Source organism: Perissodus microlepis, chromosome 13 (assembly GCF_051167445.1).
Source record: "Perissodus microlepis isolate ML-2025 ecotype Zambia chromosome 13, ASM5116744v1, whole genome shotgun sequence".
Lineage (NCBI taxonomy): Eukaryota > Metazoa > Chordata > Actinopteri > Cichliformes > Cichlidae > Perissodus > Perissodus microlepis.
The window spans coordinates 30,639,355-30,783,533 of NC_140473.1; the positions used below are offsets into that span (position 1 = coordinate 30,639,355).

General features: G+C 41.3%; 2 protein-coding genes and 1 long non-coding RNA gene across 8 annotated transcripts; 2 read left to right on the top strand and 1 right to left on the bottom strand.

The window, feature by feature from the left end:
* The first annotated feature begins 1,666 nt into the window (after nt 1–1,666).
* LOC146375376 (polycomb group RING finger protein 5-A-like) lies at nt 1,667–27,364 on the top strand. Of its 6 annotated transcripts, none has more exons than XM_084948308.1 (11): nt 1,667–1,950; nt 6,425–6,588; nt 6,782–6,865; nt 7,028–7,755; nt 8,616–8,712; nt 9,114–9,169; nt 11,756–11,815; nt 13,182–13,357; nt 13,636–13,734; nt 15,791–15,880; nt 26,943–27,364. In XM_084948308.1, exons 4-11 carry the CDS (start codon nt 7,641–7,643, stop codon nt 26,988–26,990), a joined length of 741 nt encoding a protein of 246 aa, XP_084804434.1. In that variant the 5' UTR covers nt 1,667–1,950; nt 6,425–6,588; nt 6,782–6,865; nt 7,028–7,640; the 3' UTR covers nt 26,991–27,364. The 6 variants fall into 6 exon arrangements, with proteins under 6 accessions (XP_084804434.1, XP_084804431.1, XP_084804435.1 ...); XM_084948305.1 differs by having other exon boundaries at nt 6,425–6,530; XM_084948307.1 differs by lacking the exon at nt 1,667–1,950 and adding an exon at nt 1,976–2,861 and having other exon boundaries at nt 6,425–6,530.
* A 30,707-nt stretch (nt 27,365–58,071) lies between these two features.
* On the top strand, nt 58,072–112,181 carry hectd2 (HECT domain containing 2). The gene is made up of 22 exons (XM_084948535.1): nt 58,072–58,619; nt 66,507–66,648; nt 72,206–72,344; nt 72,459–72,561; nt 72,737–72,826; nt 73,411–73,475; nt 73,762–73,807; nt 77,323–77,432; nt 79,387–79,535; nt 79,632–79,755; nt 81,799–81,895; nt 82,038–82,145; nt 84,547–84,679; nt 88,910–88,998; nt 94,918–94,982; nt 95,210–95,303; nt 97,613–97,687; nt 101,096–101,183; nt 103,059–103,165; nt 105,891–106,006; nt 107,007–107,150; nt 108,161–112,181. Exons 1-22 carry the CDS (start codon nt 58,536–58,538, stop codon nt 108,279–108,281), a joined length of 2,289 nt encoding a protein of 762 aa, XP_084804661.1. The 5' UTR covers nt 58,072–58,535; the 3' UTR covers nt 108,282–112,181.
* LOC146375378 (uncharacterized) lies at nt 101,177–104,470 on the bottom strand. Its single transcript, XR_014801963.1, has 3 exons — nt 104,406–104,470; nt 102,348–102,449; nt 101,177–102,001 (listed from the first exon to the last, which is right to left on the bottom strand). It is a non-coding gene; the product is annotated as an uncharacterized LOC146375378 (long non-coding RNA).
* Nucleotides 112,182–144,179: the final 31,998 nt, after the last annotated feature.

Below are 144,179 nucleotides of genomic sequence, written 5' to 3' on the forward strand. Positions count from 1 at the left end.
GTCAAGATAAATCAAGGGCCTTATCCATAATTTAGAACTTGTTTGGTGCAATATGGTTTTTCTATAGCTGAAATGTTTATTTTGCTCCTCTTTAGAATAGGAAAACTGCACAGTATGTGATATGTCCTTCTTTGGAATAAGCCACAATCTACAATTTGGAATCAGACTCACATTTCCTCTAATCCTGTTGAGTTGAGCTGCATCAACACTGAGAATGCTTTGCTTAATGAGCCGGCTGCTTTCTATATAACTAACCATAAATAATCTTGGCCTAATGCAAATGCAACACACAGCCTGTGGCAGTCTTGGTTGTTTAAATATTTTTGCTTTGGATGGCAAATAATTATTTTAATTGACCGAAGTAAGTAACAGGGATTTGTACATCATGAAAAGCCTTCTTTTAATGCATAACTCTAAGCCACAAAGTAGTGCACATCCTGCACCAGCAGGCTCTTGGCCACTTGAAGATGCTGGTCAGTGATAATGACCATTAACCAGTGCTTGCCCTTGACGACAGAGCGAGAACGAGCTCGTAACCAGCTGAGCGGTGAATGGATAAACAAACAAACTGAATCATCATAAATCTATTATTTAATATTTATTACTTTTTTATTTTTATTACTTTATTATTATAGAACTAGGAATAAAAAATACTATAATAATAATAATAATACCATTCCATTCCATTCGCTTCCGCTTCTCCTTTTCAGGGTCGCGGGGGGCGCTGGAGCCTATCCCAGCTGTCATAGGGCGAGAGGCGGGGTACACCCTGGACAGGTCGCCAGTCTGTTGCAGGGCCAACACACAGGGACAGACAACCATTCGCACTCTCATTCACTCGCACATTCACACCTAGTGGCAATTTGGATTATCCAATTAACCTATCCCCACAAGCTGCATGTCTTTGGACGGTGGGAGGAAGCTGGAGTACCCGGAGGGAACCCACGCAAACACGGGGAGAACATGCAAACTCCACACAGAAAGACCCCAGCCTGATGGTGGAATTGAACTCAGGACCTTCTTGCTGTGCGGCAACAGTGCTAACCATTCTGGATCAGCACCATGATGCAAACTTGTGGCCATAACATATACAGTATGCTGGAGAAGGTATAAAATGTCACTGTGTATATGTGTGTGTGTTTTATGTGTGTCCTTTAGACTTCAACGATTGCTCCTCAACATGTCAAACAGACACCATGAGACTGTAGTCTCCCTGCTTGTTTCAGATGACAGCTGTTCCTTCTTCAATGAGACTGTATTTTTACCCAAACTTATTATCTTTCCAGGACAGAGTGCTGATGAAGCCCGAAAACACCAAACTACAAGTTATCACAAAATGCCAGAACTGTTGAGGATTAAAAAAACCTGACAGGGGTCTATGGCCATCTATTTTATACAGTCTATGGTATAACCTGAGTTAATTAATAACTGGGATTTCGTCACTGCACTTACTCGTGTTTATAATTAAGTTGTGAGAAATGTTGCCTTAAGAACGAGGAGCAAACAGTTTTTCTGTGGCAGCACACACCTGCACGTGTCTGATCTGATTTCAGGACGTTTCTTTCTCTAACGCATAAACTCTGCAGTCGCATCGCTCGCTCGGGTCTGTTCAACTGAACAAAGTGAGTAGCGGCGTTGATCGCTACACACCGCGGCTCCGTGTGTGCATGTGTGTGTTGTGGGCCAATAGCCACTCAGTTACACAACTGCTTTCAGTTTCCGAGCCCTGCCTGCTCGCCTGGTGGTTCCCCGCCCACCGCTGCTCTCTGCTGCCTGCCTGCCTCTCTGCTGGGCGGACTGGGGCAGATCCGAGCCGACCAGTTCCGTGTTTCTCTGCTCACCCAGTTTACGGAGCAGACCGTACCGGAGGACCGGACAGCGTCACGGTGGACATTCCTGTCCAGCAGCGGCATCCGTAACTCCGGGGACGACGGGAAAGTGAGCGCGGAGGTGAGTAATGTCTTATTGCTGCTCATTATTTGTGCGCGGACGGAGAATCCATCAGCCGCCGTCGGTCGCGTTACGTTTCAGCCAAACTTTGACGCTACTGGCTGTCCCTCCCTCCCCCTTCTCTCCCCTGCTCCCCCCTGCTCCCTCCCTCCCCACTAACGCAAAGTGCGTCGCGCACACATGCGGGGATCGCGGTATGTTCACGCAAATGTATGCCTGGCGCTCCTCGTTTAAGGCCGTGACACGAATCTCCGCAACTTTTATCGTCGCTGCGATCCGCGCACCGTAGGTGTGCAATCGCCGAGCAGAAGCTGCGACGCGCTCGCGCGGGCGTTCGCGCGTGCGTCACACGTCGCACTGTGTCGCTGCAATGTGCGCGTGTCGTCCATTGATGTTGTTTTGACAAATGTGACGTAGACCGTGACGCGCCGTAACGATGAGATAAGCAGATTCTGTGTGTGTGAATAAATAACGCTCGCGCGTCTCTGTGCGCGTGCTCCTAATCTCGTTGGGGGGATTTCTAAGCTGCGCACTTGAGATTTTTCTAGCAAAAAGCGAGACGCGCTGATGAGCGTGGAGTGGAGTACACGCTGTTTCCTCCGTGGACTTTGTCCGTGCGGCGACTGGGCTTCCTCAGTCCAGCATTGCACGCACACCTGACGTACACGCAGCACCTGAGCGTGCAGCCCGTGTGTCCGGGTTCCAAGCTGAAGGAAGCGGCGTGAGGGTAAAGTGCACCCGGGATGACGAGGAGTCACCGTCTTCCTAAACGTCGTCCAGTTGTTTCTCTTTGCAGTTCTGACCCTGCAGCACAGCCCGCATGTAACATCGTGTGATACAGCCGGATGTGTGCAGGTGGTGGGCCCAAAGTTTGCGCTCAAACGCTCACTGCGTCCGTCTTTGAGCCAAAGGTGAGATTGGCTCAGGTGTCAGCTTGGTCAGTAAGCTGCATCCATATCGTCTATGCTTGTACACAAATATGGCATAACTAGATGGTAAATGGGCTGGTTCTTATATCACGCTTTTCTACTCTGAGCACAACAAGCACTTCACACAACTTGTACATTCACCTATTTGCACAAGCACTTTTTTTTCTATGCTGTTCCTAAGTGCTTCCTATCTAACAATCACGCGCCGATGGATGCATCGGAGAGCAACATGGGGTTAGTATCTTGCCCCAGGATATTTGGCATGCAGACTGGGCTCAAACCACCAACCTTCCGGTTAGTAGGTGACCTGCTCTACCACCTGAGCTACAGCCACCCCACAGAGCAGTCAGTCACAATATTAAAACCAGCTGTTTAATCCTGTGCAGGTCCCACTAGTACCACCAAACAGCTCTGACCTGTCAGGACTCTCAACCTGGAGTTCTTTGGGACACGCGGGTTCTGGTGTGGGACTCTCACGAGTGCTCTATTGACTACTGGATACAGAGTGGGAGTGTTTCAGTGCAAGGTTAGCTCATTGTCTTTGAGCAGCTTTTTGCAGTGTGGGGCGGTGCTCGTGGTCCAGGTGGATGCTGGTGGATTGTTGGTGTTGACGTCCAACCTTGTACTGTAAAACAACAACAACAACAAAAGGATCAGTGAATGGTTTTAATAATGTGGCTGATCAGCATTTGCTTTCCAGCCACATTCATATGCCACATGTCTCCTGTAATACCTCTAAATTGGCACAAACGCATCCCCCCCCTTCTTCGAGTTATGTCTGAACTCAAATCATCACGACCTGAACATTATTATCCTCACCAAAAATCGCTTGAACTCTGACAGTTATTATGTATCAGGTGAATTTATAGCAAACATCACAGAAAGAACAAGAGTGCTGGATATGGTAAAGATCTACAGCCTCCCCACAGAAAGCAAACAGTTCATGCAGTAATTTGTATGATAATTATTGTTTAAATGTTGTGTGGTTGTTGTGTGTTTAACGAAGGGAATGAATCTGACATGAAAATGCTGATTAATTTCACATCCAGAGAGATTTACCAGCCATTTACTGTAATCACAGCACTGACACCCATCAGTTGTTTACAAAAGGGGGTATCCACAGTAAACATGAAACTTCAGAGTGGGTTTTGTGGTGACACCACATGATTAATATGCAGCTCGGTGTCTATATTTGAAGCAGGCAAGCCAAAATTCATCCAGATCCATCAAAATGGGGATGGAATGGGGGCAAGTTGGAGAGGTTAGCTATTCATAGTTGGGGTAGTGCAGTAGAAATGGATGCATGTAGGTCAGAGCTGTCCTGCTGGGTGAATGATCACGTCAGTGTTAGTTAATGATAACCACATTCATTATTAAGTGTGCAAATACAAGATGGCAGCTGAACTAGAAGTTTGTGCTTTTCTAGTAAAGTCCCATGCTTGCATTTTAGCCTAACAGTTCTACTATCATAATCTTTCTCATTTGGATATGCAAATTGGGACAAAATCTATCAAAAGAGCCAGATGTGAACCTATCCTCAACTGTAGACATGGTTTGGAAATGACTGGATATTGCTGACTGTCCCTCTTTCAGTCTACTGACTTAAAATAGTTTGTAATAAAGAAACAGCCATGTAGAGGCCAGCAGGTCACTCGAGGCTGCTTACATGGTGTTGTGCAAGGGAGAAACAACAGAAAACAGGAAACATTGATTAAAGATCCAGATGAGGCAGAAGAGCTCCACTCCAGGCTCTGTGGGTGTTTGAAAAGCAGCACCACATGAGCCTCATCGAAAGCTGGTTAGGGCAGAGAAGATGAGGGGTCAGAGTTAATCATTAGGCTAGCTTTCAGGTGGTACCCAACCCCTAGCCCCAAACCCGAGCCCTAACCCTATTTGTCCCATCAATGTCAAGCTTTGAGAATAACTTGAGAATCGTTACATACTATTCTTATTACAGAGGGTTCTGATCATCAGCAGTGATGACTTAAACCTCAGGGGATTATGGCAAAGTACAGACGAAAGAAGAAACATTTCAAGGTTTATGGTTAGAGGTAGTTATGAAGGTTAAAGTGTGGGAATACTTAAGTTACTGCTTGTACTGATATCTGTATGTACCCAAGGGTTATAATACTGATTTATGAACTTATCAGAAACTGACTTAATCATGTTTTTCTGACTCACATCTCGTTGAAGACCAATGAGAAATGACTCACAAGGACAAAAGTAAGGTGAAGCTATTAGTCCCATAAAACCAATTTAAGATTATTCACCTTTGGTGAGGTTTTTCGTTTTCACCACATTTTGAGTCACATTTGAGTCACATGTTCCGTCAATAGTCAACACACAACAGGCTTCTCTTAAACACTCAGCCCTAATAAAGTGGGGTTAGTTTACTGTATGGGGAACTTCGTAGCTACCAGATTAAAAAAAATCATTTTCTATAGAAGGAACTGAAAACAAATGATGGCTGTTTCTCAAATGTCAGGTGTCATTTATGTCATAGATACTGAGCATTGTAAATTCTAAATACCAAATGTCACGGTTCTGGGTCAGTTTGACCCAGCATTTTGAGTTGTTATGGTTTGGGTTTTTTTGAATGATGGATTGTTCTTTATGTTTCTCTGGTGCTTTGTTGGGTTTTATGATGAATCTGTGTTTCAGTTATTTTGGTGTGTTTTTGCATTATGGATTGTTTTCTTATTCTCTTGTAGTGCTTGTGGTGGTGATGATGATGATAGATTATTATTAGTTTCTTGTTTCTGTTTATCCGTGTTTAAGGATTTGTTGTTTCATGTATTCTTTGAGTTGCATGTGTTATATTCTGTCTGCGTCTTTGTTTAGTGGGTTCTTGTTTCCTGTCTTATTGTGAAGGTCTGTGTCTCATGTGAGTGTGTTCAGTTCTACTGCGCCCCTGTCTCGTTAGTCCAATTTCTCCCAGCTGTGTCTCCCTCCTGTTTCTCATTCCCCGATTACCTCCCTGTGTATATAAGCCCTGTGTGTTCCTGTGCTCTCTGTCGTGTCGTACAATCAGATCATGCCTGTGTGTTTCCGGTTCTCAGTGTTCGTTGTTCTGTTCATGTTTTGTGCTTTGCCAGCAATAAAGCTGTGGTTTTCTGTTGCAATTTGGCTTCACGAGTCCTGCGTTTGGATCCTCACCTCCGCCTGCCGCACACAGAGCCCTGACACCAAATGAGGCAGACAGAGGAAACCAACAAAAGAAAAGTGTAAACAGACCCTCAAGGGCCAAAAACCACTTGCACAGGGTTAACTGGAGGAGTAATGTGGTAGAACTGTATGTCAAGTGAACATAACCATCAAATAGAAAAAAGGAAATCTATTTTTCCTTTTGAATTTCTTCAAAACACAGGATAAGATGTAAGGTTAGACCAAACCCTAACCCTTTGGTGGGTGAGAACCCAACTGGTTAAATTCACAGTTAGGAACTGTGTGTAGAATAACTGAAGGCTGATTTAAGGCCTAGCAACTAACTTTCACAAGGTGCTCAGATTGTTCCTTACATACATCGTTTTATTGTGTTTGTGCAGGTTCTCAGTCATCCCGGTCTTTATTAGTCTTGAGCGCTTGAAATGAAGATGAAGGCAGCATCGCTTCTCTTTTGTTTGTGAAGATGGAAGGACTCTTGGATGAGAGGTAGAGCGTCTTCACAAACCAGAAATAAGTCCAGCTGCTTTTATTTCAACCGCTTTAGGTATTGTGTTGTATCTTGTGTGAAGATTCGTCCTTTGAAAGTATTTAATTTGGGTTATTTTAATATTATATTTATTTTGTTTAGAATTTTTGAAGATGTCTGTTAAAGCCATCAAGCTCTTTCCTCTTACGATGTATATGGGTGGAGATTTCTGGAAAAGTTTACAGCACTAAAACTGTTCTTCTTCTTTTAGGCTTTCCTAAAGTAAATCCGGTTTCTAATCAGAGCTCCACTGTCCCATCCATTGCAGGACTGCTGGTTCTTGAAGTCTCTGAAGGTCCTTTTTCATGATTCTGACTGCATAATCGGGCTCGCTGTCCTTCTGCAGATTGAATTTGCATGATTTAAAAAAGTTGCCTAAAACTTTTGCACAGCACTATTTTCAAATCCATCGACACATTTCCCCCCAACATTAATTTTTTTTTTGGATTTTCTTTAGGTTACTTCATCATGACTTAAAGGATCATTACGCTGTCCGTGTCAAGAGTAAAGACCACAGCGACGCCACCAATGGTGAACAATCTGATTATGCAGAAGACTCTGAACTCTCTGTAGCTCAACTGTGAAGCTCCATGGATTAAAAAGGTCACTTTACCAAAGTCAGGGAGGAAGACGTGACGCCCGCTCTGTGGGAGTTCTGTGCCTGAAACAGGATCACATAATCTGGACGAGCTTTTTGTATTTTCTGTTCATTTGGAGTAATATGGTTCAAGGAAGATGGAATAAAATATCAGTGGGAGTTATTCCTAAACAAGGACTGACTGCAAAATTCAAGAATGGAGCAGGATTTTACACAGTAGGATCTCGTATCTCACATCAGTTGTGGATGGTGTAGGTACCTTGTAGGTACTACCCTGGACACGGTGGATTTTACACACAATTCATCTACAAACATCTGAAGTGCAGCAGGCAGTGTTTGTCTGTAACTGGAAAAGTCTTCCTTTTCTCACTGTTGTAAATGGACGTCTGAGCCTTCTAAAGCTAGAAGGGGATATTTTCCATCTTCTGTTTGGTGTCTCACTGTTGGCAAAAACAGGGAAAGCCCTCCAAACATGTCCGGTACGGGAAGGAAGCACTTGGTCAGAGACTTTAACCATTTCATCACCTGCTACCTGTGTCGAGGTTACCTGATTAAACCGACCACGGTCACCGAGTGCCTGCACACATGTGAGTTAAAATAACACGCAGCAACACACAGAGGTGACAGTTGGGGTAAAAATCCATCGAGGTAGTGGGACCAAACCCAGACCGATCTAAGGTTACACGTAACCCTGACCAAACTTTAAAGAGCCGTAAAGAAAAAATATGTGATAGACCGCAGGGCTCAGTCAAAGTACAGCTGCTGTGTATGACAGGTGTGAAATGAAGAAAAGTACAGATGATGTTCAAACTGTTGATCAGCCTTGGTGTCATGCTCAAGTCAGACTTAATTAATAAGTAAGTTACCACTGATGTGAGCAAATGTACCCAGCTGCAAGTGTTAGAGCAGAGACTCCTACAGAAAGCTAGAAGCTTCAAACACAGTGTCACTTCCTGCTGTTCCTGTTTTTCAAACCCAGAATTACAGCTACCATAGTTCCAGTAAAATTCTACTTTGACAGACTATTTGAAGTGGATGTGAAATTGTAGAGCAAGGTGAATGAGGCAAATGAGCTGTGAAGCATCGGAACCGATGTCGGCACTAAAATGCCGACAAAGTCTGAAGTTCAAACTGCAGGATTTCAGTTTTTTCATAGAGAGATTTGGAGGCTTCCCCCTTTTCAACATGAGACTAGTTTGGGCGGTTTGAGAGTGTGCAGCAGATCGTGACAACCTGGTAATTGTCAGTGGCTTAGAAAGCTGAAATACCAGCTCGAAACAAGGCAAGCTAACATGCTGCCCCAAAAAAACCTCCAAAATGATGGTTTCACAGATGAACAGCTCATTTCTCTGCCTCACTCTCTTTTATTCTGAATGACCTTTTAAAAGATGGGTTTACCTGCCTTAACCTAGAGGAGAAGCTCATTTTGAATATATTTCTTTTGCAGTCTGTAAGAGCTGTATTGTGCAGCACTTTGAGGAGAGCAATGACTGTCCTAAATGTGGCATTCAGGTCCATGAGACCAACCCACTGGAGATGCTCAGGTAACTTTGGCTACATAACATGTTTTTCTTCTCTCACTTTATCTGTTTTTTTTTTCCTGTCATTGGCATGTTGGACACTTTGTATTTCTTTTTATTTAATCTTGAAAGAGCTGCAAAGTTTTGTAAATGACAGTTTTAAGAGTTTCATTCTTCTCTGAACTTCTTGTTGTGTTTCCATTATTCAATTGTACTTTTCTACATTTTGCTTTTGTGTGTATTTCAACAGCTCGAGCTACTGATTTTCTCTCTTCTATTCTCTCCTTTGGATACTTTTATTCCTGCTTGACCTCACCTGATCGCTCCCTTCACCTCCATCATTTAACTTCTATTGCCTACTTTAATTTCTTGTTATCCCCCAATGTATCATCCCCTCCACCTCCTTCTCACTGTCATATTCTCAGGTTAGACAACACCCTGGAGGAGATCATTTTCAAGCTGGTGCCCGGACTCAGAGAAAGTGAGTTTGCCAGATGGTTTCATCAATCTGTCGCCTCAGTTTGCAGTCGGTGTTAAATTATGTGACTATTCATGGGAGGTCGGGAAAAGAATTTACAGCACTCCCATCACACAAATCACTGGAAGACTAAGGCTTGCAACCAGTTTTAATGAAATGCACAAATTGCCTCCAGCATGCACTCTAGCAAACATGTTGCTGCGTCTTGGTGGATTGAAAGCAGTTTAAAAAAGGAAAGAGTTACAGTACACCATCAGAAATGCTTCCAAAAGACTAAAACTGTAACTTTTCAGAATTTAATTTGCAGCAGCAATTATCGCTGTAATTGTTTTAGACATATCTTGCATACTTTTGTCCCCTTTCAGTTTGATTTTTCTCTAATACTCATTCTCTTTAGTCTGTAAACATGTTCATTTCTGCTGTAAAGTTGGACATTTTTGACCTAAGGTTCACTTTTACGGCCAGTCGCATGTGGACATTTTAAGAAAGTGCAGTTTTTGAAAACAGCGACTTGTTGGTAAGACTTTGCTCAGTAAAATCTCAGTAATTTAGCAAGACCCTAGCTGGCACCTGCAGCAAAGCTCTGGTAATGGTCCCGAACACCTGGTAACCAACAACAGCCTGAGAGTGATCAAACTTAACCAAGCTTCTAGCAAGTTTTTAGTTTTATCCAGTCAACATGTTTGAGGGAATTGTCCTTTATGGCTCCTCCATGAAAGCCAGGACCAACACTAGACCCTACTGAGATCTACTGCTTCTTATTCCCATTAACACTCAAGAGAGTCACCATCAGTTAGTTTACTACCTTCACAAGAAGTCCTGAATGCTGTTCTGCAGTTCAGCTAACCTTTGATCTTCTTTTAAGATTGAAGCATGCTGCTGCTGACATCAGTAAAGGATTCATTTGTCAGCATCACATTATTTCCAGAGAGGTGGAAGCTCAAACGTTTAAAACTAGATGAAGATGTACAGCCTTCTCTCTGTGGCAAGGCCAACGGGAAGCCAAGTCAACATGTCTAACTAAAGTGGTGATGGCACTATAATTTTATTGCTCCATAACTTCACCTCAGCTGATAGAGCACTCTGGCAGCAGAACGATGGAACAAACGTCATATATTTTTGTAGCTTTCGGGCCTCTCGGCCAAATGGTGTAAAAGTCAGCGTCCTATGAATCCTCTCGTATGGTCTACAGAGAGAAGACTGTGGACAGCAGACAAGGTTTTTGGTTTTTATCTATCATGTAGATGGTGATGGTACAAGCACAGCATTGCTGTTCACAGTGAATAATAATGAGCTTTACGTTACAATGCTATTCTATCCGGATGGTGAACTACCGTCTAGGTGTTAAGAGATTCTGAGTATGAAGTCTCCAGGCCCACTGACGTCTTAAATGTGCAACAAAGACAGGAAGAAGATAGGAGTTTTGTTGTCCCTGTTGCTAGTAAGCTGGAAATCATGCCTGTAAATTCTACTCGACATAAAAAATCCCAGAGGTTACAAAGAGCATCGAGACTTAGCGATACAACGTAAACACAAGTGAAGTTTACCAGTGTCTCCAATTATGCTACCTGCTCTTCACCCTGGTGGCCCGAGTGCATTGTCTGGCCAATGTTCAGAATGCTCAGCAGACATCAAAGCACATCTGGATCTGCTGGATCTGGATTTAAGCCAGAGGCAGCAAAACTGGTTTGTTGGCCAGCGTAAAAAGTGAAGGTGTCACGTAGGGTTAAGAGGCGACAAATGGGCTGTCAAAAGGGAATTAGAAGAAGACTTCCAGGCTGTTTTGAGGAGATATGAATATGAGGGTGCCTGTAAATTTTGGTGATAACACAACAGTGACCACTGTCTGGTACCAGGCGGCCCGGGTTCAACTCCCGGTGTGGGAAGAGCCAATATAGCAAATTGTCCTTTATGAAGGGTGTTTGAGATGTTAGAATACGCTTCAATTGAGTGATAAAATGGCCCTTTGAGGCTGAAAGCTAACTTTAATTATAGCAGTTATGAGCACATCACAGCAGGGCTCGGTTTGATGTGTCCAGGAGAAACGCAGAGACTTAAAATAAATACATTCCCAGCTTGTCTTCTCTCTAGTAGCTTTAAAATTGGTGCAAGTGGCTCATTTTCTCTTATGGCAAGACAGCATATTGACCTTTTTCACAGCAGGCTGACATGTCAAAGCATGCATAGAAAAGAGGCTGCATTGTTTTTTGGAGGAGGTCCTTGTATCACTGGAATGGCTGGAATAACCAGTCCATTGTTATTGTTATTAATTACACTCGCTTTTCCTGCTGTTAAAGGCCAACTGTCTGCTATGAAAAGCTTTTATTGTGCGAGTAAAATAGTTTTGTAAGTTTAGTTAAACTCCTCCTAGGAGCTTCAGTGAATCAGTTTTATGAAAAACAAAAGTCTGAATTTAGTACAGGAGAAATGTAGCTGTTTGATCCCAGACTCTTAACACAGCGTAGACAGAATTCAGTAACCGCGATGGCAAACACAGTGTTAGAATCACCCATCCTCTTCTGATTGATTTGGTCTCTATGATTGCTTCATACTTCATTCTACTTTTATTTGTTTTTTCCTGTCAATTAGAAGAGGAACAGCAAGAGCTTGAGTTCTGGAGGAAGAACCAGCCCAAAGAAAACGGCCAAGGTAAGCTGCACCCAACAAAACCCTTTATATAGTAACAGTAACACTTCATAATAAGGCCCGCGGCCAGGGGTGTAATTCCCCTGTAATTAAATTAATTTTATTATAAATTTGAATGCAGTTATACAAATACATAAAGTAGGCACACTAGAATAATTATTTACATATTTATTTCATTAAATATAAATATTGAAAAGTACAGTGTGCCTATGATGTAAGACTGGGAAATTTTGTTTGTTTTTACACAAAATGACACACTACTTACAATTACGCTGTACTTAAAATTAATCATGCTTTATGTAAAATGACACATTACTTCAAATTACTTACAAACGTGACTAAAATTGACTTACAGTATAATTATTTCTTTGTTTTTTATTTATAAAAACCTGACTTCTTACCCCCTTTTTGAACTGTACCTACCTGTAAGTATTAGTAGGTAAATATAATTACGCTGTCATTTCAAATAAAACACATTAGAATTCCATTAAATTACAGGAGATTTCCACTCTTACTCGCAGGCTGTGTCACAGATTTCTCACCTCATGTATTAGAGTGGGTGGAGATGACTGAAATAGGAACACTGTCATATGCAGTGTAAAGAATTTGCCATGTAGGGGGACGGGTGGCTGCGTCGCCTCTGTGCCTCTCACACCTTTTCTTTAAAACTGGCAAAAAGGAAAAAAAAACGTGCCATGGAGGAAGGAAGCCAGTTGTGGTTGTTGCATCTTACTCAGAATGTCTGCACGCTTGCTTTCATTATTAGAGAAGAAGCTCTATAAAGAAGGGGGGAATTTTTTATCAAGTTTTGATACATCAGCAGGGAATTTTCTTGTCAGGCTTCGTACCCCCCTTCACCACATTTTTCAGTGCAAACAGAGCTCGTGTTTACACAGACATTGACCAATGCATCAGGTTCAAGTTAAAGAGAAACAGCCCATATGGAAAAGAAATAGTAAAAACTTATAAAAGACTTGCATCAGATGTGGCCTACTTCATATAGTGAATCATAGAAGGCTTATATGATTTACTCATGAAAGTGGCCACTTTCTCATTACTTTCATATATTGTTTTAGGAAGTATCCAAAACATACAAGTTTCATTTATATAATTTTTCAAGGGATCTTATATCTGTTTTCACTCTTATATGCTTTTCATACAAGTTTCACACAAAACAGATACAAACTTTATAAGATTTATATGTATCTTTTTTATATATATCTTTTCCATGTGGGAATGTAACAAGTAATAATAACTGGAACAGTTGAAAATCGATCAAAGGCTAGACTTGAATATTGTGGTTGATCATCTGGCCCAGAGTTTTAGCGATGCAGCTTATCCACATCTAACGTCATTAACCTGCCTATAGAAAACCTGAGATGTCCACGGTTCGGGGTCCCCGATGCTGGAGGCGACGCTGGTGATGGTGGAGGCAATGAGGCGGACGGTGCCGGCGATGACGACTATCACAGGAGTGACCCACAGATCGCAATCTGCCTGGACTGCTTACGCAACACAGGACCGTCGGGGGAGAGCACGGTCACGGTGTGTGTTATTTTACATATAACGTTTAAGTAAGAAATATTAAATACTTGTACAGGCATTGAAACACAATATCACCTTGTTTTGGTTCTTTCTATGATGTAAAAGGGTATTCCATTTCTTTGCTGCTGTATGTGTTGGTAATTGTTTCCAAACTTCACGGGTGGTTGGTGCATAATCCCCTGTAAAGATGTAATTGTGTTTTCATGTCTTTTCCTTTAAAAACCTGCAATTATGCCTCATTAAATCAGTGTGTAAGAGTTATTCTCTCATCCAATTAGGATTTGATGAAGAGGTTCATCCGCTGCTCCAGTAGAGTCACCGTGGGAACAATTAAGAAGTTTCTCAGTCTTAAACTAAAGCTGCCGAGTTCCTACGAGGTATGGAGCACACTCTGTCCTCCTGTTTTCATTCATTAAAATATGTGTGTCACGATTCAAAGGCATGTTTTTCTTTACTTAACCACACAAACTCAGAGTTATCTTTCGAGTTTTCGGTTGATCGGTAGGATTACCTTCGTGGGGCTTGATTGTTGGATGTTGAGCAGTGATGGTCATAAAGCTCTGCAGCTCTGCCCATAAAAGGCAAAAATCATACTTGAGTTTGAGTTTGACTGGTCTCCCCTTCAGGGTCATCTCCACGTGCACTTCTGGAGCACCTTCAGCACTCCTGCAAGTGCTCAGTCCCCTTCTGACCACCTGCACTTGAGTTTCTGAGCTTTCACCATAGATCTCAAACAGAGCAAAAAAACATTACAGAGGCAAACTGACACTTTTAGAGGCTTAATTTGGCTTCCTGGAAAAAAAGAAATGAAATCATGTTTTTTTTTTTTATGGCCAGAGTTGCAAAAATCACTCCACTTTGAATATTTACAGGGTTCCACTGACTTCATAATGTAATGAAGCTACTTTCTTCACTACTTTGGGAGGGCTGACTAGAGTGTAGGGACCTCTTTATCTAAGGGAACCTTTTAGGAGATGTCTGTCCTAACTGTACCTCACATTATTACTTTGCTCAAACAGTCTTCACGCACATTTTCATTTTTTCTTTGTACACATAAACACAAGAGTTACCACAAAAATGGCTTTCCCTCTGAGAGACTAGGGTCCACTCTTTGGATCTGTGGTGCATAGAGTCATGGGTGTCTTCTTCTCAGCCCACTGTAATTCAAAGAAATGCTGAAATGCGGTGCTTTCCGGCCACATCACAGATCTGTTTTAGTTCTGAACTACTACAGTTCTACTACAGTTAGTGGGACCTGATGGTACAGGTGTTGTCACACATTCAGGGTGTGAAGTCTGACTGTCAGAGGCTGACTGTCTCTGACGAGGATCTGCTGGAGGTTTCTTCCTGTTAAAAGGGAGTTTTTCCTTCCCACTGTCACCAAAGCTCTCGCTCATAGGGGGTCAATGATTGTTGAGGTTTTCTCTGTATTGTTGTAGGGTCTACCTTAACCTCCTAGGACCTGGAGTCCACATATGTGGACATCACATTTTGGGATGTCTAGACCAAAATACAAACTTTTGCTCTACATATTCACTTATGAGGACATTATACTGCCTCTGTTCTATCGAAATTTAAAGCTAATATCCTCATGTCTGGATCTCATTTCTCTCAGAAACAAAAATCAGGTAAAAAAAAAAAATCTGGTAATTCTTTGTTAACCAGGTCCCAAACAGCCCGAATAGCAAAGAGAATTTAAAAATGCATGCCATGAAAGAGTTCGGGTCTTAGGAGGTTAAAATAAAAAGCGCCTTGAGGCGACTGTTGTTGTGATTCAGTACTGTATAAAAATACGGTTGGATATCATTAAAAAATGCAGTGCAGGCATCAAAGTTAAAGTTGCAACATGCTGAAATTCCATTGTATAAAAAGGAAAATGATGCATGTATTTGGTAGCATAACTCTGACTTGTTTAACCAACAGCTGTACTGTGTTACATATTAAGTGCAAAATGCTGGAGAGTTCAGTTCAACATAATGAAGATTTAGTGGATTGCATTAAAACAGCAGAGAAACAGCATGTGGTCAAATATGAAGCCAAACTCTGACCAGGTTAACAGTTCGTAGCCAGATGCTCATTAATATTCCATGCAAGCTATGCTATCATCTGCCAGCTTTAGCAAAGGATTAAGAAACTGTTAGCTTCCACATTTGGAGCAGGCCGAGCTAAAAGTGGTATCACACACTCACACTCTCATTTACACACTCACATATTCAGAGAAGCCTCCCACTCACCACCACAGTGAACTTCCCCTCTCCTTTCATCTCTCGTAGAAGTGAGAGCTCAGCTTTTGTTTTCGTTCGTCACCTTCTCTGTCTGGGAGGCAGCTTGGGCAAAACTTTGTGACTGCAACCGCTTTGTTAAAAGCTGTTTGTGTTTGTTTTGGACTTGTCAAAGCGTCCTTCTTATATATTTTCCTTCTTGTGTTTGCAGCTGGATGTTCTGTGTAACGGAGAGATCATGGGCAGAGATCACACTCTCGAGTTCATCTACATGACCCGATGGAGGCTACATGGAGAGAATGTAAGGCTGTCACGTTCACTTCCTGTTCATGTGTGAGTGTTTGCATCCTCGTGTGTAGATGCATCGCTGCAGGAAATGTTTGTGTGCACGCGTGCGTCTGTGAATCTTATGCATTCATGCACTTTAGTGAAAGCATGCGGTCCTGGTTGAATGACTTTTATATTCAGTGTGAAATGTTTTTCCAAAGGAGCATTTCTGTTCAGAGAAGGTGTCAGATTGTGAAAAAGGAAACTCGAGACTTTTTGCAACATAAATTTATGGTGTTAGTACAGAATACTGATGTTCAAGAGACGCCCGGTTTAAATGAAAGATTCGCCTCTCATGTAACATTTCGACATTTCATCTTTACCTCGGTTTGCTAAATTTGAACCACGTCCATCTCCTCTTAGAGGCTCGGGGTTACTCTGCATCCTGTTTGGTTTTTGTTAAGGTCACATTGCAAAGTGAAGTCAGTCATATCTGCATGTTTAACAGATGCTTCGTAATGACAGTCAAAACAGGAAAAGCATTACTGATGATAAAAGAGATTCTGTGCACCACATTTATTGTCACGGTCTGGCTGGCAGACCGTGGGGAATGTTGGAGAAAGGACCCAAACGCCGGACTTAGTGGAATAAGCAGTGGGTTTATTTACAGTGAGGTAAATGTACACCACACAACAAATCTCCAAAGTGCTCCCTCGACTCCCGTGACGTGTCTTCTCCTAAGTGCTGGTATTTCGTGCTCTCTGCCCCTGTGCCTTCACACACCCCGTGTGTCTTGCAGTCCTGTGTTCCGCTGTCCTCCTGAGGAAAAACACAGACACAGCCGTTATGGCACCAACTCCAGCAGGCATACACTGAACAGCACTTTAAACACTGACATGGAGTCTAACTCAACGATCCTGCGCCGGAGGAAGCTCCATCGCACTGTTAAGTAGTTCCCCCGACGAGCCTGATCAGAAGCAGATGTGTGAGAACCTAGGCGTGACTGGCAGCCGGCAGGGCCACGCCCATCAGGCCTGCAGGTAGCTGTCCTTCATCCTTCAGCCACACCCGCAGACACCCACACGTACACACACACCAGCATGGAACACACGAGCACAGTGCAGCAAATATACATCCAATACAATAATAATAACAACAATAATAATAATAATACTACTAAAGGTCCACACTGCTCACCGACCCCAAGTCCCCGGAACCGGGTCCGTGACATTTATTTTGTGTATAAGAAGGTATATTTCTTCTACACAGCCTTTTTTATATCTACAAGAGGAGACAGTGGGGTTGTTTTTAGGTCACGTTCTTACCACCAGGATGTCAGAGACCTCTCTATGGTTAGGGCTCACCAAAATGCAGCTCTTATAACAGAAGACATGCAAAATAACACGACTTGTATAATGTCGATAACACAGGTAACATTATCTGCTTTCTGAAATTTGGCTTATTTAACATGTGACTAAAAGCCATAATTCACTTATATAATAAATGCTGGATTGATTTGATTAGATGTAAACAGCGCAGTGTCAAAGGAAAAGCTTTGTGTGAGTTTAGATCCACTAAAAGGCATTAGAGTTGATTTGTGGTTCTGCATAGTTCCCAGGTGAATGTTGCTGAAAAAAGGCAGATTAGCTCTGTGAGGCCAAACCTCTGATGTTTTGGAGAAAGACAAAAAGGAAGGAAAGAAGTTTCTGATGTGTGGAAGAAGAATTTCATAAAAACAAAATTTATACTGTGCAAAAGTTTTAGGCAAGTGAGAAAAACATGTTAATCATTTATTTTCATCAATCAACACGATGCAGTAAAAGAACAAAAGAGAAATCTAAATCAAATCTATATTTGCTGGGACCACCCTTTGCCTTCTTCTAGGCACACACACACAGTTTTTGAAGGAACTCAGCTCGTAGGTTGTTCCAAACATCTCAGAGCACTAAGCACAGATCTTCTGTGGATGTAGGCTTCCTCACATCCTTCTGTCTCTTCATGTAGTCCCAGACACACTCCATGATGTTGAGATCAGGGCTCTGTGGGGGCCGTACCATCACTTCCTGTACGTCTTGTTCTTCTTCCTCGCTGAAGATAGTTCTTAATGACTTTGGCTGTGTGTTTGAGGTCGTTGTCCTGCTGCAGAATACATTTGGGGTTAATAAACAATCAATTATATTTCTGAAAGCTTTCTTTGTTTACAGCATTTTTCACACTTGCCTAAAACTTTTGCACAGTCCTGTATATTCTTATTGCCACAGGTTATGGTTAGAGGTGCATGTATCAAGTAACATGAAGCAGAAATAGATGGTGATTTCCAAAAGTAAATCTTATTATTATACCGGGCTTAACATAAATATGTTCAGCAAAGTTAAAGGAAATGTAAAAAATCAAATTTTAAGGCCTTTGTTTTATTGATTTTTTGACTATTCAGTCTGAAAATAGGAACGCTTTAAAATGCTCCCAAAAAATGCCGATGTCATGATGTACATTAACTGACACACACACACACACACACACACACACACACACACACACACACACACACAAAGCAGGACTTGTCACTCTGAAACGTGCTGGTACTCTCAGCCTTGGGCTTCAGGGTCATCAGTCCTCTGACGGTTCAGCGAGCCAGTGTGTCTGCCTTTGATCTACAGTAATTGTGCTGACTTGTGCATGAGTGGCTGTGTATCTGTTTGCACGGGTGAGTATTTGCGTGAACTTTTACTGCTACTGAAAGCTCCTGTCCATTTCTGGATGGTAACTAATGAGTGCAGGCAGCTGGCACAGCAAGACGCTTCATATACCGGGTCAGGTGGAACTGAGAAGGAAAGGCAGCAGGAAGGAAGTCAGTATGAAATGACAAACTTATTAAGCGTGTAGCTTTTCAGCTCCAGCTGAGTGTCATCATGTCCTCTACAAAGTCCGCCTGCCGCTGAGCTAAAATGTCTTTTTTGGATCCGTTTCACTGACTCGTCAGAGAGGACGGAAAAGAAAACAGAATTATTTTTCCTTCTCATTATATAATCGTGTCGCACTGTGACCGGAAAGTTACGCAGGCCAAAGTTGCATTGAGTCAACTTTAAATGAGTCCCAGCAGAATTCGGATCCAGTCTAAACTCAGGACATGCCAACCCTGAGGAAGATGGCGTCTCTGCTGCTTTATTTTCCAGCAACGCAGCTTTTTTGGACCTATTAATCCAGCTTGATTGGACATCCGTCTTCTTTACTAATGTTATAGACTGTTTTATTGTGCACAGATTGTCAGAATTGCAGGTCACGTCTTTTTCCATCTGGGCCTTTTTCCCATATGGCGAATTATCCGCACAGATTATGAACACATGTTATTACAGGATTTAGGACAATTAAACAAATCATTAAAAGAGTGCTGCTTTGGAGAGTGCAAGTAGAACAAAAACGATTTTTCTGTTACGTAAACTTTTACTGAAAACATCTTGAAACCACAGATAAGAGTGAGGATACTTAATCTCTTCAGTCAGTCCTGTTCCAGTGCTTATTTACCAGTCATCACAAAGCACTTGGTGTTCTCCCCTCTGTCTCCACTGTGAGTCTCTGTGTAGTAAATGTGGCCTCGATGATACAGGAACTGCCACAAAGGTGGTTTTGAGTACTTTGGCAGGACTCGTTTCATAACTCATTCTCACGATACTTGATGAGGCACCTAAAGGGAGCAGCCAAAAGAAGAAAAAGTTCATGCTCATGGACGTGAAGTTCTCCCTCACTTACCTGAACACCGTTTTTCATTCTATTGCTTTCATATTTATTGATTTGTGTCTATGTGACATAAGGTGTGATACAGTCTGGATGTAGAGGCACGAGTACTTTGCCAGCAGCGTAAATTATTTCTCCAATTAACTTTTTTTATTTCCTTCACACCTTCTTACTAAACCCACTCAGGTTTAGGCAGTAAAATCACTTGGAAGGATTAGAAAAAGATCACAGCTTGGTTAAAATGTCGTCACGCTTTAAAAATGTCCACCTGCACGTAACGTTTCAGCAGCAAGATCTAAGTGAATGTCGGCCGTCCCATGAGTCCTGAGAAAAAAGTGCTAGATGCAGTGGGACCAAGTGTGGATTTGATAGAGTTAATGGATCTGGAAAGCCAGTCCAAAGCAGGGAGACAGAAGGAACTGGAAGACAAGAGGCAGGCTGGTTGGTCCATGACGGAAGTCATGCACATGGGGAAATGAGTTAAAGTTTATATAAGGCACGGTGATGATGAGATGATGCCAGGGAAAGACCATCTCTGAATCGAGGAGGGGGCCTAAGGGTACATCTGTCACCATCTTACAATGCTGTGATTGCAGCCATTCCCCAACTCTCTGTGAATGGGACTCATGGCCATTGATCAGTGGTTGTTGATCAATGGTCATGAGAATTTGCATAATTAAGATTAAGGAACTGACCTCCCAGCTCAGTGTTCCTTCAGTGGGCTGGTTTCAGTCATTATGCAAATGTACTGTTTATAAGATTGGAAACCTGCAGTCAGCTGAGACTGAAGAAGTCACTTGGATGTGTGACCAAACGTTTCTCCCACAAAACGCTACGTCCAGATGAACAGAATCAACTTTTGGAGATTTACTTACCTGGATAATTGAGCATGCATCAAGATACTTTAAAGATTGATAAAACAAACACACAAACAGAGCAACGAGAGGCAAAGCAACTGTGGAAAAAGGAAGAGGACACTACAGCAGTTTAAATTCCCATAGACTTACCATCCATAAATACATATTGTAGGGAACAGACCAGAGAGAGCATAACATGGGCCTCAGATGACTCAGTCGCAGTATCCCATCCTAGTAAGGACTGTGAAAAACCAGGCTATGTGTCAGTTATCAGTTAGGTTGTTGTCACTGATCGTAGTTTAGTTCAAATAACGTTTTTCCTTCTTAAAATTTTTTTTTTTTTTAATCAAATCACTTTTTGTCCTTTTTAGCTCAGCTTTAATCAGTGGTTTAATCAGACTATTTAATCTCTTTGAAAACATTTAGACGTGGAGCTCAAAATATTCCACAGCGAAATAAAACACTTGGAGTATCCCCAGAATACACACTGACTCCAGGTCAGCGCTCAGAAATTGAAAGCATTCAAGCCAAATGTAAAAAGAAAACATGTTGAGGGAAAACCTCTCACATGACATCAGGAGCCACATTTTCTATCTCACCTCCGCCCACCGCCCCGATGCTCCACAACAACAGACAGAAGTCTGTCCGTCAGAATTATTTATGCCCTCGCTGGTGAGTCATGAGGATAAACAGCCAGAAATTATTTTTGAATCCTGTTTGAACACTGTCTGGTTAAGGAGAGGGATGACAGAGAGAGCGAGATAGATGGATACAAAGCGCCAGAGTCGGGAATGGAGGCAGAAGTCAGACAGAAAAAAGATATGAGCCATTCATCAGTCTCATCCTTCTGACAACGCTGCAGCTCGGCTTCATTTTCTCCCTCCGATTTAGAGGCCGGTCAGGACGGCTCCGCTCACACGGGAGCAAAGGAAAATCAATCTGTAACCTCCCGGGATGTCATTAAGTCAGGAAACCGCTTTCTGACTGCCACCGTGGTGACTTTTAAAAACACAGGACTGAAAAACGTTTACGAAAAATACTCTTAACGTACACGCACTGTCTGTTATTAACGAATGGTATTTAATTATGTTGCTAAGCACTAAAATCTCTGCTTACTCTGGTTCATTTCTGTTTAAATGAGTCAGATTGGACTATATGAAGGCACCAAGTCACACACTATTAATCAACAGCTAATCTTTATCCACAGCGCGTTATGAGGAGTTAGAGTGCTTTATTAAAGGATTTTAAATGTAATGTGTTAGTCCCCATAGGGAAATTACTCCTCTGCATTTAACCTATTCACTCAGTGAAGCAGTGGGCAGCCACCAATGCAGCGCCCGGGGAGCAGTGTGTAGGGACGGTACCTTGCTCAGGGGTACCTCAGGGTAGCCAATCAGTGGAGTCGAACCCCCGACCTTCTGATCATGGGGCAACCACTCTACCTACTGAGCTATCCCTGCCCTTATCCATGAAAAGCACCATACTAATCTAAAGCACTTTGCATATTTATCAATCTTAGAATCTTAAAGTTGGAAAAATATGTTAAACTGCACCTAAAAGTATCCAAAACTCATCTGTGGTGTACAATCGGCCAATAATCAAAAATCAGTGTGTTGTGTCATGTGATCAAAGTCTTAAGAGTAGCAGAAGACGGGGAGAGGCAGATGGTGATGGCGAAGAACTGTCCACATAAAGTGTCCAAACAACAGACGTCCAGTCTCTGAGTCATGATGACTAAACACAGCTGCTCCAGATCTGGAATTTGGCTCTGATATTTAGAAAAAGTGTTTGCCGTTTTTTTAAAATAGCAAACACAAAATGTGTTTCTGGGGTCGGGTAGAGTCACAGACTAAAGCTGCAACGCAGGCGTTCCATCTCTCCTGCAATCAATTCACCTTGTTAAAGCACATTTCGAGAGCTGGCACCGTGCGTGCAGAAGCATTTGGCCCGAATGATGGAACCCAAGTGTGAAACCCAAAACGTATTCCTCAAACATCTTCATGCATGTTTTCCGCATCCAGAAAAAGCTGAGCTTATTCACAGCCCCCACCCTTTGGACTCTAAAGAAAGTTTACAGCAGAAAGAAATCTGACTGCCTCAACTTTGTGTTGTTGTGGGACGATGTTAACCCTCTGAGGTGACGGTGATGACCCAGCACTAACCGTAACTCTGATTCTGAGCAATCAGAGGATATGTCATCTTGTTTTCTTATGAAATTGTTCTCTAAAGTCTTGGAAAAAAGAAAATAGTCATTCTAACAAACACACATTAAAAGCTATTAACAAAAAAAGAGTCTGTTTGGGCCTTCTCCGTCTAGCACCTGTGATGTCTTAGACCTTGGATCAGAGGAGGCATCTGTACCGGACCAGCAGAGATAAGAACTTAATTTATCTCTTGGAAAAGTCTCTTACACCTAAAATAAAACTGCAGAGGCGCCCCACTGGGCAGTAGTGCAGAAATAAATCTCCTGGTATATTCAATTACAAGAAGGCATTGGACCAAAATGTCCTAAAAATAGACACAGCATTATTACTTACTATTAAATACACTGTCCATGTGGTACAGTGAGGAGCAACACACAGAAACAACTGTAGTTCGATGGCAGCACATGTGAGTTTTACCATGTGTAGTTCCTTTGAGTGTCATGATCCTAATCTGGGATGTAGGTCTGCAGAGTGGTCGGCTGACGCATTATAAATCAAAAAGTTTCTAAACTATTTAAAGAAACTTGTTTCATCCCATTTGAAGCCACATTAGATGCAATCGTGAAATTCACGAACCCAAAAAACAAAAACCATCCTAGATTGAAACTTGGTCGTTTCCCACTTCAGCTCCAACTGGGCAAATATTCAGATTCCAATTATCAATATGATTTTTGATATTGCTGTAGTAAAAACTTCTATCAGCACAACTCTTTAGGCTTCAATTGTAAGTAGTGCATGTATAAAAAGTAATAGAAATCTGTTACTCTGTTGTAGTAAGAATGGTCATGTGGAAGATCTGTATTAGCAGGAAAGCAAAAATACTGTAAAAAGTCCAAAATTTATGTAATCTTTCACATTTTCCGAAGCCATCCACTGGTGCAGGTTGGAGTCTTCGCCAGGTTGTCTTCAGCTCTGGGCCTTATGTTTGACACCCGTGGCCTGAGGTACAGGTGTCAAACTCCAGCCCTCGAAGGCCTGAAACCTGCTGCAACACACCTGAATACAATTAGTAGCTCATTAGCAAGTAGCTCAATGGCAGTTCAGCCATTTGATTCATGTTACAGCAGCTCATGAGATAATGAACATGGTGCAATAAAAGTACTTTTAGAAGTACATTTTTCCAAACACTTGCATTTACTTATATTCACTTGAGTAGCGTTGGGGGTTGCTACCTCAGCATGCAGTCAAGTCTCGGTAATGACCTGCCCTCGAGGACTGGAGTTCGCCACCCCCGGCTTAGGGTGATCACTGCCTCTGACAGTGGAGACGCTGCTTGTCCTGTCAGAGTTAAGGTGTCACGGTTCTGGGTCAGTTTCGAACCAGTATTTTGAGTTTTGATTGTTAGTTTATTTTTTGAATGATTGTTGTGGTTTTGGGTGCGATGATGATTATTATTATTAGAGTTCCATGTTTCTGTTTATTTGGGTTTAAGATTTGTGTTCTCATGTTTTGTGTGGGTTTAGTTTCATGTGTCATTTTCTGTCTGTCTCTCTATGTCGAGTCTGCGTCTTAGTGTGATGGTTTCTTGTTCCTGTTTTATTGTGAAGGTCTGCGTCTCATGTGAGTGTGTTCAGTTTTACCTCTGTCTCGTCTTGTTGATTATTCCCAGCTGTGTCCACCACCTGTGTGTAATTCCCCTGTGTTTCTGTGTGTATTTAAGTCGTGTCCTCTGTCATTGTAGTTGCTGGTCCGTCTGTGTATTCACCATGTTTCATCCGTGTGTTCCCTGCCGTCTACCATCGTCTGCCTCTGCTCGCCCTCCTTCATGTTCGTGTTCTGGTGTCTGCGCTGTAGTTCAGTTGTTTTCCAGTATAGTTTAGTTTGTCTTCGTTTGCCATTTTTCCTTTGCCATTTATTCAATAAACCACCTTCACACCTTCACGACTGCCTGCGCTTGGATACTCCTCCATTTCTTCCACACGGCCCTTCTCACTCGCCGTGACATAAGGTTGGGGTTGGGCTGGTTTAGGAAATCCCTGATGGAAAAGAGTTAAGTTCTGTCATGGTGTCTATGCGAGTGAGTAATCAGGTTACAATAAGATTATAATATTTAGCAAAGCAAATGATTATTGCCATATGGTTTGCTGATCTTAATTTGAAGGTCTGCAGTTGTCTCTTTGTTTCCTGGAAGTTCAGCTCTGAGAACGAACCTTTGTGATCTGTGATGTGATGGCTTCTCCAGTGTGTCTGAGAGCAGAATTTCAGTCTCAGGGGGGCAAATCTGATGAGCAGGGCAGGTGTTCCACTGAATGACCTTCACACGCTTCAGGATGGTACGGTGGAACTCAGCTTTGACTGACCCCAGGTCTGAGTGTCAGTTTTACATTTACAGTCTTTGTCATGAATAAATATCAGTGTCAGTCTCAAACATCCATTTTTGGGTTAACAAGGTCTTATCTTTGATCCACACATGATGTGGATCCTGGATATTGTCTGGTTTTTCACTCTGGTTGCATTCAGACACAAGTATCTACAACAAGATAACATAAAATTATTACAGCTTTCTGGTAAATATGTTGATATGTTAATATGTTGGAGAAACCGTCTGAAAGCAATTTATTGATCAATATGTAGATTGATGGATTTATATTGTGATGATTTCATGATTAGCTGTGAGTCCGGGCTGGAACAACCTTGCAGACTCAGCACAGCGTATGTATTTCTGCAGTGTAATTACACTGTATGGACACAGAAATGCTGAGTGAAAGAGATGCACACTGACAGAGCTGTTAGATTGGCTTCAGTGTTCTTTTTTTTTTTGAGGCATGATACAGCAAAATGCAGAGGGAGATGACAGTAGCTGCACTCTGCTGCACCAGCAGCCTCGAGCTGCCAAAAATAGGAGACAGACTCCAGAATCAGGAGACTCCCTCTTCACTTTGCAGCTGCTCAGACACAAACACTTTTTCCTTTTTGAATGTTTCATGAAAAGGGTAGCTCACATCATCTGAAAGAGGCAGGAATGTATGTATCTGTCAGGAATGACAACTTTCTTATTTAACCTCAGTGATGGAGGGATAGCACATGGACCAGAAGCCCATAAAGAGGCTGAGAGGTCAGCGTCCCTGAGGCCAGCTGGGATTAAAGCTGCAGAGATTGCTACTCGTTGATGCGTTTGCACATAGAGAACAAAGCCCTTTGGATCTAATCTGCTTATTTCGTCGGTGGCATAGAAGTCCTGTCTCTCTGCTGCTGCAGTGTTGTGAGTTCTAGTAAAATGTTGATGTTTTGAGGAGCTGCAGAACGACAACTTTTTCTCTCTAACAGGCCGATCAGTTCTCTTCATCACATCAATTTCTCTGGAGGATTTTTGCTGGCGATGAAAACTGGGTCTTTGGGACAAGCCAACAGTTTTCATATAAAGTGTCTTAAGTTCGCCTGTCAGGTGGGCACGCTCGTCATTTTTACCCCTCGGCCTGAAAGGCTCGGGGCGGGATGACCCAACTTTGTGAGCGCGATAATTGATTTTCAAATTGATACCACTGGTGCATCTACAAATAATCTCAGTGACGCCGACCTCAGGGTCAGAGGTCAAGTTTTCAGAAAATCTCGTGAATGTGATAACCCAAGAAGGAAGTCACCTAGGAGTTTCAAATTCTGGGAGCTGGCAGTATTTTTTCATCAGTTTGCAGATATTTGAATATTTGAGTTCTCCTGTAACATCATGATGCACCCGAGGGCAGGATTCACGATATCATGTTCTTTCTTTTCGTCTCTGCTCGGCACCTCGACCAAGCAGGTTTGCATCCTTGCTGAAAACAATCACTTTTGACTTTTTAAGTCACAGAAAAATCTGCTGTTCTGAAAGCGCCGATGTTGTTTTTAAAACCTGAACAACTTCCATGGATGCTCCTGCGACAGATATGAAAGACACAAAAGTACACACTGCATTTGAACCATGTTCTTCTGCTTCAGGCTTCTTCCATCGCTGCAGAGCAGAGCCAGGTGGATCCGGGACAGTTTAATAGAAACTGCTTTACATTCAGAGGCGGTGTGTGTGCATGTGTGCGTTTCAAACCACCTCTTATTTAATTCCTGTAACAAGTGTGAAAGTATGTGTTATTGTTGTGACTGCTGTTCCTGCACCTTTTACAAAGCTCTGTAAAGGGGCGTTCACTAGATGAACCTGCACAAAGCAGCTCCTCGCAGCGCCGTTTCTCCGATGATTCCTGTTCGTTCCCGCAGCAGCAGCAGCAGCAGCTGTGTGGATCGTCCTCTGAAGTGTGCTAAAGTTTACAGTGTAAAGAACAAACCATCGATCGTGTCTCTCTGAAACAGTTTCTCTTGTTTCTGTCTCCTTCAGACATATCCCATGGTTCTCGAGTACCGGCCACGCATCGACTTTGGCTGAACCACGAGTGCAAGAAGAGGACCACACACACACACACACACACACACACACACACAAAGTCATCCATACAAAGCAAGCAAGACATTAAGAACATCTGCATTTCCAAGAATAAACTACACATACGCACGCCAACCATATGCAGAAAAAGAGAGAAATTTAAATGTATTTTTGTACAGCCAATGATGAAGTGCTTACGTTGTTATGTTAAAGAGCTTTTATGCTACATAGAATAATATATGCTATAATATATGATATTTTTAAATGTATGTCCCTGTGCCTAAAAGAGCTGTTCGGATCAGAAATGAAGTATGACCATATCTCCTCTTTGCCTGTCTAACTCTAACTGTAGATTAAATGTTGATTTTCTACTGCTGGTGGCTGTGTTTGTCTGAATCTGCGGTTTGATTGCTTCACTATCTCAGCTTGTGGTTAAAGAACGGTCAGCATGTGTGTACATATGGTTCATATGGAGCTGATACCGGGTATCACTAAGAGGTCTTTGCTCAAACACAAGTATCAGCACCGAGTTAACTAATGATCCTTTAAGTTTAGCTCCGCCTCTCATTTGGAAAGCCTTTTTAAACTAACCTTTGTTGATCCGACAGAGAGATTCAGCGAGTGCTCAGCTTATTTCTGGACTCAAATGCTTTTCACAAACACATTTTCATTTGCAAGCATGACAAGGAAGTCGAGCAGAGCTCGGAACCTGCAACTCTGTTACCCACGTGCGGTGGTGCTCTGTCACTGATTAAAAATACAGCATTAATATGGAAATGAACAATGGCCCTTTTTTAATAAGATCTATTTGCTTTCACCACACTGCTGCTGGTTTAACAGTACGCCAGATCTGCAGCTGGATTTACATCTAAATTCAACTGAAACTACTATTTTTTTAAAGCTGTAAGGCTGCTTTATTTATCTTACTATAACACACCAAAATTCCTCCTACATGATCAGGAGCTGAGCAGCCAAACTTGGCACATCCTGGGCCCATATGTGTCAGGTATTATAACCTTATCATCTTTTCCAGCTATCGCCTTGTTTTTAGCAGCTATGAACCTATAACACCTCAAAAAAGCGTGGTATCATTTTTATTTCACCACAACTGCAAAACTTCAGTTAATGACTGAGGTATTATGATGCTATGTGGTTACCTGGCAACCACCTAACAGCAAACTAAACTGAACGTCTATGAAAGATGTCTTATTTGTTTAATTTCTGGACAAAAACATCTCAAGAAGTGCAATTCTACATGCGTAGCAACCACATAGCAACAAGCTAAAATTAACCATTTTCAGGATATAAAAACCATCTTTCAGCCTTATTTTTTATCTCCTTTATGTGATTAAATATATCAATTTGCAACAAGGACTAGCCGAAAAACTACTGTAGATATGCTACTTTTAATTGATTTATTTGCACAAATCCAGGTAGGGTTCAAAGTGGCTTGCACAGCCGCTCTGTTTGAAAGGTCTTTTTCCTTTCAGATCATCAATGTTTCATTTTGCTCTCAATTGTTATTTTATTTCTATAAATGCAGAAATGCAGGAACATCGTGGTACTAATGTAATGAAAATATACCACATAGTAATTTAAACCTCACTTTAGTGGAGTTCTGTGGAAAAATATTTTAATTATTTACACTCAACAGACAGGTGTTAGCTACAGCTTCACCTTTAAGCTCAAATATGAAGAAACTGAGATCATCCTACAGGATGAGAGTGTGACAGGAAGGCGGACAGCTGCACCGTCGCTTGTTTCAGAAGGATATTTAAAGTGGAACTACAGTGCTTTTCTGTCCTGTATATTCTGTTTCAGCGGCCGGTGTCCATAACAAACATGGTGAAAATTTGAAATGAGATCACTGTAAGTAGAAGTGAATCACATGAGCCAAAAGTTCAGGTTTCAGACTGCAGAAACCCTCTGAAGTCTTATGTTCTCATCTTAGCCCCAACACTGAAACCCAAGCCAGTGTTACAGAGAAGAGCAAAAAGCACTTCCTGGAGACAAAACCTAAATAACCACCGACGTGAGTCCGATTATTACAGTTCACATTGTTTTTGTCCAACAATTACAAAGACGTGGGAGAAGAAGTTAAAATGAGATAAATAACTCATAACTAGTGTAGCATTCACTGTTTCTGACAGTTTGACGAAGAACCTTCATGACATCAAAGAGATTTGGCTAAAGGATAAGAAACTAAAACTGCTTTGTTAGTTGGCTGTAATATGAGTAGACTACCCGAGTGGAGTCCAAGAATAAAATTATGAAATTCTGCTGGACATGTGCACAAAATTCCCTTTAAAGTCTTAAAAAGACACTGAGAGCTGTTTGGGTTTAAATGCATTAGGATCTGAAAGGCAGGAAGAACGTGACCAAACATCCAGCAGAGCCTGAATGGAGAGAAGGAGCTTCTTCCTTGAACCTTTGATTCTTCCCTGTACTTAAAGGTTTTACACATTAAATCTATCATATGTGATTTTTTTTAATAAAAGGCACATTTCTAAATTGTGAGCTAATCTTCTCCTCTGAACTAGAGAAATGATCAAGCCTAGATTGTTGCAACGCCCTTTTTTACCAGATTATAAACGGTCTCTGTCACGCCTCCAAGCAAAACAAAATTCATCACCCCAGTTTTATTCTCTTTGCATTGGCTCCGATTTTAGAATTCATTGTAAAATTCTCACACTTATCTCAGCTTCTTGTTAAACACACTGCTGCTCACTGTCTTTGCTCACGAGCTCCAAATCTATCGGTTCACCGTTAAAGACTTTCGGTTTAATCAGACGTTCTTTTATTAGTTCTTTTGTTATTTTTTCCGTTCTCTTTTAATATTGTCTTTAAATTGTTGTTAGATCTCTATCAAGTCCTTTATAAATAAAATTTACTTATTTTACAAGAATTGCAGGACTTAAGTCACCTACCGTGTTTGCTTGTGACCTTTAAATACAGTGGTTTGGATAATCTCACCACGTTTGCTTTGACTACTTCTTGGCATATCTGCAGTCTCCACATAGACTGTGTACCTGCATTAAACCAAGGCTTGATCAGATGTGAGACGGACCAGTACAATTAGGACTACTCAGATCAGAAAGCTCCTGGTGGTCTTACTTTTGCCTACAGATTCTGACTTTTCACTCAATGACAGAGAAATAATGAAAGAGAAAGACGCGACACGCAAAGAAACAGGGATAGAAATCTGTGGGAGAGATAATCAATACCTGAAACAGGAAACATATCAGCTTTCACTCATAGATGTAGCCATGTTGTGACAGGCGTGTCTCTCTACTCATTTCCATCATAAACTTGCAGGTAAGTGGGATTTTTCTTCCATGTTGTCACTTAGTGATGAGCAGAGACACGGTTACTCTAATAAAACTCTGAATTTTATGTAATTTTACAGCAAAGATTCACAAGGAGGATTCCTTTCAGGGGAAGTGATGCTTCTTAGTTCAAAATCAGAATTCATGTTTCGAATTGTTTTTGCAAAGGAGCTCTTATGTCTGAGGTGCTTGTTGGAGGGGATACATATGGGCTTAAATATAAAAAAAACCTCCAAGGCAATCCCTTTTCAAAATAAAATAAAAATGCCGTATTTTCACAGCATTAAAAAAGCATTAAATTAAAGTGATTTAATTTTTATTTTGAAATAAGAGGAAGGTTTTTTTTCATTTAATTTCATGTTTAATTTGTTACATGATGTTATCAGATTCTCCTCATACTGCTTTTTATGTCGAAGAATTTAATGTTGTTTTCATTCATTTATATAGAGGCTGTGAATACCTGCCAAGCGACAAGGTTTGCTGCTAGAAGGACTTTCCTCGCCATAAATACTTTCTTGATTGCTCATCATTGGCAGCACACACACCCTGCAGTAGTCAGGGTCACGCGAACCATGTGCTGCTTACTAAACAGTCAGTTTGATGAACTGCATTTGAACTTGTAATCATACAGAAAGAGGAATCTGTGTGATTGCACAGACACGCCTCATGAAAACATCTAAACAGAGAGTTACAGAGTGGGCCCGCATCCTTATGAATGTGTCTGAAATCATCAACAGGGCTTCTTCTTCTTCTTCTCTGGCAGTTTTGCATGCACATACACTCACACACGCCCTTCCAGCTGTTTCTCTTTGCCCTTGCAGTTGTTTTTTCAGGTCAGAGTTATGTAGGCCAGAGGTCCCTGTGGTTTTTATGACTCACATTGATGCTGCTGACCTACCAACACTGTAATCAACCTCAGCTTTATGAGGAAAGATGAATCGGAGGCAACAGCATTAATGGTGAGCAGACGAAAAACCTGCGCTGGACAAACTCGAGCTGAAACTCTAAAAACCTGAGCTGACACAGAATGTATAAACCTGTGAATGCTTGGTATCTAACAAATACTAATAACACTGTGAAAAGAATACAGGTGCTTAACCTCTGGACATCCACCAGGTCGCCAATGATCAGCTTAGAGTTCATCTTTGGATTATTAAGAGTTCTTTAAAACTATTTTATACGAGAAAAAGGAATCGTACACAGTCCTTGGCTAAAATTATCAAATCGGCTGCTCAATTACTCAGTGTTGAGGAAAAAACACCTATGGAAACGCCTTGTTACACCCGGTTTATTCAGGACACAACAAAGAAGACAGATGCACAAAAAGGGATAACAAAAGAAAACTAGCTGCTAACCTATAACCAACGTGTGCCGTAAATTAGAGATAGCTGCAAAACAAGCAAAGCTGGAAAAGAGTAAGAAAACAAATATCGGTGCCATGAAAAGGAGAGAGCGTCATCTTGGAAGGAAGCCTCCTTATAAGCTCCCAAAGAGGAGGGGAGGAGGTGTTAACTAGCATCTGAAAAAGAGCAAGCAAAAACAGACCAACTGAGCAATTTAATGAACAACAATTTCTAAGACGAATACCTGCACAAATGTAAATCTGCAAATGTTGTCAGACATTAAAGAGCTGTTGCACTTGGAGGCGTGGCCCCAGCACGAGAGCTGTCAGCTCAAGCAAAGTGTCAGGACTGAAAGTGTGCTGTGAAAATGGAAAACACAACCGCCAGCAACCAGCACAAACTAGCAAACAGAAGAAAATAAGGTTAGAGCGGGCTAAAGGAGAAGGTGGAGGAAAGTTCAGTCATGAATCTGCATCGGCTCAGGGGATGATGCTGGAAGTTTTGTGTGCTCAATTCCATCCATCCATCCATCCATCCATCCATGCATCCAGCCTCCTCCCGGTGGGACATGCCCGGAAAACCTCACCCAGGAAGCACCCAGGGGGTGAGCCAGCGGCTCTACTCTGAGCCTCTCCCGAAAGGCCGAACTTCTCACCCTATCTGTAAGGGAGAGGCCAGCCAACCTTCAGAGGAAGCCCATTTCCGCATCACTGCGGCCGCTGCACCAATCCGTCTGTCGATCTCCCGCTCCCTTCTCCCATCACTCGTGAACAAGACCCCGAGATACTTAAAGTCCTCCACTTGGGACAGGAACTTGTCTCTGACCCGGAGTGGGCACTCCACCCAGGGAATTTTGTGTGCTCAATTCCAGAGAAGCATAAAAACAAGAGGAAAACAATCAAATTTCCCCACTTACTGATGACGCAGGTCAGCTAAAAGACCAGGCAAGGTGACAAACAGGTGTACATGGAAAGTTTTCTCAATCCATGGACGAAGCGTAGCTTTGGTGATGACGACCACGTCAGGATGATGACGGGAGGAACTGACCTCCCAGCCCATTGTTCCTTCAGTGGGCTGGTTTGAGTCATTGTGCAAATGTACTGTTTATAAGATTGGGGAAACCTGCAGTCAGCTGAGACTGAAGAAGTCACCTGGATGAAGATGAAACGTTTCTCCCACTGAAAACGCTACGAACAGATGAACAGAATCAACTTTCGGAGAAGTCTCTGGTGCTGTGTTTCAGTTTTACTTCCCTGCATTGTGATTTAGTTCAGCTGTGTCTCCCAGGTGTCTCCTCTCTGCCCCGATCACCTCTCTGTACATTTATAGTCGCAGTCAGAGTGTCTGTATTCACAACCATCCTGCTGCATTTGAACAAAGCGTGTGTGTTTTGCATTTCCACACATCTCGGCAGATTGTGTGTGCAGCTCAAAATAAACTTAAAGCTGCCAACAAGTTTTAAGTCGTTTTCTCATATGTTGTAGATCTGTATCACAATATCAGTATGACTAAAGTGTCCATTCAGTTGGCTTGTTTGCAGGCGTACTTTAGTGATGAGTCGATTCAGTCGTCCATCAGTTTTCTCAGGCACCGTGTCAGGGCTGCAGGGAACCAGTCCCAGCTGACTGTAGGCATGAAGGGAACTACACTGTGGGCAGGTCACAAGTGTGAGTGACTGGATTCACTCAAGCTTAAATAGATGAACTTGATAGTTTTGCCAAACTGTGAATATTGAAAAACAGGTGGCAGAGTGAAGTGTAGTGCACTCTATGCTTCATCTGCCCACAGTTTTCTCCTCTGCCTGAGAAATCTTCCTAAAGTCTTTCTCTGTATTCCCAGCAGTCATTATGACTCTTTACCAGGATTTATCTTCAACTTTGAAAGGACGTTCTGCGATCATAGCTGTGAATAAAGGTCCAAATCTGTATTTTTGTCACGATCCTGGGTCTTTTGACCCAGCGTTTTGAGTTTTAGTTTGTTTAAGCCCTTCAGGTTTTCTAAGTTCATTTTTTATCATGCCTAGGTTGTTCTAGTTCTTTCTTATTAGATTCCCCTTGTGTCTTCCACCCCTGTTAAGTCTCCCTTGCCCTTCATGTGTTTCATGTCTGTGTCTTACGTTGTCAAGTTCAGGTTGTCATGTCTGCGTCTTATGTTTCCTGTTTTATTTTGAAGAGGTCTTGTGTTCCTGTGTTCATCGTGTCTAGTCTTACTCTTCCACTGGGACATCGTTATGTTCATGTGTGTCAGCTGTCCCCCATGTGTTCCCACTTCTCTCATTAGCCTCCTGTGTGTATTTAGTCTATGCCTTCTCATTCAGTCTTTGTCGGATCGTCTGTGTTGTTCCCATGCCAAGTCTTGCGTTCAGGTGTTCATATATATATATGCTCATCATCATCATCATCATCATCGCCATGTTTAGAGTTTTGTTTGTTTTTTCTGTTTGCCAGGGTTTTTAATAGTTCGTGCTTCCTTTCTAGTTTACCCAGTTTAGGTTATTGCTTAGTTTGCGTTGTTTTTGCCCTTTTATTTTGTACTGTTCTGTCTGCCTTAATAAACAGCTCATCATCAGTTAAGTTTGAGTTTTAGAATGTCTGCACCTGGGTCCACTCTTCACACTCCACGCAGTTTGCCTCGGGAAGCTGTGACAATTTTGTTAAGTTACATTTAATTTTTTTTAAGCCAGTTAGAAATTATGATCTATACTTTATTTTTAGACAATGTGCTGTGATTTGGATTACATGGATTTGTCTTAAATTGATCAAATAACTTGAAATTCTTAATTTTTTTTCATTCTTTCTTCTTAAATCAGATCCTACATCTCCCAGCATGCCACTCGACTGTCTCTGCAGTGCAGTGGCTGTGTGAACTTGTGTTTCCTCTGTGAGTTCTTTTTTCTGTGTAGGTGGAGAGAGTGATAATCAAAGAGCGAGAAAGTAATATATTTTTTCCCCGCTGAGTAAAAAAGGAGAGTTTCTGAGAACAACCTGTGTTCTAATTCAGCGAAACCGCTGTGGGAGGACAAATGAGTTTCAGTTCCTTCCTCTGTTAGGTTCATTACAGGCTGTCAAGGCGCAAACAAACAGGCTGGGTGAAAAAATGGAAAGGGAGTCGTAACAATGACGCAGAGCAGGGCGTTGTTAACACTCGGGGTTTTTACAGCATCATGACATCACTTCACTTATAGTTTGTCATGCAGCACTGACAGATACTGTGGAAGTGAAGCAAGAATTAAAGAGTGGTTTGAGAATAGCATGTTGTCTGATGCCTTCCCAAAGTCTCACAGGAATAGTGAAATGACTTTTGATTTGCATGATTTTCTCTAGAGCCTTCTCGATGAACACATTTAATAGTTAGTGATGCACAGCTATAAATGAGTAAACGAGAAGAGCTTCACAAAGGAAAAAGTGGTTTTGATTCTTGCATTTTACATGAGGATGAAAAGGCACCAAAGTCTGTCTTTGAATAACACAATAACATGTGAAGGTGAAGAGAGGAACAGGCTGATTACATCAGTTTCGTCTTCACCTGTGAATAACCTTACTGATATACTTCAATAGAATTATACCTCAGATTGAATTCAGTCTACTTTCTGCAGACATCCTTCTCTGAGTCCTTCAGCTCTGGACCGCTGCCAGTGCGCTGGACACAAAGACGTAGTGACATCAGTGATATTGAAGGTAAACATCACAGTCTCATTCCAGACGCTGAGTCTCGTATACCTGCAGCTCTGGTTAGACTCACTGACAGCCACACCAAAGGTTCAACCTTGGAAAGCAAACTCTTTGCTTTTATTAAGAATATATTATCCTTCAAGCACTCTCCACAGAGTGCACTCCAAGTACTGTATGAGACTGAAAAGCCTCTGTGTGACTGATGAATGTGCTTTTGAGGCTGATTCTTTTCTTGTTTAATGTATTTTTTTTTAACCAAAGGGATTCAAAAAGGATGATGCATCATGTTGAAAGTGACCAGTAACTTTCTGTTTAGGACCACCATCAAGTCAAGCCTGAACCTAAACGGGCAGTTTTTAAGTGTCTCAGACACACAGGCCTAGAGACCAGTTGGCAACATCTGGCAACCTCTGGCTTGCAGTTGCAAATACTGCTTTGGTCGCTAAATGATTGTCGTGCCCATAGGTTGCATGAAAGATGCAGATTTGTGTGCAAACACTTTCCATTTACTCTCTGAGCTGCAGTGAAACTTGAAGAGGTGCGATGCAAACTGCCTACGATGAGCAATCACTTTTAAAGTGAAGGTCGTAGTGCCATAACCAGCACACTGCAACTTTTACTCTGAAGGTGAAGAATATCCGTTTCTAGTTTGAATTCAGTTCAATTCAGTTTTATTTACTTAGTTGCTTCAAGGAATTTTATATTGTAACATAAAGAATATAAAATAAAACTGAGAAAACTCCAACAATCAGACAACCATCTTTGACCAAGCACTGTCCCCAAGTGTGGGAAGGAAAAACTCCCTTTCAACAGGAAGAAACATGCAGCAGAACCAGGCTCAGGGAGGGGAGGAAGACAGAGAGAAGACTAGCTTTACAAAGCCTGGAGCAAGGTTAGCAGTTAGCAAGTGTTTGCAGACAAACACCCAAGCTACAGGTGACCAGGACACCACGGAGGTTATTAGTCCAGCACTAAGTACCCCTGCGGCGGGGCATGGTTGACGATGCTGCTGCAGTGCGATTGACACACCTGCGCGGCATCTGCAATCACGCCTCGCCTGCTTAAGTTTGGAGATTTGGTTAACAATGTTGTTGTTGTGTTGAGCTGGCAGCGTGTTAGCTGCAGCTGTGTGTGAGTGGTAGTAAAGTATGCTGAAAAGCATGTTTATCCATCGGGTCTGCCGTGGTCGTTGTGACCACATTAATGCTATCTGCTTCCAGCAACCTCCCACATTTACTTGCTAACTGGTGACCAGTGGTTACAAGGGGTCACTGACTGATCTTAACTACTCAGCTAGAACACACATTTTTCTCTAGCAACCAGAGATTGTCAGGGGTTGCCAACCAGTCTCCAGACCTATGTGGTTTAAATGGCTCAATATAACCAACCAGCAGCTTAGTCTAAAACACAAAGCATGAGGCATGGTGCCCTGACTCACAGACCTTTAAAATAAACCATGGCCACAGACTCTGTGAGTCTTTGTGTGTCATTATTGGGGTCATTATCCTGTTGTTGGTCAGTATTGCCATCCATCAAGGCACAACCAGCAAAGTCCAGCTAATGGAGAAAAGCAGACAGTGTCTGACAAAATGAGATTATTTGACATATTTGAATTTACCTGTTTGCTGTTATTTCACGGTTATTCTCAAAGGAGAACGCCTTTTTATTGTGTATGTATTTTAATATCGGATCATACGTGAATGGACGGTGAGGCCTGTGGTGTATCTGTAGACATGAAAATATGGACTTCTATAATGTTTGTTGCCAGCTTATTATAAAAACAGTTCAAAAGATTTATACCTGCTGTTCTTCTTTCTCTCTCTGCAGATCTCATCGAGTTCTTTTACCTGTTCGAGGTTTTTCACTGGCTTCCAGGGGCTGATTTGTGCAGGATGCAGCACACACAGCTTCAGTGAGGAAATAATGAGGTAAATATTGTGCTTCTTTGGACTCACTGCATCGGTTTGACAAATGGATTGGAAACGCTCAGGTCGGGTGATGTGACAGACACATGAACATTTCTGTAAACAAAATTTTTTATTGAGGTGAGGGGAGTTTATTGCTCTCAGCTCATTAAGGATCAATATCAACTGCAGACATTAAACCGAGTTGGTTTCTCATCACCTGTTTTAGTGCATATTTACATTTTGTGCCATTATGTTTCGGAGCAAAGCAAAACAAATGCAATATTTAAAGCTGGGTTTGAAGATGTGCCTCATTAGCTGCATTTTCACTAACTGACAGCTGTGATCATGACTCACCGGCTAATTTCATTCACAGAACTGTTGTTGCTGTTGGAGTATTTTTATTGCATTTTTCATTTCTAGGTTTACAGTTCATCTAATTTACTATCTGTATCTATGCAGTTCAAGAAATGTTTTGATACCAAGTAAATACAGTGTCAGATTGTCAATACCAACACGTTTAAAGTACCTTATATAGGGGCAGAGCAGTGTGTCATGATTTATAGGATGAATCATCAGTTAGCGAGTTGTGAACATTATTTACCACTAAATCACCACTAAGGTCATTTTTACTTTTCACAAAAACAAGTTTTAAGGCACTTTGAGTCCGACTCTGTTTTTTGAATGTGTTAGTGGCTATAAATTAAATAACCGTGACACTTTTCATTGTTTTTCATTTCCAAAAATGTAATGAACACATTGCAGCGGGCTGCATACTGAAAGTATCGATCATATTGGGCCAGGACCATTTCGATACCAATACCAGCGTTGGTATCGAAACTATCGATGTTCGCCCGCCTCTTCTTCTCTTCTCTTCCTTATTCTGCTTGCTTAGCATTAACTGAACACTTGGCATCCCACACTTTCTTCCACATTTGTCCATTAGAGGTGCCAAAAATTAAGATGGCAACAATTTTTGCCACCATGTGCCACTACTGCTTTGAACTCTAAAACCCTGAATCCAGATTCAGAATCGATTCAGAGATGGTCTGTACGTTTTCAAGTAAAGAATAAAGAAGTCACGAAACGTTTCTCCCACTGAAAGCAGAATCAACCTTTTGGGAACTGAAAGAAATGTGACCCAGTCTGATATCAGCCTCAGGTGTCATGGATGCAGCATATTACCTCACCTGGATACCATCCCAACATTCAGTATCAGTGACTGGCACAGATTTCCACGTGTCAAAGTTTGGGCCAAGTCAAACAGCAGATGGCGCGGGACGTCCTGCAGCGAGCGTGGAGCTGACGTCGAGGCTGCTTAGAGAAACAGCAGCCGGCAGAGCCCTGCTGAGAGGGTCTGCATGTGCATCAGAGTGCATGTTCACACTGTGCAACAGTGGAACAGTTTCCTTTACCCACATATCTCATGACACCCGCTGTAACTGCATTCTCCTTTCTCTTCCTGCAGAACATAAAAGGAGTTTTCATCACTTACCTTAACATGATCAAACACATTTATGCCACCAAACGTAAATTTGGGCAGTTAAATCCCCACTACACACCGAACAGTGACAGGCAGAGTGTTTTTTTTTAAAAGCTGAAATCTCAAGTCCGGTAAAATTTTCAGACAGCGGAAGCTGTTAATCCTTCTTAAACGAGAGATCCATTTACAAACCTGAGATAAGTTTAAAGACATGTTTCACCTTTCCCCAACATATTCTGTCATTGGGCATTACAATTTACAGATCACAGTGGAAACGTACAAAACATTTAAATATAGAGTTTTTCTTTTTCTCTTTAGCTGAACATCTTTATCATTCAAACTGGTCTCGGTCGAGATTCATTTTCCATCCATGTTCACATCTGTGAAATGAGGCATCACCACAAAATGAACAGCAGTACGTTTCATTGAACTGTTTGAGTAATTAATGAGTTCACTTTCTAAAGCCATCCAGTAGGTCAGAGTGGACCGTTTGGTGGGCCACTTCTGGCCCCAGGGCCATATGTTTGATACCTCTCCCTTACTCTACTTTCACTGAGTAAGTTTTACAAACGTGAGTTAGAGACCAGCAGAGGTCAAATGTATTGATTTGTGGTGTCAAACTGGGCGCTCTAACATGAAAGTGTGTGGGATTAAATAAAGATTTCATCTGTTATGTAAAACAAAGGCTTTTCCAAACAGCATGACTCTGCCTAAAGTTTTGTGGTCACTGGTTTCATCAGGTTTGAGATAAGGTTACGCGTTACCGTGAAGTTAGTTTAAGGTTAAGCTTGGTTTAAAGTTTAGAGTAAGTCTCCAGTATGTTACGTGTGCATGAGTTTGCAGAGTGTGTGTGATTACATCTGTAAGGCATGTTGCGTATGTGTGTTTAGGTCATAAACGTATGTGTTGAAATATTTAAAGCAGCAGCTCCACCTTCTGCCTTTCGTCGCCTCCTCTGAGTCACATGTAGAGGCACGCAGCTACAGTCGCTGCTGCACAGAGCAGCCAATAAAACCTTTGATTCCACTGATTTTAATTAAGGTTCTTGAACAGTGACTCGACTAAAGTGGAAAAGTTGTTTGTTGTTTTTGCTGAAGCAGTGCAGGGGCATGAAGTTGTCATAAGTCAATTATTTGTTGATACCGCTTCCTTACTGTGGGAGACATCCTGACTTTATCTGACAGAGTTTGTGGTGGAGCACATCGTTGTGTATTTTTGGAGTAGTGCTACATCGTGACAGTTGTAGTAGTCTTTGGTCCTTCTTCCTTAATGTGACCTTGTTCTGTTGTTGTTTAATGGTGGCTGATAAACAGATTAGAATTCAACTTAATTCAGTTTTATTTATATAGGACCTCAATATAATCAATATGAAGTCAAATCAAGATGCATTATTTCGATTTAAGACCCCACAATATCCCAACAATCAGATGACTCCCTAAAAGCACTTTGGCCACAGTGGGAAGGAAAACCTCCCTTTTAACAGGAAGACCCTCCAGCAGAATGGGCTTTGAGCTTTATTTGGTTGGTTTTTGTTTTTCAGGTCAGTTGCATGTTTACACAGCATTTCCTACAAAATACTGCTTTCTAAAATGCAGAATCGCAGTTATCGCCCCCTGGTGGATAATAAGGATAATCCAGGTAAAGTACTTCTTGTGCTTCTGGGCTTCACTTTTCAGACAGAGAAGTTTCTCTTTACGCTGTCTGCAGGTTAATTACAGGTTGACAACCCGGTTATCTACATCTTCACCTCTGCCCTAGTTTTTGGGGCTGCTTTTAACCCTCTGAGGTCTCAGTCATCATCAGTGAGAGCCACAGCTGCTGCTATGAGGCCCTGTCCCTTAATTCTGAAGACTGGCAAAAAATAAAATGAAATTAAATAAATACATAAAACAATGTTAATATTTTTTCATGTGTTTCTGTTACAACTACTTTCTTTATCCCCTGATTTCCAGGACCTTGGAGAAGTTCATGTTCATATTCTGATAAGTTAGGATTAAGGTCAATACCAATGCTGACTCGGACCTCACAAGGTTAAATTCCAGGCTTAAAAAGCAGGAGTAATATGAGTCAAGCATCATCACTTCAGCTGTGCTGTGGCACCAAATCTGGACTCTAACCTCAGACCTGAGCCGATCCGCATGTAGAAATCTGCCTCACTTAAAAGTGCTCAGGCCAGCTTTAGTTGCAAGATGACCGAAAGAAGCAGCTCAAATATGGCCGAGCCAATTCTGGAGCACGGTCCTCCACATATGTCAGGCTTTTGGCAACCGGGACCCTGAATAAGCTGCTTGTGTTTAAAACCATTAACCATTTTTAAACCGTAAGAAGTCATTTTATCTCTTCCAACTAATAAAATCATATCTGTCATTTACTCAGCTACATATTACTCTTTTATAAATGGTCACTTCATTACCTCTGAGGGCTTGTTGGACATATTAAGAGTGTTAGCAGTAATGATGATGACATGCATTGCTGTCCACTCAGTGCATGGCTTCGTGCTGATGGCCCATTTCAGGGAATGTCATGCTGATACTGGTGACCCATTAGGATGCCAAAGTAGTGACTGTGTGACTACAGGGGGCTGCAGGTTAGAGGTCATTCAGATTTATAGGGCGTGAGGGTTTTAGGAGGGGTGTGTACAGCGTATGAGTGAGCCTGCCATGTGTGTGATCTCTGATAGCACTGAGTGTGACAGATGCAGAGTGCATGAAGCAGCCAGTAAGAACTTTAACTTGATGACAAAGATGAAAATGACACCTTTAAATTAATTTTTCAAACATGTCTCATCACGAAGAAGCAAAGGCTTCCAAAGAGGGACTGGTTTATGTCAGAGGAGCTTTCTCTCTTTATGGCTCATACACATACGAGCACACTGAGATATTATTAGCAAAACTGTTTTATTCCAGTTACTCAGTGTGTGGTTTGTCAACAAGACTTCAGATATCAGAGAACATTCAAGTCCACCTGCTCAGTTTGCCAGTCATGTAGGTAAATGGTGTCTGGGTGCTGCTGATGGCTCACTCCAGGCGTCACGGTGAAAACTGTAAGACAAGCTGACTCTGCTGACTCACTTCTAACTGCTCGCTTATTTGTACAGAGGATTTGTTCTTATTTGATCACTTTATTGCCTCAAGGAGCAAAGTATGCCCAGAATGCCCCAAAATAGAGTTAGATTGTTATTCAGTCTAAAACTATTTCGATTGTAATAAATTTTCCTTTGGTACACTGGTTCCAAAAAAAAGAGACTGCTGTGGAGTTTATTGGTTAAATGTAATTTGCCATGATTAATGACCTCACAGTTAAAGTTGCCCTCAGTGAATCACGTGGGCAAAGCACCAGGCTGCAGACCCTCTCAGTGATGATTGCAACATCGTAAAGGGAGAATGACCCAGTGGATATAAGACAAGCTGCAGTACTGGTGAGGCGAATGACTGCAGCAAGTCCATCCTGCTATTTTAACTCCACGCCAATGCAGTGGGTTTCATCACTGACCTGCAGACTGGTGGATAGCAGACATTTGGCAAAATGTTCTCGCAGCATTTAGGTGGATTTTTCTTTTAGGTTTTGCAATAAATTACTGTCGTAACATTTGACCACCAGCTGTGAGTAGTGACTGAAGTTCACTTACACAGGCTGTGGAAATGACCTTTAAACTCTGGTGTCTAGATTCCACCTTAACTCACATACTGCCATCCATTTCTCCAGATCAAAAGGAGTTATCTAAGGTGGTTTGGGTATCTGACTAGTTCCTAGACATCTTCAAGGTTTTTCTGACACTTCTGGAGGACACTTCAGTTAATGCTTTACTTTTTCTAAACAATGCATTACATTTCTGAATTACTCATTTAAGAAAGCCTGTCATTTTGGTAATAGCTTTGGAAGCAGAGCAAGATGTTCGAACTCAGTGTATGTAAAAAAGTTTCTGTTTGTCTGTTTGTTTGTTTGTTTGTTTGTTTCTGGCTAAGAAAAGAAGACGAGTGATGGAAGCCATTAAAATGCACACACATACAGAAGACAACAAAGTCTCAACAACTAAGCAAAAAATACCAAAAGTAAAACGACAGACCAACACATCCAATAACATTTAAACACGTCTCCTGGGAAACCACACTGGCCTGATGGAGAAAGTTGGCAAAAGTCAAAATGACAAAATGCTCAGATGTGTGAGTAAATCTAATCATACCTTTAGCCCAGCACGCCCACATCAAAGCTGGGATTGTCAGATATTTTTAGTTTCAGCTTCATTTCTTGCCAGCACTACACTCAAACTCATGGCCCGGGGACCACTTGCGGCCCACATCACTCCTACTTGCTATATTGACGTGAAGACATATAATGCAGTTTGGCTCTCGAAGAGACTTTTTTTATTAGGGAGGATTTGTTCATTAAAAATCAAAAAATGATTTAATGTGAAAGAAATATGAGCAGAGAGTACAAACATGTGGAGGGATTGGCTGTGATAGCTGAGTGAGAGAGTCAAACACTAATGTGAACACTGATGTCGGCATTTTGATTTTGTTAAATACGAACAAAATGATGTCAGACGTGCTGCCGCGTGTCCAGGCAGAAAGACACGATCAGTGTGTTTATTTGTTAGATCAATGAAAGGCTTCAGTTAGTTAACAATTTGCAGTTTTGTCTTGTTATACGATATTTGAAAGTTAACAAAACGACTAAAACATTTTCTAAAATATTTGTGGGTGTTTTCTTGTTTGTTTGGGTTTTTGGGGACTACTTGAACACTAAAGTGGCCCTTCAGTGGGATGACAGTGCCAGCAGTGGCCCACAGCTCATTTAAGTTTGACGGCCCTGTTTTACAGGGTACGAATAAATGATATGATAAATGACGCAGTTGGAAGTTTGCGTTGGTGCCTTTTATGTCAGCAAATACTCTGTGAACAAAGTGTAAGGTACAGCCCGCCTGCAGGGGCACCAAAACAGAAAAGCTGTCACTCATTCAGGAGCGATCGGCTCTCCTGGTGTACCGAGTTTTTATTTTATCCTGTTACTCTGAAGAAAAGACTCCAAACGTTACACATCAGACTCAACTGTGAATTGAAACAATCATTCACGTTCAGTCTTTGTAAAATTATGGCTGTGTGTCAGATCTATTTATTTAGCTGCTGTAATGTCATTTAAGTTGTTTTTTGGTCAGGTGGTCAGGACTTTCTCTCTGTCCTGACTGCTGAACATAAATTATGCAAAAGTGTCTCTGTGTATTCTGCTGCAGCCTAATGGGATCGGGTTCAGGATGATTTAAGGGTGAAGGAGCTGCTCTCTCTTCGCGGGTGTAAAGTGTGAATAAAGGCCCTTGTGGCAGCTTCAATAAGGAGCTGTCCTTGCAAAATGTAAATGAGTCTGGCCTGTGAACCTGCTGATTTGATACTGGACCAGCAGCCCAGGGGGGGGGAATGTCAAGCACTTTACCCCGTGTAATATTATCCATATTTATTATTCTGCACGAATAGTTTAGTTAACTTTGCTCAAATTGTCTTATTTTTAAAGCAGATTTTGTGTGGCGAAATTCTTTTTTCAGATCATCATTGAGAGAAATACTGGTAGCACAAAGAAGCATTTATTGCTGAGGTCGGTGTGAGAGGATATCCAGAGAGGAAAAAGAGAGGATTTAAATAAAGTGGGGCACAGATGGCAAACAGAAACTTATTTGCATTGCATTACACTGATATAGTCTCTGTGAGTGTGAATGTCACCATAAGTAATGCACAGAAATGAAATAACAGCAACAAACAGTGATGATGCTTATGCAGGAAACTTAAAATCATTCAACCTAACATTAATATTTATTGACTTTTTATCAGACAGCTGAATGACAGGAAGGGACAGAGAGAGTGGGAGCGATGACACGCAGTCGATGGCCAATATGTGATTAAATATATTAGATGTTTGAAATTGTTAAGATGCTTTATTTATCATCGTAATTTGAAATTTCCTCTGTTATAGCAGCCAAAACGAGAAACACGGACATGTGCATAATTCTCCAGTCAGAGATCAAATAAATGTTTTAATCTTAAAATCAAAAATTCTAAAATTCACTGATTTTGCATCTCTGTTTGTGGAGTGAAACAGACTGAGTGAGGACCTGAAGCAGTGTGAGGAGGAGGCAGGCTTTAGGACTGAACCAGCTGATATGCTGCTACCGCCCTTTCTTCATGTGTTCAATCCTTTGCCCCCGTGTCATTTCTCATTATTACACATGACTGAATTGATGGACATCTATGGTTTGATTTCCTTGCATGAGCAGATTGGATGAGTTTTTATCAACATCTGGTGAGAAGTTCACGTCAGCAGCACATTTATAAATATGTTGTATTAGAAAGTTGATGACGTGTTGGATACTAATTTTACCTGCTGTATAAATATCTGTAAATATGTAATGGCATGTTACTGAGGTTATAAAACATGTAATAAACAGTGAGGAAGGATAGGGCATAAACAGGAAGGAAAATGATGAGTACTTACTAAATCGCAGAACAGTTGTGAAATTAAATACTTTTATTTTCCATTTTTTTCTTTTTTGTTGTTGTGTTTGTTTGTTTTTTACATGTTCAGAATAAAGCTACTTCACAAATGAATTCTTTTTACAATTTTCCTGACATCAAGTAAAATTAGTCAAGCAAAAACAATTGAATGAAATATGAATTAATTAAAATAGCCCAAAAAACTACTGAATAACATTCTATAAAATGTGAAGTCAAACCTGAATATAACACAACAAAATGACTCCAGTTGAAGTAAAAAAAAAAAAACAACACTAAAAAATAACTTACTGAATGTAAATACGAGCCCAGCAAATGTCAGACGACATTACAGCCGATCAGTGTATCAGTGCGGCGCTGAAAAGAGTCCTGATGATTCTCTGTGAAAATATATATTATATATTAACATTTGTGTGTGTGTGTGTGTGTGTGTGTGTGTGTGTGTGTGTGTGTGTGTGTGTGGTGGGAGGGTGACTTCACCACAGGTGGTTTTCTGAAATAGAAAGATGACATCATGCTCTGACTCGCTGCTTCATGTGTATTTCTGTGTTTGTGTGTGAAGGATTTATTTGGACTGGAACAAAGAGTGAGAATGTTCTATATGAGAGATCCATAGGACACTGTGTGTGTGTGTGTGTGTGTGTGTGTGTGTGTGTGTGTGTGTGTGTGTGTGTGTGTGAGCCAGTGTGAGTGAAACAGTTTTATGGCAGCAGGTGTGTGACAGCATGTTTCACATATGTAAAATATGCAGTTACTTCACTGTCTGTGTAATTTTGTGCCCTTGAACGTGTGTGTGTGTGTGTGTGTGTGTGTGTGTGTGTGTGTGTGTGTGGGCAAAGTTAATATGCTAATGTTCACTCATCTCAACCTGGTTCGGGAACAGCACCATGCAGGACAGACGAGCTCTACAGAGGGTTGTGCGATCAGCTGAGCGCACCATCCGCTCTGAGCTCCCTGACCTGCACTCAATCTACAGCAGGCGGTGCTGGACCAAGGCCAGGAAGATCGTGAAGGACCTCAGCCATCCCAACAACGGACCGTTCTCTCTGTTGAGGTCAGGAAAGCGATTCCGCTCCCTGAAGACCAACACAGAGAGACTGAGGAGGAGCTTCTTCCCGCAGGCGATACGGTCTCTCAATCACACCACCACACAGTACTGACCCACACATATGGTTCTTACACACACACTGGACATTCTGGACATTGTTTACACTTTACACTAATTCGATTAGATGCGTGGTCATCTAATCGATTAGATGCGTGGTCATCTAATCGAATCACTTCATCACTAAATCACTTTAAGCATATTTGCACTGCACAAGACACAAATGTGGATTGCACAACACTGGACATTACATTTCTTCATTTCCATTTAATACTTGTACAGCTGCTGTTATTGTGTATATATATTTATATTTCTTCATACATTCTTATATATTTCTATACTGTGTATTTGTGTATTGTGTATTTTGTCGTACAGTTATTTCATTTTTAACTTTCATTTTTATATTTTATTTTATTCCTTCCTAGTTAAATTTACCCTTTTTAATTTTCATATTTATCTTATTCATAGCCTTTTTTTTCTTTAGGTCACGAGCAGTTGTCTAAGCATTTCACTGCATATCATACTGTGTATGACTGTGTATGACTGTGTATGTGACAAATAAAATTTGAATTTGAATTTGAATTTGAACTATGTGTCATAGAACATTTTATTTGACTCAAATAAAACTAAAAAAGTAGTTTTTGGAACAATTTTGTGACGAAACAAAGTAAAACAGAGGAAATGTTTTTGGTTTTTGTCAGTTTGATCGACACAGTCAGACTTTATTATGTTTTTTCATTAGACTTTGAACGTCTGAGTCAGTTTTCTGTATGCATTTTAATACCTATTCTGATTTCTTTTAAATCTTACTCCTAACAAAGCCCTTTATATAATAATAATCATGACTTAATCATTACTAATTAACTCAAACTAAACATTTTCAATCAATCCTAAACTGAAAAGAAAAATCTGGAATCTAACTGAATCTAAAAGAAGCTGGAAACAGAATAACATAATAATAATAATAAAAGACGGTTTTGTGCTACCGGATGTTGCTGGATACAGTCTAGATCACGCAGACATATTGTTTGTCAGACAAACAAAAAAGCTCCAAAGCTCCAACACTGTGATTAAGGTGAAGCCTACAGCAGGTAGACAGCAGACGGTCGAGCCCTGATTTGGCTAATCGGGTTCACTGCTGGAGCCTCTGCTGGACATTAGAGGAACTGCAGGTTTATTCACCTCCAAGGTGGATTCATGTATTTTTAGAAGTCAGTATAGTAATGTGCCCGTGGTGTTGGGTAACATTTTATCTAATATGAACAACAAGCATATGTCAGGATTGGTATGATTAGCATTTACTGGTTGTGTTTTTATTATTTTCAATTCATTCATTTTTAATTTTAAAATTATTTTTTGCCTTTTTGTTATTGACACACACACACACACACAAATGTTTATTGATGTTTTTACCTCTAGGCTGCAAAAAAGTGAGATGTTATATGTAGTTCAGAGTTTATTGATGGTTACAGTTTGTGAGTAAAGTTTGGAGCGAGTGTTTCAAGTGTCCAAAGCTGTATCTGCCGGCGCCGTCTCCACACACGGAGGTTAGCGTTGACATATGGCTGCTGTGTTATCAGGTTTCTGCAGCAGAGATCCGTCTTTCACATTATCAACTGTTACTGGGTCATTTTACAAGATCTGAGCATACTAAGACGCACCCTTTCCCTCAGGTCACAGGAGCTGTGAATCATGGTGAGAGTGAACATTTACACCGAAACAAAGCTGCGACAGTCACACTCGAGACGCTCCCTGTGCAGCTGCTATTTTAAAAATCCTTGTGGAAGTGTTAAGGTTCAATGCAGGGGACTCAAACGCGGGACTCCTGAATCAGCTGAACACAAGGATTTATTTACAGAGTTCACCAGGTGTATATACAGAGAGTGCCGGGCAGTGCTATATACAACAATGTGAGGGACGGGGCTCCAGGGAAATCCAAGGGGGGAATCACTCGCTCTCCAATTCTCCACATACACGACTGCAGTTCCTTTCTTCACACTTGACACACAGATTCACACGGGAAAGGTTATCCAGGGGGTGCGTGGTAGACAACGATCCAGCGAAGACCAGCAGTCACCTCCTGGCTTAAATGCCGTTCACCTTGATGGACATCAGGTGTGTTCTTTTCCGTGGGCGTGGGCCGAGGGCGTGAACCCACAATGAGTTCCGCCCTGGTGACAGAGAGGAGGAGAGAGAGAGAAAAGAAAGAAAAAGACCGATCAGCGTCTCGCCGATCCCCCAGGCCGTGACAGGAAGAGGTGAAAAGTTGACAGGCTTTTCTTCTGAAGGAGCAGCTTTAAAATTGACTTTAAACGCAGCACGATGAAAAGACTCTGAGACTAAAAGAGACACAGAGAAGAATAAGCTCAAGGTAAAGAAAAGACACCCCAACATGTTTTATGATTTTAGGAACAGACTATCAAGTATGGCCTCCTCACGTCTTCTATTTGAATGCATGGAAAACAACTGCAACAATCGCAGCTTCAATTATAATTCCCGTGGGTACATAACCTTTAAGAGGTGATTTTATCTTCTGACGTTTATTGGAGACATCGAATAGAGTAAGTTCTCAGAGTTCGGGACAGTGTCTATAGTGAGAAGAGACTATGTTTGCTCTCTTGATCTTTTAATTTTGTGCGTAAGAGCCTAAATAAAAGATAACTTTTTCCTTATTAATGCCGCAGCCCTTTGAACAGTCTTGAAATGTTCCTACAGACTCTATTGAATTAACCTGTTACTTAACTGTTATGAGGAAATCGTGCCTTTAACAGTCAGTTTAGTTTATAAAATATTATGAGCAATTATTAGAGAAAAAGTCACTTCAATAAAAACCTTTTGTAACCTTTTTGTTATTTACAGTGCCAACCTGGCAGAATGAAAGCCTCCTGAGGAAATGGCAGCACTTTAATTTAATTATCAAAAGTTATAACACCGTCACACTGCCCCCTGCTGGATAAACACTTTGATCCTAGTACTGCAGAGGGTAGTTACAAAAAGTACCTTTAAGAACAAGTAATTTGCAAGTATTATACAGGTGCATGTGCAGCACAGCAGACTTATACAGACATCAGCACAGATACAATTATTCTTATTTTATTCATTTGTTACGATGAACTCAACTTGCTGGGTCATAAACATGAGCAGTCTCTCAGATTATCCAGCAGGTGCATCTCCCTCACACACACACACACACACACACACACACACAAACACACACACAGGCATCCAACATTAGATCAGTGTGATGTGTGATTAATTAGATCACATTTCCACAGCAGCAGGGCCACAGGGCTGTAAATAGGTGGTAATGTGAGGCAGTAAAAGTCTGAGGGACAGACTGGGACACTGATACACATGTGTGCACAAATACACACACACACATGTGTAATGATACATCTGTGAGGACCATAGTGAGACACTGCAAGGACAACACAAAGAGGAATCCTGACCAATAAATCCACAATTTCCTCAGTCCCAGGTTTCAGTGAATACAAGGCAGATGTAGCTGTGTACTGGGAACCTCCAGCAGAAATAAAATGAAAAGAGGAAAACCTGGGAGGGAAAAGTGCTGTGCCTATGTGATTATTCTTTGGAAGATTTTACAAAATGAGCTGTCCTGTTAAAGCAGTGTCAGGTAGACGTGACATGTGGAAAATCCATTTTCTTCAGCAGTCTGAGTGCTCATGTCCAGACTTCCCTCTCCTCTGCTACCTCATCAGCTCCTCTGACAAGACACTGAAGTGTTTCTAAGCCAGTCGGAGGTAAAATCTCTCTAGTGTGCCCTAGGTCTGCCTGAGGGGCTTCTCCTGGTTGGACACACCTGTAAAAATGTAACCTAGCAAGTGTCCAGCAGGCATCCTAGTCAGAAGCCTGAACGACCGAGCTCTACTCTGAAACGGCTGATCTCTAGATGAACAAGCATTCCTTTCTGGAAATACCCTCCCACATAAAGCCAGGAGCACAGATCAGTCAGTTAAAGCCTTAACATTCATCACAAGTGTGATGAGCCATCTTGAAGTCAGTGGGGAAAAAGGTGAAATTGGCACACCAGGGTCAGAGTGACTTGGTGCCCCAAGTGGAGGATTTCAAGTACCACGGGTACTGAAAGTCGGGGAAGAAGGGAGCAGCAGACTGATAGATGTGTGCAGCGTCTGCATCCCCAGTCTGCTCTGTGTTCCTACCCTCAGCTATGACCTCGAGCTGTGGGGAGGATGAGATCGTGGTTATGAGCGCCACAAATGAGTTCGTTAGAGAAAGGGTGAGGAGCTCAGTTAATCTTTCCCCTCACCTGGCAGATTGTTGCCCTTCCTGAGGTTAGTTCTGCTCAAGATCTCGTCCTCTCAAAAGGGACTTCTTCCTCTCCACAGTAGCCAGTGTGGTTATCTGATCCTTAATATTGCACAGTCCTTATCTTATAATAAAATGACCATGACATAACAGTTGCTGTAAAGAGATTCTGTATAAAAAAATAAATAAATAAATACCGCATTAGTATTTGTAATTCAAATGACCAAACTGCAGAGAAAAGCGAAATATCTGGAGAAAAGCATAACAGACGCAAAATATTTTATCTTTTCATTTATTTCAATGAGACATCACAGCTTGTGGAAAAATAATTCATTCCACGTCAACTTTTGGCGTAACGAAGCATCCTGCAGCACGGGATCATTCAGAGCGCTCTCATTGGCTGGTATTCTGGCAGTGACATCAAAACATCTGCTGATCCGGAAAATTCTGGGCTTAAATAGATTTGATTAACAGCTGATGCTGGTCTTTTATTTATTGCTTTCATTTTTTTTATTTAGTTTTTGTTGTTAGCTCCGAATCTTAAACGTGAAAAATTAGCAAAACTGACGAAACAAATGAATGAACATGTGGTTCACTCTGCTTGTATGCTGACATCAGTGAATGGATGAAAACTCACGCAAATCATCAAAGATATTTATATTTAATAAAATATGAGCTATTCTCAGGAACCAGCCTCATTTGAGTCTTTTCAGCAGTTCCGTCTGATAGAATGAGAAGAGATTTTAAAAGAATTGCATGAAATGAATGCAGACCATGCGTTGATGGGTAAACAGCGCACTCTTGTGTTCAGAGGAGGAATGACTCAAACCGCATCATCGTCTCAGTTTTAAGATCCATTTTTTAAAGCAAGCAAACTGAGATATTACTGTGTTGTTCTTTGTTTGTTTGTTTATTTACGAATTATTTCAGTTTCATTTTTCTTCTGTAATCATTTTTATCTGACTATCAGTTCCCCATTTATTTACTTTCTTTCCACAGTTTTACTTTCAGCAGCCAATTTGTTGTTTTCAACCAACCAGCAGTCGTACAGTTAAACCCATGCTGCATAAATTAGCCCTCCCTCCATCTGCTGAAGAGGCTTTGCCTTTGCAGGCCTCCACTGTAAATAAGGATGTGTGCTTAATGACTTTCCTGACTAGCAAACATTTTTTTTTTATTTGTAAAAACTGATCTTAAGAGCTTGAAAAGAAGATAATTTTTTTTTTTTTTTTACATTTGTGAGGATGTTTCACGTCTCATTCAAGAGGCTTCTTCAGCTCTAAAAGAAAAAGGCAACGAGTCCCAGGTATTTAACCTGTAGTGGCCCCTGTGGAGGTGCTCGGCCACCCACTGTTGATCATTAGTGTTGTCACGTGACCCTGAAGAACTGAAGAAGCCTATTGGATGAAAAGTGAAACACCCTCACAAACTTTGTCTTCATTTTTCAAACTCTTAAGACTACCAGTGAGAATCTTGTGAATATAATAATAATAATAATAATAATAATAATGATAATAATAATAATAATGTCTTATCTGTTGTTTATTTTTCAAACACAGAAAGTTATAAAAGTACCTTCAGCGACGTCCTTCTTATTTGTCTCCAAAGCAGAAATGAGGCAAATTCAAATCACATTTTTTAAATCATCTTCTACACTAATGTAATAATTGATTTATTTGCTCTCTGTTGATGTTTTTCCCTGACTGCCTGTTTGTTGTTAGGTAGATTTTGGCACTTTTGATCCTTCATTAAAAAAATTGTTGTTGTTTTTTATTTATTTAAACATTTTGGACAAGAATCTAAACACCCAAACTTCTTTTCCGATCCTTTCGTCCTTTGTTAAAGTTTCCTTCATTTTTCCAGCCTTTCTTCAGAAACACGCTTGTGTTCAGGCCGGATCAGAAACATCATCATGTGCAGGAAATAGCTGCACCGCTCGCCCTCCTCTTCCTCCTCTTCCTCCTCCTGTCTGAATCTCCTCTGAACTCCAGTAACCTCTCTCCCTCGCCTCTCTGTTTTTTGGGGAAAAGGCGTGTGCGAGCGCGTCGCTGCCAAGCGGCCTGAAGCTGAGGATTCTGCTCCTCTCGCTCTCCCAGATGTTGCTCCTGCTCTCTCCCTCGCTGTCCCACACTTTGAGGCGTTGCTATGAATCAAACCAAATATTCCTCCTGACAACAGATGCCTCTCCCCTCTCAGCTCCTCTGTGCTCTCACATCAGCACAAACTGATGGCAATCAGAGAGGATGAACCGACCAACCCGCTGTCCTTACACGCACGCACACACACGCACGCACGCACACACACACACACACACACACACCATTCAAATTCAACACATTATGGAAAACCTTTTATTTACTTGGATTTTTCATTCATCCACCAAATAAACAAAAAATAAAGATCTTTTTTATGCAGTTTGCTTCATATTCCTCTGGTCCCTTCACCCCCGTGTCACATCGCAGAGGAGCGTTGCCACCAGGCGGCAGAGGAGCTCACCGTCACGGTAACACCATCCGCCCTCCGTAAACTGCAATGTGTGGCCCAAATGTGCATTTGAAAAAAATCACACTATTGTCAGAGACGCAGGCAGGCTGGGAGTTTATTTCTCACTTCCAGGATGAAGAAACATTTGCATGTTGACAAACAATGATTTAGCCTTCAGTAGTTACTGAACACAGTCGAGACATTTGCCTGCTCCTTCATTTCTGTGACGTAGACCTATAGTTGTGTTATATCAAACCTGTCTCCTCCACTCTCCTCCATCCCCTCCCCACACAAAGCTGAGTTTTCACAGTCACACTCAGAAATGTCCTCCTCCTATTTTCTTTCATTTCGTGATGATTGTGGTGGATCAGCGTAGCTGCTACACACACACACACACACACACTCTAACTTCAAAGTGCGGAAATCTGGGTATTAGCTTGTGTGCCTGTGCACACCCAGACACATCTGTGTTGCAAGTGTTGGTTATATGAGCAGGTCCAACATGAACGTACAACTCGGCGGATTGAATTTATATCTGTCTCTCTATTAACTTAACGCATCAGTGGGGAAATTACAGAAATTGATTGGTGAGCTATCGCCAATCACTTTGCCCATGTTGATCCCTGGCTGTGCTCGTGTCATTAGCAATTCTGAGACCCAAATGTTAGGAGTTAAAAGTGTCCCAGATTCTTTCATTTCCAATAAAATTATCAGTGTAGCTGTTCTCCCAGCTGTTACAATGAAGTTTAACACCCTGGTATCTGTGAAATAATGATTTTACAGTATTTAGTTGAGTCAGAAGCTAGCAAGACTTTAGCCAGCTAGCTTCCACCTAAAGATGATAGTATGACAGTACGAAGCCTTTCTAAAGAAGCGAACCATACAGCTCTGCTAGAAATTTGAACACAAACCAAGATGAAGATTTAAATACAAGTAACATACCTAGCTACCATACCTGGTACCATACCTGGTAGCTAGGTATGGTTTGGCTAATATAAACACATTAGCACAGCAAAGATGGAGGATGAGGCTGAAGTTGTTCTCAATAGAAGTCATCATTATGCTGCTCTTTGGTTTTGTTTACTCACTCTGAACAAGTCCTGATTCTAAGCTCAGTGTCCTCTCTAAAATATCAGTTAGCCCAACTAGCACCCAAATACGTACTGGACCACCGCGAGTCCATGGGTTGTAGTGAGTTTCAAAACTGACCTTAAAGATGTGTTTGACCTGATCATGGATGGAGCCAATCCTAGCTAGCATAGGGCAAAAGGCAGGAGGGTACATCCAGGCCAGGATGCCAGAGTGTCCCATTGGATAAGACGGACAACCATTCCCTGCACATCAACAGTGCTGATAATAAACTGAAGAAGCTGAGAATGACCACTCAAGAGTTTCTGAATGCTCGTATCTGTTCAAATAAAGAAGATAAAAACAACCAAAGCCCATTAAAAAGATGAGGGCCCCATCCAACACAGGACAGTCTTATAACTGATCTTTAAACTGATTCTGGCAGCAAGATAAACCTTTAATAACTACGTATAATCAAACTAATAACCTATAATCAAGCTTCTTGCAACATTTTTACTTTTTGGATACTCGCTGGTTCGCATTAGGTGGTTTAAAAAAACTGTACAGTTTCCTCTTTGCCATCCAGTCCACATCTGCTCAGAGACAGAAACTGGTTACCTGAGATCCCCATATTAGGGATGTTAAAGTGGATGTTTAAAGCAGGCTGCAGCCCAGGTTTGGCTCACAGGGATTATTTGTGTATGCAGTGACCTAATTGCTTGAAACTTCAGCTATGTTTTGATATCAGGCTCCATTAATGTAATAGTCTACATATAACAGAACATAAGGAAAGGCCAGAAAGGTCTCGTTTAATAACCTTTGCGAGAATAAACACACATGTTTGTGCTGAAAAAAGCAAGCAGTCCTTCAGCTGACTGCTCACTCATTCATTCACTCTTTATGTTTTCATCTCCCCTCTCTCGTTCATTTTCCAGATCTGTGTCGGATCCCCAAATTGTTTAAGGAGAAATCCGCAGCCCATAAATCCATGAGTCAGCCGCAGTCCAGCTGCTCTTAGGTAACATTCCCATAATGCAACAGTGCCTGGTCCCTCAGTCTGCTGCCTCGAATCCCAGCACGCCACGATGTAACAAAGAGGAGAACAAATCTGATCTGTCATCAGACATAAACACAACATGTCTGTTTACTACAGCTGATGTCTCCAGCGTGGGCCGGAGGCTCACACGAGAGCTCCCAGCAGCTTTGTGTTTCACCATCAGGTGCAGAGAGGCCCGAGCGAATGAACGTCTGAGGTCCAGAAGCCATAAAAAACTCTGTGCTGACACAAAACACATCTGCTGTTACAGCAACCCTCAGCGCTTGCTGCTGAACAGACTCTGAGCTCGGAAAACAAACAGAGCTCGAGCCGACGGCGGGACTCGACCAATTTTAGAAAAGCTGGTGCCTGAAAGCTGCTTTCGGTTCCTCTACAAAAACAAACTGCTTGTCCAAAAAGTCCATTTTTACTCAGCAGCTGACCACCTCTGTGTGATGAGTGAAGCTCAACAGAAAGTTCTCCACTTCATGTTCACGTGTTCCTCAGGTTATTCTGTTGTCACAGGTAAGTCAAAGAGGGGGACACAATATTAGGAACCACTGTCAGTGAAAGTCAGTACAATTCCAAAGTATTACTTTTATTTCATTCAGATTTATTACAGGAATGTTGCCTATAACACCTCGAGCATCATTGCTCTCCTCTAGCAGGTTGTAGTTGTTGTTGAGGAGGTTGAAAATGTTTAAAACCTGAAACACATCTTTAGTTAGTCACATAGAAAGTTTGCAGACTTCTGGAGCTTTTCAACCTGGCCTTAGCCTGAAAAAGCTATGTGGGCCCGCCACCCACAGGAGGGGTCGTACAGGTTCAACGCTCTTTGAATCAGTCAGAGATGGAGGTCCTCGAGGCCCAATCCCCAGTTCCAAACCGGCTGAAACACTAGTTCATGCATTTATTACTTCCAGGCTGGACTACTGTAATTCATTATTATCAGGATGTCCTAAAAACTCCCTGAACATCCTTCCGTTAATCCAAAATGCTGCAGCAAGAGTCCTGACAGGGACTAGAAAGGGAGAGCATACTTCACTTCACCCATACTGACTTCTCTTGAGTGACTCCGTGTTAAATCCAGAAAACGAGGTTTTGAATAGAATCAGGCCCCATCTTTTCTGAAAGACCTCATTTTACCGTATCACCCCAATAGAGCACTACTCAAAAGTAGAATTGGAGGCAGAGCCTTCAGCTGCCAGGCTCCTCTTCAGTGGAACCAGCTTCCAATACTTTTAATATTAGGCTCAACTTTCCTTTGTGACAAAGCATATGGTTAGGGCCGATCAGGTGACCCTGAATCCCCCCTTCATTACCCTGCAGTAGGTCTGGGTGTGTGTTTCGGTCAGCTGCAGCATTTCAAGCTGACATTTCATCAAATCAAGATGTTAACCAACTAAAAAAAGGATGATACAGAAGATGTGATTGGTTGGAGCTACATCCACTGAAACTTAGTGTACACTTAAACCTATATTAACCTATAAATACAAGACAAAAATACACACTGTGGCACTCGGCTTGTCCCCTAAATTGCAACTGGCACTGCGAGGTACCAGCAAAAGCAGCACATTGTCACCACTAACCATATATTTCAGCTCTGCTTCGTTTGATACAAGCCTCAGTTGTCTGACTTTATATTGGCCTTGGAATAAAAGTGAGTGCAAAAGAGCAGAGCTTGCATTATGAGAATATCTGATCTAAAAATGTGTTCAAGGCTTTTCCAGGACCTGCAGAAAGACTGGAGCTGTTTTTAGGAAACCAGACGGAGAGTTCAGATGATCTCAAGCTTACCGAGAAAACCACACACACACACACACACACACACACACACACGCACACACACACACACACACGCACACACAGATTTGTGAGGAGCTGTTCAGTTTCTTTATGTTCAGTGAGAGTTGGCCTGTAGCCCAGATCCAGTTTCTCTAATTATGGACAGAAGTTAAATTGTGGCGGTGACGCAGAGTCTACAGCTCCGCACAGTCAACGCAGGAGGAATCACAGCTCCTTACTTCCCTTCAGCTTCCTTTCAAAACAAAAGTACCAGTGTGGAAGTAGCAAAGTATACAATACATTTAGATTTATCATCAGAGGCACAGATGCTCAGTGCTCACAGTGTACCAATTATTTTCTGACCACTTGTTTGATGTCCATAAATAAATCTCACAGAAAAATTCTGATAATAAGAAAATCCAAATGAGCAGAGGAAAGAGAAGAGAGAAAAGCAGGCAAACAAGACCAAACAAAGTGTGGGAGAGAGCAGGCAACAGGTTTTATATCTCACAAAGAAAATGCCTTTAAAAATGTTTGAAACCCAAAAACAGATAAACGAGGAAATATTTTCTTTCTCGTTAACATATTTCTGTTTCTACCAAGCAAAAGGACAACAAGCATGTCCCTCCCACCTGCTGACGAAATATCAGATGACGATTTTTTGACATAAATCACAATTCCGAGATGATCACTTTATGTTATATAAATAAAATTATTGGTTTCTTAACTTTAAGCAATTTGATTTTAAAAAAAATATTAATGAATGCACTTATTTATGTAATAATTATTTTTAATTACGTATTTTCTATTCTTACTTTTTTGATTGGACCTTTTTTGCAGGTATTCGTTGATTCTTGTTGCGTTTATATTTGCTTGAATTACTTAAATTCACAGAGATTGTGAAAGTTTCAGCACCAACATGTGTTTATTCTTACAAAGGTTATTTCGTTCTCTCTTCTAAAGCTCATGTTGCCCACTGTCTGCCGTTATTTCCTCCTCTCTCTAGCTCTCTCTCTCCCGTGTGTGTGTGTGTGTGTGTGTGTGTGTGTGAGAGAGAGAGAGAGAGAAGCTGTGCTCTCCAGGCGCCTCCTCCTCCTTCTCCAAACATGGCGCCGGCCCGCAGCTGTGCTGCCTCCCCGTCAGACGACGCAGAGAGGGAGAGAAAGAGAAGAAGAAGCGGGTAGAAACTCGCCCCAAACTTTAGGAAAAAAACTAAATTTAAAACCAAGACTGCTTCGTGCTTTTTAAAGTACATCGGAGACTTTACGCGCCGCTTTTGGAGACGTTTACGCGTCAGGCTGTGCGCGTAACGGAAAGCCCACCTGTCCGACGAAGGTAGATTTCACTCCGTTTCTCGTAGGATGTGAATCTTCCTGATTTTTGTGAAATAACGGAGCAGAGCGAGCAGGCAGCCGGGGGACTCGGGGTCAGAGCTGGCTCTGGTTAAAAACATGTGCAGCCCTGTGACCAACAGCAGCACAGAGGCTGTAGAGGAGTGAGTCTTTCCAGGGGACGGGGAAAAACGCAAAACAACGTTTCCACTCTTCCACACTCAGAGGATGGATGGAGAACATTCTGCGCTGTCAGGAGTTGAGAGGGAGAGAGAGAGGCTCCCACCAATTTACAACAGCTCCCCTCCTGCTGTAAGAAACCCGCCTTTTATCTTTATCTATTCCACAACAGAGCGATCCCTGTCATCCCTTTCTGTTTGTTGTACAGAAAACATGTTTCACGTGCTACTGGTTGTTCTGGTGATAATGAGGCATATTTGAAAAGTTATAAAAAGAATAAGCAACGTTTGAACATTACAGGTAGAAATGTTAGACATCATTATCCCGTTTGAAAAAGACAATATATGAATTCAGGTTAAGGTTTTTCATGCATGTGCTTTAAAAAGACAAACCAATGACAGGTTTTTAGGAAGCATTCATCTTTGCAACTGGTGCAGGTTCAGGAACAGCACTGGGGTCTGTGTGCCCATGCTGTTACATTCAGAACTGATTGTTTGAGTTTTACTGTGTAATAATAGATATCAGGCGTTTTCTGCATCATTGTGCATTTATTGTACAGGCAGCTTTGCATTCAATTTTCTAAGAAATAATAAAAAAACGTTATGCAACACAAACCACCATAATTAGAGCAAAGGATTTTACTGCAGGTCATCACTGCATGAGTCTCTCAGCGTGCATCTTTTTTAATGCAGTTTCACGTTCCACTTGATCCAAAATCATTTTGTAATAAGACAAAAATCTTCACTGTTTGTACTTCAGGAATCAGGTACATGGATTTGAACTTGTGTAAAGTCCCCTAAACTTCCTGAACAGATAGAAAGGTGACATTTAACAAAAAAAGAAAAAAAAAAAGACTGCACTTTTGTTGCTTTTTGGAAAAAGTGATGCCCCTGCCTTACATAATGACGCCTGACTCCAGCTCTCCAGCAGTGATGTAATCATTCGAACACAGAGCAGCGAGCCGGGCGCTCACCTCGCTTGTTGGGCTTTTCACCAGCGTTGTTTTCGGTTTGGTTCTCTGTGTCACTTTGGAGCAGACTGGCGGGCTCGCTGGCTGCTCGGTTGATGTCATCTACATTGTGTCAGGGAGCAGGAATGTGCAGATCAGAAGGTTCGGGGCTAATAAACAGTCTGTCACTGCTGAGACCCACTCTGTCTGGAAATGCCATAAAGTGGCCGCATGCGCTTTTTCTCTCCGGGGCTTTGGCCTGACTGATTCTGATTCTTCTTCAGAAGTTTTCTGGCTGCTTAGGCTCAGTGCGAGCTGAAAAGATTCAGGCTTCAAGTTTGGAGAAACAGCTCCTGGAGACAGTGGCTGCCATTGTTTTACCCACCAGTAAAAACAGACCAATTGAAGGCAGCTGGTGCTCCCTGTTTCTTTTTTTTTTTTTACCTGATCCAGAATTCTTGTTTCTGAGAGTTGCCCGATGATGAGAAAGCATGTTATTATCTGGAAGACTTTTTCCAGACCTCCAAGAGTTTGATGAGCTGATGGTCTGGTTACTTAAGTCAAGTAAAACCTGACTCAGCAGATTCATGGCAAACATTTTTTTGGGTTTCAAGCTTTGATTGTTGGGTTCTGCTGTTTTTCTCTGAAAGTATTTCAACTGTAGGTTATTGCATATAAAATCAGCCAAATCTGAAATAAAGCCGGTTTAAAGGTTTTAATTCCTTGACTAAATAGAAACTCGACTTTTACATGTGTTACAAGTTGTTAGAATATGACTGTGTCACACACAGAAGATGAGCCTTGTGTTAATTGTTATATTGAGATTGAAATAAAAATAGTTTCTCTGAATTTTTTTTCACGTCACTGTGGGATGGTGCTTCAGAGTTTAGCACTGTGAGCTCACAGGTGGACGCTCCTCCTGTTCTCCCAGGTTTGTCCTGGAGCTGGCTTAGTTCTCGGCTCAGGGAATTCTTAAACGCTTTGCTTCCAGGTTTAAAAAAATCTTTGATAGACTTCCGTTTATATGGTTCCACTCCACCACAAACTTTCACAGTAGCATCTCTGTAGATATGCTGATTTTTATTACACACAGTATTTCCAGCATGTAGCCACATGGTTATATTTGAGCATTTCCATCATCCATCTGACGCCATCCACGATTATCTTGATGTTGGACAGTCTCCTTTGTCTTTGTTTAGCAGTTCAGCCGCTGGTAAGCAGCTAGCCCTGGCCCTTTATTCTTTCATGTTTTCTCTGTTGATCATTGCCATGGCAACATGTTTCAAGTACCTGCTGATTAGCCTATTAAGAAAAGCCTTGAAGCATAAATTAAGTGGCACAAGCTGAGTGCAATTTGATTTGCAGATGACTTTCCGAGAATGCCTTTGACAGACCTGGCTCGCGTTCATCTAATCCATCCATGATAATCCATAACCAGGGAATTCAGTTTGAAATGAATTGCATGTGGATTTGAAGATGAGATTCCCAGTTTGGAGGAGAAAATAACTCCAAATATCCAAATGTTTGTCAGACAGAAATGATTTTTTGTACAGATTGCCTGGGTGACATTCATGTTTATCCACAGCAAACAGCCAGCGTGCTAACTGAATCTTAGCTGACAGCTCGCTAGAAATTGAAAGAGCAGCAGTGCTTCAGTGAGTGTGTCTGTGTTTGTGTTCATCTCAGCTTCAGACTAAACTCAGAACTCCACAGAAACTCTTGGTGTTCCCCTAGTTTCCCTTTAGTCCCCTGTCCAGGGTGACATCGGGGCTTTCCTTTGACTTTGAACACAACATGCCGGCTCTGAGAGGAGCTTCAGGTTCTCTTTGAACACGCAGTGCACATCTGATTTCTGCGTCTTAAAGAAAGAGCTCAACTTTATTTGCTTTGCCACTGCAGACAGCGCGTCCTCAGTATAAGCAGAACTGATCATCAGAGCATGTGACCCCGGTGTAACCTGCAGTGTTTCACGTCACTTTTTGGTATAATCTCAGCTCGCTTCACATCTCCAGCAAGGTGGTACTAAATAACGAGGCTCCTGGGAACTGTGCACGATTACTAAACCAAAAAAAAAGAGCCAGCTCAGAGCCAGGCAGTACTGGGCTACTCTGTCAGTGGTTTGGGGAGTTTTTCTTCAGCCCCAGATATTGGCGCTTGGTGAAAAATACTAACGGGACTAATGCTTGCTTTATTTTGCCATGACCGGTCTCCAAACTGATGCCAGACTTGTGGTGATGATGCTGATGATGATGCACCAGAATGAGCTCACTGATTCTGTGAGCCATCTCGGATAAATGTTGGCTGCTCATTGGAGCTGATTTCAGCCTAAACCCAAACCAGCTGACTTGAACACAAGTTTAAATCTGGGATCCAGAGTCAGACTCACATCTGGTGCTGTGCTTCCAGTACTTACTCAAACTTGATGAGGAATAATGTCTGTGTATTTGGAAACCATTTCTAACAGACTGTTGAGTCTTTGTGTTCAGGAAGCAGACTGTACATCAGCTGCAGGTCAATCTGCTGGATGAGATCGTGAACTGAAGCATCTATAGCTGGTGTAAAGACAGTGCTTCACGTTTATATACAGTATATTAGATCTGATTAGAGATGAGCAGCTGACAGAGGAGAGGCTGAGCAGAGTGTGTGAGACACAGTCAGATGCTGAGCTCTTCGTGGCGTGGTTTCTCTCTGGATGACAGCATTTCCTCTCAGACTAAATGACTGAGCAGAGCCGGACACAACGGAAATCACAAGACTGCTGCTAAAGCCGTTTAATTATTGTCAGATGTGAAGCGGGATCTAGTTATCGAGAAAACTTGAGATGGAATGATTTGTTGACAGCCTCATTTCCTTGATGGAGTTGTTTATGCTGCACGCTTTCCCGGACATCACCTGTCAATCAACTGGCGTGGGCGGGCCTGTGGCGATGATGAAAGACTGAGTGATGTGGCTTCACTGGGAGAGGACTGTAATTATACACACATCACTTCTAAGGGAGTGATGCAGGAAAGCAGCTCTGCGTGAAGAGAACGAAGAACTTTACAGCGGCGCTTCGGTCTCTGTGAGGTCTTCAACACCGTGGCAGCATGTCGATATTTAGCATCTTAGTTTGGCTTTTTAGTGCACTAATTAGCACCATTTATGAAGCAAATGTACTTATATACAGCATATATACCATATATACAGCAAACTGATGTCAGTGTCATTAATTTCATGAACATTCATCAACAAAAATGTTCTTAATGGATGGAACAATGTTGTATAGGTCACAGTTATGAGATGGTAATATGACAGTTCCAAATCAAACATGTTAGTTCAGACATCAACATCAAGCTCAGCCACAATCCCAGCCCCTGAGATTTACTGGGATTGTGGCTGAGCGTGACAGTGCCAACCCACATCATGATGGCTCAGCTGATACCTTTCTACATATCACAAATTGCATGTCGGCTGTGTTACTTAGGCTGCTTTAGCTTGCCCACAGTTCTTGCCCATCTGCCGGCTGCTTTGCAACCCACCTCCACCCTCAGCTTAAGATTGTTTTTGATTCTGGGCACAAAAGCAGTGATGAGCAGTCAGGCTTGCAGCATTATACCTGTTTCCACTGTGGCCACAACATTTTTCTCTGGAGTGCTCGTTTTGGCTCAACCCTGTTTTATTGGGGTTTGCTGCTAATTAAAGGGGAAAATAGGTCTAAAGGAACCTTTCAAAAGATTTAAGTAAATGCATATCAGTATCTGTTTTTAAAAACCTTTTAACACCAAATTGTCCTCTGAAGATAGATAAGATAGAGTCCTTACAATATTCTAGAGAGAACCCCCAACAATAAGAAGATCCTTTGGAGATGACGGGGAGGAAGAAATGGTAAATGGTCTGTATTTGTATAGTGCTTTACTTAGTCCCTAAGGACCCCAAAGCGCTTTACACATCCAGTCATCCACCCATTCACACACTGGTGATGGCAGCTACACTGTAGCCACAGCCACCCTGGGGCGCACTGCCAGAGGCGAGGCTGCCGGACACTGGTGCCACCGGGCCCTCTGACCACCACCAGTAGGCAACGGGTGAAGTGTCTTGCCCAAGGACACAATGACAGAGACTGTCTGATAGGTTTGTAGCTTGAACCTATTCGCTGGAACGTTGAAGACAATATAATTACACAGCAAGCAAGACACGAAGTAGGCAAAGTTCTTCATGTTTCTCGTGCACGGGAGAGAACCGGACAAACGCCGTTCCTTCGCTTGACCCCAGTTGCTCTCGTCCGCTCCCCCGTAACACTGCTCTTTTATTGAGGTTACATGAATATGCATAGGTTCATTAACATATAACGTCTACATACAAACAAAGAGTACCTTGCCTGTGTGTGTGTGTGTGTGTGTGTGTGTGGGGGGGGGGGGGGGTCAGAGTGTGGCCCCATAAACGACTTCCCTTAACCTGCTGGTCTGGAAAATCCAACAGTTCATCTATATGTAAAAAAGCACTTAGACTAAAACTGACATAGCTACGTTAATCCTACCGTAAAACAATAAAACAAGGTACGACCTCTTCCCAAGCCTTTGCAGCCTGCTAAAGATCACACATCCTATCACTACACAATTGATTATACACCTCTAAGCATATATGGTTAAATATTTCTAAGCATAAATGACAATCAACAATACAAAACCTAACACTGTGCAAGCCAGGGCTCAAACCGGCAACCTTTCGATTACAAGGCGAACTCCCAACTCTTGAGCCATGATCGCCCCAATCTCCAAAAGAGATCTGCTGTGATTATTTGGATGTTAAATACTGGTTTTGTTGTCAAATAGCTGTATGAGTCTGAATGTAAGTTTGCAAAAAAATCAAAATAAAAACATTCAATACTGAGGAAACATGTATATCCTGACTTTTGTGGAAATGTCCTTAAACAGCTGTAGTTAAAACACCAAATGTCAGGCTCGCAGAGTCTCAAGAAGAAAAGCCAACGAGTTAGAAAGCTGTGCATTAAACGCTTTTTGCAGAATTTCTCAACCTGTGGCGATTTAACGAACTCAGATGGAGCAACTGCTTTACTGCCTGCACTGAGTGAAATTTAAATTCACTTTAATTTGAAGTAATGAGAATCTTCTTCGACATGTGATTTATTGAATGATTTCAGTGTCTGCTTTTGTATTCCTGCATTAATTCTGGGTTTTCAAAAAGTGTTTGATCTGATTTGAGTGAAAAACCTGTTGCATCTCATTAACACTGTGGAACGTCTGAGCTGAGAGATGAGATGAAAGGGCACGTGTCGGCTCGTGTGTGTGTGTGTATCTGTTGTACTACTTGTATTCTGCGTGACGTGTGACACATAAGACTGCACATACACAAATGAGCCACAACATTAAAAGCACTGCTGGGTGAATCACCTTGTTACAATCCAGTGTGCATTAAGAAGACCTCCTAACTTTGAGCCTGTTCAAATGGACTAGTTATAAAAATTTGAACCACTACCCAGTTGTGATGAATGGGGAAACTATCCATAGAGACCAGAGAGCATTTTTCTGTGTGTGTAAGACTGTAAACGTATGTATTTCTACTGTGAAGTTGGGTATTTTTACGTTGGGGTCTATTGGGACTGACTTTGGAAGCAGCCTCAAGTGGACGTTAGAGGAACTGCAGCTACTGGCACTCCCACTTTGGCTTCGTTTTTCAGCCTGGAGGTTTCTGCATGAACGAAAGCACACCCCACGCATTACAGGCCTCACCCACAGCCCACAGGACTGTAAGCTGCCTCAGTAGCACAAGAGAGACACATACAAAATGAGACAGGTGATTTTAATAATGTGGCTGATCGTTGAAAATGTAGCATGTAACTGACTGTTTTTCTGTTCTTTTTAGTGCTTTAGAGAAAATAACATGGAAAAACAACTGTGTGTGTGTGTGTGTGTGTGTGTGTGGGCTGTGTGTGTGTCTGTGTTTGGGCTGTCGTCAGGGCTAAAAGGACTAAAATTCTGTTCACAATATCCCTCAGGGTCTCGTTTCTTTTGAAACTGATTCATTTTGAATGGATGATTAACTGTCTTCCCGTTCCATCACCTGAACACAACACTGCTGGTGCTGCTGTGTGTGTGTGTGTGTGTGTGTATGAGAGAGAGCGTGGTGTGTTTGCGGCTGTCATGAGCGGCTGCTGTGCATCTGTTGAACTCCCCACCTCCTCTTCCTTCCACCTCTCAAGCCTCTACGATCTGTTCTCTCCATCTGTTCTTTCATTTCCATTTCTTCACTGACTTCCTGTCTCATATCCTCCTTCATTTTTCCCCACTTTCTCCCATCTTTTCTGCATTACTTCACTTTCCCTCACTTATCCTTCTTTCCTGCTCTCTTTTCAACATGCTTTCTCATCCTTCTTCTCATCTTGTTACCACATTTTTCTCATTGCACTTGTGGTTCACAGACACCTAAAACTCATCAAATACCAAAAAGATTAGAAGTGTGATTCATCACAGAGAAGACTGAGTGAATATTAAGTTCATTCATTCGGTTCAGGTCATGTTGTCATTGTCTGTTCATGCAGCTGAAAACCTGATTTCATTTAGAGGTTCTGACTCTAGAAAGAAAGAGCTAGAGCACCACTAAGTGCTGGTTTCTTGGTGTTATGGGTGAAATCTGGGCTTAAAATGTTCACAATCGAGTTGAAGTCCTAACCTGGATCATCTAGAAGAGATAGAAAAAAAGAGAGAAGATGGAGGTTGTGTCTGGTTTTAAAGGGCTCCATAGTTCTGTTTTAGTTTGTGCGTGATTGGATCTCGGAAAATAAACAGAGCTGGTTTTCCATAAAGTTTTGGAGTAAAAGGTTTGTGTGTGTAGCTGAAGTCATGTCCGGTAGTCTCTCACTAAAGCTGGCATCGCCACTTTGATTCTCCACGTTTCTCTCAAGGTAGACTGGTGCCGTTGATTATGGAGTTAAAGACTGAAGCGTTTGAGACTTCAGGACTTTGCAGCGGTTCAAAAAGATAAAACAAAGGAGGAGATAACTGGTCTGTTGTGTGTGCATGCAAAAAAACTTTCTTTCCACTCGTCTTCATGATCATGTTTTTGTGTGGTAGGGTTTGGGGCGAGGAGCCAAGCAGCCTTTTCCATCTCTGGGCACCTTCATCTCCACGCTCAGCCAGAGGAGGGACATGGCTGGACGTGGACTGGCTGGTGGCATCATGGGCAACTTGACCGGTAACCACGGACTCAGACACGGTGAGTTCAGACACAACTTATAATTATTTCAGCAAACAGAGTGGTTTTGCCCCTTTTCTGTCTTTCTTTGCACATCGAAAAAGGAAATTTAATCTAATTTCCCAAAATGCTGTCTCTATCGTCCATTCTGTGTTCGTGCCTTTGGTCCAGGACCAGATTAGAGCTTTGGCTTTCAGGAAATGACACCGGACTCGAGCTAGCATTCATAAAACATTATGAGTAAAAATAAAAAATTATTTTAAAAACAGTTAAAAAAAACCTCCATCCATCCATCTTCTTCCACTTAGCAGGCTCGGGTCGCGTGGGCAGCAGCCTAAGGAGAGAAGCCCAGACCTGCCTTATTGTGGTGGAGAGGTTTGTGTGTTGCAGGGATCCCAGGGGCTTTGCTATCTGGGGGCTTTTGCCACCTGGCAGGGTCTCCCATGGCAAACTGGTCCTGAGTGAGGGACCAGACAAAGAGCGATTCAGAAGAACCCTATGAGTAGAACACCAAGGGAACAGTTCACCCTTCCCGGGATAGAGTTACCGGGGCCCCGCCCTGGAGTCAGGCCCGGGAAGGGGGCCGAACACGAGCGTCTGGTGGCTGGGCCTTAATCCATAGGGCCCGGGCACAGCCCGAAAAGGGGACACGGGCCCATCAGCAGCCAGGAGCGAATTAAAAACTGTTTTGGCAAAATCTGCCTGTTGAAAGAACCTGACTGGAGAAACACTGCTCTGTAAACCCAAACGCTAAAAGGATTTAAATAGGAGAATTATTTGGAGTTATTTGTTGCGTTCTCCCTTTTTTCCATTGATTTTTTTTACATTACATTATTTTTACAGACTTAAAAAAACGTGTAATGTGCATCTATGTTACTGCAATAATGCTGAAGCGTTCCAGCAGAATTAGACTGTTGAGCTGTCATTAGGAAAACACAGACACACAACCATTCACACTGCACCACTGTGCCGCAGACACTGTGACAACTGATTCATATTAATGAAAAATATTTGAACTGACATAATAAGAACTTTACCATAGACATCATACAGAGATCAAGAGACATGACAGTCACAAACCCAAACGACGAAGATGGTGTGATGTTGTGAAACTATGTGCATGCACAGTATAATGCTGCTGCTACAAATGGAATAAAGTGATTAAAACCTGATTTAGGGGCAAAGGTGCCAAACCTCTGAAGTGTTGGCATTGATATGAAAGGTTTGGCTTTCTGCTGGCATATTTAGATAGGATTAAGTTTTGAGACTTGCTTCCAGAAGCACTTTAAATATTTGATTACGTGCAATATGCACTACTTTACTGCAAAAAACATTGAAACTCTTAGAGCTTTTGATGTTTAGGTTCTTCACCATAAAAGCAATTGTGAGGCTTCTCTGTGGTTTTAAATGTGTAGATGGAAACACTTTGCCTTTAGCATCTTTAGTCAAATTGAACTTGTGCCTTTTTTACTTCTACTTGTGCAACAAGCTTTGCTCCGACTTCCTGTCGTCTGAATCGGCACTGCTTCATTCCAAAGCAGTAAAGCTGCTCAGTGTTTTGTAATATTGTTCGCCGCCTCTTTGCTCTCTTGGAAGCACCGATCCCCGTCCTCGTCTGCGATTTAATGATGTGTTACTTCCTCTGTTTACAGTGTGCTTGATGTATGCACTCACACTCTGTTTATGCTGCCTGCAAATGATGACATCGCTACTCTGAAATGAAAAGCTTTGAAAAGGAAGAAGAAGAGAAAAAGCTGTGCGGCTGTGGATTTCAACATCCCGCAGTGTGAGAAGATCAGACGCCTTCACTAATAACGAGACACTTACAGACATTTTTAAGGGGTGATTCAGATCTCCGCTGACTCACAGTTGAAGCTCAAGTCACTTAGACTCAAGAGCTGGAAACAAGTAATAATTACAAATGGTTTGTTCTCCTGCACGTGAAGCATTTTTGGGCAAGTGGCATAAAAAATGTGTTTAGATAAGCTTTTTAGTTTCTCTTATTAAATTAGCATTGCAGTTATCAGATTGCGAGCTTTTCTGCGTGGCTTTAATTATTTTTTCATTGTGAGTGTTTTGACGGTAAAGGGGATGCTGCTTCCTGTTAAAGGCGAGGTTGTTTTTAAATGCCGCGTGAGAACAGAGACCCGGCGGAGCACCCACCAGCCCACTTTGTCACCACGGCTACTGATGCCAGAATAATTATACAAACCTCCGCCCCAAATGAAAACCATATGAAAGTGAAAACCATCAAGACACACACATGAGATATTGTTGCATTCCTCGGGCCCGTTACAGTCGGCCAGCCTGCTGGATAATCACCACAATTTGCTACTTCATCTGTAACGTGTTACGGGTTTTTGTAGAGATTTGTCAAAATAAAAGTGGAGTTTGGTCTCAGAAGGAACACTGTTCCACTGCAGCATGATATGACTCAATGCAGTAAATATATAAAATGGCTAAATTGGTTGTACGAAGTGCAAAAGTCTATTTTCTTTGTATGTACTTCCGGTGAGCTTTCTCGTCATTTTTTTAAAGTGGTCTTGAGTAACAATTCTCGAGGCTTCTGCAGGTCTTTCAAAGTCCTTCTTTGGACTTTGGCTGCTTTTGCACTCATTTTCAGTCCCAGCCTGGTACGTGATCAGTTTCAGAGAAGTGTCTGTTGAAACAATCAGATATAAAAAGGTAGCTAACTTAACAGACAATATAGCAAAAAAATAAATAAAAAACAAATTTTAAATCAAATCTTTAGGAACTGTTTTACTTGTAGCCTCTGGCAAAAATACATCATATGTTCCTATTTCTTTTGCTAAAAATATGAAAAATGTCAAAGATGTCACGGTGTGACTGAAACAACATTTTTGCACCAATGCGGTGATTTCCAAAGAACTTTAGCTGCCATGTCTCAGAATCCTTAAAAAAGTTGTGGAAACTATGTACATGGAAGACCAATGAAGAAGTTTACATATCCACTGGTGTTTGACTGCAGTGACTACTGTAGTTTTTAGCGCTTGACTTCATTTTTCTGCCCCAAAGGTTCACACTTGATGTATGACCAAGTTAAACAGAATAAAAAAAATGCATAATTGTAATAAACAGTAGTCATGTATCCTCACACATATGCTATGCTCACACATAGAGCAGGTAACTAGCAATCATATTTTGCTGTGACGTGACTGAATAAGAAGCTATCACTGTGCAACTTACCTCACAAACCAGGGTGCATGTAAGGTACAAGGTGCACACATCATCTCCAGTCTGATGCTTGCTTTGTTCAGAAACCTCTGCAGCAATGAAAGCAGGATTTAATGGAAAGCACTTGAAAACACTTTGAGAAGATCTCTCTCACCCATCATCAAGAGACATCAAAGTAAACTGGAGAAAGAAAGAGAAGGAGGAAAAAGATGAATGTGACTCTTATGATCAAAAGGTGTCATGACAACGGATGCTTGTTGTTGTCAGCCCTGCGCTCAGTGATATACGAGCTGACAAAGCAATGATGATTAGGATGGTGTGAAGGAGGAAGGTGAGGGACGGGAGTGAAGATGGAAGGTGAGATTTAACAATATGTTCTTCTCCTTATTGCAGCTTTGTTTCCTCTTTGATTATGAATTTCTGTCTGATTTCATTAATGAAACAACTAATTCCTTCATCAAGGAGAATTTCATGACAGAAATGGAGCATTATGAAAAAAAGAGCCAATTCAAATTTGGTTCCAGTCCAGATAACTTTATTCAAAATAGTTAAATAGTCCTGGCTTTGGCAGACAAAGCACAATCTAAATGCTTTTGTAGGGGGGGGGGGGGGGGGCATCTTTCACTGAGCTGAGAAAATCACAACGAGTGACGAAATCGAAATTTCTATTTGAAATCTACTTCTACACATTTTTTTCACTATTGGATTAATTACTTTTTCTAAAACAATGATTTCTTCATTGTAGCATCTTTCCTCACCCTCGGGACAAAATGCAGACATTTAGCTGTTCTGTTGGTGGATGAGAGGAGTTTTTCTGTGATATAACACGTGCCCATCTCTGTTCTTGTGTCCCTTTTATCTTCTGCTTGCACAATCCTTCCACTTCTGCAGAATGAGCATCCACAATGCACCTGGACAGGGCTGTGCCTGCCTATTGTTAGTGTTAGGATTGAGGCTAATTATAAAGAGAATGGATGGATGGTCATCAGTGTGGGAGGATAGATGAATGCATGTGTGTTATGCAGTGCAGCCTGGCCTCTGTGATTGCACACTGATTGGGGTTAATAGCTGTTGTTGATTCATTTCTCTGTTTGTGGACCTCTTTTACTCCCAGCACATATTCCCTACATCTACATGTTCCGAGAAACATTCAAAACAGGCCCAATGTCTGTTTTGCAGTTGTTGTTGTTTTTATTTTCATTTTCACTCCATGTGTCAGTTTAAACGCTGTTGAGCTGCAGATCTACAGCTGTGAGTAATTAACAGTTTGATGTTTTTATTGAATCCACCCACCCATCTTTATCCATCCATCCCTCTTCATCCATCCATCCATCCACCCCTCGTCGACCATCCATCCATCATTCATCCATCCATCCATCCATCCATCCATCCATCCATCCATCCATCCATCATCCATCCATCCATCCATCCATCATCAATTATCCATCCATCCATCCATCCATCATCAATTATCCATCCATCCATCCATCCATCATCAATTATCCATCCATCCATCCATCCATCCATCCATCCATCCATCATCAATTATCCATCCATCCATCCATCCATCATCAATTATCCATCCATCCATCCATCATCAATCATCCATCCATCCATCCATCATCAATCATCCATCCATCCATCCATCATCAATCATCCATCCATCCATCCATCATCAATCATCCATCCATCCATCCATCATCAATCATCCATCCATCCATCCATCATCAATCATCCATCCATCCATCCATCATCAATCATCCATCCATCTTTATCCATCCATCCCTCCATCTTTATCCATCTACCATCCATCCATCCATCCATCCATCTTCATCCATTATTTGGGCAAGACACCTCACCTACCGCCTGCTGGTGATGGCCAGAGGGGCCGATGGTGCAATATGGCAGCCTCGCTTCTGTCAGTCTGCCCCAGGGCAGCTGTGGCTACAACTGTAGCTGCCTCCACCAGTGTGTGAATGTGAGAGTGAATGAATAGTGTAATTGTAAAGCGCTTTGAGGGTCTCGAAACAGAGATTGCATTGCATAATTAATAATAATCTGCACATAAAACAAGATGTCTTGAACCAGATATCTGCTTTACATTATGAACATTTAATGAGCAGACTTGATATTATATTATGACCGTGATTAGGCCTTTGTGAGTGCTGCTATAGCTGAGAAAGCTTTTATTGTGTAGCTCACTAGGCTGAGAAGATGAGAGGATGTGGCTTCCTGTAAAATTCTACTTTGGCATCCAGATTCCCTTTTAAACTCTTTTTCTTTAAAGAACTCCTTAAGTCATGTTTTCTGTGCAGATGGTCAGTGTTACTGAGAGCGTGCTATAGTTGAACTGGTTCCTCTTCTTTATTTTCCTCTCCTGCAGGGAGAGAGCTGCCTCCGATATGCAGCGATGTTCGTCAAAAGCATCGGCTCTCCATCGACACTCTTCCTCCAGAGGTCAAAGCTCCATTCCCCTCTGACCCCATCATCCCCCTGCGCACCAAGACTACCAAGGAGTTTCAGTAGGTGTCAGTTCGCTGGAGCTTTAAACACACTTTAAACATGCAGGAAACATCCTTAAATCAAAGGTAAAGAGGTCGGTCTCCGTGAAGTCTTTCGTGTGTTTTGGCTGCTAGGGAGGACATGGAGCGTGCCCTCCAATCAGGAGACTGGAGGGAGGTCCGGGAGTTTTACCTGACAACCTTTGACTCCTTCATAGAAATCAACGCTGCCTTCAAGGTATATCACACACAGAATCTGGTTCTCAGCAAATGGCCTGTTGTGAGAAAACACTTTTAAATGCTGGTAAAATTTCACAGAACTGTTTTACGATGTGGTGCAATGGGAAAGCAGTTTTCACTAACTCTCTCCGTGTGTTACTCTGCCTTCGTTTTCCCCATCACTCCTTTCCCAGCGAGAGGCGAATGGATTGTTTAACACTATAGAGGACTCAGGAGTCAACACCAAGTTTGTCAACGCTGTTTATGACGCACTGCTCAACATGGTGAGACCACACCTTCAGACATGCTTACATACGCTCAGAAATGAGGAGAAAATACTCTGAAATTCTTCTGTTGGCTGTTTGCAATCACGATAGTTTTCCTTTAATCACATTTGAATGTAAAATATTTTACATCTGATGGGGCCTCATCAGCCAACACCTAGTGTGCAACTGCTGGAGCAAATCCCAGCAGTTCATCAACTGCTGGGATCAGCTTAAGGCTTTTCGGGGAGCTTTTAGGAACTGACTATAGGGAATGACAATACTCCAGCATAGAAGTGAACTAGTTTTTTAGCATCACTCTGAAACAGGATGTTTCTAATTTGATCAGTATTGCACATATTAAACAAGGCAGTCATGGAGATTTTTTGGATATGTGTATTAAGAGATATATCCTGGTCAAAACTGACTCCAGGGTTCCTCGCAGTAGTACTGGAGTCGTCCACACCTGGTGAGCGTTTTCTCAATTTAAAAGTAGAACAAGTGACCTTCCTGTTGTGGTAAAGGTTAGATGAATATGCCGTTCAGTGTTTTTATTTCTCTTTGTAGGCCTCTGCACACTAAGCTTGTTTCGGTTGTGTTTTTAGCCTCAGGACATCCAGAAGTCAGTGCTGAAAGGGATCATTAACAGCCTGCTGAGGGAGTGGAAAGGGTGAGACGAGCTCTCTGCATCTTTGTGTTATCATGTTCCACTTACGAAGTTTACTATACATGCTTTTATGAAAGGAAATTATTAACATTTCATTGGTATTTTTCACATTCTAATCACTGATGTTGGAATTCTTGTTCATTTATATTAAATTGTAGTAAAATAGCTTAAAGTAATACCTTGAATCTCTGTTTTGTACCTCTTTGCTGGTGTAGTTATTTGTTATGTTGTGGGACTATTTGTTGACAGTGTCTCACTGTGTTCTGGGTTTTGTCTGTTCTTTTTTCAGGCCTCGGACAAAAGATGATCTGCGAGCTTACTTCATTCTCGTTCAGGTACGATTGTGGGGAGTACCCAGAAGGCCCCTTACAGTGAACTAATCTTCATCACAAATCAGTGAAGAAATCAAATAAATGAGAACAGAGAGTACGGCTGATTAAGTCAGATACAGCATGAAAGTAAGAGCTAGAGTGTAGGTGGGTTGCAAAGTGGCTGACAGACTAAAACAGTGCGCCCTGTTGGCAACTTTACACTTAAACATGCATCATGTCTTGATGCATGTTCAATCATCCAGGTAAGGAAATCCCAAAAAGTAGATTCTGTTGATTTGGACATAGAGTTTTCATCCAAGTGACTTCTTCACTATCTGCTACATCGAAATGAACAGAATCAGCTTTTTGGGATTGTCTGAAAACACTTGCTAAGTAACCAATGAGTGACTATGAAACTGCGACAGTAAAAGGAGGTTGTTCAAATTACCTGAAAGACCTTCAAAATAAAAGTTTTCCCTTTCTGCTGAAACCAAGATGTTTGAAAAGGCTTAACTTTTACTTTGACGGTGAATGGTCTCCTGTTCTGGTTTGTTCCGTTTCACAAGTGTTTGCAGTCGGGGTCTTCCATATAAGCTGTTGGTGCCTTCGAGCTACCGAAACAACAAGGTTTTCGGTGTAGCACTGTTTACCTCTTTGCCACCAGTTTTACGTAGCAACAGTCAGCAAACAACCTCTCACCAAACGTTTACACATTTTTGTCCCCTAACAATCAGTAGTTACCATGGGCTCAGTGACTGGTTTTTAAGCCTACGTCACTGGGACTTCAGAACATTTGTTAAATTTGGTAGTTTTTGCCCATATTTATTCTTATTTAACAAAGACATTTTCATCAAAATGTTTTGTTTTCTTTTTGAAATTTCCCTTTGCTATTCTTCTTAATCTTGCCTCTTGTTTTCATTCCAGTCTTCTGTTTTTCTCTCTTTTTGGGGATCTTTCTTTGATGCTATTTTTCATCTCGGTCTGTCTTTCGTTCTCTCCGTCCAGTCTGATTCCCATATATGGTTTTGGGGATCAGCATCAGATAAAGACAGCAGTCTACAGTAGTCCCACTGTGGTTCCACCCTCCATCACACACACACACACGGCCAAGCCAAACTTCTGATTTTGCCCCATTTGACTTTGAGGACTTGCCTCGTCTTTCAGCTCTCATGAGAACATAACCACGCACACACAAACACACAGATCGGGACTGGATGAGGTCATTGTGCAGTTGAGGACTGTTGGTTTCCTGCCTGATGATGACTCTCCTTCCTTTATGGGCTCTGGTTGCTACAAATTCATCTCTTTTTCCCTTCATCTGTGCATTATAACCGTTCTCAGACTGAAGTGAGCTTTTCAGGATTATCTCACTCATTTTGTCATTTGTTATTACTTTTATTGCATCCAAACTTGTGCGCGTGCGGTCAAAGTGAAAGTGGGTCACACTTGAGGGAAAAAAGTAAAGGAATAACAAGCATTTAAATCCTACTTCAGTCGGCCTTTAGCCCTGCAGTTAGTTGAACGAATGAGAGATTTTTAAGGAATTGCAGTAAACCAGCCTTCTCTGGATTTTACAAATATGAACCATATGTTGAGCATGAAGCATTTTCAATGGAAAACTCAAACATTATGTTCAACTTGAACCATTGTTTTGTTTTGTTTCAACTTCTTTTTGTTTTCATAGTTCTGCCCCTTATTTCTTTATGTTATAATGTTGTACTCTCCAAGTTATAAGAGCTGAGAACATGAGGCCATAATGAAGTCCACCGGGGCAGTTAACTCTTGTTTTCATTCTTTCATCTAAACAAATTTGTCTAGGGGGTTGCTTAAGGGTTGTTTGGATGCTTGTGGGAGACCCAGCAGATTCTCTTTAACGCATGTTCCCGTGATCCCAAATGAAAGGTTTAAGACCGGTGAGTAAATGTTCTAAAAAGTGAAAGAAATCATACACAAAACTATCAAAATAAGGGGTACTTTCCTCAAAAAAGGTATTTTCTTAGTAATGCAAACTAATGAGATATTTATGGTCACTTTATTTTATCTAAAAATGCACTCAACAACAGAAATAAGGAGATGAATAAGAAATAAAACAGGGAAAATATGCTTATGACAAGCATGCGGTAAAAGCCACTTGGTTATCGTTAGAACATGAATAAAGAATAAACTCCATCAGTCATATTTTCCCACTTCATGATGCTCTTAAACTTATTTTATTTTATCCTATCAAGTAATAAAAGAATAAGAAACTCATGAAAACTAATGTTCCACAAACTTGACTCAGACTCTTGCTCAACACTTCATGGCTTATCCTGCTGATCTGAACAACACCCTAAACAAGCAGCAGTCCACTGGAGAAGGTCCACCTGAGACAGAATTTGCATGTAAATGCTCATCCATAGTGTTCATAGTTAAAAAGCAGCCATCCAGTAATTGGTGTAGCTCAAGTGTGATGTTTTCCTTCTATTTCTATTCCGTGTTTTTCTTGGTTGACTATCGTTGTCCATGAAAACAACACTGAAAACTGTCCTCTTATGGTCTCGCCTTTGACTTCATTATGTGATAAGTTTCTCTTTCTGTTAGAGTATAAAAAGGTAGAAGTAGCCTTTAACTCTAAGTTTCAGAAAGAAGGCTTATATGGGCTATGCCCATCGGCTAATGAATTGTGATCGACAGTTTGTGAACCAATGAGAATGCAGTTTAACAGTCACATCCGCCTCTGATGACAAAAATCCTCATGTTGAGGCTTCACAATGGAGCTTTGGAAACCAGCAGGTGAAGTTATTAACAAATGTACTGTTTTATTCCTTATAACTCGAAATGAGTAAATGAGCCCATAAAGTCATCAGAAAACTGTTTACTGAGATTAGTCAGGACAGCTTTCACCAGACGAGCATGCTTTAATCAATCAACTCAATTTAACCCTTTCACACATAGCGGTCACTACAGTTGACAGCTATTCAAAGGCTGTGTTCTTGTATTTGTGTCAGTGTTGATGGTATACTTGCACATAAACCACTACATAGGACGCTGATGTGTCACTCCATGCCCTGCTACCCAGTCAAAACGTATGTTGTCCACCTAAGTGGACATGTAAAAAAAGACTCTTTGAAAAGTACATGTTTAAAAAAGTGAATTTCAAAAATGGTTAACATGGTTAACTACTGCAAGTAAAATGAACATGTGGTTCATTACCTTAGCATGTCCCCGCATAAATATCAGTTATTTGTAGTATATATTGACTCACATACTATTTAATACAAGACAGTACATGCCCTCATAAATGTTTAAGCAGAGGATACCTTGAATTGTGTACGTTTCCATGGTTGCCATGTGCGTTCACATGCATTCAGGCACTAAGTTGCTGCTCTATCAATTTGTCCTGTTAAGGTCTCTGTTAGTAGCATCATGCAATACATTTGTGTTACGATTTCCGTCTCAGTTCACATGTTGGATTCCGGCTTTTTAACTATGTGTTTCTGCTGTGTGTGTGTGTGTGTGTGTGTGTGTGTGTGTGTGTGTGTGTGTGTGTGTGTGTGTAGAACCCACAGTACTCAAGCACCAGCACCTATGTGATCTATGCTCACCTGCTCAGGCAGATCGCAGCTTTGTCTGAGGCTGACCATCACTTCCTGGTTCACTGGTTTAAAAAGTAAGTCCAAAACTCTGTGCAAGCGTGTGTGTGTTCGTGTGTGTGCACGCGTGTGCGTGTGTGTGTGTGGTAACCAGTTTGATATTGGTTCGCAGCCAGTAACAAATGGACCTCACCGCAGTTTAAATAAACAATAAAAATGTCAGGTATCATATTCTGATTGATGTCTTTTTACAGCGTCTATAAAGCTACAGAATATTTTCTTTGTCTTTACATTTGAATTACTTTGTCTTTTACTGATTTTCGTCATCCACTCTGGATCTAAGGAGAGAGGATTTTGTATGTTAAAGAGATCGTACAGCCTTCTGTGGAAAATGTGGGATTTGAAGCTTTAAATAACTCGTGGATGTGTGGGCGGATTGGCTCTTGTCATCTTGTTTCTGCAGCAGGGTTAGCAGGTGATAAATTGTGAGATGAGAACATAAATTAGGCAACTACTCTGCTTAGTCTCACTTTCTTAATGCATATCACATACACAGTTTTGAAGTTTTATGAATCTCTGCTGTCGTTTGGTGCAAACCCTAAAATTTGACAAAACACAGCACTCGCATTCTTTTTACGTCCAGCTTGGTTTTTGTCTTCAGCTTTGCTTTTCCTACTCTAATCAGCCCACACAGTGCGACCTGCATGCCAACACTTTCCCTTCTGGAAAAAAAAAGTTCAAACGTGTATTTGTGATTAACTGTCAAGTATAATAGAATTGTTCTACTTAAAAGAGTATGCTTAACTACTTGACATCCACCAGGCACCAATAATCTGTCCACGGCTTGAGTTTTGTTTTGGCAAAATGTTTCTGGCAAAACTTTAGAAACTGCAAGATGTTACATTTCAAATAAAGAGTCATACATCAGCTGTTGCATCTTTTTTCTATGTGACTGTTCCAAATAAGCATTATATTATATTTAAAAAAGGGGTCAACATAAGCCACACCCTACCCTAACCATAGGTGGGCTGCTAGTGACTGGCCGGATGTTAAATAGTTAAAAAAAAAAAAACTCATGGCGAGTTACAACTTTGTGTGGTAATGTATTGTAGTTGTTGTCTGCTGTTGCGTTACTATACACATATTATCTGCTTTAGCTTGAATATGGAAAAACATCCTAGAAAAGTTTTATCAGGTCATCTTTCATTATATATTGTTTCGCTAAGAACACGTTTGGTGAATCTGTCAGTGACATACTACATGACTAAAACTGGTGCCAGGCAACATATGACTCAAATAGTCTATACGAGCAAGGGAATGGAATGGAAATCTCATTTCAGCTTTTTGTGGATGCTAACAAGGACACATTTGTTTTAATGTTTGAGAATCTGCTTGCAAAAACCCAACAAGCTGTAGTCCAAAGTTTTATTCAGAATGGCAGTAAAAAAAGTCTTAGATCCAGTCCTTATGGTGCAGGAACCCTGGACGTGAAAGCAAAGACTGGAAGCTTGTTTGGGAGTTTTAGTATGAAAGAAATTTTTCACAATGTCAACACAGTAATCAACACTAAGAGATTAATAGTTATGGGGCTTATGAAATATTAAACTTCTCTCCAATAGAAAAAAAAGCATGTTTATTAATTTATAAATTTCTTTATCTTATTTAATTACATTGTTCCTCACTGTCCAAATATAAGCTTTGTCCAGCTAGAAGACTTTAAACATCACACACAGCCTGAAAGCACAAATGTAAACCAGCTTCTGTTCGTCTCCCTCTCGGCTTGAATGAGGAACATTTGAATTCATGCTGTTTGTGGTAATGATTTACTAGCAAGCTGCTTCAAATTAGAAGTTCTGTTTAGTTCTGCTCAGATCCAAAAACCAAACTTCTCCAAAGCTGCTATTATTTTTCCTCCTTGAAGTGTAAGCATCTATTTTTATGCACATGTATATTTCAGGGTGCAGTTTGACTCTGCCAAGCCACCAGTATTAATTCCATGTATCTGTGTGTGTGTGTGCGTGTGTGTGTCAGACTGTCTGCAAGGCGTTTCAGACAACTGGTAGAGCGCCTCCTGCAGTTCATCTCCACTCGCCTGTTTCCAGCAGAACCAGATGAATTTCCTCCTCTGTCCAAGTGCGCCTGGTGGATTCCCTCTGCAACCAAAGTGCTCAGCCTCTTCAGTGAGTGTCTTGCATCCGCAAACTAATAACATCTCGATGTCTGCTGCAGATGATTTCTGTCACATTTGACTATTATTCTTGTTTCCCTGTCCTCAGATGCAGCCAACAGTGTCTCCTCCCCTCCAATCATGTCCTTCACTGACTTTTACAACATTACTCTTGAACACATAGATTTTATGGAGGATTATAGGACCTGGCAGAACTATGGCAACTCAAATAGGTCAGTTGTGTTTTTTCTGTATACATTAAACTGTATGAATTTTCCATCTGGTTCGATCCTGCTAAATCCTGATGCTTGCATCATTAGTAAATCTAAAAGTCATATCTTGCAATTAGGTTTGTTTTCTTTCAGCCAATACTGGACAAATTACCCGCCAAGAAATTTAGCTGAACATGATTTTCAATTTAATCGCAAAATTTAGTGTTCACTTGAACCGTTCTTTAGAGCACCAAAGGCGATAGGATACATTTTACTTCCAGGACTTCATTTGAGTCATTTTGCAATTTAACAATAATCAACTTTTAGATGGACATGACCTTTTTGGTTAAGATATTTATATATATATATATATATATATATATATCATATAGAAAGGGTATGATAGGGGGCTGATATGATAGAGGTCCTGTTGAAAATCCCGGACGAGCCCCCAAACATTTTCTTAGTCCATAAATTGATAATGTAGTGGAACTAATGGCATATAAGATGGCACCATCTTGCTGTAATTCTATGAATGTTAAATGATGTAAATATAATTATAAAACACATAAGCTTGAACCAATTTTATTATTAGATTCAGGCTTCTTAACTAATATCTTAACTAACAAACTTTTAAAACCAAATCTAAAAAGTACGACTGCTTGTATCTTCCAACTCAAGTATTAAATAACAAAGAAATTGAAGGACCAAGGCTTACTGTAGTCGACACCAAAGCCAGCCATTCTGACCACGTCTGGCTTTAAATGCATGCATAGGCTGATAAGGCATAACTAAAGTAATATTAGGTACCAGAACACTTTGAATATTTCTTTCTTTATTTGTTGTTATGGGTTGAGATATGTTGTATTACCATATAGATTTGTAGGAATAATTTCTTGCTAGCATAGATGCATTTCTGTTCAAATCAAGCATCTTTACTGCAATTTTACATCCTTTCAAGCAGCATAATAAACTAATGAAACTTTGACATTAAATTTACACCACTGCATGTAATGAAATAACTGACATCTCTCATTTTGGTGGGGCGTACCTCTTCGGTGACAAACGGGCGCAAACGAGACCCTGTTGTAATTTTGTATGAACTAGGCATTTATTTTCTTTCTTGTAAATCACTGAATATGGTAGTTGATTTGTTGCTATGTAACAAGTTTATGGTTGATTGCAGTAGCAGGTTATGCTAGAGCTGCTCATTTCTCATGGATACACAACTTTTCCACAAAGATATGTTCCTGAAAATACCAAAAAGGTAACATATTCTACTTTAACTTGTGATTCAAATCTAGTCATAACCCTGGGTTGCTCTATATAAGAGACTAAATCAATGTCATTTGGATTCAGATTAGTTGACCAATAATACAAAACCTGAATGACTCTGATTCACTTCACTTTTATTATTCAAATCTTCATCAGTTTAGTTTTGTGTAAACTAAACACTCAACAGATTTCAGCAATAAATAGAAAGCATAAAATGCTGTACTACTTTGTAGTGTAGTAAAGTATAGTACAGTATAGTAGTGATGGGATGATGAAATAGTCAGTGATGACTGATTTTTGTCAAAAAAAACGTTACAGTACATTACCCTGAGTAAGTGCTACTCATGACCAAGTCATCTAACATCCCTTTGAAGATTCCTGGAAGTGAAATTGAGTATCTCCTCATAAGCAGAATGAAGTAACGCTTCCACAGCTGCAGTTTATCCAGAACTATGGAAAGACTTGCAGAAGCCGTGAAGTTCGTTTCACGCTGTGTCACGGCTCGTTAACGTCTCACAAAGAAAATGGATCTGGAGTTTACAGTTGAAATGACTGGCTCTTACAGCCTCTGGCTGGTGCGGTGGGGGATTTGTGGAGCTCATGTGGCTTGGAGGGTGTAGACTTCAGAGCCTGCTCATTAGGGTAAAGTATAGAATTTTGAAAACACTTGAAAGCTGGTCAGGAATGCAGTTACAGAAAGACATATTTATGAAACTGCTGATAGAAAAACAGACTAAGAAACTCTGCCTGAGAATTATTAACTATTCTTAATTTTTTCCTCTTTTTCAGGTTTTCTTTCTGTCAGTTTCCCTTCATCCTCTCGACGGTGGTAAAAAAAGCCATCATCCAGAAAGACTCGGAGCAACAGATGATCAGTCAGGCCAGGGTGAGTCGCACATTAACAAAGCCTGATTCCAGCCTTAAAATATTGTAATAAGGAAACACAGAGCAGGCAGATTTGCTGAAGCTGTATATGAGCAACAAATGCTTGTCTGTTGAGTTTAGGGTTCTGTGTTTTTGCTTCACAGCAAAGTCTGGTCAGTAAAGTTTCTCGCAGGCAGAGAGTGGACATGAACCTTCTGTTTCTCAACATTAAAGTACGACGAGCACAGCTTCTCAGCGACTCACTGGATGAGGTTAGTACATTCACAAATTTCAGTTTTTGATGTATAATCGTTTTACAAGATGTTTAAACATCTTTTAAACTGTTTAAACTGAAATATGCAAGTTAAAGCATGCAGTGTAGACCGGTGTCATCGGGGCGTTTATTAATTAGAAATAATGTGAATGTTGTCTGATCTTTAATGCATGAAAAACTGCCATGATGATTATTTATTTTAAAAAAAGAAAGATAAAAAAATCTCCTGCAAATTCCCAATGATATCTTTCTGTTTTTTATCAGAAAGTTATTTTTATTCCAGTGCGCACTGGAATTTCTAAATTCAGTTTCTCTGATTTTGGTGCTTTATGCTTTATTTTTGGTGATTTATTTTTGGTCGTTTATAAAGGCTGCTTTGGTAATCTTAGTAGAAAGTTCCTTTTAGGGGCAAAGTTAGGGGGCAAATTGATAACATGTATGGCAGTTGCATGGAAACCTATTACTGATTACTATGTCTGATTTCTGATTTCTAAAAACAAATCTGGGAACCCGTTAACCCATCAGCTGACAAACTAAGGGCACAAATGCTAGCAGCTGTCTGAGCCGAGACTTCCTGATGTGTCTGCCAATCATAGTTTATGATCGTTAATAAATTAGAAAAAGCTAATAAAAACCTTTGTCCTCTTTAGATAATGCCCAGTGTTTTTGAATTTTGGTAAATGCATTCTGTTTTTGCTGTCCATGTTATCAGTTTACCTGGTCAGTACCTGCTCAGACATGATTGGTTATTAAAATTAAGACAAACCAGGAACATTCATGTCCCTAAAAACTCATCCTTTGTCTACTATCTTTACACATATTTATATGCAGATATCTGAAGTGACCTTGAGCCATAACACACTGTGAATTTATGTTTAGTGTGTTTTAAATGTCCTAATGCAATTTTAGTTGATACCGGAAAGCCAATCAGAAAACAATATGTTCTTTAGAAATACACAAGCACAGATTGGTGCAGGTTCAGCGTCATTTAATAAAAAATGAGATGCGTTAATGTGCCTTCTCCACTGAAGTACTGAGCAAAGATCGTGAAAAAAGAAGGAACTGAGGAGAATCTCATGGGTGTAAACTGGGATTTTTAGGACATCTGAGAGTGTGATAACAACCAAAAACCAAAAAAATTCTTAAAATGTTGTTTTAAGCAAGGGGGGAAAATTGGAAACTTGTGATGTGGGAATACTGGGAATATCGGCCAGTGAATATATAGACCCTGCCATGAGGATCAGCAAGTATGCCTTTAATGTTTTGCAGTCATGTGTCACCCTCAACCTCCGTCAATCCGAAATGTAACCGTAAATCTGAGATAAACACTAAAATCCAAGTCTAAATTATGTGAAATGTTATTTTCTTCCTGCAGTGAGGTTCAGACCAAATGTCTTTCATTTTGGTCTTTAATTGCTGGTCTGTCCCTGTGAAGATATTCAGTCTGCAGACACTGAGGAATACATGATCACAGCATTTTCATACTTTCATTTGAAGAAACCATTTAGCAACTTAAGTAACAGTGTTTATGGGAAATTATAGCAGAGGATGCCATTTTTTTACCCAGAAAATATTTCCGCATCTACTTATTTTCTACTGCTTGTCTGTAGCAGCAGTCTAAGCAGACCAGTCCTCTTTCTCGGTGACCTGTGCCTAAAGCTCTTGTGGCGTTCTCAAGCCAGAAGAGAACCATAATCTCTCCATCATATCTGCACTGGAATCTTTCCCATGTTGGGTGTGACTGGAACACCTCCACAGGAGGCGTCCAGAGGCACCTGGTCAGCTGATCTGATTTGATGTGGAGGAGCAGCAGTTCTACTCTCAGCACCTCCTGAACCACTGAGCTCCTCACCTAGTCTGGGAAACAGAGCTGAAAGTGCCTCTGCAGGCTCTTGCTTGCAGTTTTCATAATTCCTTTCATAACTCCTTCCCTCATCATGACCATAGATGTGGGTAGGAGTGTAGATGGACCAGTAAATCAGCTGCTTTTGTCATATCTCTCTTTACCAGAACAAATAGCATCCACATCCCAGCAGACACCGCAACCACTGGTCTGTCAATTTTGCATTTGCTGACTTATTGTTAGCAATGCACAACTTTCCCTGGTGCTCTACAGGAGCCAAATAACCCATAATAATGGGCCTGATACCCCAGATTTCTTAAGCATCTCAAACAGGGCACCATAGGAGCAATCGCACACCAGTTCCACAAAGCACATGCAGAACAGCTGGACACAATATTGCCAAGGCGTGTCACCCAGGATAACCCCACATCAGACGCTTCAGGCGCTGCAACTCTTACCCATCCAAGGGGTACAAAGGTTTCTGCAACAAGTGTTTCTGCAATGCAAACTGAAACGAAATGTGTGTGTGTTTGTTTCATCTCTTTGTCGCCGATAGCTGACGAGGAAGCGATGCGATCTAAAGAAGAAGCTGCGGGTGACTTTTGTCGGGGAGGCGGGGCTGGACATGGGCGGCCTGACGAAAGAGTGGTTCCTGCTACTCGTCCGACAAATCTTTCACACAGACTACGGTGAGTCAGGGTTTCAGATTGGAGGTCATTCACACTGAAATATGAGCTGCTGGGCTGTGAGTGTCCACAATCCAGCCTTCATCATAAAAATGGAAAAAAAGCTTTTCTTTGAATAGGTCTCGAGGGAGCAGCTGAGAATAACAGATAAGGTTGAGAATCTGGAAGGTAAATCCCATTTGATACAAAGTCAGTGGAAAGTGAAGCTGTATTTTATTATTGAAGTCAAGCGGAAAAAAATCTTATTTTTATTGGATAAAACGGAAAGTACATTTTTATTAGACGGAGGCCTCGGTGGACGTGCTTTGTGAGTTTTCGGGTCAGTGAAACTGCAGCGGGAATAAGTGTCAGATGGCTGAGAAAAGTGGCCCGTGTTGGTTTTGGCAACTATATAATTAACTGTCATTTCAGTCTGGAAGAGTTCTTATTATGATGGTCTTCTTCTCTTGTTTCTCGTTTCCTTTTTGTCTGTTCTGGCTGCCTGACTGTAATTATCTCTGTTTGCCATTGTTGTCACTGTGCCTATCTCTTTCTCAGTGTTGCTCTCTCAGTCTTTTAAACTCCTTTACCTCTGTTTACACGATTTATTCCAAATCTAAAGCCAGACACGGCTAAGTCACTCTTCATTACAGTTGCGTTAGGCTCTACAACGACCGGTAAAACTATCACATGTAAAGTTGCTCGTGTTTGATGTGACGTTTGCTCGATGTGACAGCTTTAGAATAAAGACACCATTATTATTTAGATGGTTCAGTGTAAGCCTTGCTTTTTATGCGTGTCCCAAATTTTGACTGGCTCTGTGTTCAGCCTCTCAGCTAGAACTTGTTTTTTTCCCAGTAGCTATTGGCAACTTTTCCCCAGTAGCAAGAATGCTGGACAATGGAACAGCTGGAGAAACTGTGGAAACTTTACTTTTCTTTCAGTAAAAGAAAGAACTCGCCACAAAAAAGGCAATAAAACGGAAAATACAGTCAAATGAGAAGGAAAGGGATCAGGCAGGCTTTGACTGGATGGAGAGAGATCATGGACATAAGAGGGTTTACTCCATTATTATTTCTAATGATAGGAATATGAGTATTTTTCCAATACTCTTCTTTTAAAAACCCAAGAACCTCCTATCATATTGAAACCAGTAGCTCTGTAATGCAAAAAAGTGCTTTACTGATGTTGCAGGTATCACTTTCACCTTATAGTTTAACACTGATTCTGGAGAAAGATGAGTACTTCTAAGGACTATAATGCCTGTTAAAGCTGGCTGAAGTAGTCCAGTTTGTAAAATTGCGGCAGAGGGGAGACTGGTGTGACTGTCTGCTGTGCTTAAAACAATCCCTGCACTTCCTTTTCCGACACTGATTATTGTATTTGTGTAATAGCTTATAGTCGTTAACTGTCAGCGTAGACTTCTTCACACTTAATATCTTTAGTGTCTTACTTGGTCAAGCCAGCGTCAGCAACGGCAACAAACAACCTCCTCAAGGCCAAGGCCGCTTCTTCCCCATCGTTCCACACGTTTAGCATCTACCTTCACATTCTTCTAAATTGGTCATTCATTGCTCATCCTTTTATACTTATAAAAAGGCCATTAATCTCTGGCTCTCGTCTACAGCATGTCATTTATCCCGTCTTCCTTCTCTCTCCCCAACCAGTCGCAGCAGATGGCCCCGCCCCTCCCTGAGCCACCAAAGTGCTTGCTCATAGGGGGTCATATTTTCAGATTGTTGGGTTATTTCTCTGTATGTATTATTGTAGGGTCTATCTTACAATATAAAGCGCCTTGAGGTGACTGTTGTTGTGATTTGGCGCTGTATAAATAAAACTGAATTGAAATAAAATTGAATTGAATACAGTTTATTTCTCAGTGGTATTGACGGGTTTTGACCTGCTGTTGTGTTTTGGCCCCAGATACATAAAACTGAATTGAGTTGAACTTGCTGGCTCCTCCGCCTTTCCTTTATAAGGGTCTGTGTTTGACAGTCACCAACAGCTGAAGGAACCTGTAGTTCCTTGGCAAGTTTTCACACATTAACTAAGATTACGTGGACCTTTGGTGGAAACGCAGCGAAAGACTCTCACTTCCATGCCCGCTGGTAATGTGGATAAATAAATCTTAATTAAAGGGCTCAAATATTTCCCTTTGGAAAGGATTCAACAGTTTCCTAAAACAGCTGGAAAGTCTAGTTTTAAGCAAACATGAAACAAAGTTGAGGAAACGGCACATTTTTGGGGACTATTTTCAGTGGTGGATTACTACACGTGTGTGTGGGATTCACTCAGGACAAACTGCAGTGTCTGTTCGTGGTAATTAAAGCGCATGTCGCACAGCATAGTGCAGCCATGTGTTATTAATAGTTCTTGGAGAACAGCAGCGCACAGATGCATGGGTTATATCAGCCTTTAAATACATACACAGTGCTTCATAGCGCCATACTTTCATTGTTGGTTTTGCTCTTTTGGGGAGACAGTAAAAAATCCTTTAATGTGAAGTCTCGATTGAACGCACTTATCACAAACAATTATTTTATTCACCGCTTTCCAGCTGCGCTGTGCTGAGTTGCACATTTCACAAATGGTGGCGAGTTGGTGGTTAACAAAAATCATTTAGATCTCAGTCCAAACTGAATTTCTGTGAATTGTGAGGAAAACATTTCTCAAGCCTTTCTTCCACCATTTTTCAATTCAACAAGTGTGTTTCCATCACTGCCGCTCCAACATTTCCCCTAACTGCAAAACGGTTCTCACATCACGTCTGGGCAAAAAAAACCTTTTTACAATATTGATATAGCATTTTCTCCAAGTTTCGGCCGCGTCCGTTCAGCCTTTGTAGTTCAGTATGTTGGAATTTGCATAAAATATACTCGAGTGGAAACCAAGCGAGCGTCTGCCTGTGCATCTGCGTTTTCTGCTCTCTGCGTCTCCGCTCTGGTTAAGTTGTTCTTTCCATCGTCGTTCCATCTTTCCGCGGTCGTCTGTGTTTGTCGGTGCCAGGGGGATGTCGGCCCAAAGCAACACACTCAATGAAAGCTGTGTTCCCCTCATTAGCAGCACGGGGAAATCCCCACCTCTGCACACACACACACCCAGCTGCACACAGACAGGTGCACACACACACACACACACACACACACACACACACACACACACACACACAGGCTCTTTTATACATGAGGTCTTTTCCATTTTGTGTGTTCAGAGATGTGAGTGGTCCAGATGTGAGTCTCCACTCTGAACAGACTGCTGCTGTTTCTTTCAGTCACAGCTGGAAGAGTTTCAGCAGCGCTGGAGTCTCAACAACTTGTGTGTTACCCTTTTTTTTAATGATTTATTTATTTAAATTAAATATTTAATATGCTTAGGACGTCAGCAAGGTGCTGCAGTTGCAGAGAAACTCTAATCAGAAAAGAGGTGATGTGACTGACATCCAGCAGATCAGCAGTGAAACAGCAAAGCTTTTCAGGTGGAGGCTAAAGAAGCATGTGCTATGTACACACCTACACATTACACCTGCAGCAGTGATGTAATCACATCATTGATGCCATTGGACTGTCCTGGTTGACACACCTCTACAACATTGAATGGAAGTTGGGGACAGTGTCCTTTGCTTGCTGAACTGCAGAGGCGGTCACCCTTTGAGAACCACAATTCCCTTGGAGGTGGTGCACACCCTCTGATCCCCCTTCTCACAAATTCCAAATGTGCATTTAAAAATTCCACATGAGGGGTAGATGCAAACCAACCTCTAACTCTGATGTAGCTCAGTGATCTCAGTGATGAACCAGGCACTCGTTCAGCATCGCATTTCAACTTGCTGGGCAATCCAGTCGATACTTTCCCAAACCGCGCTGTTTGGTTTCTATCTCCGCTTGTGTTCAGAGTAACAGCAGTGCTTTTGATTTCAGTGTAGTTTTACTGCTACTTTCTAATTCAACTCAACCTAAATCCCTTTTTTCCCCAAGTTTGGACAGTTGATTGAAAGTCCTGAGTTGAAAACTTTATGTGGACACTTTTTAATTTAACAGGGACTCACTGATTCCGGGAAAAGTCCAACTACATGTACCACGTGTCTTTTTTCTTCTGTCTTTTCTTCTTCAGACCCTCTGTTTGTCGTAAAAATGACCTTTCCTCTTTTTTTTTTTGCCTCCATCACTTCCTGTATCCTTTTTTCTGCCAATCAAATGTATCGAATTAAATAAAAGAGATGTGTTCAATCTAAATGTAGTACTTTCATTTTTTTAGGGATGTTTACCTACATGAAGGACTCACGCTGCCATTGGTTCAGCAGTTGGAAGTGTGACAACTACTCTGAGTTCCAGTTGGTCGGGACTGTATCCTTTATGAAGAACAACAGCAAACATCAGGGTATGTGCAAGCTTTAAATGTTGTTTAAGCGCTTTATAAATGAGCTCTTTGGAGGTCCTAATGAGCCTAACGAGATTGCCTACGTTATCCGGTTCAAGTTAAAAGAAGGACAATAATATTTGTTTTTTGTTTTTTTAATGAACGTGCATCGGAGCAGTTTGTTTAGCACCTGCCGCACCTCCCACGTTAGCGTTTTAATGCGTTTTCATTGTTTTTGTAGCTGCAGAGCAGTTTCACCGCATCTGCTTTTCTGCTCTAGACAAAACTGCTGAGTGTTTCTGGGAGGGTCGGACTATAAATGCGTGTAATGTGCAGACGGGCACAAATAACCACACACAGGAGCTTTCCTCATGCACTCCCCTCTGACGTAGCGAACACTCCTCCGTTTTAAACCGCAGAGGAGAAAAAGATACTATAATGTGTGTGTTTAGGCCGTGGGTCTGCACATGTAACAAATACACCTCGCTCTGTGGAGGCTTTTTCAGCGCAGCACATAAAATTGAATCGACGTGGTCAGAATCATTTTTCCAAAATAAGACCACAGCGAAGAGCTTCATAACAAATACAAATAGAATCACAGCAGGTTTGTGTGTTTTTAAATAATAAATGATATTAAAAAAGTATGTTTTTATCACAGACTGTAAACCATAAATGGACACAGCCTAATATAGAATTGCCTTAAACCTGCTTTGTTTGCATGTTTATGAGAAAATGATTGTAGTGCTCCTCTCAGTAGGTTTGAGTCATATTTGTCATTAGTGTGAGTACATGAGTTACATGATCAGCCCAGTTATAATAATGGCCAGCAGGGGGCGCTTCCTTTGCCTTCCAGTTGTAAATCTGTGACCTCAGTAAACAATTCCTTCATGAGTTTTTGGTTCAGCTGCTAGTTTGAAGTCTTATTGATACAACTTTGTAACCGGCAATAAAGCATGGTATGCTTTATTGAAACTGTGACATCATTACTTCTGTCTTTTATATACAGTCTGTGTCATTAAGTCAATGCAAACGTTCAGTCAGCCAGTGAAGCTCATCACTTATCCTTCTGCTTCAGCCTGAAACACACCAAAGATCAGCTGTTTTGTTCCTGCTGTTTCAGGGTTCTCAAAGTGTGGCTCACAGGCTATAGGTGGCCTTTGGTAGCTGTTATGTAAGTGCAACAAGTACAGACGCACTACAAGCTTTTCATTCATCCACAGTTAACATCATACAGGTCAATCTGAAACAAGATTAAGTTAACATTTGTCTTCAGTTTCAGGTCAGGAAATTTAACAGCAAGCTGTTAAAACAACATAACGTAAACCAGCACAAAAATGACAATTCTGAACATAAACCACGATCCTCTGAGCAGATGCATTACAAACACTAATGAAAGGTTTTATGTTTCCTGCATTAATCACATGTTGGCTCCTTTAACTGGCACCCAGTCCTCAAAGATTCTGGTCCAGTTTCTCTTCCCTTTTGTCTGCTCTGCAGAGTTTTGTAATAGAGTTACTACAAAATGTACTTCTTTGTCTCCTACAAATTCTGTTCATGCATCAACTCAACCACTCGCTGAGTTTTCAGGCACATAATCGCCGTCTGAGTTTAACTCGCGAGCATCATAGTTTCCATTCACTGCGTGTAAATACGCAGAAGTCACAGGAAGGTGGACGTGGTGGATGGTGGGAGCAGAGTCCAGGGACTGCAAGTCCCCTCTGTGGTTACGCTTTAACAACAGAAGCACTTTAGTTAAGGTCAGGGAAGGATTGCAGTCTGGGTTAAATACAGTAAATACAACACACCATTTATTCCTATTAAACTCAACTACAATGAATAAATAAATAATGTGAATACAGTATTATATACAGTAAATCCATCTGGATGCTGTTTTACAAGACTGGGTGTTAGTGTGTTAATGTGAACTTTAAAAATTAAATACATTTTTTACTACATTGTATCCGACAGCTTTCTGACTACAGGCCGCTGCACCTTCCCGCCTTCTTTCAGGCTGTTGGAGCTAACTGCACCGTGTGTAGCTTGAAAGTTGCCACATGCAGGAAAAGGAAATGATAGTCAGGTGGTCAGAAATGTAAAATGCATGTTTTTCACTCAATTTAAAATATTTTCAGTTTATGTGGACATTCCTTCATTTTGACTCGGCCCCACCTAAAACGGACCTGCATATTTTTGCATTGTTTCACTCACTCTTTACACATTCATGCACAGCACAGCCTCCCTGTGGCCCGTGTTATTATTATCATTCTTCTCTCCTTTAAATGAAAGTTTATGTGCGTGTGTGTGTGTGTGTGTGTGTGTGTGTGTGTGTGTGCGTGTGCGTGTGCGTTCATAGAGTTCACGTGTGTGTAATATGTGGCCAGAAAGTGATTCAGCACTTCGGGCTCAGTTACTAGCCAGCTGGGAACTGTCAAAAGGTTACATAACCTAATAGCTGCCGTTCCTCGCCAGGTTAGTGTGTGTGTGTGTGAACATAAATCTGTTTATTGAGTCGCACACTGGGGATCCAGCGTTCAACATTAAGTTCCCATAAACGTAAATTTTTAGGATGAGGCAGTTTTCGGTTACAGCAGCGGTTAAGGTCAGATTACGTCTTCAGTAAACGAGTCCTCTGTAATGAGGGAAACATAAATGTGCAGTTGTCGAAGCAGTGAGTGAGCAAAAGAAGAAAGAAGTGGAAATCTGTGTACTTACACGTGTGTGTGTTTGCTGCTGGGTGTTTTTTGCATGTTCCACATGTGTGTCTGTGCTGGGAGCTAATTTATCTGTCTCCCTGGTTCTTGTGTAGTCGCCATGGCAGCACTGTATCATTACGGATATGTGGCAGAGGGCAGGGAGAGAGTGTGTAACAGAGACTAAACAGAGGGAGATGAGTGAAAAGGAAAGTGGTGCAGTGGGGGGATGTCAAATGAAATGACAGAATATAAACAGATGTAAACAAAGTGGAATAAACATTGATGAGAAAGAGAGATGAAGTGGGACATGCGGAACGATGAAACCCAATTTATCTGCCAGAACACGGGGCCAAAATAAAGTCCAGCTGCAATGTTTCCAGCGCTCTGTGTGTAAAATCATCAGCTGTTGAGTTACATGTGCTTTTATGCACACTATACATACTTGTTTTATTTAAAAATCTTTTTGTGTGTATATTAACAATCACAAAGACTAATGGAACTGCTGTTTTACTTCACATCCCTAATTCATCAGTGCTCAGATCATTTTTTCCCTTATGTTGTGTTTAGTCTTTGTTTCTGGCCACACAGACAGTGAAAACCACGTTGCAGAGGTGCTCAGAGTAACGACCGTCAGCCACTTACTTAGCCCCCACATTTATGAGGCGCAGCGTGTCACAGAGAGAGGGAGAGAGATGATGAAAATAAAAATAAGAGCTGAAAATTACATTTTTCACCCTGTCGCATGGTGCAGACCAACGGGGACATCGTTACAGTCTTTGGGGGTTCCTGAGAGCCTGGAACGGGGGTCCCCCGAGGACAGCTTCCTGATTATTTAAGCCTGAATTTGGTGAAAAAAGATCCATATGTGGTAACTAATCACATTATTTTTAATGACCAAAAAGGAGAATAATTAATAACTGGAGGAAAATCATATCTGGCTTAAAACTATTAGAATGTCATTATTCTACCTTTGGTACCATGTTGTAATAATTACAATAATTGCTCTAAAAATCATAAACGTCTGCAAGAAGAAATTATGTAAAAATAACACAAAAAACATTTTCAGTTTCATTTGGACTGGAGACCAGCTGCAGATTAGGCATTCCAGTGAAAGAGTTCAAATCTGTATTTTTTATGATGATTGTTTGTTTGTTTCTCTGTTTTCTTTGTTTTTTTGGGTTTGGACTTCATAACCAGGAGGATTTGTGATCTAGCAGTCATGTGCATATGTGGTTTGCGTGGATAAGGATAACATCAGAGCAGAGATGTAGGCGAACGGGAGAGGCCAAACTGAATCGTTTGTGTGAACGAGTTAAAACAGCATTTTCTAACCCTGGCTTTGGCGTGCAAAACATCTTTTGTTCAGCCCTAATATTGCTGCCATCATCACACCCCGTAAACCTTTCTAAAGAAATTGTTTGCAGACTGAGAGTCTTTGTGTAAGGAGACCAGCATGCGAAGGGGGCGGCTCTACGAGGCGGCCTCTGTGTCAGCTGGTGTGTGCTAATTTAATTGAAAGTTTTGTGTTAGTCGTCACGTACTCTGATGTGTGTTTTGTAATGAAGTTACCACAGAGCAGCGGCGATGCTGCGCAGTGCTCCGAGTATTCCTCGTCAAGGTTGTGACGAGCTGTGACATAAAACCTGTTCGTTTATCCAGCACTTCCTGTGTGAAAAACTTATCGGTAGCAGAATTAATTTGCAGATTTTACACGTGACTTCGTGCCTCGTTGTGCTGCGGCGGCGGCGATGAGAAAACTCTGACTTTAAGGACCAGAGAAGCAAAAAGAAGGAAGGAGAGAGAGAGAGGGATGGGGAGGGTTGTGAAACAGAGTGGGCATGAGTAAGGAGAGGTGGATAAAGAGATAAAAGACAGAGGGAGACAGCTTTATTCATGCCTGTCCCATAAAGTGTAGATTTATGAACCAGGGCTGCTAAATGCTTTAAGGTGCCGTGTGTGTGTGTGTGTGTGTGTGACTTCTTAATGGCCTCCTAAATGGTTGCGCTAATGGTGCAGTTTATGTTTGTTTTCATGTTGGGGCCTGTGTGTGTGTGTGTGTGTGTGTGTGTGTGTGTGTGTGTGTGTGTGTATGTGTGTATGTGTGTGTGTGTGTGTGTGTGTGTGTGTGTGTGTGTGTGTGTGTGTGTGTGTGTGTGTGCACAGAGAGCGATTTATTTATTTGCATACATGTGTGTCACCTACCTGTAACAGTGGTCTTCACATCACAGAGACGCACACACTCTCAACCTACACACACTATTACACTATTACACCACATCTGGTCGCCACATGCGGCAGCTGTGAGCAGTTTGTGAGTGTGTAGGGCCGCCGCCCTTCACATAGAAAATGAAGAAAAAAATTGTATGACCATGTGACGTTCACAACGTGAACTCTCCATCACCTCCACACACACACACACACACACACACAGAGGTTGACATCGTATCGTTTGCTCTGCACGAAAGATAAATAAATTTGTTCTTTTGTTAATTAGATTAATTGTGATATTAGATATTGTAAATGTGCATAAATGAAAGTGTGTGTCTGAGAGCTTCGTGCTCGGCACAGATTAAACGCTCTCGCCTCCATCTGAGCTGCAGTGTTAGCTGCATGCTTCTCTCCGTTGGCGGATCAGGTTTGGGAATATAAATTTGAACCTTCTGCACGTTTCCCTCCAGGTTCAGAACCCCAAAAGTTGTTTCCTGTTATATGAAAGGCTCGTGTAACCATTAGCATATTTGCAGTAACATGATGATAGCTCACAGCTAAACAATGAAGGGTACAGTTTGTTTGTTTTCCCTGACCTACATTTCCCTTCTGCTAAAATTTAGATGACTGTTCATAAGTTCAAATTGTTGGTTTTATTTATTTTTTTTTTTTTTACAGTAATTTCACAGTTTCGCCCACATTCAACACTAAACTAAGCATTTTAACTTGTTTTTATTTTCGGGTGAAGTGGACATTCAGGATGTTTAATAAGAGTGGAAATATTGATCAGTCAATATATTAATTAAGTGATATTTGTATAGCAGAAAAATACAAAACAAATATACAATAATAGACAACTTAAAGTTAATAATAAAGATGAAAATAAACTTAAAACAAAAAAGACCCATAATTATTCAGAGTCTCCCCCCGAGGAGTGAGAGAAGCTTATTTTTATTTTGCGTTACATTATTGTGTTGTTTCCTCCTTAACCTCATGTCTGATCAGCTGATGGGCTTAGCTGTTTACAACAGCATCGCGCTGGACATCCACTTCCCTCTCTACTGTTACAGGTGGGTGTGTTTCCATTCCTTTTACCTCGACAGTGTTTCTTCTTCTGCAGAATCTAAAGTGTAACGCTGCTGTCAGCGATGGATCACCTCACAGCTGCAAAAGCTTCCTGTGCACGAGTTGCAGCTAATCGTAGAGATGCTGTAGAAACTTTTGCTGATGTTTCAGACGCCGCAATCCAACATTTAGAGGGAATAATATTTCCCTTGTAATTCTTCTGTTCTTACAGGAAGCTCCTCACACCACCCACTGTACCATGTGACCAAAATGCCCTCGTTGGCATGGCAAATGCCACCCTGGACGACCTGCAGCAGATCATGCCAGTAGGTATTTCATTTACACCTCTTCTGCTCTCTAGTTAGAGACTCAGATTAGCTTCATTATAAAAAAGACTGACTTTATGTTCTCTTCAGTCATCTTGATTGTGCTTGATGGGACCTGTCCTGTGTTTGGACAGGATCATCTTTCTCTTTCTTTTCATGCTTTGGAAAAGAAGGTAAACCCTCAGCACATATAGGCTGTGCCAAAGGTACTTTTTGTAAAACACACAGTGGCACAAAGTCGTGTTTTAAGCTGGGAATGCTGGTTGGGTTGCACTACACTAACACATTTAGGTTTTTCTTTTCTTAAAATCACATGTAGGAGCTGTTAAATTATGCTGGAAAACTAAAATCTTGTAATGTTGAACCATTTTCACGCTTACATTTCTCTTGCCCGCCACTAGAGGGCGCCATAGTTAAACTTATGAACTCTCTGGCTCGCCTTTCACCCTCTTCTTTCCCATAATCCTTCTCTTTGAGGAGTCTAAATTTAACTCCATGCACTGTTGTGAGATTGGGGTTAAGTGATTTAATTGCCCTGCGTTCCTCTGACCTAGCTTCATGTGTTCTCCCACTCACATTCCCTTGTGTAATTTTCACAGTGCTGGGTTGTCTTTTCATGCAGTGTGCCAGCCCACAGCTGTGCATGCTCATTTTTCATAGATTTTCAAGATTTTTTTCGCTGTGTTTTCTTTGATTTGGTCAAATTCACATGTAACTGTTTATGTAACAAATAGTTGGAAACTTTAGCTTCATTTGCCGAGTGCTCCCCCCAGTTTCTCTCACACCTAGTTAGTAAATTACTCTTTGGCTTACACACACTTTTATATAAAGTCTATCACACACGCAGCTTTGGGATTTGTTAGTAAAGCATACCGAGGGTCTGTGGCTTCATCGGTGTGCTGTCAGAGGCTGTTTCCTGGTTTCTTTGTAAACAGTTCACATCGCACAACGTGGCGAATAAATCACAAAAGATATGGAACATGCAAAACATTACAGCCACCAAGTGGTTGCACGAGTCGCCAGAGTTACTGATATGTTAAGATACAGAAGTTACTGTAGTTCTTTGTGGACTGATTGTAGTTGCCAGCACAATTCTCGCAGGTGTTGCTGCAATTTCAATAGTTTGCTTAGTTGCAGTAGTTTATGGTGGTTGGGTTAGTTGCAGAATTTGCCGTGCTTGGTTGAAAACTTTGCTGTAGATATTGGTTCATTTGCAAATGTTGCCACAGTAGCTGCATGTGTACTTGTATTTGCATAGGCTGAGTTGATTCAGTTGCAATAGTCACCATGTCAGATGCAGTTCCCTGTAGTTGGATTGCTTGCAGTTGTTGCCACAACAGTTCCAGCTGTTGCTGGAGTTTGAAGAGGTGCCATGTTTAGTTGCAGGTGTTGCTGTGGTTTGCTTATATTGCTGCACTTTTTAATGGTTGGGTTAGTTGCAGAAATTGCCATGTTAGCCACAAGAGTTGCTGTAGTTGTTATTTTAGTTGCAGTTTACGTGCAGTTTAGCTGCGACTTCAAGAGATAATAAAGATGTTTGTCATTCGTCTGTTCATTCATACGTGAAGACCTTCAGAAAGATCGTGAAACATCTCCTGACGGTCAGTCCGAGTTATCCGATACACGAGCTGCTTCACATCCAACACCTTCGTCCTCATGAAGGTCAAACCTCTCCTTCGTAGTATACACACACACACAGGGGTGCTATAACTGTCCCTGTAGTTGTGTAACAGCAGGGAATCAGATATAGTTTGAGGCCTGAGTTGATGCTGGAACCATAACTCTGGAAACTCTCCAGGAACAGACTTTATCCAAACACCAGTGGGATTCACCGTGTTTGCCTCAGAGCGCCTTAAAGCTGTAAAATCAATCGTAAGTGAGAAGGACGATGACGTAACGACACAAAACACAAATAAATGTACTGATTAGTTGCTTCCGTGCCATCTCGGGTCTTCTTTGTCCCCACATTACTGATTTCAGATATTGGCGTCAGAGTCATTATTCGCAGCTCAGCGGAGCTTTGATTTATTGCTTCTGAGGTATGTCGACGTTTTGAGGTGGGGCATAGCCAGACTAAACTCATTAGAGCTCAGACCTCAGGCGAACTGTGTGAGACATTTGTCATCTTCGTGTTCTGTCAGAAGAGGGTGTGTTTAAAACGCTGTTTCATTCCTAACCTGCAGTCACAGAGTTTTCCCTCCAATCCATCAACACCAAACAAAAGCTGTGACTTACACAAATGAAAAATGCTGCAACTCATTCATGCGTTTCCTGATTCTGACCTCTCGACCTCTCGTGTCCGTCTGCAGGAGCTGGCTCACGGTTTGGGAGAGCTGCTAAGCTATGAGGGAAATGTGGAAGAGGACTTCTACCTCACCTTCCAGGTAAAACTCTTCTTTTAAAGCAGCTTGTGTAGGATTTGCTGAGCAGAGTCAACAGTGCCCTCTGTGGCCACCAGTGGTAACTACAGGGTTCTGCTACATTAGGCTAGCAATTTGGACATGAAAACAACAGCAAAGAGACAAACTGGTTTTAGAGACAGTTCCTCGTCTCCTGTTGTGCGCTCAGTTGCAGCCAACAATCGTCCGAATTGTTGTTGGGAGAATGAAAATGAGGCAGAAAAGGCAAAAGAACAGCTAACATGGCTGACATTTAGCTTAGTTAGCTACTTTGTTAACTTCCTGCTGCACAGCATTGCATTCAGTTTGCTTTCAGCACTCATAAGAGTTCAACCCAAGTTATAAGAAGCCAATCTTGGGCTTTGAAAAAAAGGGGAGTGGTAATGAAAGTGATGTGACTTGCCCTCGTTAAAGCCGTTAAAGTTACTTGCTGTTGTGTTACAGCCCTGAAGCTCAGATAGGAGACTTACTTTACCTCAGAGATTTGTGATGTTGAATAGCTTCTGCACATGTTTCCACTCTTGCAAAAGGTGTGAAAATGCAGAAATGCCACTTGTATAAAATCTGACAAAGACTTTCCTTTGTTGTCCTCTTGGATTGAGTTCAGCTGTTAACTGTAATTGAATAAAGGTGTAAATGATTACCTGACTGCAGGATTTTATTGATTCCGGTTGTTAATGATGTGAAAGAGACCTCACTACATGGAAAATTTCCAAGCAGCTATTGTTAGAACTGTTATATGCACACACACCACAGACATCAAGATTAAAGTGTATGAAGGTGGCGACAGACAGCTGTGACTGCTCTGGTAATTTTAGAGCAGTGGGTGACCTGGATCAGTTCCACCGATGACGTCCAGCCAGGAAGTCAAATGTCAAACACAAACTACGAATGAACGTTTATTTCACTAACAACATCAGAGTAACAAAAATTTAAAAACATAGTGCTTTCTTGATACAGATGTGTCTGAAACTGTCTAATAGTTTGGAAACCTGGTTTTCAGGGTTCAGTCAGATTATTGATCTTTTTAAAGCATCAGCCTGTGATGACAAACACCAACACAGAAGTGCTAAATAACCTGAGGTTGGCCCTAACGGGGTCATTCCCCCATATGCTTTTAAATTTAAAGGAAAAATAACCTCAGAACCTTCTTCCTGTTTAGATCAGCAGATGTAATCACCTGCTGACTAACAGGATGCTCACAACCTCCTGCATTAGTCATGACAAAGCAGGTCTTTCATTTTCCTGGAATATGCACAAAAATAGTATATTTGTTCATCAGTTTACGCACTTAAATATCAGATTACTGCAAACAGATTACAGAGAGGTTGCAGTGTGAGTTTTAAAGCCTGTGGAAACAATTTAAAATGAGCTCTTCCTGCTTAACTTTGCATTTTGTAGCATCTTGCATATTTAGCGAACAGTCTGGTTGTATCAGGCTGCTTCGTGCTATGTCGAGGTTAAAGGTGAAGCTGGAGCATGTGTGCAAACAGCAGAGAGGAGGTGTTATTTTAACCCAGTGTGTCAGCTCCCTGTGAGCTGCGGGCTGGTCACAGTCCCACCTCTGTGTGCTACACATGAACTCACTGACTTACAGTTTGCTGGATCAGTTTGGTTAGCTCCGGCTCACTGTGTCCTATTCTTGTATGTTTCTACTTCAATGTATTCCTTTCACTGCATTTATGCCCCTCTGTAAGCAATGCTACAGGCTACACTGAAATAATAAATTCTCTACAGTAACCATAGCTGTAAACCCGAAATGAAAGTGTATTTTTAAACATTTCCTGGCTCTGAATGAGCCTTTTGGGGATGATGAGGCACACAAGCACAATTATTACACATACTGTAAAGGCAGTGAGTATGTTACCTTATTAGCTCCCTGCCTTTTCGTTTGACTTTTGGCTTTTCTTAAAATCTCTCCGGGGGAACCAAAACATTAAAAAACTCATCCACCCATTGAAAGCATCGACAGGTGAGGTAACAGCACATCACAGTGGTTATTTCATTTCAAAAGCAGCTGTCACAGTCGATGTGTTGGAACCAGGAAAAATGTCCAGCATCAGTGTCTGAACAACTCTGACAATCTCACTGTGAATGTGTCAGAGCGTCTACGAGGCGACAGGTGTTGTAGGTCTTACTGGTGCACACTGAGCTCAAGGATTATTTGTGCCGGAGGATCATTATCAAACCTAAGAGCTGCTGCAGCCACAACAATGGACATGTGAGTGTGAGAGTGGAGCGATGAATGAAGGGTGCCTCAGGTTTTCTTGTGCATCATGTGGACAGTCAGGTGCTGATAGACCTTGAGCCCTGGCTATTTTGACATGCACATATACATTGCTGCTGATCACGTACACCGGTTTGTGGCCGCGGAATTCCCCGATGGCAGGATAATGTGCCCGGGTAAACTCTGCACATTGTTCAGCAGTGATCTGGAGAACATGACTAAAAGGTGAACGTGTTCACGCAGCGTCCAGATTCCCCAGAGCTCTATCCGATTGAGCATCTGTCGGATATTCTGGAAAAACAAGCTGCAGGTGAAGCTGCAACCTGGTCTGAAAATGCAGGAAAAAATGACACCTTTAATATTCTGAAACTTGTTTTACCAGCCACTTATCACACATGGTGATATGACCCTGAAGACTTACTCAAAATGTACTTTTCTAAGTTTACTCCAGTTTTTAATCAGAACCAAATCAAACATCCCGGGTACCAGCACTTATTCATATCCTCTACGGCACAGCCATTAACATGGTATTAACAAGCCGAGCCAATAACAAGTTTGACACTGTATGATATATCCCATTATAGAAATTAAATAGATTTGCTAACAGGTTTTAACAAAGGCTTTTTAACAAGTTATGAGGGCTCAAAAAAGGCCCAATCTACCCACTGCCGTGTACTTTGAGGACATGACAAATTTTACATGGCTTCATTAAATATGTTGGAGCAATTGGACAAAAATCATCTGATTCTAATCAGATGGGAACTTTTCTTCGATTTGATGATGTTTGAATTGAGCGATCCACGACGAAACCACAACATGGAGACGATGAGTTGTTTGTGTGCCGTTTGTTGACCTAGCTCGCTGACTTCCTGGATTCTTGTCCTCGCATCAGATTGCCAAGAAATTCATTGTTAATCTTTCGTTAAGTGAAAGTAACCACTATCTGAAAAATAAAGTAAGAGAGCGAGACCGGTGAGCACGCCGTGACTGCCTGGTTGTTTCTTTTTGGCAGTCTTGGCTGATATGGCTGCTGATTTGAAGATAAGCAGAAACACATTCATGATCTAAAATCAACTCGATGTTCCAGTGCCGGGGCTTTCTTCACTGATGGCCTACAACAGTTTGTGCACCATTGCATATGTGATGTTGATTTTTGTGCGTTTCAGGTGTTCCAGGAGGAGATGGGCGTGGTCAAATCCTACAACCTGAAGCCTGGAGGAGACAAAATTCCCGTCACCAAGCAGAACAGGAAGGGTGAGTCCACACTGCAGTCACCATTGGCAGTAACTCACCTCCAAGGCAACAGATATTCTCACTGGCACTCAAAGAGCATTTTGTACCTGTATGAACCTGCGTCTTTAATTGCAGTGCAGTACTTGTACCTTTAATTGAGGATGAACTGTACTGCAAAACTGTGCTGCATATGATACTCACCTTCTGAAGTATGAAACAGAAAATCAGACAGCCAAACACTGAAGGGCACAGTCATAATAAATAGTAGTAAGTAGTAGTAGTAAATTTGAGACGGAGTCTAGGGTTTAGAGTTTAGTAACTTCATAAGTTACAGTACAACTTGGCATTTTGACCCTAGGTTACAAATTCATAGTAAACAGTACACAGCGTAGCCTTTGAACTGTGGAAGTAATAAAAGGGTGGTGGTTGCACTCCTGACCTGATGCCCTGAACTTAAACTGGTTCTTTGAGATCACAGATACGTCCACGCAGCGATCAAAACAGGACATTTAGAGAGTGATCCAAATATATTGCTGAAAGCAATCTGGAGGTGCACAAGAAGATGACCTTGAGAGGAGATATGGTTTTTACCTTTTATGTGCAGAGTCACTACACTTGACCTTTTACACAGCTACAAACTATAGCACTCGTAGGGATCATCATTATAATCACATGAGGTCAATAACGGCTCTCTGATAAAACTTTGTTGATGACGTTAATCAGGTTTCTTTGGTTCATTACCTGACAGCAAAGTCACCTTTAGGTGCCTCTCTGGACCGTTGCCTGAAGATCTCAGGCTGTCCTGTCAAGCGGTCATGTTCTTGTTGAAAGCCAGGCATCTGAGTTGGAGTCATTTTAGAGAATAGAGTTTCTAATTTTAATTGAGGCAAATGAAAAGGCTTTTGGAAACATCAAGACATGAGATGACGGTAGTGTTACAAAGTTAAGATACACAATTGATTATTAGACTAAGTTTTGATAGCTGTATTTCTTAGATCAAAACTTTTGAACCAGTAACTATTGGTTTGAACTATTGGTTTGAACCAATAACTATGGGTTCAAAAGTGGACCAGAACAGGGAAGGAGGCAACACTCCTCTCCTGTTCTTTTATTTTAACAGTGTGTTTTGTGACTGTGCTCTTCTCTGTGGCTGACGGACCAACAACACAAGCAAGAGTGACTCACATTTCCCACAGTGTTGTAAAAAGCCTCCATCTGGCAGCAGATGCTCTCTGCAGGTAGACGGGTGTCTGCAGTTCTCTACCGTCTTCATGATCTCCCAGAAAACTACAGTGGCAAACCACATGGGAACCGTTAGTGTTGGCAGCAAATTCAGTAGATGCTGAGACCATCATCTGATAAACATGCAGCATAAGAAGCTGGATGTAAAATCAACGGATTGGTTCGGATGAGCATTCGCTGAATAGCTGGAAAGATATTTCAGGGTTGGGCTGATGGATTCATATAAGACTCTGCAGTCTCTGAACTTTTAATGCAGTGCACTTAGTGACGAAATTGTTCCAGCGTGAAATCAGCTCTGTGATCCAACATCCTCATTAATGTAAAGAGAGCTACTGTCCTGCAGTCTTTAAGAGTCTCGAGTGTGTAATCCTGAGGAACACCTTTATTGCGCCTTCTGTGCTCTTTAACTCCATGCGAGCAGTGAAACCTGGCTCAGGCAAAAAGCCTCTTTGTTCCTCCTGGGGGGATAAAGTCCAGCTGAGCACATCAACTCTGCTTCTGTTATTAAACTTGATTTTCCATCCAGTGGCTCTTGTTGGGGTCCGGGCCCACTCGTTACCAGCATCCCTCTCGCTGTGTTTGCTGAACGGAGGAGCCAAGGCTGAAGGGCAAATGTTTGTAATGGAAATCAAACTGTTTTTTCTCTTTCCACAGAGTATGTCCAGCTCTATGTCGACTTCCTGCTGAATAAATCCATTTATAAACAGTTTGCTGCCTTCTACCACGGCTTCCACAGTGTGTGCGCATCGGACGCACTCATGGTGAGTCTGCTACAAAATGTGTTATTTAAAGACCAATATATCCTTTTCTTAAGCATTTCTTAACATAGACTCTTACACAAAGACACCCATCCATTCCCTTCCACCTGATCATGGCACCTTTAAAATATTTCTCTGTCACATTTTAAACATTCAAATTAAACTCGAGGGAGATAGAACAGGCCAAACTGTGCACTCCATCCAGTGAAGGGCTTCTCAAAATACCAGTTCTCTGTTTGTTTCGAGATAAACTTTGTATAAATTTGCTGGAGAAACAATTCAAATAGTGCCAGTCATGTAAGATTTATCGCTTCCTGAGCAGCGACCGTGAAGGAAAGAAAACCCTCATGCGTTGATTATTTTTTGTGTTAGTAGGACGTTTTAGATTATGGAGTCAAACCCACAGTCTTTCTTACAGTTAGAGGTAAAGCTGCCCAGTTTGACCCCCGTTTATCAGCCGAGTCTGAATCTGGGTCAGACAAACGACGAGTCAAACTGTAAAGAGTAAAGTGGCAGCAGGTCTCAGGCATGCTGATAATAACTCGCTCCACTGGCCTCCTTATATCAGTTTGGGAAAAAACAGCATGCGTACCATGTCCGTGTGCTTTTCCAGGAACGTCTCTATGATGGTTTTGATCATTTATGATTAGTTTAGTGATATATACATTTCAGTTTACAGTCACTGTAAGACTGGATTAAACTTGCTTGTGATTGTGGATGCAGACGACTGCAGACACGTTGGCTGAGCAGGTGTTTGGTTTTGGTTTTTTTGGAGTAGCTTTTGCATTACAACAAATCGGAGTGCACAATGAGGAAAGTTACATCACTGGGAATCTACACACACTGATGTGGAAACACTGGCCTAACTCATCTTTGCTTACTGCACTTCTTCTGCAACTAATTTTACAAGTACACCAAAAGTCTAGAGCTCTTCCTGTCTTCTTTACATGTGCCTCGTTACTTGGACTCGATCATTCTCCGAGCAGCATAAAGATTGAATTGATGCACGTGGGAGAAAATTAACTTTGAGAATGTCCGAACATCAGAACGCCTCTCTTTGGACCACAGCGTTGGATAAGCCGATCGACATCCATCCTGATCAATGCAAATTGCTCACATTAAGAAATAAAGTAAATGCAATTTGTTCAGCATCTGTTATTTTCCCAGTATGATGACTTTTATTTTATTTTGTTAAGCTGTTATCAACACGATTATCCTGACAAAGTAAAAATAAAAGCCTCACCGTCTTTCTGAGCTGACTTCCTAAAAGCAGGTAGTGATGTTATGATGTGCTGGCGTGAGTTTGACCTACTTCTGCTTTCTGAGCAATACTTTTTTTTTTCAGTTTTCCTGACATGACTCTGACTCTTCCGTTTACTGTCGCTCTTTGAGTCACGTCCGCACCCGCTGACGTTTCAAGATGTGATGAGACAGCCCTACAGTATTTTTGCTGGGGGCGTGTTTGGCTTTGAGGGTTTCACACTTTGCGTCTGTGTGAGTATTGATGGAGTTTCTAGCAGCTAAATGAACTGGGTCAGATGTCTCAAGATCAGTTTGTTTTCCTTCGTTCTTTGCGGTTCGCTGTTTCAGTCTTTGTCCTGCACAGATAGGTCAGGATGAGGCTGCGTGCTCATAACCTGCTTTCACCTTGCAGGCAGTTTATTTTTCATTTATAGAAAATAAAGTGAAACTTTCACTGGATTCCTGTGAAGTTGACTGTTTGACACATCGGATGCTATCAGCTGCTGAGCTCTGACGAGACTTCCTGTTTCTCCTCCTCGTTTACTGTTTGAGCTTCACTTACACCGCCCGAGCAGCGGAAGCGATTCTGTGTTTAGGTGGTGTTATGTTTTAGTTTATTAATTTAGAAGAAGCTGGTATGTGGCAAGGCTGCTGAGCTTCTGTATAGTGACATCAGCTCTGTGGGTTAAAACATTTAGACTTCCAAGGTTAAAATGTCAAATTCTGCTTATTAAATGGAAATCTGTTTATGTTTATTAAACATATTTGCTTTATTTTGTCTTTAGTTTATATTTATTGGTAATTTAGGGACCGTTTCCATTTAGTACATATTTTGTGTAACCTGTACAGCACTGAAGAAACAGAGTTCAACATAAGCTCAGACTGCATGAAGTGCAGTAATAAGAACAGCTGAGCAGTGTGCTCCAGCCCACATTCATATGATTTCCAGAAATAAGACTGCATCAGTTGATTTAATTGAATAAGACTGAAATTCATGCAGTCTTATTCTATTAGGAAATATTCCAGTCTTTCTCTGGCTGTGGCTGGAGGAGCCTGCATGAAACTAGAATTAGACCAAACACGTTCACACTTGTAGACCAAAGTGTGCCGAATCATTGCACCTCAGACACGTCAGAATAGTTTGAAGATGATGCGACATGTTGGTTATTGACCTAATGTGACTTCTTGTCCAACATCATGAACAGAATAGCCTTCTGTATTGTTCAGCCAACACCAACTTTAAGTAACTTTAAGCCTGAACACAAACCAAAATGGATATTTTACAAAACAAAAATTTACAAAAAAAAAAAAAAGAAATTGTTATAAAGGAGAAAACTACCCATCAACCTGACAGCTGCAGATTACAGCCGCACACACGTGTGAATAATTGGTGTTGTGCTGAACATTAATGTGGGAAAACAAACATAGCAGCTGAGGTTTTTTCTGAATCGTATATCATTTGTGTTTTATCGTCTGGTGTTTGCAGTTGCTTCGGCCTGAGGAGGTGGAGATGTTGGTGTGCGGGAGTCCAGAGCTCGACATGAGCGCCCTGCAGAAAGCTGCTCAGTACGAAGGATACAGCAAGACCGACGCCACCGTACGGTACGACCCCAGCACTTCCTGTTTACTAACACTAGCTAACTTCTGTGCACACATACCTCACACTCTGCTTGGACAGAGAACCTCTGTACATTTTCTGTTTTTAGGCTGACCCCACTGTAAGTTTTCCATGCACAAATTACATAATGTGATGAGATCAGCGCACCCGTTAAAATGTTACTGTTGCTCGGCTCCTTTGACTTTTATTGTCGCTCCAGACCATAAAGTGGAATTACGGCCCTTTTTGTCTCTCCTCAGCTCTGATTGTTTGTTGAAATAAGGTGGAAGTAACGTGTGCAGGGTGCAAATGTTTGCTTTGGATTCATTTTCTTGCAGGGTGTAATTCTCACTTGTTTTTCTCTCTCTCACTCACACACACACACACACGCACGCACACACACACACACACACACACACACACACACACACACACACACGCAGGCCTTTGTTTTTGGCGGTGAGGGAGGAAAATGCCGACACTTGTGAGCCGCAGATATTGTAACTCAGCGTGCTGCTGACAAGCAGCTGCAGGCCTGTTATACAACTTCAGTGCTGTCTGCCTGCTGTGATGCCAGCAGTTTCAAAAATTCTTGTTAGTGTTTGTCTGATTAAAGTTTCATTTTGCACTTTGTTTTGTCAGCTAATATTGGTGTCTCGACCACACAAATAAAGATCGCAATAATCATATAAATGATGTCACACGATCGAACTCACCTTTAAAAGTTAACAAAGCGAGAAACGTTGAAGGCTACAAGCAAGTAAGTTTGGACGGGAGCAATGCTCGGGGTGGGACGGACAGTTTGTCGCAGGGCTCTCAGTGATCATGATATTCATTTTTCCTTTTTATTTTATTGATTTTTCTGTCTCTGTAGTTACTGCTTGAATGACAGCGAGCGTCCAAGTGTTTCTTTTCTCGTTTTAACCCTTAGAGAATCCACTTCCCCTCTCCGAGTCTCTGTAATTGATTTGTTTATTTTATTATATGATCTTCGTGCTGTTGCAGATGTTTCTGGGACGTGGTGTTGGCCTTCCCTCTGGAACTGCAAAAGAAGCTCCTCCACTTTGCCACAGGGAGCGACCGCGTTCCAGTCGGAGGAATGGCCGACCTCAACTTCAAAATCGCCAAGATTGATGTCCCGACCGACTGGTAGGTTTTTAAAAAACTGCCATATTAAGACGAGGACTCGGGCTGCACACTGTCAGCTCTGAAACATAATGCACACGGAGCAGTCCTCAGACTGCAACTGTGTGAGGTCTGCACACTTGACTGCAGGTGCCTCTGGGAACAAACACAGACACACTTTGAACAGTTTGCATAATCAGTCTTTAAGAATGCCTCGAGTGTCTTGAACAGACAAAATTGTTTCATTCCATCCTCATTTTTCGGGTTAGATTTTCAGAAGCGTTCGAGTCGCGCGGCTGAAACTCCCTCGGCTGACTCGCTGGAGGTTTAGGTTTGTGGAGCTGTTTACATAAGACTCACTGTTGAACTTTAACAAACTCTGGATCTGGGTCAGGAATGAGCAAGCTGGCCCACTGCTGCTTACACACACACACACACACACACACACACACACACACACACACACACACACCTTTAATCTCTAACTAAACACACTCTAAAATGTTTCCTTAATTGTTTCCTTTTCTTTGTTCCTTTTGTCGAAGCACCAGGAGCTGATAGATAATAAAGCTGTGTGGGAAAATGCTAACAGCTCTGTATATATTGGGCTGTATAATATTAATTATGGAGGCATTCGATGATCAACTTTGGGATTAACAATTTGGACATGTGGGTTTTTCTGGCTCACTCACAAGTGATTGTCACACTTTGTAGTTATTAATTAGAGACTTTGTCATCTGGAATTATTGCGTTTGATCTCCCTTTACAAAGTTTTTTTGTTAGAAAAGTATCATGTGAAGAATGCATGAGCAGTGCTGCTGTGCAGAGGAGCTCTGGCTTCTGCTGATCCCTCTGTGCAGCAGCTGCAGCCTCAGTGAGGCTTCAGTGGTCAGTGTTAACATCTCTGACTTTTTGTCTTGATGCAATCATTTTAAAGTGATGCAACCTCAATGAAAAGGGTGATGAAAGAGTGATTTCACTGGCACCTCTTTATGTTTCACTGTATAACTTTGTTTTTCTTTTTCTCTCTGCAGGCTGCCGATCTCTCACACCTGTTTCAATCAGATCTGTTTGCCTCCGTATCGAACCAGGAAGGAGCTCAAACAGAAACTGACCATTGCCATCTCCAATGCTGAGGGCTTTGGCCTTGAGTGACTAATCTGCACACACAAACTCCCACATATACACACAGACTGTTTGCAGTGCTATCTGAAACTTTTTCCGCAACGCATCTGAGATCAGAAAGGAAATAAGTTGCTCGTTGTGAGTCAACACGTTGAGCAACTTTCTTATGAAGATGGATTCATCGATGGTTCAAATCTGCGGTGCACGAGATGGAAGCTTTGCCAGGAAAACAGCTGCAGAGAAACTCCAGAAATCCTTTAGTTTGTGCGTGGACTCTGTTCATTCTGTGATTCAACAACACCAACAACACCAACTCTTTAAGCACTTTAGTTTACTGCATGCTTACCCACCACAGAATACAGTGAAGGAGGCATGTGTTCAAACCTAAATCCATCACAACAGTCCCAAACGTTCAGCCAGATTCATGAAGAACAAACTTCAGACAGTGAGAGAACAAAGAGTCCTGAGTGATGATGGCTAATGTCAACACCACAGAGTCAGTCTGGGATTACACGAAGGGCCGAGATGCTTGGAACAGCTGACCTGCCGAGTGGCTGGATAAATAGACGCAGACAAAGACAGACACTGATCTCTGCAGCAGAGCAGCAGAATACTAAATTCAAACAAAAGGCAGGGCAAAAGAAAAGTTAATGCAGAAGAAACTGCCCTGCAGAAAATCACAAAGCACGATAAATACAGGTGAACATAACAGAAAAAATACACTAATAAAGAAATGACACAGAAACTACTGACGAAACAATAATGATGATAAAAGGCCAATAAAAAAAAAACTAATCCTAATGCGTCCTAATGGCTAATGTTTGGTCACCTTTAGGTTGACCCAGAAGATGTAAGGCTGTGTGTGCTGGAGCCCCTGAAAGGGATGGTGTGGTTAAACTATTCCCATGTTTCTGCCAGCAGGCTCCACATTAGCTAAAGTCACACGAGTGTTCGCCCTGTGGTAGCTAGGATAGGCCACATACACCCCCCGGGACTCTGAACTGGATAAGCAGAAGAGAATGTGTGCCATCACAGACCGTCTCAAACTGCAGTTAAGGTGTTGAGGTTTCAGGCACGGGTATACCTGTGCAGGGCAGTGCAAAGGGATGCTGGGAGCTTGGTATATTTGCCAAGGGAAAAGCTGTAACTAGAGGATAAGATGGAGTAAAGTAGGACCCTAAATCTAACCTCGGGGTCTGGCACATGCAATGACAGCTGTAGATCTATAAATCATTTTGCATTGTTTCAGAACTTTTACACAACCCTGTAGATACCATACAAAAAGAAATAGAACTATCTTAAAAAGTTATGTTTTATACAGAATTTCATATATTTGTAGGTCCATGCCACTGAAACCCGGTTATATTTGTTCCCTTAAACCTTATATAACTAAAAACTAAACGTCTCTTAAAGGTTGCTGCTTTCTTTGGGTAAATATTCAAATCGAGTCATTTTTAACCAATGACCTGCTGTTTGCCCACCACTGAACATTTACTTTGGAGAGGCTCTGGCCTAACAGGAAGTTCACTGAGGATTTGTTCGGCAGTAGCACGCTCCTGAGTACTCATCATTTAAACATTTTCATTTAAATCAAGTAAAAGTAGAAACCGGAGGCGAATGTTTCGGACAGAAACGCCTCCGGAGGGGAGATTAGTGTCAGTCCTGACTGAGGCATTTGAAACGTGTTGCATATGGTTTTGTTTGGTTTGCACTGTGAGGACTTAAAGCTTTGCTGGATGTGCTACCGTGAGATGTACGTCGATCGTCTTGTGAACAGTGTTTTGCTTGTTTTTTGACGTTGCTGCCTGTTTTATGGAACAAAGGCTGCAGCAGTTCTTTGAAATGTTTTGAAATGATGACGCAGTTAAAGCTGAGCTGTTGATTAATATTTGTTTTCTTTTTTAATTTTGGTTTTCTTCTTTTGTTTTCATGAGTGACGGCTGCCCTCGGGCTGAGAGCCGGCCTGTAGCCGAGGGCTGACAGATTTTATCACAAAGTCATCTTTGTGCCCGAGAGAAACAACTCGAGTTAAGCACCTCTGTCTGACATGCACTGCTCGTTAATTTCCTTATTGGACTTATCTCGGACACTTATTTAAATTGATGAAAAAAGTCCATTCTTGCCACCAGCATCATAAACGTTTCAAAAAGTTGGAACTTTACGACTCGCTATTGTTGTTTCCACATCCAACAAAAATTGGAATTAGCTTTATCCTTGGGATAAGAATTGGTATCCAGTGGGTTAAACTTGGGGGTAGGAGGCCTGGGAAAGCACTGAGTTCAATGAAACTGCATGCCCCTCCACCCATGCACAGAGTGGAGCAGTGGCTGTCACAGAAAGCAGGAACAGAGAGACACTCTGAGCCAAAATATGAGATCCATCATCAAACAGAACCAAACGCAGCACTGTGCTCGGGTCCTGAGAAACGCCTCATCAACTGTTGATGAGATTAGTACGAATCTTTAGGTCTACACCAAAACCTAGATTTGTGTTAACCCAACATTTGCCGTATCTTGCTGACAGACACACAAATTCACTGAAAAAAGAACTGGTTATTAGGTGACTCTGTGTTCTCTGGATTTCAGGGTTCATTCTGTAGTCGAGATGAGGTTATCTTGAGGCTTTGGAGCAGGAATGGGACACTGTTTTACTCATTGTTTCACATGCCCTTGAGTAATCAGGTATTTCAGAGAAAATGTTTAGTTTAACTTTATCAGTAGTGGAAAGTGACCCATGTAGAGCTCAAGAGGCCGTTAAGTGTCAGTTTCAGAGCGGTGAGGATTGATTTATATTTAAAATTTACAGCACAAGAGATTCTTTGATCTTCCTAGAAAGAAAATAATGCGATTTTTCTTCCCTGCATAATCAAATAGAGCCATCATCATTTCCATCACGAGTGCAGTGCTGCTGTTTTTCCCCAAAGTGGTGTTTATAGTGTAACAATGACTCTGCAGTTGTTACGTTGTAGCTTCAGTTCAAGGGAGCAAAGTTACTTTGTAAGGCCTTAAAATTCGTTCACTGCAGAGTTTAATGAGTCGGGTAAAAAGCCGGTTGGCATCCAGACTCCCTGCTTCTTTAACTTTGTTGAACTTTTTTGGCTTCGAAGCCGCTCTCTCCTCTCTCTACAGCTGGGCGGCGGTAATTCCAAACCCCCAGCGCTCTCTTATGCAATGTTACCATGGCAAAATGTCTGAAATCCTAAAGAGACACTGAAGTAACCAAGCAACAACCGAGCAAGCCGTATGGATGCGCCATCCAAACATCAACCTAATCTGGGTCAGTCTTTCACACTCAGCTATAGGGTCTGAGAAAGCCCCTGACGCAACAATGGGTCCTTTCTGTCATTTAATGAGCAGCAGCAGGAGCCAGAAGAGGCAGCCCGTCTCCAAGCATCTGTTGGAAAAGGCCTCCGTGGCACATTTGCATCGCGTTAGCCGCTTTGCTAAATACAAAAAAAGACACATTTTACATGTCGGGAGACGGGAACTGAGAGGAACGTGGACGTCGGGGGTAATGTGATGTCACTCAAGTGTCTTCCTGAAATGTTGATTTGACCCGGGTGTGTTTTACGTGAATAGGACCAAGCTGTGTCAGGTTATGCAGTGGAGACGGCAGTGCAGAGACCTTCTTGAAAATCAGTTTGAAAATAGTTCAAACCGATTCAAAGATTTGTTGCGGTGTAATAATTTTCACGTCCGATATGTAAATAAGTGCAGACGCCACTTAAAAAGTCTCGTGTTTGTTTTCACAGGGAAGGTGTCAAATGTGTTTTATCCTTTGTTTTGTTGGGTTTTATCATGGGTTGACTTTGCATGACTCATATTTGAAACCTATTATGCTTTTCTGCTGCCCAAATCTTACGTAACATACTGTGTTTGCTCCACAAGTATTTACAGTAAAAGCCAATGAGGGCTCGTCTCTATCTAGAAACTGGCCTCCTGAGTTTTCTTTCCATCCAGTTTTATTTTAATTCATGCACATCCTGGTGTTCAAGCTGGCAGCTGCAAAGACCACCACAGCCTCCTGCAGCTTCTCGCTGGGCAGCTGGATTAGTTTAGCTTAGGTTTTGTGGCTGCACCAGAGGAGCTGCAGATCAAGACTGGTAACTCACCTCGAGGCGAGCACAGCTTTTAGGTCACAGCATCACAGTGCAGTGCAAATTGTGGCTGCGTGATAATAAGTGTCTGTCAAGTGCAAATAGCTCTACTTCAAATTTGAACAAGGATACCAGCAAACCTGACTCATCAGCGGCGGTGGTGAAGCATTCAGTTTGGCTTCAAACTGAAACTCTCAGATATGCGGTCAGGTCCACCAAGGTTTAAATCAAACAACTGAAGTGCAGATTTTCAGTTTAATTCAAACATTTTAACAAAAAATGCATCAAAGTTTGGAGCCCATGGACATTATCAAATGATGCTCGTCCTCTGTTCAGACCAGATCCACTGGCAGACACATGAAATAGCGTTACCTCCTGTTGTGTTTGACAGCTTCAGGTCTTTCAGGCCTTTTCATGTACAGGTTGTTGATTTGGCCGCTCCTGAAGTTTCTGCTTTATGTCTGATATGTTAACGTTTCTTCATCTTAATCATGGTGTCCCTCACCATCGTCAGCGTCTCTTTGGAGCTCTTACCAAGAGTTCAAGCAGCTACTTTTGAGCCTCTGAAAATGAATAGATTTAAAAACTCTTTTTCAAGAGTGACCTGGCCAAGATGGACAGCAGTATGATCATGACAAGTACATACACACCAATCAAAGAGTAAAAACTAAAACACAGAAACAATCAAGTTCATAGGCGTCAGTATCAATCAAAGATGAATATCGTGGCAAAACTACTTGGTTTACAGAATTAAAATGATGAATAACTGATGTAATTGTCCAAAAACATATGAACCATATATAACTGTGACTAAGACGAAGTGTGATGGTGAACAAGTAGCTGTTTATGCACTGCTTCACCTCCACACCCCAAATACACAAACACGCCTCCTCTCTCCTTTTCTCTCCTTAAGTTTAGACACCAGTTCGCACTGACATTGCTTTTTTCTCATGCATATTTTTTCCTCCCCTTTTGTTGTGCCTCTCCGCCGTGGTGAGGCGGCCCACATTGATGCCGGGAACAAGAGATCTTATCGTTTACTAAACAAACAGAAATATGTAGGCCATGGCCAGCACGGCTTTGTTACTAAATAACCAAACAACAGTCCACCATTATATTTTTTAATAGGACTCCCGTCTGGCTGAGTCTGCAATTTTCTCCCTATTCATGTTCAAAAATAAGCACACAAATTTGCCAAGTGTCTGGACAATGACCTTAAGTTAGTCCTTTGTTTTTTTATGTTAGCGCTGCTTCCTGTGTGGATCAGCAGAGCAACCTTGAGGATTCCTTCTTTCAAATCTAGTTCATCCTTTCATTGATCTGTTATCATCATAACTCCACACGACTCCACGACAGCAGTAGAGGAGTGGCTGTGGCGGTGCAGTCACTGGTGGATTGTTATTGACACAAACCCTTTTTTTCAAAGTCAGTCTTCGCTTCTCTGTTTTTGTTTCCGTGCAGATTATCCCGGCTGGTTTGTCCCAGTTTAGTCTCTGCCAGCGGTCAAGGTGCTGATGGGTAATCGGTAGCTCACTCACAATGTAGCGCTCAAAGCTTCTCGCTAGCACTATGCCTACTTTCCTTAGTTTGTTCCCTGTGCCATTAGCAGAGCAACGTGGAATAACATTGCTTCATTAAACAGTTACCAAATGAGCTTCAAGCCAAACTTTAAATGATACCTGTGTCAGATAAGATGGTAACTGGGTCACATTATAAATTCCTGCTGTGTCCTGGCTAATCATCAGGGCACACACTTCTTTGGGTCGGATTACTTTCATGCTGATGTCGCGTGGCTCTCTCCCAGCATGGGACTGCCTGTAAAAACGTACATTCATAAACAGTAATGTGACAGATTTGTTTGTGATGATGTGATTTAGCTTAGATCTGAAATGACAGATTAGTACCTCTTCACACTGACACAGGACATTAAATTAAAAACTTGAGTGAGGCGTGACGTCAAGCTGCCAAATGTGTTGCAAAAGGCAAAAAAGAAAGAAAGGGGATTATTGCTTTGCAGCACTATGACTATAGACTTTTTTTATTTTGTTGTGAGTGAAGCGGTCACTGAAAAGGAGCCACAATGCAATTATTACTTTCTGCAAGTTAAAGGCGAGCCTCCTAATTTGAAACAGAGTGGCTTTACTTTACACTGACTTCATTCTTGGAGACTTTAGCCACGTTTGACATGAAGAGCACAAAAGGAGACATACGGCATAAAATGGGAAAAAAAATCTTTGGGAAAAAATATCTTTGTAAAAGTTGAATTTCATGCATAATTTGTCATTTTGTGTTTAATATCAATTAAATCATAAAGTAGATATGGGAATTTATACAAAGTCAAATTCATAAAGGTAATTTAAACCAGGCTTGATAAACACCCACGTTTCACTCATACACAGTTGCGATCAAAAGCTGATAAATGGCAAAGAAATTTATATTTTGCATGGTCGGATCTTAACAATGTTCCAAGTCGAGCTTCAACACACAAAAAGAAGAAACGGGAGTGAGACAAAACATGTTTTTGAGCGTGCAATTTATTGAAAACTATGCTTACACTGAAACAGGCAAAAACAAACTTTGGATCAGCTGTAAAACAGCCTGTTTCACTCTCTCTTTAAATGGTTATCCATGTCTAAAGTCCTGTTACAACTTAGACAATATGAATAGACATTTACATATATGAGTCCTTAAAACAAGTTTTATCTCCTAAGCTGAGATGAGCACATTTGAATGTCCAGTTTAGGTCCTCTCGTATCTTTGGCGTTTTTTGGGCAGAAAAACCATCGAGTCTGACTGAGCCTGGAGGACCACAGTCTTTGATACAAAGCGTAGCTGCTGGCAGATACAGCAGATCAGCTTGACATCAGCTTATTTCAGTTTAACTTGGCTACAAACAACTTAGTGTTGAGCTCTGGCAGGTGGACAGCTTTTCACCCACTAAACACTGACACTTTGTTCAGCACAGAGTGAGAATAAAAAAGGAAAACAACCTTCTCATCATCCAAACAGGGGAAGGGTAAAACCTCGCCGGGCTTAAAAGACACTGACCTGTTTATCGTCTCTGCTCGGCCATTGACCTTTTTCATTCAGTTTCAACTCCTCGCCAAAGTGCATTTTGTAGATGAACGTTAAACATGGCAGGAAAGAAATTCTAAAACTGTCTTTTATGTAGACACTCTGCTGTGGAGGACCAAAACTGCCAAAAATATTCACAGAAATAAAAGAAATATGGGCGATAATTAATTTTGAAAACATATTATTCACATAAAGCAGATCCACACGACAAATTGAGGAAAGGAGAAACATTTAGGATTTATTGGAAACACATTTAAGGAGGAGGGGGTTGGTAAATAACTAGTGATTAATAAGTTAAACAATAAAATGTAAAATTAAATAAGAAAATACAGAGACTGATGGAACGTAAGAACAGGTGAGTTAAAGAAGTATTAACTCCTGCAAAATTGAAATGAATTGACAAAACACCTGTTTGTTTTTGATTTAAGAACATATTTATTTATTCACTAACATTTGTATTTTATATCAGTTTTGGTTTTCTGTATACTCTGCCCTCTTATCACCAGAGGAACTTTGGCTCCGATCATCGGATCCATTCTTGTCCAGATTTCTTTGGTTTCCGTCTGTATTCTGATGCTTTGACAGTTAAACAGTGTAGAAGAATTTTCTGATCTCTTGTTTCTGTGAGGTCATTCACAGTGAAGTCTTTTTTTAAAAATGCAATGATGGAGCGTCTGCAGACTTGCAGCCGCTGTGTTTTCTATTATTAGAAGAAAAACCTTGCATAGGTCGCATTCCAGCTCCTTCTTTAGACTGAAGATAACAGAGGTGAGTTTGCCTTATTAGGATCGACGTGTAGAAGGAGACTTTGGAGACCTTCAGTGGCACATGATGCCAACTCTAATGTTCATATGATATTTAGTTTAAGTCTTGCATCACATTTTGCACACTGGGATTGTTGACAGTTCAATTACATCCAGATTAGTTGATTCATGGCAGCCGGCTGCTGTGATTGAGAGACTATCACTGAAATTAATCTGGTTAGCGATTGCTCAGCTCAGTCAAGTGTTACCAAATTAAAAGCTTTTATTGTGCAGAAAGGCAGAATATATGGAACAGATTTAAAGCAACAGCCTGTAGCTTTGGATTTTTATCTGGATCTCTTATCTTATTTTTATGATCAGGGTTTAATGTTAAAGCATCTAATGAATGGGGCCAGTTATGAATTTAGTATTTCACCATTCTTGAAAATCCTTCTAATTGCTATTATTTAATTATATTTAGGCATTGATTTGCTTTGATTTCTCCCTGCAGGGTTTCTTAACGAGCTGCAGGTGAGCTGCTTCATCAGCTGTGCTTTTGAATGAGTCTTTTCTGGAAGCTAATTGGCAGCAGCTTCCAGCAACTGGCTTTAAATGTCCGCCTGAAATATCTGCAGGTTGGTTTTCTTATTTAGTTTTATCATGTGGGCTATATAATATCAAAGAATTGGCGTAGGACATTGCTGAGATTGGGTGTGGAGCCTAGTCATGCGATTTCTCCTGTTGGAGAAAAGATCCAGGTTTTTTTGGTTGGGTAAAAGTTCTTAATTTTGCTTTGTGTAGGTAGGTAGAGCCCAAGTGCCAGTCATTAATGGTAGAAAGGTACAAAAGTCTGATTTAAAGAAAACATTTGTGGAGAGGAGTATCACTGCATGTTGTCGGGGCTTTCTCTTTGCAGGACTGGATATAAAATTGTAAATCAGGTGCAGGCCTGAACAAAAGCAGCCATCACTCCCAGTCAACACACTGAAATCTGCTCAAAGTCACTCAGGTTTATGTGCAAGAGTCAATTAAAACCACAGAGAGATTCCAAACTTGAACTCTCTACAAATGAAACCTAAGGTGCTTTTTTAAATTCTATTAAGACATCTAAAAAAATAAATTCTATGTTTATACCCACAGAGTAAACTTGATCCTTTTAGAAGGGTACAAAGACCGGCAGCAGCGGAAAGTCCCCGAAAAGAGGACAGCAATGCTAAAGAAATCAATCCACTGCAGCACAGAGACCAGATGACCTACAACCTGTCAAACTCTACAAGTTTAGCACAACCACTCTGACATAAAAGCAGTTTAACAATGAGGAAAAACATCGACTAACACAATTCATTACAAACACGTGACAGCACCGACTGGGCCCCGTGTTTACGGGCGTCATCATTCTAACATTTTGGATGTTTTGGAAGTTTCCATCACTTGGACATAAAATTTTCTCTGTTTGAAGCGACATGACTCTTCTCACGTTGTCCCAACATTCATTTGCAAAATAGTCCAGAAAGTTCAGGGGTTGTTAACATTGGCAGAGATAACATAATTATATAACCATTTTTCCATCGTGGTTTATTTTTCCACCTGGAGTGCAGCACTGCATTGCTTTTTTCAATTCATCATTTTTATTTTTCTATAAGAAGCATCAAATAGAATAAAGACTGTATTTTATAGCTTTAAACAAAAAGCTTTAAGGCAATGTTAGCATTATATAATGACTGTCAGCTAGCCAGGATCAATATTAGCATTGATTTGTTATTCCTGATTAGAGTTTCAACACACTGGCATACTGCAAACACAAAACTATGCAATATTTGCGCCTAGCGGAATAAGGTCTCCAGACATGATGCAATAACACTGTTTGTAAATGTTTGCTGACTGACCCTGAAATAGGACGCAAAAAGTCAAATCTAAACTTTCAATATGTTTCGTGTGCTGAGTCCTCAGACCCTCCGGTTATTGTTCTGTGAAACATACAACATACCTGAGTCCATTTCCAGTCCAGTCTGACTCAGGTGTGAAGCCCAGACGGGCCAGGTAGACTGACAATATCGGAGTTTCCCGTCCATAGTCGTGATTCACTTCCACCTTTATTGTGAAACAATCAGAGCACAGTCACAGGTCCCAGCAACGTAAATGTGGGTGAAAGCTGAGAAATACTTTGAAGGCTGATGTGCATTCGTTTTTTATTATGTATTTAGTTACATGTTTAGTTTGTAGTATGCATAAAATCATTCTAATTATGTAAATAACTTTCAAAGGAAGCTAAGCTATACTATGGTCGTCTTATTTTCTTGTATTTCCTTTTTTCTGAACCAATAAATAAATAGTGAACAAGGTGAGTAATGTTACATCATACACATGCGACAGTTCAGTAGTTTATTAAAAGCACCAGTTTAGTAACAGCATCAGTGCCAAAATACTTTATACTGTCAGGCAAACGTCCTGCAATCGTAAGTGTTTGATGAGAGTGGGGAGACATGTTTTGTATTTTAGTCATGCAGCGATCATACATGGAAAATTTTCCAACGTTGAATAACTCAGAATTAATTATCAGTAAGAGATGCTTCCACATGAAAATGTGAAAATGGGCTGAAATCAAAGACGAGTAAAACTGGAATGGAAACTAAACTAAGTCTGGGTTAAAGGTAAAACTCCAAATGTGCAAAGGTTTGTTTTTTGTTTTTTTAATAGGTGCCTTTACAGACCCTCGAGGTCACCTTACAACAGTACAAAAAATAAATAATAAAAAAAAAACACGAGGTAAATGGAAATATACACAAAACAAGCATGAACGTATAAAAGCAAGTATAACAGCTAAACAAGGTAAAAATAGACTAAGATGGAATCATGATGAAGAGTATGCAACACCGAAATAAAACCTGGGCATCATGAGTCCAATAAATACTGATTTCCAATAAATTCTGTAGTTTTTCCCCAGTGCCTTCACTGGGGAAAAACGACAGAATCACCTGTTTGGGTTTATAGCAGGTATTAGTTTAAACGGGGTAACAGTCGAGTCGCCCGAGTGCAGGACGTTCGAGTACCTCAGGGGCTCGTGGGTAAAGAAAGGAGGGTTGGTGTGCAATCAGCTGAAGCTGTCATTCTGCACTGACTGGTAACATGTGAGGGCAGTGGCAACATCATATTTTATGATCATTGTGTGCGAGCTGTAACATGTCATGGGGAGAGGGTGGCCCGCAGAGATATACATAGATTCTAACACAGCCTGGCAACAAGAAAGGAGACAAAGGAGGTGGCAGACACGGTCAGCTGATTGTAGCTGATCAAAAAAAACAACAGCAACTGGTTACAGTGGGCTTTTTTAATCCATCAATCGATTTTCTGCCACTTATCCTCTTCCAGCACTTTCGGGAAGACACCTTTCCGGTGTATCCTGGGTGGAACATTCCCAAAACACCCCAGCTGAGGGGCAACCCAGTCAGCACCAGAACCTAGTCAGCCAAAACTACCTGGTTCTTTCAATGAGGAGGATGAATGGCTCTACTCTGAGCCCCTCCATAATTACTGAGAATAGTTAAATCGTCCATTTGAATTTTACTGTTTACACTGTAGTGTAGTAGCTCTGAGCTAGCTAGCTAACTTGCACTGGTGTCGCAGCAGCAGAGGGCGTGGTTGCCTTCAGGCTGAAAAATTGTTTGTTGCCCTCATTTTTCTTCACTACTCACACATGACGACGTGCATTTTGCAACTGCTGTTCATCCTCTAACTATGTGAACACATCTGTGCACGCAGGGAGTGAAAGTGTGAACGACTCAAGGTGAACGCAGGTTAGTGGAGGTGTGGCTGAGACACAGTTGGTGCCATTGTGATCACATTCCCAGCATGATGGGAACGGGTGGAGTGAGTGATGTTGTCCTGCACATATGAACCCTGCCAAAGGTATTTGGATTCACTGTGACACAGAGTGCCCTGTTCATGCTGTGATCTCTGCTTCAGGTTACTTAAAGTATGAAACGCCTGCAGTAGCACCAACACAAGCTCTTTACTGCTCACTCAAGGAGTTGCTGAACATGAGACCACACTGTTTTTAAAGTTTCCCATTCTTGTCTAAAACTGAAAGAACACAACTGCACAGAAAGTTGGTAAAATGCAGAAAGCCGTGTGAGTGTGTGGTAGGAAGCCTTCTCCTTACCAGGACACACTTTACCACCATCACACGCTCTGCTGATCCTTTCGCTGTGAAGCTGCTGTAAATTTCCTTCCTGCAGGCAGCTGTCCTCAGCCAACCCTGGAAACCTTCAGCCTCGAATGTGTGTGTACACGTGTGTCAAGTAGAACAGACTGGCTTGTTTGGGCCTGCAGGGAATAAAGCTGCACATTAAGAACTGCACTGTTTGTGTGAAGGAAATCCAAACAATGGTATTCATTTATCTCCTTATATGGGAAAAGATTTGCAAATGGAAAAAACATCATTTTGCTTTGATAGAACAAAACATTTCTAATGTTTTAAAGTTTTTTGCACCTATTGAAGAAGCTTCAATCAAAAACAGTAAAACACTGAAGCAGTTAGTGTCATTTTGAACTTTATGTAGAAACTCTATAACCTAGACGGGAAACCTTATAATAAACTGTATTAAATCTATAAAAGTGTACCTGTTTATTTATGTCTTGTTCAGATTACTGCATCATGAGCTTTCTGTGTCCAGGAAAAAGCAGGAACATTTTCATTTTTAAACCCACTTTTCTCCTCCTCACAATAAAGTTTGTCTCTGAAACTACGCCCAGAGCTCCACAAGCTCCTGTTGTTTCTGCTCCAGATGTGAATAAACAGCCTGCGTTGTGCAGCGAGGGCTCTGCCCAGCCGTGGTTTGGAGGGCTTTCAGGGTCTGACTCGACAGATTCACAGACTTCAACAATGTGGTTCAGTGCAAGATAAACAAGTCCTGGCACAGAGCGCTGTTACATAAGCAGCTCTCTAGCTTCGTCACTTCTTCCTCATCACACTGACGGGAGAGTCCTGCAGAAACAGTTTTCATCTCCAGACTGTTTAGGTTGGAAAGTGAGTCTCGTCAGTTAATTAAGTGGTTTCCAATAGACAACAAAAAAGTCCCAGAGATTCAAACATTGTATAATAACACCTGTATCAGGTTTGGGTACTGTCACATCCAGAGATCAGCACTGAGTGCTTGTTAGGGCTTGTGTGGCACAGTTAAAGTCCTTCATGTGTTCATGTGGAGCTACAGTTTTTGTTTATTTTTAAAACTGCTGTAAACTAACCCGAGTCACATCTCCAGACATGCATCCATGCAGGCAGGCACAGAACAAACTACAAAACCCACAGAGCAAACATGCAAACTCTGCACAGAGTGGCTCCGAATCACCACGAGATTGGAACCCACAACCTTCTTACTGTGCTCCAGTGCCAGTTCATGTCAGATTACATATCAGAGTAACTGAAACAAATCTCTTCACCATGTCTGTCAAACGATGTTGGAGCATTTTCAGTTACCTAATAAATAACATGTCTTGCTGTGGGGTTCAGCGTGCCAACAGTCTTCAATGAAATGAGTATTTACACATTCTTATCCCGTGAAGTCGGACACTGCCGCTCAGTTCAGTGCCGCCGGTGCCTCGGTAATAACACAAGTTTATATAATTAAGTGCAGGAAAACAGACAAAACTATAGAGGGGAGATGGCACAGACTTCACAAATGAAGGGATGGCACAGAGTAAACCACAGGTTTATCAGCCACGTCCTGTTTTTGGTTTTAACTCCCTGATATTTACTTTTTTGTGGCACTTCTTGTGTGGTTTCTCTGTGGTTAGCACCAACATTGCTTGGCTGGGTTGAGCTACAATGAGGTTACAATGTGATCGGGTTCTTGGAGTTACTGGTAATTTTAGCATCGCTCTTAGTGTCAGTCACCATATTCCTTTCACTCCCAACACTCAAGTAACGATTTACTGATATGACGCATGCAGCGTCTTTAAAAAGCTGCATTACAACCCGAGACAGCCTGTCAGGTAGCATCAAAGCTATAGCTAGCTCAGAATTCATGCTATAATCGGCAATAGTGGTCAATGCTCCGATTTAAGACCTGCTAACTCTCTTGTTTCTTCCTCGTCACTGTAACAAATGCAGCCCCTCAAAGAGGTAAGGAATATTCTCTTTGAATGTGTTTCTTGTGTCATCATTTCATGGCAATATTGCAAATGCCCTGCCCACGAGACAATGTCAGTATCTTAGTATCTGATGCAAGAGGAGAGCTATCTTACCCCTCATGTAAACAATATCTATGCCAGATATCCGGCAGTGAGCATAACTCGGACTGCAGACTCTGAGGGCAGGGGTGGAATGAACAAAGGTAGACACCAGCTGATGCTTTTAAAAGGCAGAGGTCATGGCAGTGTGTCAGCTAGCCTCTGCTTTAGCAGTCCGGGGGGTTCTTTTATATTACAGACAAGTTTGCACCATTTGATCATTTTTTAGGATAACGTTTTAATATTTTAGAGTGTTTTATTCTATTTAACCTCACCATCACTAATGTGTGAAGATTCAAAACGACTGTAGTTGTTTATTAATGTACACAGCTTAATCAAGTCCAACCACTGGCCATAAATAAGTAGACTAACTCATCCGACTCGCTATTGAGCTTGGCACACTGACTTAAATATAATGTAAAAACATCAAACATTAAAAACATGTAACTTTGCATCGTACTTTAATAAAACAAGTACAGAAAAGTGAAATTAATAAAAGTAATTATCTCTCTTGGCATCATGTTTACATCCATCATGAGGAGAAGTTCTACACCCAAACCCCAAAAATCTGATGGTAACCATCTATATCTATACCATCTATACCATCTATATCTTATATTCATGCTACAAATGCTCATGGCTAGGAGGAGATGGAAGCTGAAGTAAAGCATGACCAGTTAAAGTGCAGGCTTCAGTTACTGTGTTCTGATCAGGCCAGAGCTCATGACACCGACGGTCGGTCAGTCTGCTCAGATCAAACAAACATGCTGTTCCTCCACAAAGACATCGTGTTCCTCCATGATATGCTGCTACTGTTTATTTTTATGCTTCAGGGCGGATGATCTCTAATAAGAGAAGGTGTTGATTAAACTTGAGCAGAGGTTGGGACTGCGCTTTTCTGTTTGCATGTTTGTGAAGAAATAAAGCTGCAGAGATGAAACTGCATGACCTCTTTAACCTTTCTAAGGTTAAAGTTCTCTCAGAGGCCCGGGAAATACAGTCAGGTGGGGTATTTTCAATATTCAGATTTCAGGCGTGTTTAGAAATTTGTGGCACTGCTTGAGACGCAGAGGAAATGACAGAAATGAAGAAGTTAAAATGTTTTTGTTTCAGTTTTTCTCCTTTTCATTTGAAGCTCTGGGGCTTCGAGAAGGAACTGATTTTTTTTAAGCAATCTGAGCAGTCAGGGAGGATTTTCTTCTTTCTTCAGCTTCATCTGACCTGCTGCACTCATCAGAGGAGGAGGAGGAGATGCATGCAACAGCATTTTAAAGTTGCATTATTTCTCTTCACCCCACCTTCTATTGTCACTTCAGAGAAATAAAATATTGCACATTTCCTCCTCTTCCTCTTTTGTAACTGTTGCCGAGTGTTTCTTCAAGGCAGTGCCATTTAAAAAGAAATGCTGATGTCTAATTTTTAAAAAAGTAAAATAAATTAAATCCTTCTTTTGCCCCCGTCTGTGAATCAGGCTGCAGCTTTAAGGTCAGTGTGTCAAATGAATGCAGGACAAACGGACGGCGGGCATTCCTGAGAATGATGGACGTCAGGGAGAATTTACGGGCGTCTTGACCTGCTGACCTCAACCTTCATCAAGACAAAATAACCTGCCACACAACGATACATGCCTGTCTCTACTATAATAACCATGCTCTTTTCTAATTAACCTCATCAGCAGCATGTTGGGTCATGTGGTTTATTATCAGGTGTGACAGGATCTCCCGTCCTCCTCCACACGTGACAGGAAAATGGCAAAGAAATGCATAACAAAATATTAAAATTTGTCAATGTCATTCAAAATCTTCATAACAGAATTACATTTTATATCGAAGCATACGAAACAGATCAAAATCAGAGACAACATGTAGGTCAGCTGGTTTTCTCGCACACGTGACGTGTTCGTCAGGTCGTTTCGAATGAACACTTTTTTTGCAGCCTGCAGAACTAAAACAAATCCAGGGTCAAGAATGACACAGTAATGTTCTTGGTTTTCTGCTGCATGCTGAAGTGTTCAGGTTTGTTTGGTTTTTGCTGCTGGTGTCTCTTTGTTAGAAACCAGTATAAAGTTATTTATTCCTCTGTTTCCATGATTGTTATCCTTACTCATGGACAAAAAAACCCAGTATCCAGTATCTCCATCTGCCATGTAATAACTGGCTTTTCACTTTTCACATCATTATTTGAAACCCGCAGATTCACTTTTGCAGGCTTGTAGCCAAAAAACCCACAAACGCTGCTTTAGGGAGTGTTGCCGTTTCTGATGACACAATAAATCTTTATGTTGAAACAAGGTTTACGGTAACTGTGTTGACATAATCAGCTTGTAAACTTTTATAAATCAAACACAAATCACCAAATGCAAGATGGAATTAACCCTGCAGTGTTTTTATGCTTTTTTTTTCTCTCCATTATCACTCCAACAAAACTGCCCAAAGACTCGATTGGTAAGTAGTTCAGTGTAGGTAACTAACCTTTCAGCTGATTTCACTGTTGGCTGTGGTGCAAGGTTCATCTCAGGTTAACGGACCAGACAGAAAAACAAAAGTATTTATGCAACACGCAAAAGTTGTTGTGCATTTAAGGTCACGATCTCAAGGTCTGTTTCATTTTGCAAGACCTCCCTCGGTATATTTCCGCGCTTTGTTTGCATCTGGCATTGTACCAATGCAAAGACTGTGCAATCATAAAATACACAGACACACACACACTGATTTATATGCACTTTTGATACTATGCAACACCTGCTCTGCCATTACAACATTCAGACTTGTGAAAGTTTGGTTAATTATCATGAACTACAAACCCTGGCAACGACACAACAATGCTATCCAACACCACAGCAGCAGTCTTCACAAAACTCTGCCATCTAAAGCTGGTTTCATAGTGAAAACAAACTGTTTTACATTAAAGGTATTCATCGCACTTTGAAATCTGTGAGCTGCAGATTTGTAGCATCACTGTTGTACCAGATACTGTGTCCACTGTTCAACGAACTAATGCACAGTCTCGCAAAATGCAAAATACTAAACAGCTTGTGGTTCTCTGCCTTTGGTTCAGTTGTGCTTGAAACTTGGTATATTTGGAAGATCAACTGTTCCATTTAAGCCTTGTTCTCCAGAATAGATCTATTTTTATTCTCGGACACTGTTAGGGTAGCTTTGCATGATTCAGTTCAAAGTAATCCTTAATGCTGGATCGTGCTGCAGCCCAAAGTTTCTTTGCTGACAGTATCAGGTCACAGCTGAAGGTTCTACACTTTCACCCTTCCTCCCAAGTTTCTGACCCAGTAGGTTTGAGTTTAAACTGATTTCTACAATAAACCTTCTGGATATTTCCTCACATATAGACCCTTTTTCTTGCCCACCTGATAATAATAGCCAACCTAAATCCATTAAAGTGGTTCTACCTGACACCTTCCCATGGCAGATACCACTGGTTTAGATAATTACAGGTCAATTTTCAAAGTGCCATTTATTTCCAAAATCCTTGGGATTTACTAATGATATTGTAATGCACTTGGACAAAGGTGAGAATACTTCACTTGCCTGTTGTCTTTGATACCAGTCATGCCATCCTTAGTAAGAAATGTGCAGGCATCATTGGCACTGCTCTCAACTGGTTTTCATCATCTGACAGATCATTTAAAACTCATATTACCAACCCATGTATGCTCCCATATGCAGTCCTCATGTGGAGACCCCCCAGGGCTCAATCCAGTCCAGGTCTACTTTGTGTTCATATATATGGCCCTTGGTCATGTAGTTTCTGGTTTTATGGAATCTCCGTTGCTATTGGACAGACTGCTATGCAGATGATACGCAGCTGTACTTAATATATTCAGCAGCCTCTCCTGCCTCAGTGAATGCTCTGCGATTACTAATTCAATGTATTAAAAATTTTATCGACCTTACTCCTGGCAGTGAGCATAACTCGGACTGCAGACTCTGAGGAGAGGGGGGCAGTCAGTACCAGCCCTGCTCACCGAGCCTGAGAGCTCCAAACTGGAACAAATCCCCTTCTGGTCTCGTGCTCTTAGACTGCTGCCCGTGCAAATCTTTTTGCTTTTATAAAGAATGAAAGTTTAAAACACTTCTGCACCGCCTTCACTTTCCAGACCAGAAAGCTGCTCCATCTTTTTTATACTGTATATGGTCATTTACATTCATAGTCATGACATTACATTCACAGCTCCTCCCCCTTTAGGCCCCTCCTCCCTTTGCACAGCGGATGTGAGCTTTTTGAGCCTGACATGTGCCAAGAGTAGAATAACTGTCTGAAATGTAGCATTTGGAGCAGTGTGACGCCTGCACAGCAGTGTTACTTGTACAGACACTCACATGGTTATTTGAAACTGCTCAAAATGAACATCCACGACATGAACGACAGGAAGATGGTCACGTCTGGTTTCTAAAGTTTGTACTGGAAACCAAAGCTCGTGAAAAATAGCCTCCTGATAGGATATTCATGCTGATCCTTCCTCTTTGGTGCTGCTTTTCCCTTTTCAAACTTTAGATCACTCTATTATTAATCACTTCTTCACTTCAAATTATGCCATCTGATGCATTTAGAGGCCAAAAACACAGATTTCTGCTGTGGAGCCAGCAGACTGTGTGTTTACCTGAGCGTCCGCGCAGTAACATGTTGGTAACATTACTCTTCAGCTGATGGTCAGAGCGTTCATGTGTAGGAGGGCGAAATAACTTTCATATCACTGGAATGAATGGAATGAGTTTGTTGTGATGGGTTTGCTGTATAGAGCTAAATCGTTAGCTGCTTCTGCCCATCCTCTGGGATACACACGATTTCATCAGCAGGTGTGCGTGAGGTGAGTAAACAGGAATTATTCACATGACCAGCGTTCGGCACCTGGGGAACGTGCGAGCCTGGCTGTGTTGTTGTGTAACCATAGACAGACTGAACGTCTTTTGCGGCAGGAGTCTTCTCTCTCCAAGCAGACGGTAATCGGTTTAGCAGTGATTACATTTTGATGCCGTATTTTGTCTGGATTTCTGGCGGAAAAAGAATTTCAGAGATTCATTTGCAAGAAAATCACATTACAGAAAATAAATGGATCGTTACAAGATTAGACATGAAGCCTGATGTGGTGTGACTGAGGCCTTGGTTTTTCCTGATCATCCAGGCCTGCACTTTTGTTTGTGAATCCCAATAACAGCACTTCACCAACAATCAAGCATTTTAACAAAGTAATCTACAATCATGACATCTACGTACTTAAACCAGGAATTTATTCCCCATAATCTTGTAGCTGTGGTTGAATTATCAGTATTATGACTTTGTCTAGTTGATTCATTTGATCCACAATTATTCTATTTATTGCAAAAGTCTTTCAAGCCAAAAATCCATCATGTCAATTAAATTGTGTTCTGAGCAGCTCGAGCTCAAAGCTAAGGCTGCATCCAGACCTGCACGCAGCTTCTTCGTTTGGGCCTTTCGTCCACATGTAAACGGCATTTTGAAACACTGAAAACAGAGATTTTTTTTAAAAAAAACCCTGCCAGGGTGGAGATTTTCGAAAACTCAGTTTTTGCTTTTACGTGTGGACGAGGAAAACAGAGATTTAGTTGCACAACATCAAAGCTGTGCGCCAGGTTATTGCTTACATGAGATGAATTTCTACAGTGATAGAGACAAAAAACTTCTGCTGTTAATCTATCTGCAGTTTTCACACACAGTTACTGTCCCTGTATGCAGAAAGACTGCTTCCATGCGCCATCTTTGTTTACTCTTTCCCTCCCAGGCTTGTAGACTTCTAATTGGCCAGCATTTCTACACGGGATTATTTCACCACCTGTTGCTTTGGCGTGATTCGTTTCACTTTGTTTTTTGTGTTTACATGTGGATGGAGATATTTTTCAAAACTACACGTGTGGATGGGATTTAAAAAAAAAAAATTAAAACTGAAAATCTGTTTATAAGAATACCCGTGTACGCGTGGACGCAGCCTCCACACAGACTGAATCAGAGCTAAAATCAACACTGCTGTTCTTCTTTACTGCTAAAGGAAAGCACTGCTGTCCATGTACAGCTTACAAGCTGCTCTGTTTGTTCATTCATATATATTTACATATTACACTAGTGTACATAGTTTTGACTTTTATATATTATCATAAAGTGTCCATAATTCTTTAAAGGTGAGAGAAATTCTCCTGTATGTCCTGTACATGTAGCTGTAGCTGATGACAGAATGAAAACTGAAGTATTTTTGTGTTTCCTCATCTTTTTCCTCTCCTGTAAATTGTTTTCACTCACACTGACCGTCCTACAGGGATGTAGGATTTACTTACCCGTGGAAAAAAGTAGGATTCATATTACATTTTGTTATGGAGCTCCACATCAGACTGGATAAATGTGACACCTCCAGGCTCAGCAGCAACATCAGACCTGGACTGGCTTCTGCTGCAGGTTGGTAGCCCCGTCAGAGCTCTGCTGTCAGCGGCCCAGGCTAAACTGGTCCTGTCAGTTGAGTGTGTGATGCTGTCTTTGATTAGAACTCATTAATCGTTGGTCGGTGTGGTAACAGGATCATTACTGACAGGGTTTGGTCCTGTTTGGCACTCTACACCCGGGCGCTCACTGTGTGAGAAAACTGCCTGCAGACAACAATGGCATTTTTATTATCGCTGCCAATCGACATGCTTCAGCAGTCGTGATGATGCGGGCCTGACAGTCGTGGGTGAACACTGGACCTCAACAACTGGTTTGAATCTGTGCTTTTAACAGTGTGCAGCTTGTTCATGCTGAACATCTGCACTGGTAAAACTAAATAAATACCCTTTTACATTTGCGGCTTGTTTCATCACGTTTGACTTACATGGCCTGATTGTGGATCTTGGCTTGCCATTTATCTCCCTGCAGTTACCTTCATGAGTTCCAGCTTTTGTGGTTTTGCCTGTTTTGATGTGAGCAGGTTGGAACATCGTTAAGTGAAGTGCATGCACAAAATCTGCATAATTAATTTTTCCAAAACACCATCTGCTATCATGTGAAGTCGGTACAAACTCAGCTGTCTCCACAAGTTCATAATTGTGCAACATTAAAGGACCATTTTAACCCTCGCATACTGTTCTCATTCTGCACAACAGATCTATGTAGACTCTATAAATAGATTTTAATGTCAGAAAGGATATCCATTCATTTATTAATAATACAGAGAGCAGGGAGAAGGGTTTTAGGTTCTATGTTTTATAGAGAAAATTATCATTCAATACATTTTATCTAACAAAAAAACCCCATATCATATATAATGATTCAGTGATGTTGTGGTCAGAGAAATCACGAAGGAAGCAGGGTTGAGGAGGAGACATGGAATATAGGAAGCAGGTTGCAAAATCAGGGAGCCTTGCAGTGGGCTGTCCTTGGATGGGGGCAGCCACTCGGTGCATGTTCCAAAACTAGACTGAAGGAAAGGGAATCTTGTGGCTCTCGTGGCTTTTGTGGCTCGTGGCAGCCGCTCAAAGCTCACAGGGAATTCACATCTTTATTTTTATCACTGCAGCTTCTTCTCATGCTGGCAGACTGTATGAGAGGAAACTGCAAGGCAGGTCCTGAGGGAGGTGGAGGAAAACAAGCGAGAGGATCCATGGACGTGGAAGGAAAACTCACTTTTACAGCCCAGAGGAACATCATCCACAAACATTTATAAGTTTAAAACACAATTTATATAGTACTGTGCAAACATCTTGAGTCACCCCCTCTTCATATTTTGCTTCCAAGGATCCAAAAGTTTTAGCGTGAACAAAAGCTGAGATGAACCAGTGTCACAGCTGCACACAAGACACAACTTGGCAAGGAACAAACTTTAAACTGTACCTTTGTTACCAGCAGCCAGTCTCAGGAAAACATTTGTTCCCATTTCCTTAGCTGAATCCATGATCAAGAGCCATAATAAGACAGTTTAACTTGAAATATGATTTTTCCACCAACAAGGTGATTCCCAAAAGTTATCAGCCAAAAGCTTTGCATCTCTTAGCGCAGTGAGTTCTGCACAAAAGAAGTCAGACAGGCCTAAAAAACTGTCTACATAGATGAACACTATCTGAAAATCATGTTCTTAAGAGACAAGCAAAGACTGAGAGATGCATCTGGCCCTTCAGTCGATCCATGTTCACATATCTTCATCAGAAATGGTCTCAGCTGGTTGTCAAGAAGCCAATCCTGCTCCTCACATACAAGGTCTTAAATAATCAGGCCCCATCTTATCTTAATGACCTTGTAGTACCATATCACCCTATTAGAGCACTTCGCTCTCGCTCTGCAGGCCTACTTGTTGTTCCTAGAGTATTTAAAAGTAGAATGGGAGGCAGAGCCTTCAGTTTTCAGGCCCCTCTTCTGTGGAACCAGCTTCCAGTTTGGATTCAGGAGACAGAAACTATCTCTACTTTTAAGATTAGGCTTCAAACTTTCCTTTTTGCTAAAGCATATAGTTAGGGCTGGACCAGGTGACCCTGAATCCTCCCTTAGTTATGCTGCAATAGACGTAGGCTGCCGGGGGATTCCCATGATGCATTGAGTTTTCCTTTCCAGTCACCTTCCTCACTCATTATGTGTTAACAGTCCTCTTTGCACTGAATCATATCTGTTATTAATCTCCGTCTCTCTTCCACAGCATGTCTTTATCCTGTCTTCCTTCTCTCACCCCAACCAATCACAGCAGATGGCCCCGCCCCTCCCTGAGCCTGGTTCTGCTGGAGGTTTCTTCCTGTTAAAAGGGAGTTTTTCCTTCCCACTGTCACCAAAGTGCTTGCTCATAGGGGGTCATATGATTGTTGGGTTTTGTCTGTATGTATTATTGTAGGGTCTGCCTTACAATATAAAGCACCTTGAGGCGACTGCTGTTGTGATTTGGTGCTGTGTAAATAAAATGAAATTGAAATGAAAATGAATTCTTAAGGAAGCAAAAGACTTTTGATTCAAATCAACAGTTTGTACGCAGGAGGTCAGACGAGACGTCTATGACTGAAATAAAAAAAAAATAATAATGTTTTTATGAATAAAATGCACTTTTTTAATCACAGAATATAATTAGGAATTAGTTTTAAAAGGATGCAGAGCTCACTGTCACCTGATCTGAGCTGTTCTCATTGTACTGCCTGTTTTTGTACAGACTCCGTGGCATCTCAAACACAGGCTCAGCGAGTTCTCGGCATTAACAGCAGGATGTACGATCACAGCACAACACTTTATCTGTCCCCCCCCCCCCCCCTTAAAGAATTTTCATCACTTTTTTCCATCTTTTCCAGTCTATCTTTCACCTGTCTAACGCTCTTCGTCTCCAACTCGTCCCCTCTCACCTCCTCTATCTTCATCTGACCTGCACTGCCACGACAGTTTTTGACCTTTATCTCACATAGTCCAGGTCACGTGCTCAGAGTTTCCATCTCACGTCCACCTGTTTGAGTTCTCTGAAAGTGTGTCAGATTTATCACCTGTTGACAGCAACAATAGTCTGCACTGTGTGCACATGAATCTTATATCCGCGTGTTGCTGTCTCTTTTTACACTAAATGCTGAACGTACGTGAAAGCACGTGCCGCTTTATAGATTTTATGTACGGATCAAATGTTTGGACATTTAAAAAAACATATTTATGGCGTGTGGCGTTAAAGGAAATCTTTCTGAAACTGTTGAAAAGTTACAGCAAAAGCCAAAAAGAATACTTCAGATCTTCATGTCAATAAAAATATATTTAATCATCAAACTGATTGAAAATGATTTGGTTTCAGTTCCCCTGTCATTGAGTTTCCTTCATGCTCTGTGTCCTCTTACACTGTGTCCTGGACTCATGTGTCAGCACAGTGTTGTGTGACTTTCAGCACCGTTTAATCAACTCAGCTTCAGTCTGCAGCTGCTGTGCCTGAAGGATAGACAGCTCGAGCCATCACAATGAGCTGAATGTCCTCTCTAATAAGCTCAATGTTCGAAATGTACTTACAGTTATATTAAGCATTATTCATGGTCAGCTGGTTACAGTATGTTCGGAAAGGTTAAACGTTCATAACAAAGTGCGTAAATATATTTTACCTCAGTCTTGCTTCAGCGCTCGTGAACAAAGCCAAAGAAATCACAGCTCTAATCTTCTGCAGAGTGAAGAGGTGAAGGCCCTGTGATGCTAATGAACATGGACGGAGGCCGGCAGCATCGTTAGAGCGTTAACTGCTCGCAGCGCTACACGGCGTATGTACGAGCCTCAGCACCCTCATTAGTGCACATCATTTGACTACAAAATCAGTTGGACCTCTGAATCTCCCTCTCCTTTGGCACTTCACCTTTGACCTTTTGTTTTTCATGCGGATATTATGTGTGGACATGAAGGAGGTTCAGACACTCGGTGTGTGTGCACACATGGGAGGTTTGCTTGTTGGCTGAATAAAGAGCGGCGACTGATTTGGTTGCACATGTGCCATTAACTGTCTCTCATGCCGTGTTCATTTCTGTTTTTTGTCATCTTCATTTCTTTCATGCTAAGCGTTTGATGCTGTCCCTCAGTTCATGTCTTGTCTGAAAGAAGTTTTTTAGCCCTCCCACTTTAAGGCCAGCCTCTTTTTAAGCCAACTTTCCTCTGACTGGCTGCTCGTCGTGATTAGAACAGCAGGTGGGAGTGGCTTATCAACTCTCTCTTACAGTGATTTCAGAACCCAAATCCAGATTCATGACACTGAATGTAAGAGAAAAAAAACCTTTGAGTCCAAAAGCAGGTAAAAACAAAATATCGGGGAAAGTACAGAAATGGACCAACCAAGTAAAAGAGGAAAAAAATAACAAAAACAGGGAACACTGGCGTTAAAGTAAACGTCACAGGAGGAAGATGTGGAGGGAAACAGAGATGAAGTGTTCAAAATGCAAATTTCAAAACCACTGGATGATGACACAGTGACTATGGCCATCTTTTATATACAGTTTTTGTGTCTGTGTTTCCACGTCTGAAGGGAGGAGATGTCCCGAAAAGATCCAGTTAAAAATTAATGCAAATTTTTCTGGTTAAATAGAAATATTAGCTCTGCTCACCTTTAACTTTGACAGTAACGTGAGCATGTGTCTGTACTGATGACGTATTGTGGAGAAACTGAGTGCTCACATTGTGGATTTGCAAAGTTATTCTGGCGTTGAGTGGTTTGATGAGGCCTTTGGAGAACGCCGCTCTCATGGCCTCTGGGTCGTTCGAACTCACTTGGACTTTTTTCAGACTCTGAATCTCGGACAGCAAACACAACAAGACCCCATTAAAATCTCCTCTCATGCACAAACAACAGTGCTGCACATGCACTTGCTGCCCACGCACAATTACTAATGGATGCCTGTTTTTATCCATTGTCTGTGATCTACAGTTTGCAGCGTCAGTTCATCAGAGCAAGCTGCAAACTATGATCCCTTTGAGTCTGCTAAATGCAATAAATGCACTAATGTGGTCATTTTAAGCTCATTTTATAAATCCCTAGTGTTTGAAGGTAACACAATAGTTTTTGCTTGTGCAAAACTATTTTAGGGCTAGCAACACAAAAAACCCACATGCTACACATGCTGCTCTGAGTCTGTATTTAAACAAGGTTGAGCTGAGGTCGCAGCTCTCAAAGGCTCTTTATTGCTGCGTCACAAACTCTCACTGTCAGCTCCTCGCCTCTCCTTACATTTCCTTTCCAAGCCCTGGACTCTCTCTGCTCCTCCTATCACTCTCCGCTCTCTCATTACCCCCCTCTCCTCTCGAGCCGTTCACGCTCTCATCGCGTGGATCTGGGGTGGCATCGCTTTACAGCTGCACACCTCTGCAGCAGAAGCCTTTTTTCCTTTACAGCCGTCACTCTCCAGGAATAGCAGCTCTTCATTCCTATTTGAGACTCGGCTTAGGAGACAGTGCATTATGATAAAAATGGTTCCACCGTGGTGACACGTGAACATGTGCAAGATGTTCAGATGCAGCAAAAACCGCTGGTGTCATTTACATTTTATTAGATCCAGAGAGTGTTTGCCAACTGACCGTGTCTATATTTAAATAGCAGTACAGTGTGCATGCAATACAGTGACAGGACGAAGTCAGTGAAGATGCATCAAGTTAGTTTCACAGTGCAGAGAAACATTGAACATTCACAGCTGAGCAAACCTGAGTTAATTTACAACTACTGCTCTTACACATAGACTGTATATAAAAAATGGAGGTAGCCATGTTGATGTCACCCATTGGTTTTTGCATCTTAAAGCATCAACATCAGCATTTTATTGTTTGAGCCACAGCCATGTTGGTTTTAGAGCCAGAAGTGACCATATTTGGTGCTCGGACCATCGCATGTCTGCCCCGTCTGTCAAACCAGAAATGACATTATTTTTGTTTTCCTGGTATTTTTGAAATTCATGTTTTACTTTATGCCTTTCTGTATCGTTTCTGGGAGGCTTAGAACTTAAATAATAATGATTTATTTTGATGCTGCTTTTTGCAAATTGTGTACAATTATATTTATTTTCATTTTTCCTGCAGTTTACAAAAATTTCTGTATCTCAAAACTTAGCTTATGAAGACACTCCAAATAAATTTCCTGTGGTTGGAACTATTTTGTGCAACTTTTTTGCATTTACAGTTTTGAGGGATATACCTCTGAAATTTCTGTAAGCAGATGTGTAAAAAACAAAAAACAACAACAAAAAACAAAAAAACAGTTTATTATTAGTAATTTATTATTAAATATACGCTGTTTAGGTTTAAAATATCAATATAAGCTGACTCGATGACGGCTTCAGGCTGTGTGGCTGTCAGAGATGGGCAGATTACAGTAATCAGATTACAGTAACGCGTTACAAGTGACGCGTTACTGTAATCTGATTACTTTTTTCAAGTAACGAGTAAAGTAAGGGATTACTATTGCAAAAACGGTAATTAGATTACCGTTACTTTCCTGTAGGAACGCTGCGTTACTGCGTTACTAAAACCGTGATTTTTTTGCGAGAATGTCTCATGACAGTGATCTAAGCGAGTGCGACGTTCGTGACAACAGCTGTGTGCAGATTAACAATGGATCATATATCGAGTGCGGGAGAGAGTATGAGCGTGCAGCGTTTAAAGCGTGGAAGTAATCATTTTTCATGCTTTTCATGTGTAAATGATCACTTAAAGGAAAATAAATGACAGACAGATGCAGCATCACACGCTGGACTCCACACAGAAATATCTGCTAATTATACACATGTAACATAGTTACATACTAATTAATATGTTTATTAATTCCTTATTCCTATTAAATAAACTCAGACTTTCAGACTTTGGACATTTGAATCTTTAATCTTCAGGCCTGCATGTTGAAGCCTGAGAAGAAATCAGGTTGTGCCTGTGACAAAAAGACTCCTGTTTCAGGAGGTCAGGGTCGTAGCAGTAAACAAACTGCTTTATGGATGTTGAAATATGATGTGTGGCTACTTTGCATGAGTGAGTGCTACACAGATTTGTTTACATATGCCACACTCACACATATTTATCAGAGAATGCTGATCTTCGTCTGGAGTTTATAAAACTGTGATTGTTTGAAACTGAGCCAGAATCATCACTCGGTCGAATGCACATGATGATGTAAAAACTGCGACAACACAAACACGCAGCAACACTTCTGTGTGCAGTCAAACACACTTGTGTTTGGGGCTGGAGTGTTTATGGTCAAACAGAGCTGCAGCACTGAGCTGCAGAGGACTCCTGTCCATGAGATCAATGCAGAGGTGAGAAGTGCCATATTGATTTTAACAGATAGTGACTGTTTGCACGGCACCATCACCTGAGAGGAAGCTCGTCAAACACTAACGGGGCGCAAATTTCATCCCGACGTGGACCTCTGACCCCGCGCTGTTAGCCCGCAGAGACGCAAGACGGCACGTGTCACAGAGTTCATCGCTGGCTGCTTGTTGCACGGCAACACGTGTGTGCTGAGGCAAAGGGAAGCAAGCTCATAACTGTACCTGCAATTTAGTTTGGTCATGTGATAAATTTCAGGCAATCAAAAAAGTTGCTGAAGAGCCAAAAATCAGCAAAATCACAAATAATAATAATAATAAAAAATAAGAGTTTTGATGGCTTGGGTTTAGTTTTGTATTACTGTGTTAGCATCAGTGGATGTTTGTGGCATTTTGCACTGTTAGAAATAATAATAACAATGTTTATATCTCCACGTCTTAACGGGCGTAAGCTTTTATTTTCTAAAGATAAACTCCTACTGTGTTTGTTTACTTTTCTTCCCTAACTGCTCGTCAAGCAGATAATTGAAAACTGATTCCATCTCAGATTAGCACATTTTTACAACTGTTCATTCTCAGCCGTCTCCAATTTGCATAAAAAATTTATGGTGCAAAGTTTGAATGTATATAAAGAGTGTTGTGAAGTTTTAGCCTCATACACAGGATCAGACTTTGCAAGATGTACACATTTTTTTTACATGAATGCACATGAAAATCGTGAAAAATCGAAGATATTTTTGTTTATATTATAATATTTTCGTAGTCTTCCAGACCAAGTTTCCAGTGTTCATGCCATATACACTTACACTGCTGCAAAACATTTTTATCAGTTTAAATTAAAGTACCAACTGGAAACTGCAGAATATTATTCAGTATCTGCTGAGATTTGGGGTTGTTTGTCATATTTACTCAAGTCAGCATGAAAATAAAAAATGTTTTGTGACTTAGAATGTTTGAAAATATTCTCTGTGTTTTCCCACATGGAAAAGATATATATAAATCTTATAAAGTTTGTATCTGTCTTGTGTGAAACTTGTATGAAAAGCATACAAGAGTGAAAACAGATAAAAGATCCCTTGAAAAATTATATAAATGAAACTTGTTTGTTTTGGATACTTCCTAAAACAATATATGAAAGTAATGAGAAAGTGGCCACTTTCATGAGTAAAGCATATAAACCTTCTATGATTCACTATATGAAGTAGGCCACATCTGATGCAAGTCTTTTATAAGTTTTTTCTATTTCTTTTTCATATGGGTTATTTTTGAATTACTGTGAAATATAACTATAAAAGCGTGAAACTCATAAATATTCAGAAATTGTCTTTTTTTTGTGTGTTTCAAATATGTTTGTTCATATTTCAGCTAGACAGTTAGTGGATATTTCAGGCTTTTTATCTGTTATAGTTTTATATCTATATGTTATAGCCTGAAAACGGGTCGATGGTCTATACTATATAAAAATAAATAAAATTTTTATCATTAGAGAAAAAATTACCAGTAATCATCCCACAGATGTAATATTATCTACAGCTACTCTTAGTACCATTGATGTTAAGTTAGACTCTTTTTCTCCAATTGATCTTTCTGAGTTAACTTCAATAATTACTTCCTCCAAACCATCAACGTGTCTTTTAGACCCCATTCCTACAAAACTGCTCAAAGAAGTCCTGCCATTAATTAATTCTTCGATCTTAAATATGATCAACCTATCTCTAATGGTCGGCTATGTACCACAGGCCTTCAAGCTGGCTGTGGTTAAACCTTTACTCAAAAAGCATCTCTAGACCCAGCAGTCTTAGCTAATTATAGGCCAATCTCCAACCTTCCTTTCATATCAAACATCCTTGAAAGAGTAGTTGTCAAACAGCTAACAGATCATCTGCAGAGGAATGGTTTATTTGAAGAGTTTCAGTCAGGTTTCAGAGCTCATCACAGCACAGAAACAGCTTTAGTGAAGGTTACAAATGATCTTCTTATGGCCTCTGACAGTGGACTCATCTCTGTGCTTGTCCTGCTAGACCTCAGTGCAGCGTTCGATACTGTCGACCATAATATCCTATTAGAGCGATTAGAACATGCTGTAGGTATTACAGGTACTGCACTGCAGTGGTTTGTATCATATCTATCTAATAGACTCCAATTTGTGCATGTAAATGGAGAGTCCTCTTCACACACTGAGGTTAATTATGGAGTTCCACAGGGTTCAGTGCTAGGACCAATTCTGTTTACATTATACATGCTTCCCTTAGGCAGCATCATTAGAAGACATAGCATACATTTTCACTGCTATGCAGATGACACCCAGCTCTATCTGTCCATGAAGCCAGATAACACACACCAATTAGTTAAACTGCAGGAATGTCTTAAAGACATAAAGACCTGGATGGCCGCTAACTTTCTGCTTCTTAATTCAGATCAAACTGAGGTTATTGTACTCGGCCCTGAAAATCTTAGAAATATGGTATCTAACCAGATTCATACTCTGGATGGCATTACCTTGGCCTCCAGTAACGCTGTGAGGAACCTTGGAGTCATTTTTGACCAGGACATGTCCTTCAACGCACATATTAAACAAATATGTAAGACTGCTTTCTTCCATTTGCGCAACATCTCTAAAATTAGAAATATCCTGTCTCAGAGTGACGCTGAAAAGCTAGTTCATGCATTTATTACTTCCAGGCTGGACGACTGTAATTCATTATTATCAGGATGTCCAAAAAACTCACTGAAAAGCCTTCAGCTAATCCAAAATGCTGCAGCAAGAGTCCTGACAGGGACTAGAAGGAGAGAGCATATTTCTCCTGTTTTGGCTTCCCTTCATTGGCTTCCTGTTAAGTCCAGAATTGAATTCAAAATCCTGCTCCTCACATACAAGGTCTTAAATAATCAGGCCCCATCTTATCTTAATGACCTTGTAGTACCATATCACCCTATTAGAGCACTTCGCTCTCGCTCTGCAGGCCTACTTGTTGTTCCTAGAGTATTTAAAAGTAGAATGGGAGGCAGAGCCTTCAGTTTTCAGGCCCCTCTTCTGTGGAACCAGCTTCCAGTTTGGATTCAGGAGACAGAAACTATCTCTACTTTTAAGATTAGGCTTAAAACTTTCCTTTTTGCTAAAGCATATAGTTAGGGCTGGACCAGGTGACCCTGAATCCTCCCTTAGTTATGCTGCAATAGACGTAGGCTGCTGGGGGATTCCCATGATGCATTGAGTTTTTCCTTTCCAGTCACCTTTCTCACTCACTATGTATTAATAGACCTCTCTGCATTGAATCATATCTGTTATTAACCTCTGTCTCTCTTCCACAGCATGTCTTTTATCCTGTCTTCCTTCTCTCACCCCAACCGGTCGCAGCAGATGGCCCCGCCCCTCCCTGAGCCCTGAGCGACTTTTGTTGTGATTTGGCGCTATATAAATAAAATTGAATTGAATTGAATACTGTAAAAAATGTCATTAAAAAAACCAAAAAAACAACCTTTGACCATAATCAAAGAAATCAAATCAAATCAAATCAAATCAAATCAAATCAGAGATGGTTGAACAGAAGTAATAAATTATTTGTAGGAAATAGCAGCCATGTGCCTCCCTGAGCCTGGTTCTGCTGGAGGTTTCTTCCTGTTAAAGGGAGTTTTTCCTTCCCACTGTCGCCAAAGTGCTTGTTCATAGGGGGTCATATGATTGTCGGGTTTTTCTCTGTATCTATTATTGTACGATCTACCTTACAATATAAAGCGCCTGGAGGTGACTGTTGTTGTGATTTGGTGCTATATAAATAAAATTGAATTGAATTGAAAATAACAGACATCTTTTACAGACCTGCAAAGTTCAGATTAGGCAGAAGGCCAAAAAAACTGATTTGCTTCCTACTTACAAATCAGATCTACGCCGTAACCAGAGCCCCTTTTTAACCCGACGCAGCAACCTTTACGTAACCTGCCATGTATCTCACGCCGGGTTGACGCATAACCACAGCGACAGCTTAAGAAGTTTGTTGGAACCTGATATCACAGCAAAGCGTGTAACAGACACGCCGGGCCACCGTGCCAGAGTTTAGGTTTAGGTTGTGTTAAAACACACCCATTCACAGTGACCATCATGCTGTTTGACTAATGATGAGATGGGAGTTACACGTGTGTCTGACTAACACCCCGACGAGGCGTGTCACAGATAGACACATAAACTAAATGGCACCAAGTGACACCAAAAATCAATACGTCACGGCTGTTAGTGTGCTAACATTATGATGGCTATGCCCATCTTTCATATACAGGCTGCGTTTTCACAGAAACATTGTTTCTGACTCAACAGTAATGTTACTCTTATCTATTCTGAGCAGAAGCTTCTCAATAAATGAGTAACAGCTCGGAAACTTCCTCATTTCTGCAGGGACTCACTGTTACTCTCTCTGTGTGTATTTTACAGTGCTGTAGGGTGTCAACACTAAACAGTGACTGTAGAAAATAAGTGAGACATGAAGATCAGTGAAAACGGACAAATAGCTTTTTGTCAGCATTCAACTCGTCACAGAACTTGTAGTTTTCTTATGAAGACTGGCTTAAAGGTTGACCTACATTTGTGCCGAACACTCACCTTCACAGGAGCATCGGAAAGAGCTGCAAACACAATACTGGCACAACATCACCTTTAACCCTTTGCACGCAGGCCATTCTTTGACATTTCCATCTGAAAAAACATCTGAAATTTACTCAGCTGGAAAACTGCGGCTGAAGGATTAAAAAATAATCCTTCTTGTTTTTCCAGTGAGAAAAATAAGACCCGTATAGGAATGAGACAGCAACGCAGGTGTTCCTGAAGCTGCAGGAGGTCAAAGCTGACTGGGCAAGAAACCAAAACAGTGAAGTTTGGTGCTCAAATACAGTGTAAGGGTGACGAGTGAATGTTGTTGTTGCTGATGACAAAATAAATCCAGTTTATGTCCAAATAAGAACTAAGAGAGTTCACTTTGTCAGATATAACACAATCCGCTTACACACAATAATCCCTGTGGTGAGTGTAATCATGTCTGCTGGTGTTGAGCCTTTCTACAGCGAAAAATTAAACTTCAAACCTGAGCGAGCACCGAACGCGCTGCCACGGAAATGTGACATTCACAGAGAAACCCCCGGATCCCCCCACTGACATGACCGCTGTGGGCAAACCTCCACCCAACCCACTCCTGCTAAACAGGTGACAATAGATTTAAGAGCGACAGGACTCAGCGCTGCTGAATCTTTGAAGTTATTTATTTTTTGCTGTGTTTGCATCTATTTGAAATGTAATGTGGTTGGCGGAGCACCGTGATTCAGACTGCTGTGCCCGTGCACCACCTCTCGCTGCTGTTGTGGGTGATGGGGTGTTCCTGATAAAAGCTGTGTTCCCTGTAGCTTAGCATTATGACTAAGGCAGGAATAGCAGGTTAAAGAAGTCTTCGTGTCCTCCTTGTCTGAGCTCGCCACAATAGGTTTAAATGCTAAACACATTTCTTAAAGTCAAAGACTGTTGCATATAATTCAATTTTTGCTTGATGCAATGTGCATAAAGTTAGAAGATTAAAACACATTTTAAAAAGAGACTTTTCCATTTGATTCAGTTTTAAATGATGGATTGTGCAGAAAATGTACAACTGGGCTGGAAGTTCTTCGGCTTTATTACATATTTTGGTTGTGTATCATGTTTTTAAAAAGTAACCAAGTAATAAAATAACTAATTATTTTTGAAAATAAGTAATCATTAAAGTAACGGGATTACTTTTTTTAGGAGAAGTAATCAGTAATTAGTTACTAATTACTTTTTTCAAGTAACTTGACCAACACTGTCTGGCTCCAAAAGGAAGAAGGAAAAAAAACACGATAGCAGCCAGAGTACCAGCCTGACTTTGCAAACAGGGATACAAGACCACACGAATGAAATCATCAGTAGAATCCAGTAAAAATGACCACTGTGCACTCGTGCAAATGAATTTATGTCTCTGCTGGACTTGAATAGGAATATGCAATGGAAAAAAACTGGATGCTTTGTGGAGGAGCGTCGCGCTGTGGGACGTGTTCCTGTGCCTGAATATCCCCCAGGCAGCATCTCTGTTTATCCCATTTATTACAGCGATGCTGATGTCAGGACTGTGGAGCAGCGAGTTTCAAAAGCCATTACACACTTTCTTAAAAAGTGCATTATGTAACTGAACTTTTATAAAGAAGCTCATTGAGCCACAGCAACAATCTTCCACCCTGCTTTCATCTGGTGAACTCAAAGGTCTGTATCAGGTTCATACGGGAGTTTGACACAGATTTCATTAACATCTGTTTGCCATAAATTCACAAGTGTGTACACACAATCGCAAAAGCAAACTAAAGTTATTACTTTTAAGCAAAGAAGTCTTGCTTCTTCTGGGGCTTGTAAAAGCCAGGAGCAATAATATCTGCCTACAAACCGAACACAGAGGTCTTTTATCACGTGTGATGCTCGAGTGTGAGCCAGCAAAGTTCTGAAACTCCCAGCACAGTTTAAATCTGCAGCATGGAGCCGCGCTCAGCACTGCAGAGCTGCTCTGGTAACACTTTGTAGCAGAATTTGGTGACTGTTCAAGACCACAAACCTCGTGTAGCCAAGTTGATCTGTGATAAGATTCAATTTGCATGACTTGAAAGCAACAAATTTCAAACCGGAGGCGTTTCCCTAAATCTGAAAGCAGCTTGCGGTCGCCATTACGGTCGACTTAAAGGAAAGCCTGTGACCCTCATGCCCACCACACCATGACTGCTCTGGCAGGTTCTGTGACGAAGTCAGGAGGAAACAAGAAGGTCTTTGTTGCCATTTTTCTGTTTTTGGACAGCACAGCCGAACCTGAACAGAGAGCCCACTGTGTTTGTGAGCTCCTGGGTGTGGTACAGCGGTGACTTTGCTTTGTGTCACAGCTGAAGGATTTTAAAGATGTTCTAATCATTGTTTAAGTGTTTGCTGTGCTCTGATGGTGAAGACTACAGCGGAGGCCGTGCTCAGAGAATGTGAAAATGAAAAAAGGTACCATGGTGTAAAATCAGGGATGTCGAACTCCAGGCCTCGAGGGCCAGTGCCGCAGGTTTTAGATATCACCCTGTTTCAGTACACCTGAATCAAATGATTAGTTCATTAATAGGCCTCTAGGGAACTTCAATGCATGTTGAGGAGGTCATTCACCATTTGAATCAGCTGTGATGGATCAAGGACACATCTGAAACCTGCAGGACACCGGCCCTCGAGGCCGGGAGTTCAACACCTGTGGCGTAAACCAAGGAAAACTGACTGTTGGTTCAGCATGTTGTTAGCATGATCGTGGCCCACTCCTTGTGGAATTTAGCTGGTGTGACGAGGTTTTCCTCAGGAAATGTGCCTCAGACAGAGTTTTCCTCCAGTTTTCCTGATTGCAGCACCAACACGCAGGAATAAAACAGGACATTCGTTAGACTGTTTTTCTTTCTACCTGCCTGCCACGCAAATAACTGAAGAGCATTACTGTAACAGCACTGTGCTTACTGAACATTGTACAATGATACATTACATTACTGTAATACTGAAAAACATTATGTTATGATTATAGTAAGGCGTTAGCAGTGTTGCTTAAAACGAGCGTCCCTAATAAAGATTTCAGCAGACTGGGACTCTTTCCTGCTCGTCATACACAGATTATGTGATGAGCGTCTGTGGCCACTCTCAGATGTTTTTAGGCTGCTGCTATTAAAATATCCACGTCCTGCATGTGAATATACAGAACATGTATATCTGAGGTGAAATTAGGTTGCAAAGACACACATGCATGTGTGTATCTTCACACATTAGTGCATTTGTGTTCTTCTTGTTTGTTGGTCTTTGCTGCACATTTTCAACAGTGACTCTATTGTTTCAAATGATTTTGTTCCCTCTGCAGTTTTACACAAAGCTTTGGATTCTTGTGTAAACACACTTCTGTTGCAGTCATCACTGACACCTATAACACGTAGTGTGTTGTATTTTTATTCCACTGTGTGTATTTCTGACTTCCTCATTTTTTATCGTCATGTCTCTCGAGTGTAACATGTGTCACGA

Excerpts from the sequence above, each read along its gene's own strand:
- hectd2 (XM_084948535.1), top strand. The coding sequence starts at position 58,536 with ATGGATGGAGAACATTCTGCGCTGTCAGGAGTTGAGAGGGAGAGAGAG. Across the intron at positions 84,680-88,909 it reads AATCTTTCACACAGACTACG|GGATGTTTACCTACATGAAG; the intron begins GTGAGTCAGGGT and ends TCATTTTTTTAG. Across the intron at positions 97,688-101,095 it reads ACTTCTACCTCACCTTCCAG|GTGTTCCAGGAGGAGATGGG; the intron begins GTAAAACTCTTC and ends TGTGCGTTTCAG.
- LOC146375376 (XM_084948308.1), top strand. The coding sequence starts at position 7,641 with ATGTCCGGTACGGGAAGGAAGCACTTGGTCAGAGACTTTAACCATTTC. Across the intron at positions 7,756-8,615 it reads CACCGAGTGCCTGCACACAT|TCTGTAAGAGCTGTATTGTG; the intron begins GTGAGTTAAAAT and ends TTTCTTTTGCAG. Across the intron at positions 11,816-13,181 it reads GCCCAAAGAAAACGGCCAAG|AAAACCTGAGATGTCCACGG; the intron begins GTAAGCTGCACC and ends ACCTGCCTATAG.